At 37.4% G+C, this 113,724-nt stretch overlaps 2 protein-coding genes across 2 annotated transcripts in view; one reads left to right on the top strand and one right to left on the bottom strand.

Annotated features, from left to right (window-relative positions):
- The window catches only part of UGGT2 (UDP-glucose glycoprotein glucosyltransferase 2), a 57,464-nt gene extending 51,544 nt beyond the window's left edge, over window positions 1–5,920 (top strand). The window contains exons 12-13 of the mRNA XM_008586381.1: window positions 1,429–1,555; window positions 5,272–5,920. Coding sequence (XP_008584603.1) covers window positions 1,429–1,555; window positions 5,272–5,294 — 150 coding nt within the window. The 3' untranslated portion in view covers window positions 5,295–5,920. The remainder of the gene's footprint in view (window positions 1–1,428; window positions 1,556–5,271) is intronic.
- Window positions 5,921–20,211: 14,291 nt separating this feature from the next.
- DNAJC3 (DnaJ (Hsp40) homolog, subfamily C, member 3) lies at window positions 20,212–92,300 on the bottom strand. The gene is made up of 12 exons (XM_008586379.1): window positions 92,104–92,300; window positions 77,411–77,521; window positions 66,688–66,812; window positions 64,292–64,366; window positions 50,687–50,839; window positions 49,004–49,185; window positions 48,416–48,535; window positions 42,928–43,033; window positions 42,722–42,842; window positions 24,716–24,848; window positions 23,725–23,873; window positions 20,212–21,791 (listed from the first exon to the last, which is right to left on the bottom strand). The coding sequence occupies exons 1-12, from the start codon at window positions 92,183–92,185 to the stop codon at window positions 21,634–21,636; spliced, it is 1,515 nt and encodes a 504-aa protein (XP_008584601.1). The 5' UTR covers window positions 92,186–92,300; the 3' UTR covers window positions 20,212–21,633.
- Between the last annotated feature and the right edge of the window lie 21,424 nt (window positions 92,301–113,724).

Genomic DNA, 113,724 nt, shown 5'->3' with positions numbered 1-113,724 from the left:
GAAAAAGATTTTACCAAAAAAAAAAAAAAAAAAAAAAGCACAAAAAACCTAAAGAAAACATACTATTTATATTTTAATAGTTTCTGAAACAATTAAAAAGAAAAATAGTTTCATTATCTTCACTTTATAGAAAATATTGCCTATAAAGTTAATTTCTGCAAAGAAAATTCTGTTCCATTTACTTCAGGAATACCATATCACTGTAGAAAAAAAACCCATAATGAAATGAACTGAAAATATTTGATGAGGACAGGATCATGGCTCATGACCAGTAGATTTCCCGTAAGGCTATAAAAGAAAAGCTAGCTGAGAAAATGTCACATAGAAGTGAGCTTCAAGATGCTTTCTTTATTGATGCTTTGTAAATAGCAATTGGGTTGTCTTCGTAATTTGGTGAAGTTTATGCTCCTCTGTTGTCATTTCTGTCTCAGTAAATGGCAACTCCATTCCTTACTTGTTCAGAGTACTGGGGTTGGCTTTTTTTTTTTTTTTTTTTTTTCCTTTTTGTCTTTTTTCGTGACCAGCAACGGATCGCAACCCTCAGTGTCGCGCCCGTACTGGACCGGGACCGGCTACGGGATCGCAACCCTTGGTGTTGCTCCCGCACCTCACTCAGCCAGTGAGTGGCCGGTCTGTATGTGGGATCCGAACCCTCGGCGGGAGTGCCGCCGTGCTTCCCAAGCGGCGCACTGTAGCAGTGTGCCACCGGGCCGGCCTGTGGGGTTGGCTTTGATGCCTCTCTTTTCTCACACCTCACATCAAGCACATCAGCAAATCCTGTCAGCTGTGTCTTCAGATACATCCAGCATCAGATCCTTATCAACCTTCTATAATTTTTGTCTTTAAACCTTTATTGAATTTCACAAGAAACTCTATTAGGAACAAGTAGTTTAAATTGATAGTATATTGGTGGAACCTTAGAGATTATCTTATTTTAACTTCTTTTGCAGATGAAGAAACTAAGACACATACCTGTCCCCCACAAAATTATGTGTCATATACAGTTCTTAATGTTAGTAACCATGAGAACTGAAGTTCCACTTCCATTGTTTTTCCACTGTGCCTATAAAGCAAACTAGTCTGCTGGATTCTTTTACAGAATGGTAATATAATTAGATCTTTTGTCAAAGCATTTTACAGAATTGTGTCTACAAACTCTTATGAATCATCAGAATGTCTTTTAACATTGTTTGCTTAAATTTCTTATTGAAGTATTTGTATTAAGCAAATATTACTTATATAAGTTGTGATTTGTCATTTCACCTGATCCTGTCTATATTAAACTTCCAGTTCTTCAAGTACGTAGTAGGGCTCTGCTTTTTATAAAATGTATTTTTTTGCACTAGTGATACAGTAATGTCTTTAAGTATTTTCTTTATGTTTCATGGAGCATGGTTTTCCACTAACTAAATGTATTTAAACTTTTAGTGTAATAATCCCAAAACAAAAGAACCCAAATTAAAAGCTGCTGCCAGGATTGTCCCAGAATGGGTAGAGTATGATACTGAGATCCAGCAACTATTAAATCATCTTGAAAACAAGAAGAAAAATAAAAGTAAGTTATTATCCTGAAGTGATGTCTGAACCATTTGTTACAGTAATGAGATCATAGTAGATTACAGACTCATTTTTTAGTGAATTTATCAAATGATTAAGTCAAAAAATTTTTAAAGAAAGTCTGTGGTATGACTAAGAATTTCATTTTTATGTGTTCTAAGCTCACAAATTTAAAACACAGAAAAAATTTATGCAGCTATTGAAAATGCCTTTAAAAATGTAAAATATGGATAGAGAATCTGTTCCCCCATGGGTATAGCTTTAATTCTTATCTCTATATAGATGGCTATTATAACATTAGCTTCCTGACCCCAGGTAGAGGTGAAAAATAGAAGTAAAAGAAATACTTATCTTTAAGATTATGCTGAATTTGTCAAATGTGCAATTCCAAGCAAGCACTAAAAATTAATAAAAGCCTTACATAGCTAACTGAAAACATTACCTCCTATCATCTAAATTAATCTCATACGTAATACAGGTTTGCTCACATGTTCCTAGTTCTAATATCTTTAGTCATGGGCTGGAGAGTGACTTCTTTTAAATTTTCTTTACATTTTTTTATATTAAAAAAGCTGTAGCTACCTTGGCATTTCATCATCCTACATAAACCTTTAACAAATATATGTTGAATTTTTTTTTTAAGCTGATAGAAACTTCTTGATTCTCTCATAATTTCCTTTCTCTGTCAGTGCTCTCTCTCCCTATTGTTCTTTAATCTTTTCTTAAAAGAGCTCCTATTGTATTCCTGTCAGTATGATAGACTGACTATAGGAATACAATTCTATTTTCCTCAGCTTTATTTTTTAGGGAAGCTGAAATGATTATATGTAAACTTTCTCACATAAACATGAAGTTGTGTTTCATCTTGACTTACTGTTTTCCTTTAAAAAGCCAATGTGGTGGTGTCCTAGAAGTTCAGTATTCGAAACACATCCATGTATATGTAATAATTTAGTATAGGTAAAGATCACTTCAATTCAAAAGAAATAATTATTCTGTAAGTGGTATATATATGTTTTTAAAGGAAGAAAAAAGATAAAAGAAGACGAAGAGAAGGAAAGAAAGAAAAAAAGGAAGAAAGGAAAATTGCTTCACACAAATATTTTTAAAAGCACAAAATACTGAGATGAAATGTTTCTTTTATCCAATTAGGAAAGAGTTAAAGGATTAATAATACCCAGTGCTAGTGAGGAAGTTGGCAAGTGAGCACTTTCATATAGCCATATGCGTAGTAGCTGTATAAACCAAGGAAATTTTATTATATATATCTAAAGTCACAGTGTATACATCCTTTGACCCAGCAATCCACTTTAAGAAATTTACATTTTAAAAAAATGGTGTGTATATTGGTATATGATAGCTTTAATTTTAATAATGAAATAGAAATAATGTAACTGCCCATCAATAGATGATTGGTTATGTAAAAGTTGATAAATACAAACAGTGGAATATAGTGCATTGTTTCAAGAAAATTGAGATAAATGTATTTGTGGTAACAGCATATTTTTAAGTTAAAAAATAGGTACAGAACAATATTTATGATACGACTGATCCCGGATAATTATAATTCTTCTTTTCTAATTTGGATACCTTTTATTTCTTTTTCTTGCCTAATTGCTCTGGCTAGAAGTTCCAATACTGTGTTGAATAGAAGCAGTGAGAATGGGCTTCCTTCTTTTGCTCCTGATCATAGAAAAACTTTCAGTCCTTTACCATTGAGTATGATGTTAGCTGTGGGTTTTTCATATATGGTCTTTACTGTGTTGAGGAAGTTTCCTTCTATTCCTAAGTTTGTTAAGTGTTCTTACCATGAAAGGATGTTGACTTTTCAAAATGCTTTTTCTGCATCAGTTGAAATGATCATGGTTTTTTTTCCTCATTCTGTTTATGTTATATATTACATTGATTGATTTTCATATATTGAATCAGCCTTGCATTCCAGAAATAAATCCCACTTGATCATAGTATATAAACATTTTAATATGCTGTTGAATTTGGTTTGCTTATATTTTGTTGAGGATTTTTATAACCGTAGTCATAAGCGATATTGGTCTATAGTTTTCTATTCTTGTACTGTCTATCTAGTATCAAGGCAATGCTGGTCTCATAGAATGGGTTAGGAAATATTCTTTCCTCTTCAATTTTTTGGAAGATTTTGAGAAGAATTGGTATAAATTCTTCTTAAAACATGTTTGATAGAATTCATCAGTGAAGTCATCTGAACAAGGGCTTTTCTTTGTTGGGAAGTTTTTGATTACTGCTTCAATATTCTTGCTAGTTATATACCACTCTAGATGGGTAAAAAGATATGTAATTAGATTTTCTGTTTCTTCATGTTTCAGTCTTAGTAAGATATATATAGGTTGTGTATTTTTAGGAGTTTGTCCATTTCATCTACATATCCAGTTGTTGTTCATATTACTCATACAGTTGTTCATATTACTCTCCTATAATCTTTTTTGTTTCTGTAAAATTGTGGTAATGTTCCCCACTTCTGTTTCTGATTATAGTAATTTCAGTCCTCTTTTTTTTTTTATTTAGTCTAGCTAAAAGGTTTGTCAATTTTGTTAAGATTTTCAAAAAAACAACATTGGTTTTGTTGATTTTCTCTCTTTTTTTTTTTTTTTCCTGTTCTCTATTTATCTTTATTCTACTCTTTGTTATTTCTCTCCTGCTGTGTTTGGGTTTAGTTTGCTCTTCTTTTTCTAGTTCCTTAAGGTGCAAAGTTAGGTTGTTGATTCAAGAGCTTCTTTTTTGACATAAGAGTTTACAGCTGTAACTCCCCCTCTTATCACTACTTTCATTGCACCCTGTAACTTTTGTCGGCTTGTATGCTGAAACACTCATGTCTCTCTTTGGCCTTGGATATTTTTATTTTTTTTTAATGTGTTTTTTGGTTTTGTTTCTAAATAATCTTCCTCCTCCCCCCTTTTCTCTGTTCTCTCTTTCCAGAATTCTAACTAGTTGGATTTTATACTTGAATTAATTCTATGCTTTTTTAGTGCATTTTTATTGTGAAAAATAGGATACATTTAAATTAATTTCTGCCTGAAAGTATTGTTCTGAGTTCTCGATGCTCTTAAACCAGTAAGAAACCATTTTGGTTTCTAAGAGTCTTGATTGGAATTGATCTCACATTTGTACAATACTTATGTCTATGTCTGAATGCTCTGTCCTCCCGTCTTAGAAGAAGACCACATATGTCTTCTGTTCTTTGTTGTTCTGTCGCGTTAATGGTAGGATACTTTGGGCATGGTGAATAATCTATTAATATTCTTCAAGGCCTCTATCTGCCAGGCAGAGTGCTAGATCCTAGATATAACAAAGATAAATAAGGTGTACTCCTTGTCCTCACTGACTTATGGGAGCTCACATTCTAGGTAAATAAAAAGACAAGTAGTTATGAAACAGGGTGATAGATACCAAAATGCACAAAGAATTATTTTCATGTCATATCATGAAGTTTATAGGTACTGAACTAACAATCACAAAGATACTCAGTTAACACCTGAGCCTTTTTTTTTTTTTTTTAACATTTGTTGGGTACAGTGTATTGTTTCAATACATGCATATTCTGCACAATGATTCACTTAGGGTAGATAGCATAGTTTTCTACCCATTAGTCCACCTTTTCTGTATCCCATATCTCAGCAACATTTAAGCTAATTTTATATTCAAGATTTCAAGAACTGAATAAACTTTCCTCCCCTACAGTTTTGACACACGACGAACTCTAGTATTGATGTATGAAGATGAAAGTATGACAAGAAGTCTGCCACCTGCTGGGAAAATGTGGAACTACTGCTAAGACTATTAGGAAGTTTCATTAAGATCAGTGACATATTCTTCAATTTAAAAATCTTAATTATTTACAATACATGTACTTAATGTATTGAGTAAGCTTAAGTTATATAGGAAATTAGCATTGAGTATTTAAAACTAAATTGTTCCTTTTTCCTGATTGCTTAAAACACTGGGTTTTTACCAGTTAAAGTTTGTTTTGCCCAATAATCCAGTAGAGGGTATCTGACTAGTTAGCTGGTCCTTATGGGTGTTTATCAAACCATCTGCATCCTTTTGTAATCCAGCTTTATATGTGTCCATATTTCCCTGTTTACAAAATGCATTTAAAAAATTAAACTTATTTTGTGCTTTTTATTCTGAGAGAGAAAAAAGACTCATGGTTATCGCTGAATAAGAGAAAAAAAAGCCCATTTATACCTTAACTATTGCTTTAAAATGGAAGTAATGTTGCACTGTAGTCATTTATTTATCTTAAACTATATGATGTTTAATCCCTGTGCTGTATTTGTATTTTTTCAATGTTTCTAGTTTTATGTCATAAAATGGTAATTCATGGGAATACGGGGTATGTATGTATATTATTTTTTAGAAAGGACTGGGTACTTTTATAGAAACTAAGTTAATAATGTAAACTTTTCCTATTGTATATTAATAATAGATGAATAGGAATAGTAAATGTTTAATAACTATCTAACTATTCTAGAATAAGGTCTTGGAACTGGAAGAGACCTCAATGTCATTTGGACTCCGCCTCCTGAAGAGTCTGATTCAATAGGTCTGAAGTGAGCTTGGGAAATCATGATTATTTAAAAAGCTCTCCAGATGATTCTGCTGATAAGCAAAGTTTAAGAAACACTTTTAGCCCCCAGCTAATGTGCCAGCTCCTTTTACAAGGCCCTGTCAAATGGAGCCTCAGGCCATCTTGGAAACTTCCAGGGCAACGGGGAACTCTCTACCTCTATAGACAGGCCAGTCCATCTTTGGACAGCTTTGTACACAGAGTTCCATGGTGAGCTTGAAGCTGTCTTTTGGCAGTCTCTGCTCTTACTTCTTTGAGCTCTTCAGAACAACACTAATCCTTTATTTGACAGCACAGCCTTTAGAGTATTTGAAAATAACTGCCCTTCCACAGCAGCCTCATTCATTCTTTATTTAAAACTTATTTATTATTATTTTTTTACATACTAAGATGTTCCTGAGCAATGGGAGGGGGAGGGGAGAAGGGGTGGCGGCTGGGACGGGTCATGAGCAGCTCAGCCCGCGACCCCCCCCCCTTTGGGGAGGGGGCTTCCCGCAGCAGGTGGGGCTGGATGGGGGGGCATGGTTCATTAATTCATTAATAAGAAATCACCTCTCCCAGTCCCTCCTTTTGTTGCTTGTCCAATGTCTGTGATAAAATGGAGTGCTCCAGGTGTGCCCTACTCTGGTGGAACTAGATTCCTGTGGGTTCAAAGAATCCTATGAAGTCTCTTGAAAGCTGAAGCGGTAAGTTGGCCTGGGGCGACCGACACCATAATGCTCTCTGGCTCACTTCTCTTTGGAGTTGGGTATAGCACCAGGGCTTGGTGAGAGGTAAGACTCTGTAAATTTCTAGCTAATGCCAGATGCTACAGCCAGCTACCCAGAGGTCTGCTGTGGTGGTTGGGCAGAAGCTGCAAATGACTATGAGATGGCACTTTGCTTTCCTTTGTAATCAGCCTTTGTTTTCACTTTGTCTTTATAGGGAGAGAGGTGAGCTGGCAAACACACCTGATTTCCACCCTTATTACTAACAACTACCGGTTCTAATAGTCTAGATCCCATATTTCTTAGAGTATCAGCTCAAATTGCAGAATGTAAACACAGTCTTGGTGGCTCCCCTCCCTGTTTGTATCTTACGATTTGAATGGGGTTAAATTTACATGTCTCATTTACAGATGAGTGATACCTTATATCAGAAAACCCAGGTTTACAAATAAGGTGTTTTATTTTACAAGGAGATTCTTTGATAAAATGGCTCATTTTCAAATCCTGATATGTCAAGAGCTCTCAGTGCGTACAAACAGCCATGCCATACAAAAGTCTATCCTCTCAGGGATATCTTACATAACTGACTGTAGGTCTAGCTTGAGCAGATGCCAACACTTGGAGGGAAAGCCAACAAAAGGGATTTTCTGTTGGCCTGGGGATGCTGAACAAATATCATCCAAGGGCATTAACAGACACTGAGGATGCTGAATCCTGATTCTCGGGTGCATGCCCTGTATCAAGTTTTAACAAAAATCAAATCCTAGGCCGGCCCGGTGGCGCACTGCTACAGTGCACCGCTTGGGAGCGCGGCGGCACTCCCGCCGAGGGTTCGGATCCCACATACAGACCGGCCGCTCACTGGCTGAGCGAGGTGCGGGTGCAACACCTAGGGTTGCAATCCCGTTGCCGGTCCTGGTCCGGTATGGGCGCGACACTGAGGGTTGCGATCCGTTGCTGGTCACAAAAAAAGACAAAAAGGAAGAAAAAAAAAATCAAATCCTAGAAAAACAAGCCATATTTTCTGTGACTCTCCTCTTTCCCTCTCCTTAGAGATAAGTGTCAGAACAGGCAGCTTATCTAAGCTGAGAATCAAGACAGTTTGAGCTTTAACTGTAGTGACATGTGAATTTTAGGTATTATTGTGATATTATTAACGTATTATTATTGTGATAAAGTAGAATAGGAGACTGAAGACAATTCAGTCTTCATGCCACCTAGGATGCCTAGATACAGAAGGTTTGTGCCCATCATTTGGCTCCAGTTACCATCAAGTTCCTAGAGAACTGCATAGCTCCTAAAGGGATAAAATCAAAAACTTCCAAAAGGCACCACAAGCCATTTCAGCCTCGAGTTGCAGATAAGAACAGGCTTTAACAATGAAAGTGTAGTTTGACACATGAGCAAGGTCCTGCGCAAAGAAATGGTTGTTTCTGTGTGCCAGGTCCTGACTCTAGCACCTGAGAAGCCACCAGACAGGAAGTCACCGCTACCCAGAGGAGGTAGAGAGGGGCCCAGCAGAATAGTTTCAGAGGTATTAGGTATGGCAAGTCAGAGCATCCTTCAGTGATTAAAAGATGGCTAAGAGCATTTTCTTCTCTGAAATAAAGCAGCAAAGTTAGTGAAATGTAGCTTCTCACTAAGCAACAAATAAGACTTTATTAAAGACTGGCATGTCTCTGATTCATGGTTCCAGAGATCAAGTAAAAGGTGCTGATGGACTCATGCTCAGTAACCAAAAGGTATAAGTTATGACCCCAGCCACTGTCTTGCCTACTTTTGTTACTTAGGAGGTTTAATAGGGATCCACTTACTTCCAAAGAACAAGTTGATTGGTTAAAATCTCATTTTTGGTGGCAAAGTGAGGGTGGGGAGACATGAAGGTCCAGGACTTTGATGGCCAAAGTTCAAATCACAGACAACTTTGTAACTTCGAGGTACTTGGTCAGGTGTGCAAGCCCATCCTATAGCCCCTCTTTTTAAAGTCTTGAAGTAATGGGATGGCTGTTCCCATTTGGCAGTTTATTAACCGAATTTATCAAATATTAACTTTTGTTTTCTGAGAAGTTCTAGAGTGAAGCCTCTTGACTTAGAACTTACTACTCTTTGTTGTAAAGATTTCTGATTTGGAAAAGATTCTTGTCTTCTACTTTCATAATTACTTGCATTTAAGAAGTTTATTTCAGTCATGTGGATTTGCCCAACAAGATGAGGTTGGTATCCTACCTGAAGAGGTTTACTTTATTTATTTATTTACTTACTTACTTACTTATTTACTTATTTATTTAGCTTGGTGGGGGGAGCTTTTTTTTATTGTAAAATATATATAACTTAAGGTTTGCCATTTTAAACATTTTTAAACATACAATTGTGTGGAATTAATTACATTCACAATGCTGTGTGACCACTACTTCTGTCTACCTCCAGAACTTTTTTATCATAATAAACATGAACTCTGTACCTGTTAATCAATAACTTCTCATTATTCCTTCCCCATAGTTTCTGGTAACCTCTAATCTACTTCTGTCTATGCATTTTTTTTTCTTTTAAATTTATTTTTCTTTAATTGATCCATGATAATTGTGTATATTTATGGGATACAGTATAATATTTGGGTAAATTTATATAGTGTGCAATGATTATATCAAAGTAATTAGCATATCCATCATCTCAAATATTTGTCACCTCTTTGTGTTGGGAACATTCAAAATCTGCTTAAAGTTATACAGTAAATTGTTGTCTACTGTAGTCACCCATATTGCTATAGAACATGACACCTTATTCTTCCTGTCTCTCTTTTTTTCCCCCAGATCCAACTCCTTCATGTTATTTTAATTATTTTGTATTTTTTGCCTTTACCAATTCTTCCTTCTCCCCCCTCCCTGTCCCCCTTTCCCACCCCCAGTAACCTCAGTTCTCTTCTCTTCTCTTAAAAAGTTCAACATATTATTGTAATTGTTGTTATCTTTTTTTTCTTTATTTTTGTATTACCTCCCACATATAACTGAGGACATGCACTATTTCTCTTTCTGTGCCTGGCTTATTTCACTTAACATAGGACAAATTCATTCATGTTGCTGCAAATGACAGTATTTCGTTCTTATTTATGGCAGGGTAGTATTACGTTCTATAAATATACTACATTTTCCTTATCCACTCATCCAACGATGGACACTTAGGTTGGTTCCAACTCTTGGCTACTGTAAATATAGCTGTGATAAAGATGGGAGTGCAGGTGTCCTTTCAACATGATGATTTCCATTCCTTTGGGTAAACACCCAGCAGTGGGATTGCAGGTCATATGGTAGATCTATCTGTAGTTGTCTGAGGAATATCCATACCATTTTCCATGATGACTGCACCATTTTACAGTCCCACCAACAGTGTAGGAGGGTTCCCCTTTCTCCACATCCTTGCCAGCATCTCTTATTCTGTGTCTTTTTGATGATAGCCAGTCTAACTGGAGTAAGATGATATCTCAGTGTGGTTTTGATTTGCATTTCCCAGATGCTGAGTGAGGTTGAGCATTTTTTCATGTGTCTGTCGGCCATTTGTATCTCTTCCTTTGAGAACTACCTATTCAGCTCCTTTGCTCATTTTTTAATTGAGTTACTTGTTTTATTGTTTTTTGTTTTTTTACTGTTAAGTTGATTGAGTTCCTTGTATATTCTGGATATTAATCCCTTGTCAGATGCATACTTTGCAAATATTTTTTCCCACTCTGATGTTTGTCTTTTCACTCTGTTAATTGTTGGTTTTTTTTTTTTTTTTTTTGCTGTGCAGAAGCTTTTTAGTTTGATATAATCCCATTTGTTTATTTTTCCTTTTGTTGCCTGTGCTTTTGGGGTCATATTCGTAAAGTATATGCCCAGTCCTACTTCCTGAAGTGTTTCCTCTGTTTTCTTTTAGAAGTTTTATAGTTTCTCTATGTATTTTTAATTCTTCAATCCATTTTAAGTTGATTTGGGTATATGGTGGGAGGTGTGGGTCTAGTTTCATTCTTCTACATATGGATGTCCGATTTTCCCAGCACCACTTCTTGAAGAGGCATTCCTTTCCCCAATGTATGTTCTTGGTGCCTTTATTGAAGATCAGTTGGCTATACATATATGGGCTGATTTCTGGGTTCTCTATTCTGTTCCATTGGTCTGAGTGTCTGTTTTCATGCCAGTACCATGCTGTTTTGGTTACTGTGGCTTTGTAGGATAATTTGAAGTCAGGTAGTGTTACGCTTCTGGCTTTATTTTATTTTTTTGATCAGGATTGCTTTGGCTTTTGGGGGTCTTTTGTTCTTCCATATAAATGTTAAGATTGTTTTTTTCCATTTCTGTGAAGAATAACATTGGTATTTTGATGGGAATTGCATTGAATCTGCAGATCACTTTGGGTACTATGGACATTTTCACAATGTTAATTCTTGCAATCTAAGAGCATGGAATATCTCTCTATCTTGTGTCCTCTAATTTCTTTCAACAGTGATTTATAGTTCTCAACATAGAGATCTTTCACATCCTTGGTTAACTTTATTCCTAGATATTTGGTTTTTTTAGTGACTGTTGTAAATGGGCTAGCTCTGTTGATTTCTTTTTCTGCTAGTTCATTGTCAGAGCATTAAAATGCTGCTGTATTTTGTGTGTTGATCTTGTATCCTGCAACTTTGCTGAAATTTTAGGATCATATTATCTGCAAACAGGGACAGTTTGACTTTATCGTTTCCAATCTGGATGCCCTTTATTTCCTTCTCTTCCCTGATTGCTCTGGCTAGTACTTCCAATACTGTGTTAAATAGGAGTGGCAAGAGTGGGCATGTTGAATTTTGTCAAATGCTTTTTCAGCATCTATTGAGATAATCATATGGTTTTTGTCTTTGATTTTGTTAATGTGGTGTATCACATTTATTGAATTGAGTATGTTAAATCATCCTTGCATCCCTGCGATGAATCCCACTTGATTGTGATGTATAATTTTTTGAATGTATTGCTGTATTCTATTTGCTAATATTTTATTGAGGATTTTTGTATTTATGTTCATTAATGATATTGGCCTGTAATTTTTTTGTTGTAGTTAGATCTTTTTCTAGGTTTGGTATCAGGGTGATGTTTACCTCATAGAATGATGAATGACCTCTTTTAATTTTTTGGAATAGTTTGAAGAGAATCGGAATTAAATCTTCTTTAACAGTCTAATAGAATTCAGCAGTGAAGCCATCTGGTCCAGGGCTTTTCTTTGTTAAAAGACTGCTGATTATATTTTCAATCTCATTGCTTGTTATTGGTCTGTCCAGGTATTCTTCTTGGTTCATTCTTGGTAGTTTGTATGTGTCCAGAAATTTGTCCATTTCCTCCAGGTTTTCAAATATGTTGGCATATAGTTGTTTGTAATAGCCTCTAATGATTCTTTGTATTTTGTGGTATCAGTTGCAATGACTCCCTTTTCATTTCTAATTTTGGTTATTTGTGTCTTCTCTCTTCTTTTTTTAGTTAGCCTAGCTAATGGCTTGTCTATTTTCTCAAAAAAAAAAAAAACTTTTTGTTTCATTGATATTTTGTATTGTTTTCTGGGTTGCTATTACATTTAGTTCTGCTCTGATCTTAATTATTTCTGTCTACTAAATTTGGGATTGGATTGTTCTTGTTTTTCTAGTTCTTTGAGTTGAGGTGCAGCATTATGTTTTTATTTGCAATTTTTCTGTTCTTCTGAAGTAAGTGTTTATTGCAATAAACTGCCTTCTTAGTCCTGCATTTGCAGTATCCCACAGGTTTTGGTATGACGTGTCATTATTTTCACTAGATTCAAGAGATTTTTTGGTTTCCTGTTTAATTTCTTCTTGGACCCATATGTCATTCAGGAGAATGTTGTTTAATTTCCATGTAATTGTATCGTTTCCTGAGTTTTATTTGTTATTTATTTCTAGTTTTAATACATTGAGGTCTGAAAAAATACATGAGATAATTTCAATTTTTAAAAATTTGTTGAGACTTGATTTGTGACCTAACATGTGGTCTGTCCTGGAGAATATTCCATGTGCTAATGAGAAGAATGTATGTTCTGTAGTTGTTGTATCAAATGTCCCGTAGCCAAGTCCAATTGGTCTAAAGTGTTGTTTAGATCTTGTGTTTCTCTGTTTATTTGTTGCCTAGATGATCTGTCCCATGTTGAGAGAGGAGTGTTCAGGTCCCCAACTATTATGATATTTGTGTCTGTCTCTTTCTTTACGTCTAATAGTGTTTGCTTTATATATTTGGCTGCTCCAATGTTGGGTGCATATGTATTTATGATTGTTATGTCTTATTGCTGGACAGATCCCTTTATCATTATATAGTGGCCTTCTTTGTCTCTTTTTATGTTTTTTGGTTTAAAGTCTAATTAATCTAAGACTAGCTCCTCCTGCTTGTTTTTGGTTTCTATTTGCATGGTATATTTTTTTCCATCCTTTTCCTCTTAGTCTGTATATGTCTTTACAGCTGAGGTGAATCTCTTGAAGACTGTCAGTTTTTAATCCAGTCTGTCTCTTTTGAGTGGGGAATTTAATCCTTTTACATTGAGTTATTTTTCAATGGTGTTGATTTACTTCTAGCATTTTACTGATTTTTCTTTGGATTTGTAAAATATCTTTTGTTCCTTTCTTTTCATTTTATTGTCTTCTGTGTTTGTTGGCTCATTGAGGTCATTATATAAAGTTCCTTTCTCTTTACAATTTGCATTTTTGATCTACTGGTGGTTTTTGTTCTTTCTGGTGTATTCATGGTAGTGATGGTTGTTTTTCACATACCAGGTACACTGCTCCCTTGAGAATTTCTTGTAGGTCTGGTCATGTGGTGATAAACTCCCACAGTTTTTGTCTGTCTGGGAAATATACTATTTCTCCTTCATTTCTGAAGGATAGCTTTGCAGGATATAATTGGCTGGCAGTTTTTGTCATTTAGTATTTTGAATATATCATCCTATTATCTTCTGGCATTTAGGGTTTCTGGTGAAAGTCTGCTGTTATTCCATAGGGGCTCCCTTATAGGTGACTTGATGCTTTTCTCTTGCTGCTTTTAAGATTCCCTCTTTGTCATTGAGCTTTGCCAGTTTGACTATACTGTGTCTTAGAGAGGACCTTTTGGGGTTGAATCTGTTTGGGGACCTTTGAGCCTCCCAGGTATGAAGGTCTGTCTCTCTCCCTACACCTGGGAAGTTTTCTGCTATTATTTTGTTGAATATGTTTTCAAAGCCTTTTCCTTTTTACTCCCCTTCTGGAACACCCATGATTTGGATATTTGTGCACTTAAGGTTGTCTGCTCTCTCTCTCAGATTTTCTTCATTTTTTAAAATTCTTTTTTATTTTCTTTTGTCTGCCTTGGTTATGTCAAAAAGGCCATCTTCAAGATCAGAAGTTCTTTCTTCCTGCTTGCCCTAGTTTACTGTTTAATCTCTGTTGTGCTTTTTATTTTGTTGAATGGATCCTTCAGTTCCACAAGCTCCTCTACATTCTTTTTTAGGGCTTTGATTTCTTTGTTCATTTCCTTCTTCAGGTCCTGGATACTTTTTCTCATTTCATTGTGTCATCTGAGTCTTCTTGTATCTCATTGAGTTTCCTTAGGATTGTTGCTTGAAATTCCTTTTGTCATTTCTAGGACTTTCTGTTACAGAATCTGGTATTTGACAATTACTATATTCCTTTGGTGGTGTCATATTTTGCATTTTCGTATTTCCAGTATCTCTAGTGTTTTATCATCTTGTAGAGCAGTTGCTTTTTCTAGTACTCTGGAGAGGGCTTTGAGGAGAGGGACTTCCTCTTATAGCTGTACAAGTTCCTCTTGTAGCATATAAAATGGCTGAATGGGATGTTTTAGTATGGGTTCTAGGTAGACACAGTAGTGTGGTCTGCATGTAGGTACTTTAGCCAAATTCAGTGTTGGAGGTGTGTGAGAGTAGCCTAATCCCTGGGGCACTTAGTATTTCCTTGCTGAGGTTGGTGACACTATGTTGGTTCATCAGGATGTAGGCAGGCTGTCAAATTTTGGGGGGTAGCACCTGTAGTCTTGTCATTCTTAGGTTATGGTGGATGTTCTTGGGCAGGCCTGTTGGCACCCTGGCTAGCTCCCCCTGACCCTGATGGGTGCACTGGGGTATATTAGTGCTCTTCAATTTAAGTGGGTGACCCTGCATGAATGTTCTTTTTTCTTTCCTCTTTCCCTGGGCTCCACTGGTGACTCTCCTTCTGTCTATGCCAGTGAGTGGTCGGTGGTCACCTATGAGATAGAAGTGGTTACTGATGTGGCAATGAGCCACCTTTGTGGCAGCAGTTGCTGATGTCGTGGCTGCCTGTCACATTGATTCCTGCAGCAGTGGGTTGGCCTCTTGCAGGCAAGGCCTGCTTACCGGGGTCCCACGTAGCTGCCTCTCACACTGGTGACTGAGTTGGGTTCTTGCAGGTGGGACCCACTTAGCAGGGGCCCACGTGGCTGCCTGTTGTGCTGGCACCTTTAACAGTGTCTGGTTCCTGTGGTTATACTTTAAAAATTAAAGGTTTTTATTAGAATTGAAGGAAGAAAAATTACTCAGATGTTAAAAGACTGGCTCAAAACCAAAACATTATTTGAATGACAAAGACTCCAGATTAACCTTATGTTTAATTTTAAATTTGAGGGAAGAGGAGAGAAGGAAGAAATATGGTACTAACCTTGTTGGGTAAGATGAATTTTGAAGTAAATAGAACTAATTATACAGTGGAGTGGCCAGTCTAGAATGTCAGACTCAAACTGCTTTTCACACAATGGTCCTCGAAGTACCACTGGTGAGTTTAATGTCTTTCTACAACTGGTATGTAGACTTTGTTTCCTCTTGTACTTCCACAAGAAAACTGTATCTAAAAGTTTTATCTAAATAAAACCAGTAATATAGTAAGTCTCCCTAACCTGGACAAATTCAACAAATATTACAATTCAACAAATATTTCACATTCAACAAATAATTACCTATGGTGTTCCAAGCTATCCTTTTGAATATACTACACCTGTATATATGAGAAACATTAAGCAAATACCCAAATGAAAATGCTGTGAAGGTCAAGGGTCAGGAAAGTCCTAAGGAAATGACGTTTACTATGAAACCTGATGTAGGAGTAAGTACTAACCAGGCAAGAAAGAACAGTATGGAGGAAGTTTTGTTCGAGGACAGAAAGAAGGCCCATGTGGTTGGAGCCAGAGTGCACAAGGTATTGCAAGGGAGTTTATAAACCACATGAAGAGCTTTGGTGATTTGATACTAAAGTGCAGTGAAGGGCCAACATCCATTAATATGAGGGTACTTCAAAAAGTTGGTGGAAAAATTCATATTACCTTTAATTGTTTTTCCATGAACTTTCTGAAGTACCTAGTATAAATCCAAAATTGCTCAGTGAATTTTTTATACCTTATTTCTTAAGCATTAAATTAAAAATAAAACCAAAATGAAAAATAAAGTGATAATTTAATCTCATACACCAAGGTTTTTGATTTTTGCCTTCATTCTTTTCAGAGTTGAGAATTTTATTTTAGTATGGTTTTTAAAGTTGATAGTATTTCACCATTCAGATAGAATAATATTTACATTATTATCCAATTAAGTCACAGAATTTGACTCAGGGTTCCTTGCATTTGAAACATTGTCAAAATGTAACCTAATTGGTATACCTGTTGATAACATCAGTACTTACTATATGAGTAAAAGCTATAAATTTCTCCTGGTCTGAGGCCGTGTCCTACAGGCAGAGCCTCCCTGCATGTTGGCATACCACATAGTGCAGCCAGTAGGAAGAAGGCATGCTATTTTGTTTGCACAAAGATTGTACAGTTGTAGAATGATGTCTTTCTACTTTGAGGCTTTAGTAACTTGAGGTAACAAAGGCACAAACATTGCAAGAAACAAAATATTGCAGCAGGTGGTAAATATGGAGTAGAGTATTAACAACGTCCTAGGAAAGACCTGATATAATGAAATGTTTGTTAGAAGAGTTATCCTTTCTATCTCTAAAGCATCCTCACACAGGAGAGAAAAATCACATTTATAGAATCATTCTAAGAGAAAAAAATCCTATTAACTGTATACAAATGTCACACTGTGCTCAAGAATATACCTTTAGAAATCTCCTGTAATAACAGGAAAATATTCAAATACCAAAAAGACTTAGAACACTTGAAATGCACTGACAGATACTGCAAGCAATGGTTTTTCTCGTCCTTTCTAGAAGTGTTCAATTCTGATTTCCTCAGAAAGACTTTGGCACCAATGTTCTGGTGGCCCTTCCAAGCCAGGGCTGCTCAGTCCCTGGAGGAATCTGAGTGGTGCTAGTCCTGGTAGACCTGAGTGAAGGTTGGAAATGTTCAAAACAGATACTGCGACCTGAGTTCTCTTATATACTACTTCTTTAGAAATGGAATCCTAGCATACCGGCAATAAATGTGCTTGTAATGCGTCTATTTATCATACAGCCATTGCCAAAGGTTTGCTCAGCAGAAAAAGGTTTGCAGAGTTCAGGGTCTCTGGGCTGTGAACTGAAAGCCTTAAGATTAAGATGATTCTTGGTGAAGCACTGATCTAGGACAGGAAGGGAGAGGGGTTGCTTAGTGCTTGCCGAGTGAGAGTTTCTGAGGCTTGGAAGAGAACCTGGACCTCCCTTTCCCAGTTCTCAGGCAGCCCTCATGCCTGCTGCCCCTGTTCACGTTATCTTTAGACTAAGGCCAATGGCTCATATATTGCCAAGATGTCAGGAGGACATTGCGCTTTCTGGAAAAGTTCCATATAAATTTGCAGAGTATAACTGAGAAGAAAGCTACTTTTGTTTGCTCCTAGAAATTTGATTGAGATAGGCGGCAGTGTCCCTCCTCCCCACTAAGGATCTTAAGAGAAATGTGCAAATAGGGTATAAAAAGGAAAGTCTTCAGACAAAGCCAACTTGTTAGATTTTAATAGTATTGAAATGAAAGAATTGTCCACTTTTTAAGTCCTAGCTATCTAAGGATGTTTGTGGGGTTAAGAGATTTTAGCCATTTCTGCTTTTTGTGCTGACCTTCCCTGTTAACTCCCATAGAGAAGGAGCCCTTCTGTGATCTTAGTCACTGATTTTGTGTGGAGAAGTTTGAAAGACTTCTCTTAAGATGGGCTTTCTTAGAAGTTCTTATGCTGAAAGACTAAAAATGAATCAAAAGCAAGAAAGTACTGATATGACCATAAATATTTTTATTAAGTGTGAAAATACATGGGCATAAAAATAGTACCCATATTTGTACACATGTCTGAGACCAATTTCAAATCATATCAGGTTCCTTTTCATTAAAACACTAAATTGAGATGGCTTACGTTACTTAGTCTTATCTCACTCAGAACAAACTATGACCTTATAGTAAGAGTAACATTTTAACTTATCATACATCTCCCACTTTTACTTCCTCCATGCTCTGCTTTCCACTGCAGGTGTTTCAACCACTGACAAATGCAACAAAACCTGTTACTATACACAAAGCCACGCAGTGGCTAATTTTACTCTTAATCATTCAGTAAACGAGATCACCTGTTAAAAAAAAATCCCCACCTCTTAACTCATTTGAAATTACAGAATAAACTCTGCCACTAACTAAAATAGGAATGATCTGACTTAAGGATCTTTAAGTAAGGATATTAGCTGTTGACAAGTTAGCATTTGCCATCCTCCTTCCTTTATAAATATGGAAACGTCAACTACATTCAACAAAGTTGTGTGAGTTTCTCTAGGCTATCCCTCTGAAGTGTACTGCAAGGCCCATGACCGGTACCCTTGGGTCTGTAAGGCAGTCGGCTCCAACACATCTGACTGAGGAGTCATTTTAAACTTAAACGTCTTACGTACTTTTCTCATGGTAAATGTCAAATACAACTTCTGACCAATTTCATGCCTTTAAAGGTGAAATTTTTCATTATCCACCGTGAACAGAAAATGGTGCCAATTTCAAATTGTTATTCTATTAGCTTTTTTATCTATTCAGTATCGGTAATATTTTTCTCAAAAAAACTGGGTAATTTTTAGATTCTGTTATCAGAGTTCCAAAAATTTGTCTTCACACTGAAATTTAAAAATAGACCTTTAATACTGACTAACGAGGAAGACATTTTAAAATTAATAAATTCACATTACACCCAATTCACGTTAGTAAACTATTGAAATTGTTTTTAAGTTTTCATCTATTCATGGTGAGAAAGCACAAACTTTCAGAACTGAGGAACGAATTAAATTTAGTCTCCGTTTTTAGAATTTTTTTCACACCATTTCTAGGTTGACGTGTTTAATACTTCCTGCTGTGAAAAATACCCACAATGTACAAACCAATGATACTCTACTCACGGAGAAATCACCAAAAAAGGAGGGGGAGTGGTTTAAGGATGGAATGTAATACAGCTAAGGCCTCTGATTTTAGTTTTCCCCAAAGAGCCACGAAGACTACTAGGCACCTGTGGAAAGTGGAAGTAGCCCTCTCCCTGCAAAACTAAAATGCTTTGTTAGTATATGATGTTTTTACATTGCATAATAATATCCCATGTCAGGCGCAGGAGGAAAGACTTAAGGAGAGCATGGAACAAGATTCCAGAGAATTCATTTCCTTCCTTGGTGCTGACACTTGGCACCATAGCTCCTCCTTTCTCTTCACTGAAAACAGGCAAGTAACTGTACATTTCTGTTAAGATGACTAAATTAAATCCACGGTAAGACTTCAGGAACAGAAATTATGGTTGTTACAAGTGGAGAAAATAAAAATGCAAACAAGCCTCTGGGTCGGTAGGCAACTAGGCCCACTCCTCAGCCGTCCCAAGCACTCTCTGCGTCCTTGTTGTTGGCCACTTTTCATCCTCTCCTCCAAAAGGGCAAATGACTTGATATTTCCTTTGTTCGGATTCTGTGTGAAAATTCTTACTTTTGAAAGTAGGTAGAGGCCATCACTATATTTCAAAGGGTAACAGTAACATCATATACAAAGGACCAGATTGAAAAAAGAAGTTGCTGATATAACTAGTGAAGTAATGAGATTACCAAGATTAACAAATATGCAAAATTGAACTTACCTTGGAAATTATTTTTACATTGGCTTGAATTTTGAGATATTAAAACAAAATGAAAGCTGAAAGTTTCACTAATTTTGAAAATGAATTATCTCCTAACTAGATGCAAAAAGCACTTAAGTGTTTTGCTCAACTATGTGATTTTTTGTCTCAGTAAAAAAAAAAAAAAAAATTTTCCATGTATTTTTCAGGATATGACTGTGGAAGAAAACAATTTGTGCTTGGCTGTTACAGACGTTCATGGTCAGGATGCTCCCCACAACAAACTCAAATGCTTGATTTCATAAAAACAATATATTAGACCATTTAATGCTTAAAATGCTTTCAGGCAAAACCTTTCCAGAATAAAGGTAATAATGTGTATCTAAAGTAATTATCTTAGATTTTCAAATGCAGCATCAATAGTTCTATAAATACTCATTGTTCTTAATTAAAGTAACACTCTTTTTAGGGCAAAAATTATCCAGTTTACAAAGAATAGTTCATTTCTTAGTTACCTTCTTAAAAGGTAAGGTATCTCAAGAGGAGATGCTGTCTTATTAAATGAAGTGATAGTGGGAATATAGCCAGAGCTGTCTAGATTTGCAAGCCTGTATCATCATCTAGGCAGGAGAACATCTAGAAGCCTCAGGTGCAGGAGGGGCAGATTACTGTTTCACACCAGCAGACATTGCCACCTGAGAGTCACTACAGCCAGAGGGTCAGGTCTGGATGTAAAAAAGAAGAGAAAGAAGCTACTGCACTGTATTTGTTAAAAGTGGGAAATATGGCATTCTGCATTTGCTTATGTTGACTGAGCAACTTTACGTCTCTAAGCCAATCCTGTTACAGGAAATTCTGTGTAACAACTCAAAACTTCAGTTGTTTAAAAAGTATTTCAATCTGCACTTCAGCAATATTTTAAATAATACCAGTGCTATATTATCTGAACCTCTTTTACATACTACTTTTGGTTAATTTGTTGCACTTAATATTAAACACAAGGGCTCATAGGTTTTTATGATTAAATTCAAATTAAGTGGTTTTTAGTTTTCTTCTTAGTACTGAACAAAAAAAATATAGGTATATGGTTAACATCCATCCAAAGTCTAAACCTGGATATATCGACTACCATTTGACGGCAGGTTCCTAAAAGATGGACTCTGTGCGCTTTTCGGTGTCAGCCACTTCGGCGCTAGCAGAGAGGTGTAAACGCATGCACACTAAAGGAGGCTCAGTGATTTACAGACATTCACAAGTGACAAGACTCAAAATCTAAGCATAGTTGTCCCTACCGACATACAGCTCAGTATGTTCATACTTTAAGAATACTGAAATACATCCCATTCTTATGAAGATTACAGCTCCTCCTCACACACGTAGGCACTGACTTACTATCCAAGGCTGTGAAGAGAAAAATCTCTTCAGTGTATTAAGATAGAGAATATGTGAGCACTTCCAAGGTGAGCACACCTCAGACCACTTCTTGCAGACCTTCATAAAATGCGTACAGGCTGCTTTGTCAGCAGTACAACCATTCCTTGCCCCCCTGCCCTTGCAAACCCATCAACCTTAAGTCTAAAATGAATAAGCACAGATTTTTTCCTATTAAAACAACTCTTTGGTTGTGGACAAACTGAAAGATTTGAAAATTTTTTTCATTAGGATCCTGAAACAAGGTTTCTTTGTTTTTAATCTTTAAAAAAATTAAGAAGAGCAGAAAAAGTCGGTTTAATTGAAGTGGAATTTAAATCTGAACGGTCCGCCTGAGCTGAAGGGATTGAACCCTTGCCATGAGTTCCAGCTTCTGTGGAAAGGGTTGCCACCACCTCCTTGTTGGCTCTCTGCATCCAAGGGATCTTCTCCGTCGTCAAACTTCTTCCTCATTTCTAGAAAAGAAATCAGCAAATTAAGACCCGGCTAATAATTAAGGTATGGGGGGGAGGGGGGGGTAGGCTTGGAGAATTACTTTTTGGTTATCAAAACAGTTGTGTCTGATACTCAATCCAGGCTCTCCCATTACCACCCAGAAGAAACAGACTAGAAGAATACCAGTCACAGAGAAGGGGATGAGGTTCAGGGTTGTAAACAGCTATTCATTGACATTCAGGCCCCCTAAATCTCACCTCAGAAGAAGTTACCCAAGCTTGGTAAATACCCAAAAAATTATTTGGAAAAAATAGTTCCAGAGAATTTGACCTCAGAATGCCATGCTCTTCTGATTAAACAGCCAGGAGGCTCATCTTTCCCTACCATGTGACTGGTGCCCCCACTGCTGTGCCTCTCTCAGCCCCAGGCAGAAAAAGACCAATGCAGACACACGGGAGAAGGGAACAATGAGGAGCCCTCTTTTCTTGGTGCATGCATCCCTCTGTCACAGCCCCATGCCCTTGGTTGGTCTCTGATACTTTAAAGCTCAGCTCGAGTCCCCCTCCGCTAAGAAGATTCCTCTCAGTCTGGTGGAGCCGCCCCACCCCTGCAGAGACTAAGAGGATCAAACCATTCAAGGGATGCTGTAAACACTCAATATTTGCTGAATAACAGGATGGTATGCATCCTACACTACTTAATAAGTGCAGTACATTTTTGTCTTCCTTACTGGATTATAAATACTTGAGAACAAAAGATCATTTAACTTCAACTCCATAGAATAAAGTAGAGGCTCAAAAAAGCTTTGCCAAGTGGCACAAAACCTGATTTCCTCTCTTTTTGTTGAGTTTGTCTAGCTCAATTCAGATCTTCTGCTCCCACTGACATAGAAGGTCACAAAAAAAGTATCAGGTATTCCCTCTGGAAATGGCAAAGCATTAACCAATATTACCTCAATTCTTAGCCTGTCTCCCTCTTACTTTCCAGGCCATATTAGTGTATGACAAAAGAACACATAAATCAACGAGTAAATCTAATGATCATATATGGTTTAGGGCAAGATTTGTTGGTGAACACACTCATGGGGGCACAGCAGGCCCTGAGCGAACTATCCGCTCTTTCTGCACCCTGTACAATCCAGCCTGGCATGCTGGTTAAGGTTAGTAGAGAATTCATCATTGACCTCTGATGCTGGAAGGAACCTAACAGATGCCTGTGTTGTGGTAGTTCTAGGAACTTGTTCAAGTAGAAAAAAGATTCAAACTCAAGCCTTCTGATTCCACATTTGATGGTCTTTCTGCTGTACTATGCATGAGAGTTCCCAGAATCACACAAGGGAAGACATAAAACTGGACTTACAAGACTGCATTGCTGAGGACCAGTCATCAGCCCTCACAGCATGGACTCTCACTGTCTACACAGACCCAGAGGGCGAACCCACTATGTGCCTGTGGCGTAATCCCGTTCAACTACACCAATCGTGGTGGTCTGCTAAGACTGCTGTCTGGAATCCTCATAGTGCCAGTTGTCTAGCTCAATGACGCCAATTGTAAAGCTAGGTGACCACGTCACTTGTCAGGCTCTTTTACCTGCCTGTAATCCTGCACCAACTGGGCCGATTGTTGCACGAGGGCTGGGTCTGGAGCTCGGGTCAAGCCCATTCACAGACGGGGTCGCAAACCCTTCATATGCCAGGCTGGGTTCCTCTCATGCATGTCTCTCTCCCTCTCTCCCCCTCTCCCTCTCTCTCCTCCACACACACACACACAATTTCCTTACAATGAATGCTGAACCACACCCAACCGGACCTGAGGTGAGGGCCTAACCAAACTATTCTATTTTCCCAACAGTGCCCCACCCTCAGCTTCTGACACTGCCTCTAAGATGGGTCAAAGGAATAATAACTAGTAACTCACCCACTCCACACAGACAGATGTTAAAGGCAAACAATACCTGGATCAGAGAGTACTTCTTTAGCAGCTGCTATGTCAATGAACTTTTTCTCAGCTTTTTTCTTTTCTTCTTCATTCTGGAAGTTATCTGGGTGCCACTGCATTGCCAATTTTCGGTATGCTTTAATGATTTCCTGCTTTTTGGCATTTCTGAGGGGTAGTAAATAAATTAACAACCATTAGTTAAATGTCCAACACTGCCATAAAAATTAGAAGAGCCAATTAAGATCCCACTGGCAATTTACAACCTGGTTCCTAATAACATAACTCCAGTGGTATCATAGTCTAAAGATCGTACAGTTCTGGATGATCATTAAAATGGGTCAGCCTTCTTTAGACACTTGTATACTAAGATTAGAATCTTATTGGGAATAAAGTAAATACTCCTGATCTTCACAACTTTCCATTTTTATAAAGAATAACAGATGAATTTAACTTTTCGAATTTCCAAGCTACCATGATTCAATTTTTGGCATTAAAAAGATACTTTGACTCTTTGAACTCCACTTTCAATTTTGCTTCTCCATTAGCTTACTTAGTAAGAACAAAGTTTCAGACTTTTGATCAAAAGACTGATGGTTCCCATGGTCAGGAAAGGTGGGTCTTACTTCAAAGCACATACTGAGTAAATGTATACCTCCCAGTGCTTTCAAGTTAATTCTAAAAGCACTACTTTATTTTTAGGCATAGAGAAGATTTTTTTTCTTTTCCCCATTCCCACCAGAAGAAAGCTCGCTCCTACCTCTTCACCCTTCTTTAAAAATCTAGGCCTAATATCTATTCATGCTTTAGTGTCATATCTTTTTCACCAACTACTAATTCTCTGTCACTGCAGTACTGGTTGCTATCAAAGAAATTTGCCTGTAAAATATTCAAAATAGCTTTATGATGTTAAAGATTGTTAGCATTTAAGCTATGTGCCTGAAAATATATAAATAAAGGAAATGACTCAGGGAGAGAAAAATAGCAATGCAAATTTTAAATTAATTTACCTTTTTACTCCTAAGATTTTATAATAATCCCGTTTCTGTGATTGTTTCAATAGCCTTTGTGCTTTCTCTAGACCTTCCCGTATCTGTTGATCATTTTCATTGTGTTCCTGGGCAGTTTCATAATCTTGAATAGCTGTCAGAATATAGTTAAGACAATACTGTTAAGGGGAATTGTAATTTGTTGCCTTTATTTATCCTGCAAAATTGATATTAAAGCCATCATCCCCAACCCCTTCACTATTTCTCCATTACTGCCATCACCTTAATAAGCAAGGCTGAATTTAGGTAGCTTATTACTCCATTCAACAAAATTCACTGCTGTTTGTTTATTTGCCCACCCTCCCACATTATCTCTCCACACCTTCAAGGTATTTTAATATCAGCACTTCATACAGAACAATCTTACCATCAGTAAGACTGAAGTGATTGTTACATAGGAAAGTAAGAAAGTGGCAAAGAAAATCTGCATGATCAGCTATGGGTGGACAGTTCAGAAGAATTAAGAGATTAGAAAGGGAGCTGGAGGAACCGTCCATCAGCAATCAGAATGACTGCCAGCCACTGGTTTCAACATAAACTATTACAAACCTGAGTTTTTTAAAGTGTCAATCAAAACACAAAAACACATACAGCCCTTGTATGGAAAGTCTGATGACAATCCACATTACAGCTATTATTTTAGATTATTTTAAATATTTAGAAAATACAAGGCATCTGGATATCTAATAACATGTGGGAAAGAGTCAATGTAGCAGGGCTGCCTGAAACTGTTACCCCTCGCTGCTGTTTGGGAAATTGGATTTCACAAGTGTTCCCAACATTCCCTGATAAGAATGGCTCACTATGCCTGAACTGTACAAACGGTTTTATGCTAAACATTCTCTTTCCTTCTAGGAGGTCTGGTATTCTGGTATGAGCTAGGAACAGGAAGCCCAGTGACCAGCCCCCAATAAAAACTCTGGATCTCTAAACAAGATTCCCTGGTAGAAGGCACTTCATCTGTGTGGTGGAATTTCTTGTTGCTTGAAAAATTAAGATTGTCCTGTATGACATCACAGGGAGAAGGCTCTTGGAATCTACTGACTGATTTCCTCCAGATTTTGCCCCTTGTGCTGACTTTGCTTTGTGTACTTTCACTGGAATAAATCTTAGCCCCGAATACAACTATTTGCTGAGTCCTTTATGTCCTCCTACCAAATCACAAGATCGGGGCGATCTTGGGAGCCCCGATACAAATTTTTCTCAGACAACTCAAATAATGGATTGTTGGGATCAAATCCTAGTTTTTATGGAAATGCATTTCCCTGTGGGAAAAGACATTTATTTCTCTTGATAACATGCCTGAACACTCATCTTGGCAACAACTAATCATGAAAGAAGTGTAACAAGGCACCTTGGGCAGATTAAAATGAGAAAGAGATTACAGTAAGTCCAACAAATTTAGCTAGCCTGCACTACACAGAAAAATGAACCAGCACCAACTTTGGCCCTTGGGGAGTAGGGAGGACAAACCCTTCAAGCTTTTATCCTAATAGTCTAATTCCCACCTCATGCATTAATATTAAATATTAATATGAAACATTAAACATTACTATGACCCAACCCACAGGGATATCATAAAATACTTCCAACCTAGTACACAAATGACACCATCAAAATAGTAGTGAGGTTTAACTTTATAGATAACACCCATAGCACTTAATATCGCAGCCTAGTAAGGAAATATATCTTGAAGGAACACACGGTGAGAATGTTTCAATATACACAATTTTGCTACTTATGCAAACTCTACGTTTAAAACATGTTTTCATTCTTAAATGTTCAGAGTATCTCCCCAAAGCAGTCTTCTATATGATATTTTTATTAAAATTTAAGGTACATACATTTTTCCCAATATAAGAATAAATGTAAAATTACGGGTTGTTTCCTTTATTCACATGATTGCAGGCAGTAACCAGTAACTAACTAGAAGCATAAATATGGATGATATAAGACTTCCCATGGACGTAAACTAGATAGATCATTTTAAATTATATTTTCTCAGATTCCACACTCAGAGGGGGAATCTTCAAAAAAAAGTAAGTCACACCTATTATATTTATCCCATAACCATACCTGAGCAACTGTGAAAAGTAGAATAAGACAGAAAGATTATGGCTCTGGATGAAGAGTATCATATTACATATTAGCCAATTCATTTTCTAACCTCTGAATCTAAAAAATCTTATCCATCTGAAATGGTTTTTCTTCCATATTCTCCTCACATTCTTAAGTAGCAATGCAAACAAGCAGCCCAACTGGCAAGCAGTAAGCACAGGAGTGTGCTGGCCCTTCTCCATGAAAATGACACCATAAAAAATGATGTAAACATGGCAGTACTGAAAACAAGGCTGACCAGATCTGATAAGTTTCTGGAAGAGAAAGCAAGTGGGATCATATTAATGATAAATAAACCTAAGTAGAGAGAACCACATCCAAACACACTAGAAAGAAGTCCTAGCAAATTTGGAAGCCATGGTTTTTGGCCAAGGATTCTCAGTATAGAAGGCAGAAGCAGCTGTAAGACAGTCATCGGAATAGTTTGTAAGAAGACCATCTAAGGAATGGCTGGGCAGGCCCTTGTCTATGCAGCAGCTAACAGGCTGCAGCATTAACCTCAACTGGGGCCCAAGGCAGAGTGAAAGCTATGCATGTAGAAAGCCCCTGCTGTGGCTGCTGGGACCAGGCAGAGAAGAAGAACAGAGCACACAGGCAGCAAGACCCTCACCACAGACTTGGAACAAAAACAAAAAAAAAAACCCAGGCCATCCCACCCAGAAGTTAAACATACCAAAGGATTCCACCTGATAAGTAAAATGAGTCAAGTGCTGCTCGTTTCTGCAACTGGGCAAACTGGATGCCTCCATCAACTGGATGCCTCCGTGCGAACAGGCCCTCCCTACTTAAAGCCTGCCCTCAGCTCCGCAATACAGAGAAGCGTCTGACAGACACACAGCCACCAGCGACTCCACCGTCCCCCACCGTCAGCAAGTCCTACATCGCCTTCCCTTCAAATATAAGTGCAGCCACAGTTGACCCACTTTTCTCACCATTTCTCCAGTCACCACTGCCAAGCCGGCCACCATCAACATACCCGAGTCTCTACAACAGCTTCCTCAGGGCTCCCACTCTATTCCCCTAATGTCTGTTCTCAATAGGAAACTTTGAGAGGCAAGAGTGCATCAGACCTTCAATATAAACGTGTCCCGTGAAACACCTAAGTTTTCCTCCCTGATATCATACAAAGGAAACAAGATAAACAGGCTGGGGAAGTCTACAAACTCCATTTTCAGCAAAATGATTCAAAGAAACTATATAAGGGCTGCTAAAAGCTGCTATCAGCCATGAATCCAAGATGAGGGGGGAAAGCAAACAGTGAGAAAGCCCAATGGTAAAAGATCACAGAAAATGCCAGCAAAACACACTTTCTGTGAGGATGGCCTCGCAGTAGTGCATCCTTTGCATATTCTGAGAACCATGAAATCTACAGCAGACATAGGGGAGATAAAGCAGAGCCTTATGGGGACAAGGAAGAGATAAAGAGGAGAATACAATGAGAGAGAATAACAAAACAGCCCTGGGCGGACCTCAGAAAACAGCAGCAACTATATGCTCCCTGGAGGTGAGGGGCTCACCCTGAAGTATGAAAGATATACCCCTCAGGTGTATAAAGGAAGTGGGCACAAGGGTGAGCAGGGCTGGCAGCAGATGACCTCCCAGACATGGTTTGGTTCAGAGAAGCAGAGAGAGCAGGGCTACAGGAAGCAGAACATGTGGAAACAGTGAAGCAGAGAGTATTGCAATTGTTAAGTAGAGGTTTCCCTGGCCCCAACACTCCCTCACATACACACACACAAACACACTCAGGCATTTCCCCACAAATAGCTAGGGCAGGGTAATGCAACTCATTTTATGATGAGTAATAAACTTTAAAAACTGGCACAGCATCACTTCAAAGATATTTTTTAAATTAAGACAGGAAAAGAACACCAAAACTTATCTGACGAGCATGCATGAGAAAAACAGCCAAAGAATACATGAAAATTCTGAGCAAACATTTGAGCATGAATTATAAAAATTTAATCCAATCACTTCCACTAAGGATAATCATAAAGCCAGAATAAGAACTCAGGAAAGAGACTGTGAGGCAACAAGGGAGAGATAAAAATGTGAGCAATCCAAACTCTAGGAAAAATAAGAATAAATCAAAACTATCATAGAAAAGTAAAGGTAAAATGAGAAGGAGCACAAGGGAGAAGAAACAGGAAAAAATTAAGGACCTAACAACATGAAATGGAAATAGAGAGCTAAAAAAGTCTAGAATTATAACTCATGTATAACTTGTATATGGAAAACCAAACCAGCCAAAGACAACAAAACACTTCAGATTAAATCAAAGAAAACTTTCCTGAAACGAAAAATAAATCTATACTGTCGGCCCTTCATATCTGCAGGTCCCACATCCATGATTCAACCAACCACTGACTGAAAATATTTGGGGGGAATATAACAATTAAAAATAACACTATAATGATTAAAAATAATACAAATAAAAATCACAGTATAACAACTATTTACATAGCATTTACAGTGTATTAGATATTATAAGAAATCTAGAGATGATTTAAAGTACATGGGAGGATGTCCATAGGTTATATGCAAATACTACACCATCTTATATGAGACTTGAGCATCTATAGATTTTGTTATCCATGGAGATCCTGGAACCAATCCCCCAAGGATACCAAGAGACAACTGTATACCAAAAGGGCACACTAGGTGCCAAGGCAAACTGGCTGAGAATGGCCAACACTAAGATATATCCTAACATAATTAACAGACTTGAAGCTAAAGACTCTTTGGGCAGTCAGACCAAAAATAAAAACCTGGCTCCAGAATTTCCATAGCAACATTCAGTACCAGAAAAGAATGGACAACATCTATAAGATATACAGGAAAAAATGTGAGTAAAGGACTTTATTATCCAGCCATCTCAGCCTTCACGTATAAAGGGTACAAATAGTTTTGAACACAGACAAAATCGGGGGATCATTTTTCCCAGGACCTCCTCTAGGAAACTACTATAGGATGAACACGCCAAGAGATGGCTGCAGAAACCACAGCCAAAGAAGGGACAGCATACACTGAGTCTATTTCATGTAAAACCAAGTATACAAACCAGGGGATTACACAGAGCAGAATGTGTGCCCTGACAATGCAAAGGGATAGAGCTAACAAAAAATGGGAGAAGAAAGGGGAAAGAAAATGAGAAAGTTCATTAATTCCCACTTATTACAGCTAAAGCAATCAGAAAACATCAGCCACTGAGAAGCAGAGTAACATTACAATGGCAAATCCTAGAGAGAATTTCCTTAAGTTGAGTGGTGGAAGAATAATGAGACAGAGGAGGAAACACATTAAATTGCTCCTCACAGTAGGCAACTAATGGATGTTGCTGAAAAAAAATGGCATTAAATTAATAAAACTATAAAAATAACCAAGTATAAAAATATAAACCTTCCTAAACATCAGGATAGTATAGGCCAAATAGCAAAAAGATCTCAGGAAAATGGAATGACAGAACTTAGTGCAAACATATCATATCAATAAATGTAAATATGCTTAAGACATCATGCTTATTAAAATAATTTAAAAGAATTTCATATTGGATCACAAAGCAATACCCAACTCTATGCAAGAGATACATCTAACTCAAAAAAAGTTGAAAATAAAAGTTTGGTCATAGTTTTACCAGGTAAATGCAAATAAAGTTTGGTTCACAATCTTAGCAGATAAATTAGAATTTAGGTCAAAACCAAATGGCAAAAAAGAGATTTCATGTTAAACATTAGAAATCACATAATGAATATCAAATAATGTACATCAAGTAAAACAATGATATTTATAAAAAGCAAGAATTATATACTAGGAGAGAGACACTGGTGGAGGGAAACTTTTACCTCTGTTTGTAACAGACCAAGTGCACCCCCACGCACACACACACAAAAAAGGCAAGGAAGACCACAATGTAAAATAAAGCTGATTGACAGGCCCAACTCTATCCCAGAAACCTACTTTTTAAGCACCCAGGGAAAACTCAAGAAGTTGGCCATATTAGGTCAGAAAGAAAACAGTAATAAATTTTTTTAAAAAAATGATGGAAGTGGTAAAAACAACATTCTCTTCTGATCGCAGTGACGCTAGAAATTAATAATAAATCAGAAAATAAAAGGACCTTCCACCTAGAAATTTTAAAACTCTCCAACTCTTACAACAAAGAAGAAATATAAAAGTACAAATTGCAAAATTCTTAAAAAATCATTAATAATGGCAACCCTACCGTTCAGAACCTATATGACACAGCTCATGCAGGGCTGAGAGGACAATTCAGAGCCTTGGTGGTTGTCTTAGTCCATTTTGCGCTACTATAACAGAATACCTGAAAGTGGGTGATTTATAAGGAACAGAGCTTTATTTTTTTACAGTTCTGGGGGTTGGGAAGTCCAAGGTCAAGGAGCCAACATCTGGCAAGGGTCTTCTAGCTGTGTCATCCCATGGCAGAAGGGCAAGAAAGCACATGTGAAAAAGAAAGGAAGAGGGCCGAACTCATCCTTTTATTAGGAGCTGACTCCCATGATAATGGCACTAATCCATTCATGAGGGGAGAGCCCTTATGGCCTAATAAGCTCTTAATAGGCCCCACCTCTCAACACTGTTGCACTGGGGATTAAGTTTCCAATACATGAATGCTAGAAGACACATTCAAACTGTAGCAGTGGTTTTAATAAAAATAAGGAAGAAAAATGAATTAATCATATGATTCAAAGTTAGAGGAGAAATTAAAGGTGAATTGTTGAATTGTAAGAAAAAAAACAAATTAATGAAACAAAAAGAATAGAACTGACAAACCACAAAGTTTTTTGGCAAAAATCAATTAAAAACACCTGTAGCCTAAGCAAGAAAAAGAAGCAAGCTCAAAGACACAAAATAAGAAATAAGTAAGAAATATAAAAGTAGAGTAATTAAAATGAGACTACTTTGGTAAATTCTTCACAAATAAATTTGAAACTCAAGAGTATCTCAAACTGAGCCCAAGAGAGAGAAAATCTAAACAGAGCATTTTCAAAGAGAAGCTGTCAAAAAGCCACCTCCCAATAAAGCAACAGACTTCCATGAAGATTCTTTTAAACTTTTAAACAGCAGGTGATTCCCATACTCTTTTAAATGTCTCCAGGACACTGACAAAGAAAAACTTGCAAACAATTGCATTAATTCCTTACCCTAACTACTAGTTTGCTATACATAAAAGTCTGAGTTAAAAATAATTTTTCCTCAGAATTTCTAAGAAGACTGCAATACTCCCTTCTGGAATCAGTGGTATTCACACTACCTTTTGAGGATGTACTTTCAGCAAAATGAAAAAAGAATCCAAGAAAGATGGACATGATTAAATTTTTTAAAAGGCAGCAGCAGCAGACAGAACCCAGAAAGGCAGTGACAGGAATCCTAGGATAAAAGCTGTTCATCAGGTCTAGGATGCAGCCAGGAGTTACGGAGCTCAAGAACATCTTCTCAAAGAAAGTGGATTCCAGTTACACAAACTGTATCATTAAAAATCTCAGGTGTTCTTAGTAAGACAGAGGAATAGGTTTCTTCTAGCCAAGAGAAACAGTAACTCTGGCTTGGGGTGAAGGGAAGCTTACCAAAAAAGTCCTGCTGCAAATGAGAAGCATATTAAAAATGTGGCCATCTGTGAACAACTGACTCCATCTGTCTGACACCTTGACTAGTTGGTAACATGATCATATCTCCTTTTGTATGGATTCAAAACAAAACTTGATCCTGCAGCTATAGATTCATCATATATTAATCTACTAAATGGCATTCATTTCCTAACTATCCACAATTACAGCTAGAGGACAGACATTAAATACTACAAACCTTAAAAATGTAAAAGTATACTAACACATATTTAGAATGGAGATGGAAGAGAAGATGAAAATACTCCAACTTCCTTATTTTGAGTAGTATAGAACCAAATATTGTCTAAAGGCAATGGAGCAAGAAAAAGATTTAGGTATATAATAATACAAGTTGTGTATATTATATCAAAGCTGTAAATATAACCAAAAAATCAAAGAATACTATTCCCGACCAAAATTGGAGGTGAAAAAGAATAGAAGGAACTGGTGAAGTCTACTCAAATCTTCCTCTTCTCCAGCAGGTAAACAAGGGACACTACCTAGATTCAATAAATCAAGAGCTAGAGGAAGACATTTGAATTAGAATAATGATGGTAACCACCAAAAGAGCTAACATTAGAAATTATTAAAAGTGGTTAACAGTGAGAAATAAGATGTGAGACTGAGGGGGAGTACTTTTGTTATTTATGTATTTTGTCTTTTAACTCTGCAATTTTACCATGTGCAGATATTCTATGGCTTAAAGAAAATTCAATGCTCTTAGAGAGGAGGGAAAAAAACAATTAAAAAGTAATGCTAAACACATACATGATGGAATACTATATAGGTATTAAAGTGATAGATACTGATCCTATTTACAAATAATCATCTTTAACATCTCCGTCCTTCTAGACTTTCTAAGAACAAATACGCATGTGAAAATGGAATCAGGTAATAATCTTTTCTCCAAGTAATATGCTTATCTTTTTAAGTTAATAGATATAGATCTGCACACCCATACATGGGCCCTGGCTGAGACCTTAGGCTAATTTCTTGATCTACATGAGCCTAAGTTTCCTTATCTGCAAAATGGTAATAAAACCTGTATCATAGGTGAGTGTCCTGTCTGTGGTGATGAAAGAGTTCTACAAATAATTAGAGGTGATGGTCACACAACACTATGAATGCCACTGAATTATACACCTAAAAATGATTAGCATGGTAAAATTTGTGTTACATATAAATGGGCAAAAATATAATTAAAGGAGTGAATATACAAAAAATGTTCTGTAAATGACAGTCATAAATGTGTAGGCTGCTAACAGCAGAACTTCAAAATACGTGAAGGAAATGTCAACAATATTAAAGAGAGGATGAGGAAAGTTCACAATTTCCACAACAGGTAATCAAGGTCTTAACAACTCTTCTCTCAGTAACTAATGGAAAAACATAAATATTTTATCCCAAAATTACAAAATGTACATTATTTTCAAGTGTACATAGAACATTTAGCAAGACAGATCATGCTGGACTACAAAATAAATTTAAATAAATCAAAAAGGAAGGATATCACACAGAGTATGTTTTCTGACCTCAATGAGATTAAATTATAAATCAATAATAAGATACCTAGGAAACCACCAAATACTTAAAAATTAAACCAAACACATCTACATAATCCATGCATAACAGAAGAAATCAGAAGGGAAATGAGAATACATTTTAAACGAAATGATAATGAAAGTAACAAAATGTGAAAAATACAGCTATTAAAGTTTATATTTTTAAAAAGGAAAAGGGGGGGGGCTAAAATCAATGATAATTCAATCTTAAGCTAGAAAAGCAAAAAACAAATCCAAAGTAAGTTAAAGGAAATAATGAGCAGAAATCAATGAAATAATACAGAAAAATCATAGAAAGCATTAACACATTCATAAGTTGGTTCCTTCAAAAGACCAACAAAATTGACCAAACTCTAACCAATTATACTGATCAAGAGGAAAAAAGAAAACACAAATTTTCCATATTAGGAATGAAAGAGGAATCATCACTACAGATCTTAGACATTAAAAAAAATAAGATAATATTATGAACTTCATGCCAACAAATTAGCGTTATAGAAGAAATGGACAAATTCCCTGAAAGACATAATTTACAAAAACTAGCACAGATGAAACAGAAATTAGTAGCCCTATATTGATTAAAGAAACTGAATTTGTCATCAAAAAGCTTCCTACTAAAAAACAACAACAACAGAAAACAACTCCAGGACCAAAATGGTTTCGCTGGTGAATTCTCTCAAATTTTAAAGAAGAAATAATACCAATCACATACAACTTTCAGAAAATGAGGAGGGAATAATTTTTAACTCAGTCCAGTACACCCTTAACACTAAAATCTGATTTTAAAAAATTACAAAAAAGGAGTTATAGAGCAATATTCTTCATGAATATAGATGCAGGCTTCTTAAAATATTAGCAAATCAAATCCAGCCATATCTAATTCCTGTCCAGGAAGGATTTATCCTGATAATTCAAGGCTGGTTTAACTTTAGAAATGTTGGTGTAATTTACAACAGAATTAAAAACATATATATATATATATATAAATAACTTCTACAACTCAATAACAAAAACACCAAATTTTTTAAGTACTTAAACATTTGAAGAACACTTTACAAAGTAATATATTTGAACATACAAACAACCCATGAAAAAGTATTCAACAACCTTAGTCATAAAGGAAACACTTATTAAAGCCACAATAAGATACTAACACACACCAAAATGTATACAATTAAAAAGACTGACAACAAAATGTTTGCAAGTATGCAGAGCAACTAGAATTCTCATACTTTATTGGTGGGAATGTAACATGTAAACTGCTTTAGAAAGGGTCTGGCAGTTTCTTTTAAAACTAAGCAACAACTTACCCTAGGACCCAGAAATTCCACTCCTAGACATTTACCCAAGGTAAATGAAAACATGCCTTAAAAAGCCTTGTAGAATAATGCTCATAGCAGCTTTTTTCATAACTAAAAATCAGTTGAGGTGTCTAGTTATTCTAAGAATAAAGTGTGAAATATTCATAAAATGGAATATTCTTCAACAGGGATAGGATTACCAGTGAAATATTGAATGCTTTTTCCCTCTTTTATAGTGGAAAAGAGGTGCCAACAGGCTACCACCTGTTTTTGAAAATAAAGTTTTAATGGAACACAGCCATCCCTATTCATTTGAGTATTGTCTTTTGTCACTTGCATTGCAATTGCAGAGTTGAGTAGTTGCAACAGAGACCATATGGTGCACTAAATCTATAATATTTACTACCCAGCTAGCCCTTTACAGAAAAAGTCTGCCAACTTCTGCTGTTCAATAAAAAGAATGAACTACCAAAGCATGTAACAGCGTGAATAAGTCTCAAAAACATGATGAATGAAAGAAGAGTTACACAAAAGAGGACATACTATGTGGTTCTATTTATGTGAAGATCTAGAATTGGCAAAACTAATCTATGATGATGACAATCAAAATGACAGTTATCTGTGGGGGACTGGGATGAGGACAGGTTGGTAAGGGACATGAAGTTAATGTTCTGTATTTTGATAGAGGTTTGGGTTTGACAAAGTCTCTCCTTTGACCAAATTTTTAGTCAGGATCCTCTGAGTCCTCTTTCTGACTAGATCCTGATGTTGGACTTCCTTCTCTGTCCTTAGCAAGAACCCCAAGTTAGTTTAACAAAAACCCCCTACCCTTGTTATCTGACCACCCTCAATATCTGATCACATTCCTCATCCCCCAGCTTCCATATTGTACCACACTGGCCTGCGTTCAGCAATAAGACTGTTGGGTTGGTCTAGCAAGAATCCCCTGATGTTTCCTCCTAGTAATTTTCTATCCACTGACCCCCCCGCCCCACCCTCCTTCTTGGTTACAAATCCCCACTTGTTTTTGTTGGATTCAAAGGCAACCCCCACTACAATACCCCACTGCAGTGGTCCCAATACCTATCACCATGGCCCCCATTAAATAAAGTCTTTAACAAGTGTCTTACTGTCTTTAATGTGTCATGAATAATTTTTGTACGGGTATCAGAACTTAGGAATAGTATCTCATTGTATCTAAAATTATTCCTGAAAAAAGAGAAAAAGGAGAACAGTAAACAAACTCTAGTTAATAATACACAAGCTGAAGTATTTGGGGAAAAGTGAACCAAAGTCTACAACTTTGTTTTGAAATGCATCAAAAAAAAGATGAACTGATGGATAAATGGAGGGAACAGAGAGACAGATGAATGTGATAAAGCATAGTAAAATGTTAACTTCAGTATCTAGATAGTGAGGACATGGGTGTTCACTGTAAAATTCTTTCAACTTTTCTCAATATTTGAAATTTCTCATAATAAAATTTTGGGGGGAATGTTTACATGCTGTGAGAATGTCATAACAAAATAAGTTTTCTACCCCTATGTTTTACGCATATTGATCCTTAAGAAAACAAGGGGGAAAGTTCTTATCCAAGAACCCTTATGATATAGCCTCATTATAAGCACAGAGCTGTAAGCTATTTCTAACAGTAAAGAGGGCTAAAAAATTAAAAGTCAAATTTTCCCATCAATTTACTACTTCCCTGCACTAGACCACATCCTAACCTTGGAATTTGAGGGCAATTCTAGTTGTTATATTTTAGGCCAATTTAAACAGTGAGGAGACTTACTATGTTTAATTCTATACAGAGGGGACATAATTTGGCCTTCATTCTAACTGAATCTGATATACTAACATGTTCTACACATGTTTTGTTTACAATTTTATAAGAGGCAAGAGATAATAGTGCTAACAGTAAAATACAAAAAAAGGAATTTCAGTTCCTGTCAAATTATAAGATTTGAAATCTTGTGCAGTAATTTCTCTATCAACAATTAAGAAATTTCAGCAAATATTCAAAGCGCCAGAGTAGGCAAACACAAATACAGGCCTTATTCCATGTACTTAATCTGTTTCTATTGAAAGTAAGAAATTCTTGGGGGTTTTTTTCTTTCCCTTTTAAAGAAAGCTTTTCATCACTTGAGGTTACACTTGTTTGTTCACAGGTAATCACATTTTTGTTAATAAAAAGCCAAAACAAAAACATATCTATGACCTACTTCCCCTATCCAAACCTACTCTCTGTCCTACTCAAATGTGTCTGTCACTTCTGGGAAAGACGATGGACTCTCCCACGTCCCGGCCTTCTGGGCTTCTGTTCCAGCTACAGCTCCTGCTCTTGCAGTGTCCCTCCTGATCTGTCCTTCCTGAATAATATTATTTAACTATTGTGACTGTTTCCTATTTCCTTACCTACATATTAAGCTCATAGATTCACAGGGTTGGCACTGTAGGGGGTACAGGGTTTTACCAACTGATACGCTAGGCAAACATGCTAAAACTCAGCTAATTGGTAAATGTACCAATCCCCACGTAGCAGGTAGCTATGTAGTCTTCCTTATAACTATGCATTTCTCAAAAGAAAAGAGGAATCTGCGGCTAAGAAGGCTGTGTATGAATAAAAGTTGCAGGCATGATTTTATAGTACATGAGATGAACAGCCAAAGGACTTCATCAATCCACATGCCATATCCCACTAGTTGTCTTTGCAAAAGGCTAGCCATTTTTCTATTCTAACCATCTTCTTCCAGTTCATTAGTTGAAGCTAACGTAGATACTCCTATTTCAAGATTTGGAAGTCTCAGAAACATCTGCTTTATAGATTCTGATTATACGTGTCCATGGTCATTATGGTTGGTGTGTAAAAATATCAATATATAAGCAGCCTCCAATTTATAAAGCCAAATTTAGGTATTATCCTAAATATAACCAGCATCTTCCAAAAAAGACCAATCTCTTCCCCTTCTCATACCTATAAATAGGAACCAGGAACCCCTGGTCAACAACCTTGAAACAAGAAGCAGCTGTGAGAAATGTTATCCACTCAGAAGAGTGCCTACGGATGAGTCCTGTAGGCATGAAGGACCATACCCTAGGCTGCCTGATGTGTGCGCTTGAAATTCTACTACTCAGATTCCTTTGGGTTAAAAATGCTTATCTCATAGAAATAGAAACCTATCAGTGTTTTATAAAGATATCTTAAATTTCACCCCTCACACAAAAGCTGTGCACAGGGTGGGAGGGGGTGTGTCAAGTTGCTGATGCAAGGAGGTGGTGTGAATTTTGAACACAGAATACTTTTGCGTAGGGCAGGCCTAAGCAGCATCACTAGGTGGAGTCCTAGGATAAGCAGGCACAAGAATATGCCTACAGGACAACATCATACGATGTCAAAGATAAACTTTACCTCTTTCACAATTTTGTGCAGGCCAGCCCTTCATCCAGAAAAGCTTCTGTTTTCAGAATTCTGAATATTACTAGTAACACTAAAATAACATCTGTATCAAATGTAGTTAATGCAGCAGTCTAAGAAGCTATATTTGTACTAGTCCATTTTTTGTCACTTGGAACAGAAAATGTGAAACTGGATAATTTATAAGAAAATGAAATTTATTTCTTACAGTTTCAGAGACTGGTAAGTTCACAATCCAAGGGGCACATCTGGTGAGGACCTTTTCCTGGGAAATCTCTACAACAGGGTCCCATGGCAACCAGGGTGTCACATGGTGAGAATGGGCTGAGCAAGAAAGCTAACCTTATTTGCTCTCCATGTAAAGCCATCAGAACCACGCCCATGACAGCTCATTAAACCATCAATCTATTATTCCAATGAATGGATCGATCCAGTCAGGAGGGCACAGTCCTCACAATCCAATAACCTCTTAAAGGCCCCATCTTTCACCACCATACTGGGGGTTAAGTTCCAGTGTGAGTTTGGGGGGACATTCAGACAACACCACTATTCCATACAATATTGTTTGTAAAGAAAAGTCAAGGCAAGTTCCAAACAACTATCCTGAAAATGAGCATAGTAGAAACCATTTATTTAGAAGTTTCCTAGGAGCACTGCACTAGACATTTTCTGAGCATAATCTTATTTAGTCACAACAATTCTATGAGATATATGTACTATTCTTATTCCTATTGTACAGATAAGGAAAGTAAAACATAACAGGCTAAGTAACTAGATGGAAAACATATGGCAAAAGAAGTGCACTACAAAGAAGATATACAAATGGCCAAAAAGCATGTGAAAAGATGGTCAACATCACTCATCATTAGGGAAATAAAAATCAAAACCACAATGAGATATCACTTTATACCCATTAAGAGGGCTACTATCAAAAAAATAGAAAATAAGTGTTGACAAGGATGTGGGGAAATTGGAACCCTTGTGCACTGTTGGTAGGATTGTAAAATGGTACAACCACCCCAGAAAATATGGAGGTTTCTCAAAAAATTAAAGATAGAACTACCATATGATTCAGCAATCCTACTTCTGGGTATATATCCAAAATTGAAAGCAGGGACTCAGAGATATTTGCACACCCATGTCCATAATAGCACTATTCACAATAGCCAAGAGGTGGAAACAACACAAATGTCCATCAATGGATGACTGAATAAAAAATATGTTGTATATACATACAATGGAATATTATTCAACCTTGAAAGGAAATCCTGTCACATACTATAACATGGTTGAACCTTGAGGACATTATGCTAAGTGAAATAAGCCAGTCACAAAAAGACATATATTGTATGATTCCAAATATATGAGATACCTAGAGCAGTCAAATTCATAGAGAAAAGAAAGAAGAATGGTGGTTGCCAGGGGCTGAAGGATGGGGGTAATGGGAAACTACTGTTTAACGGGTATATAGATCTAATTTACAAGGTAAAAAAGATCTGGAGTTCATTTTGACAACAATGTGAATATACTTAACACTACTGAACTGTACACTTAAAAATGGTTAAGATGGTAAATTTTACGTTACATATATTTTACAATTAAAAATAAAAATAAACTGCACACAGCCGGACACAAAGCCAGAACTAATTCTAAATCCTATACTCTTTCCACTAAATAAATTAACTGCATTCATTCATTCTGGAAATACATGAGTGCCCGCTTTGTGCCAGGCACAAATACCAGGGATGCATCAGTTAATAAAGTACACGCAGGTCCCTGCCCTCACATAGCTTAAGTTTTAGCAAATATAACTGCTTATGTCATACACATGCCTGAGTCATCACTATATTCAAAGGAATTTGGCCAACTTTTTAATATTGCTTCAATGTCAGTTTATTCCTCTCAAAAGCTATTAAAAAGAAGATCCATAGGTATCCAAAGAGTTAGGCTTCATTTTTTATGACCTCAAAGGCACCCTCAAACAACAGTCTTACTTTACTTACCTTTAGTGAGTGTTTCCTGATGAATTTTATCATAAGCCCAAAATTAGTAAATCTACATGTTCCATTATTCACTAACCTGAACTTATTGATTCTTTATTCATTATTTACCTACCATTTTAAATTGCTGGCTTTAAAAAAAGGTAAAACAAGTAAACAGAAGAATATGGAAAGCATTCATATTTTAACTCAGGATTTCAACTAAAGACTTACTATTATTTAGACTAGTTAAGAAAGACTACTACTTATACACATCAATTACCAAACCTCTAATTTGAATCCAAAAAGGTCAGGTAACATCTGTTAGTTTTGGCTATACAGACTTTTTTCTTTCTTTTTCAAATTTAGAGACCTGGCAACCCATTCTCCTGTTCTCTCTCTGGCTGCTTAATTTCCATACTTATGACTCAAACAACCATTTTACTCTTGTAAAACCATAATTCAAAAAGATCCCCCAGTGTATAGTTAAACCCCCTCCCCCAAAAGACAAATAATATACTTCTATGTAAAAAAAAGTGTACTAAGGTAAAAAACAGACTTTAAAGACAGATCAATTATACTAAATTAGTATTAGACATCTTTTTCTTTAAGAATTAAACTGTCAAGTTTCCCTAAAAGGCAAGTCAGTTTAAGATTCAAGTTACAAAAGTATCTTTCAAAGTATAATTAGCAGCCAACAAGATTTAATATTTTTTTAACAGCTAAGCTTTTTATATTCTGAGGGTTTACATACAGATGACAAAAGTATTTTAGATGAAGAGTTCCGAAAACTAACCAGAATACAAAATCCTAGAGTAAAGCCATCGTGCCAAGTAAATACAGAAGCTCAAACATGAAAAGAGCAAGTATACTAAAAGGATCTTCCATGTGGATGACATGCTATTGAAGCATTCTTATGAATATTAAGACTTATTGTTTTGACTGCATACATTTCAGGCCTCAGTCAGACCTCAAAGTCTGAATGTCCCACAAAATGTCCCACAAATAGTAGTAACCAGAGTTGTCATTGCTCCCTGGAAACTGCTTAGGAGCAAGATTCTTTTCAAATTGGGCAAAGCAGGAAATGTAATTGACCAGTCTGCCTTAAAAAAAGAGTACCACAAACCAAGTTTCACCATTCAAAATGTAACAAAAATTACTCTTACTGTTTTCAATTTAGAGTGCCTTACCTGATTTGAAACAAAAATTTTGCACTAAGGCTCATTTAAAAAAAACCAAAACTCATTTACATCTTCATAACATACTGTCACAAGAAAAAATTTCAAAACAATACATATAAAAGGATTCTATTTTTCAAGAAATGTATATTACTGGATATGCCTTAGTTATTTTCCAGTAACAGGGCACTGACTTTATTCAATGTCATTATAACATCTAGCAGGAATCTCTCCTGTAACTTCAACTTGAACAAAGTAGGGTAAGCAGCTGTCCTAATATTACTAAACAGGTTGGGGTCAGAGATGATCATTTTATATTTAGGCATATATGACATATATGTATGCTTTGTATATATATGTATTATATATATTTTGTATATGCACAGAATACATGTGTATATGCATAAAATATAGTGTAATATTATGTGCATAGACAAAAGTCTGGAAAAATATAAATCCAAAATAAACAGTGATTATCTCTAGACGATAGATCTCTAATATAAATTTTCTGTTTTACTTATCTTCCCTAACTTGTCTATAACAAAGAAACCTAAAATTTTTATTTATATTCCACTGAACTGGTTTCAACAGCAGAACTCTTTCTTCACATAGTATACCACTCAAGCTCCATTAAGAAAGAAAAATTTTCAAGTTCTCTGCCATTTTTCTAAAATTGTCAACATTTCCAGGTATTCTGGTAAATCTGTTCTAAATAAAAGGAACCTTAATATTTGCTAACTTGATATAATCAACTTTTAGATACTGCAAATCAAATTCCTTAAAGATTTACCTTCATCATACATTTCTTCTATTAAATAGGCCTCTGCTCGATCTTTCAGAGCATTCACATTGTCAGGTTCCATCTGTAAAACTTCAGAACATATTCTGATAGCTTCAACAGGCTTCTCGTCCTAAAAGTAAATGTGAGAAAAGGATTTATGGTTATTATTCCACATGTTAAATTTTTACATTTCTAGGAATAAATCAACTGTTTACCTTAGAAAAGCAGTGGCAAATCCTTTCTTTGGAACGAATTGTATATTCGGCAATGCTTGGCTCTATTTTCATGACAGATTCATATTTGCTGGTTGCATCTGCATATCTATTAAATGAGCAAATCATGATTACAATGAAATTCTATTTCCAGAGCTGAAGAAAGGACCCTGTCCTCTAACTATATGTTATTTAATCAATGCAACTAAATAAGCACATGCCTTCAAACACTGCTTTTATCTAATTAATCTAGAGTAGCATGGAAGGTATGCTCTGCAGTTAAGAGTTATGTGATAAAACATGACCACAGGAGATGTATATGGACAAATCAAAGCATATCTGAGAGTACCAATCAAACCAAATAATGAATTTCCTTACAGAAAAAAGTTCATGATTTTTGAACCTTGTTAAAGTCTGACCCACACTGAACACTTTCAACAAAACATAGAATAAGTCTTATTTCTTGGTTACTGCACACTTTCATGAAAATAACAAAACCCGTTAAATGCCATTTTATATCATGAATGTCAATATTCATAACTAAGTACAAAGTAGTCCTTACAGAAGGAACCTGCTTAAATGCCCAACTTTATGAGCTTTCGAAGAACAATAAAAGCTATCTCAGCATTTTTCTTTAAACTGGTAAAAAGTACTAGTCATGCTCTACACTAAGTAACTTTCCTCAGTAATGGCAAACTAAAAGATATATTTATTTGCCATTGCAGCACCTTATTCCCAAAGTGCTGCACTCTTCACATTTAAATGCTGATGTATTAGAACACAGGATTACAAGGGCTGGGGGGACGAGGGTGGAGGGAGATTGAGAGATGCTGGTCAAAGGATGTATGTAAGATTTCTGGCAGAACAAATAAATTTAAAAGATCTATTGTACAGCATGGTGACTACAGTTAATAACAATGTATTGTATACTTGAAAGTTGCTAAGAGAATAGATTTTATGTTTTCACCACAAATAAATATGTTCAAGGTGTTGTGGGCCACAGCCCCTCCACCCAGAAGCAGGCAAGAGAGCATGCTCGGATCCTAGGCAAGGAACCTAGGGCCACAGACCCCTACACCCTGAAGCAGGCAAGAGAGCATGCCGAAAACACCACTTCCATGCGGATGGCCCACCACAGCCACAGCTGCTAAAAAAGCAGCTTGGTGCCACAGCAACAGCCACAGCCACCAAGCAGACAGCCTGCCAGACACTACTGCACTGACACAAGGAGAGTCACCAGCAGAGACCAAAAAAAGAAGAGGATGTCTCTCTCCTAAAAGCCCACTCCAGAGCAATAGAACAAGCAACTGCTATACCAGATGACCAGACATCAACATAGGGATACTAGAAATATGAAAACCCAAGAAAATATGACACCACCAAAATAATACAGCAATTCTCAAATACCAGACCCTATAAAGCAGGAAACCCTAGTAATGACTGAAAAGGAATTCTGAGCAACAATCTTAAGGAAACTCAGATACAAGAAGACTCAGACAACACAATGAAACAAGAAAATAAATCCAGGATATGAAGGAGAAAATTTACAGAGATTAATACCTTAAAAAAGAATGTAGCAGAACTCATGAAACTGAAAGATTCACTCAATGAAATAAAAAAAAAAACCACAACCAAGAGCTTAAGCAGCAGGCTAGAGCAAGCAGAAAAAAGAATTTCTGATCTTGAAGACAGTCTTTTCAAAATAACCCAGGCAGACATAAAAAAGGAAAAAAGATTTTTAAAAAATGAAGAGAATCTAAGAGAGACAGAAGACAACCTTAAGCACACAAACATTCAAATCAGCGGTGTTCCAGAAGGAGAGGAGAAAGGAAAATGAATGGAAAACCTATTTGTCAAAACAACGGAAAACTTCCGGTTACAGGGAGAGACACAGACTTTCAGATCCAGGAGGCTCAAAGATCCTCAAACAGATTTAACCCAAAAAGATCCTTTCCAAGACACGTTGTAGTCAAACTGGCAAAGCTCAAAGACAAAGAGAAAACCTTAAAAGAAGCAAGAGAAAAGCTTCAAGTCACCAATAAGGGAGCCCCTATCAGACTAACAGCAGACTTCTCAACAAAAACTCTACATGCCAGGAGAAAATAAAGTGATATATTCAAAATACTAAAAGAAAAAAACTGCCAGCCAAGAATACTCTACCCAGCAAGGCTATTCTTCAGAAAGGAGGGACAAATAGTGTATTTTCCAGACAGACAAAACTTCAGGAGTTTACCACATGACCAGCCCTACAAGAAATCCTAAAGGAAGTCCCGCATCTGGAATCTGAAAAACAATAATCACTACCACGAATACACAAGAAAGAACAAAACCCACTGGTAGAACAAAAATGCAAACAAGAAAGAGAAAGAAACTAAATCTTACCACCACAAAAAGCCATAGTGGCAATGTAATAATGCCCCTACTTTATTTCTGATTTTAGTAATTTTGGTTTTCTTTTTTCTTGGTCAGTCTAGATAGAGGTTTGCAAATTTTGTTCATCTTTTTAAAGTATCAACTTTTGGTTTTCTTAATTTTCTCTATTGTTTTTTAATTCCCTATATATACTTGTGTTGGAATCTTTATTATTTCCTACATATATGTGTTTTTGGTTTAGTTTGCTCTACTTTTTCTATTTTCTTAAGGTAGAAATTTACATCACTGATTTGAGATTTTTCTTATTTTTAATATAGGTGTTTAAAAGTATAAATTTTCCTCTAAGCACTGAAAATTAAAAAAAAAAAAAAGAATTTAGAAGCAACAGGCTTCTAAAATGACAAATTATCTCTGAATTTCCACCTGTATCTCTAACATTTTTTTGTTTTCCTTGTATGTTTATATTCCTTGTATGTTTAGTAGAAGCCAATTTAAAATAGATATTTATTTTGGGAAGTTTTCTTCTTGATTAAATTTTGAGGTAGCAAAATTGAAAAGATAATAAACTTTTTATTGTATTTTTCTCCCAAAATAAAATAAAATAAGTATGTTAGGCTAAAAAATAAAAAAAATTTAAAAACAGGTTTAAATAGAACATTTAAAACAAAAGCTAGCTATTGGGAAAGTGGAATAGATGAAATTTCCCAATTATTCCAGACATTAAACTAAAAATCCTAGACATTATATATATTTTTTAAATATAAGACTCTAAAAAGGAGAGAGAAGAAGGCAGACTAGCTAGTGACATCAGGACCTGAGGAAAAACATGATGATGAGTTTCCTGGGTTTCTTTTTTGCTTCATACATACCGTACATGGAACTGAAGATGTCAGCAACCCAGAAATGACAGTGGGTACAGAACAACAACAACAAAATCCCAGCCAAAGTCTGCTCTCCCTAGCCAAAGAACCTGAAAAGGGCAGCCTAGCAAAGCAGAAAACTTTTTAACAAAAACAGCTCTACTCCAGCCAAACACTACAGAGAAAATTACGGCCCACCCTCACCAATGCCAGCAAAGGCCGAGTGGAGAGCCTAGACTTCCTCACCAGTGAGGCTATAACAAGGTGCCACTACACCCCTACCATAGTGGTGTCACAGAAGGCCAAGCAGGGAGCCAGTGGAATTCTAAAAAATGTTCGAGTAACCAACAGGAAGATAGAAAAAAGAGAAAAACAGAGAACAAACAGAAAGCAAAGAATAAAATGCCAGTTAAGCCCTAACATATCATAATTACATAAAATGTAAATGGTCTAAATACATCAATTAAAAGAGACCAGCAGATGGCATTAAAAAATTATGACCTAACTAAAGGCTGTCAACAAGACACTCGCTTCAAATATAATATAAGCAGAATGAAAGTAAAAGGATGAAAAAGAACATACCATGTAAATATTAATTGGAGGAAAGCAAGAAAGATTACAATATCACATAAAGTAAATTACCAGAGAGGGACAATATAGAATGTTAGAAGTGTCAATCCACCCATCTACCACACAGCAATCCTAAATGTGTATACACCAAACAGAGCTGTTAAGAGGATGAAAAGACAAGCTAAAGAGTGAGAGAAAATAAGCATTAGCATCTAGAAAACCTCTCAAAACTCAACAGAAAAAAAACACACAATCCAATGAGAACATGGGCAAAGACATGAAGGGACATTTCACCAAAGATATACAGATGTCAAATAAACACATGAAAACACATTCATCATTAGCCCCTGGGTAAATGTAAATTAAAACTCCAATGAGATATCACTACACACCTATCAGAATGGCTAAAACAAAAAAAATGTACCACCACCAAATGCTGTCAAAAATATGGAAAAACTGGATCTCTCGATACATAACTGGTAGGAATATAAAATGGTACAAGCCATTCTGGAAATCAACTTGGCAATTTCTTAAACACTAAACGTGAAACTATCACACAGCCCAGCAATTACATTCCTGGCATTCGCGCCAGAGAAATGAAGGCTTACATTCACACACAGACCTGTACATGAAAGCATTATTCATAATTGCAAAAAAACTGGAAAAAGTCCATATGTCCTTCAATGGGTGAATGGTTAAACAAACTATAGTACATTCATGCCATAGAAACTACTCAGCAGTAAACAGAAGGGAAATACTGATACACACAACAATCTGGATGAATCTCCAGAGAATTATGCTGAGGAGAAAAAGCCAATCCCAAAAGTTTACATACTGTATGATTCCAATTCTATAACATTCTTGAAATGACAAAATTATAGATGTGGAGAACAGACTGCTGTTAGGAGCTAAAGAAGGGGTAGGGACAGGAACATGAGGGATCCTGCAGAGATGGAATCATTCTGTATCTTGACTGTACCTATGTCAATATCCTGACGAGGATATTGATGTTTTGCAAGATGTTAGGGGAAATTTGGTACAACATTCTCATGATGGTAACTTACAAAAGAATTAGGAGGAAGGAGGTCAGAGCTTCTCTTCAACCCCTCCTCTCTCAGCCTACAAACCCCTACAAACAACACTTAACACATAGACACAACCCCTTCTGGCAACTCCTACTTATTTTTTAAAATCAAGATTTCAACACCTATCACCTTCTCCAAAAAGCTTCTCTTTTTACTCCTAGACTTTACTACCCTGGATTGGATTAAATGCCCTCCTTGGTACTCCCATTACACTCTGCACACTCTATCACTTTGTTATCACATTAGCTTTTAATAATCAGTTTACATGTCTGTCTCCCACACTAAGCTATAAACTTAATTCCAAAAACTATAGTCAAATTCATTTCTGTACCCTCAGTATATAGCTCAGTGCCTGAAACAGGAGATACACAGTAATAATTGTAGTAACATAAATACATTTGCTGGTAAGGATACTAAGCAATTACTATTATTTATATTATGCCTTATTCCAAAACTATACAGTTCTGGTAGTTTTGCTAAGGCCCAGTGCTATCTAGAATACTCCACCCTCAATGCTAAGCAGTAAACAGTTCTGTTGTTCATTTGTGTCCACAACCAGACATATAAGGAAAGTCTGGGTGGTTGGAATAAGCATATTCTTACCTGCCATCTCTGATGAGCTCCTCAGCTGACTCAATCATCTTATTAAGCTTCTTTACTTGTTTATAGTGTGCAAAACACCTTTTATGATCCTGGTCAAGTTTAAGACATTCACGAACTTCACTGCTCATGAATTATTTTAAAAAAGGAAAATATTCCAAGACAAAATAATCAATGAGTAGTTTTCCAAACTAAATACAGAAATCACAAAAAAGTATTTTTCATTTGTAACAATTAAGCAAAACATACTGACAATAATTTAATTTGTACCTTTATATAGGACACTGTACCATGCACACACTTATTAATTCAAATTAAAATGACTTATGTAGAGTTATACATTAAACAACTCATTTTTCTTCTGCAAATATAATAGCCCTCCTGTTTATTTTAATAAGCATATTCCATGACAATAAACTGTGAAATTAGAGTAACTCAGGGATAACATACAACATATAAATGGATATAGAATATAAGAGCAAACTTAACCACCATAATTTTATTAGTATTAAAATTTTAAAAGAAGATGAGGTTATTAACTTACTGCCAACCATAAAAAAAAGATCGTATTATTACGTCACTAGAACTGACCTGAGGGACAATTCATGGTCTCCTAGTTGGTAATACAGTATGCTGATTTTATAAAATGCCTCTGTATTATCATTCTTTAATTTTGATGCAGCTTTTAAGTCACTTATAGCTTTCCTAGGTTCCCCTTCTTCTATAAAACATTCAGCTCGAAGTTCCCGTAGTTCTGCATCCCAAACACAAACCTTGAGAAACAAAAGAACTAGATTTTAAGAAACAATAAATTATGCACATTCATTCTTGCATCTCACATTTTTATATACATATTAACATAAACAGTCTCAATGTGATGACTCCTATATTATAAATAGTATTAAAAAGTCTAATACAACTTAAATGTGACAAAAATGATGTGACAGTAATTTCTTCTAGGATATCTTAAATAAATTCTAATGGGGGGAAAGGATATATATATATATAATAACAAGGCCCTTTTCCTCCCTCCTTCAATTATATAGTTCTAAAACTCTGAAAATAAGAAAACATAATAGCATTTACTATTACAGGGCTGTTTCCAATTAAGTATATTTGAAGAGAATACTCTATAATGAGATTTTCGTACTTAACAATTCTAATTTCTAGTTAAAAAATAAAATCTAGGTTCTAAATTAACAAAATATTTTTATTCTACTGATAATTAAATGAAATTCTCTTCTGTAAAATGTCACCTCCTTGAAATTAAATCATCATATCAAAAAAAGAAATAAAAGAAAAACAACGTGAGAAGGCAGGAGGTTGAGACTTCACCATTCTTGTTAACAAAAAGTACATAACATTTAGTAAACATACTAGTATGCTTCAAAATATAAACCCAAAAGCTCACCAATAAGGCCTGTGGCAGTATCTTTACATATTTCTCAAAGCTGTTCTAAAGTCATGCCAACTTTTCGCATAAATGAAGATTATCAAAATCAACATTTTACATAAAAAATATCATGTATAATAAACGACGTCAAAATGGATAGCCTAACTACTGAAAGGTATTATTTCGTTAATAAAGCATTAACAAAAAATTTCAGAAAAACATGAATTCCACTGGACCACTCACATTATTTTCTCTATAAAATTATCCAAAAAATGCACGTTCTATATATGTTTACTGACAAGAGTAAATAAAATTGTACATCAAAGCACTGTGAAAATGGTAAACAAGAACTACAACCACTTTTATCTGAATATTTTAATAGACTTCTTTCTGAAATCATGTGTCATTAAATCTTTCAGAGACAAGGAAACCCTAGACTTAAGTTTCCCTACCTAGAGCCCTCTGAATCCTATCTTTATCTGCCTTCTTCTCTAGAAATTTCTCACTCTAAACAATCCTCTTTCTTCCCAAACATCATTTTCCCTTTTTCTTCAACCAATTCTTTCATCTTTTACCCCATTATCTAACCTCTAGAGTTTTCTTCCTTCCAAAAAATACAAAATCAAATCAAAATAGCAAAGCAAGCAATGCATAAAAATATGTGTACCTCTCACTCAGTACACTTACTGAAAAACTTCTGTTCCAAATTTTGTTCTATATAAACACGATTTTTCACTTAAGAACTGAAAGCCCAAGGGCCAATCTGATTTCATCCTGTCTAGGTTTACTGTGGTATGTAACGTGTCAAAGTATATAAACATACCTTACAGCAAAAAGTAGTAACTGTTAGGCTTGTTAGCTGCTGTATCTAAAAAACTTACCTCTAACATCTTATCAAGGAAGGTTATAGCAGCAGTATAATCTGCGCTTTCAAAAGCAGTAAGGGCTTGTGAATACAATCGTTGCATTTCATCAGATTTTATAAGTTGGGACTGGGCTTCTTTTTCTTCATTTTCACTTGGATTAGATCTGAGCTATCAGAATAATAAGAAATTAAATTAAGCAAGGTTCTTAATCTCTTAACTTTAATATTTATAATATACACAAAGATCTGACCATTCCAAATACTTAAGTTCAATGGGGGGAAAGGATAAAGAGACACTGGATAAACTGACTTGTCCAATTACTTGCTTCACCATGGGAAGCATCTTTACTTCCAGTGATATGGTCCACAAGAGACAGCAGCAGATCTAGACTCTAAATGGGTCCCTGCAAAGTTACCAGGAAGTAAATATATTTAGGAATGTGAAAGGGTAGAAAAGAACAGAGTAAAAAATCACCTTTCTTACTTTCATATATATAACTCTGCAGAATAAATTAATTTGAGATTTATTTATTTTGCCTTCTAGTTATATCTCCTAAACATTTATTTTCATATAAAATAATTTTACCAAAATAATGAAAAACAGAAACTGAGGAAGAGGGCAGCTTTTTAAGAAAAGTGATAGGACAGAAAAAGATCTGATATCACAGGATCAATGTGCAATAAGAAAGGAAGAATTTACAAGGAAATAAAAGAGAGTAATATCTTATTAAAAGGCTCATGACATGGTTTTAACAGGTTTACACATTGCCTCTTTCAAAAATAACTTTATGAAGGTACAATTTATATACCATAAAATTCACTCATTTTGAGTTGTACATTTCTATGGTTTTTATTAAATTTACCAAGTTGTGCAACCATCACCATTTCCATAAGATCCCCTGTGTTTGCTTATAGTTCACCTCCACTACCAACCTCACCCTTGCACACATGGACTCTTAACTTCTTCCTCCAGATGGAAAATCTTAAGCTGAATGTGTCAGAAAAATCAGGTGCCTATATTTAAAAACCACTGATTTTATTTTGTAGTGGGGGGCTTTTTAAAGATTATAATTATATGTAACAATTCTTGAAATCTAGTATTCTTACCTACATGGGATTGTAGTTCATAGATTCCAATTTGGGGTGAGGTACAGGCAAGGGAAGGTTATTTCTAGAAATCTCTCTCCCTCAATGGGCCAATCATATATTTATTTTTTTGTGGCTGACTGGTACCGGGATCAAACCCTGGACCATAGTGTTATCAGAGTAGATTCATTTTTAAAAACACTCCCACTACCCATCTGGTGGGATAGATCACTCCAAATGAGAAACTTTAATAATATTATTTCTTGATAAGGCTCTATACTTTTCCATTTTGTTTTTAAGGCTATTTTAGGTATTCTGTTTTATCTGTTTTAACTCTTGACTTTTGAAGGATAGGACTCAAAGTATGCACACATAACTAGGAATTGGTAACCTCTGCTCGCTGTGGGGGAAGATTTTCCCTGGATGACTGAATCATCCAGTTTAAGGATGTTCCTTCAGATCCATGACATGCTTGTCTATGTTTTATCATCCTGGGGGTGGTCTTGAGTACTTCTGATAGAGCACACTGGAGAGAGTATAAATGTGTGTGCGCTGTCACTTTGCTCTGAGTAAAAGTTTATACTTAACTTTTTTCCTATATGTACACTACTGGCCCTTCTGGATAGAATGTATCAGAAACTGCCTCTTCTCAGTGAAATCTTCATCTTTTTTCTCCCCAACTTTGGAGTCTAGTCTCTTCCACACAATTTTTCTGTTGGACGTTGAGGAGAGAAGCTGTAAATCTCAAAGTTGAGGATGGAGGGCTCAGACTTATTCAGTGCTCAGAAAATGGGAATGGGAAAGAATGAGTGAGCTCAGGTCATCTGGGCATCTTTGGGGCCAGGAGGGAGATGGGGAAAAGAGGGAGAGGATTCTTCCAAGGAGGTAAGAAAGGAGTTATAGAAACAAACTAAGGACTTGCTCAGAACCCTGAAGAATACACAGAGAGTTAACTGAGATGAAAATTTTTACTATTACCATGAACCCATTGACTCCTCCCAATCATCCCTCAACTTTCCAAGATATTTGCATATGGAGAATGGCTCCTGCTGATAATTCCTTCACTCCTTTTTTCATATTTCTTGACATCCCTTTTCTTCCTATGACTTTCACATTTCTGACTCTCTCAGCCAAACCCCTTACTATGACATAATTTTATTTCTTAGTTCTTACCATTTATGCTGGTCATGAGCTTCTGGACAAAAACTCGTAATAGCTATGAGATGGGGGCTTGTTGAAAGAGGTGACCTACCCTCTTCTATGACTGCACCTCTACTCCTGGCACCTCAAATACGGAACAGTGGGCTGGCAGTTGTGGTAGGCAACCTTCCAAAATGGTCACCAGTGATGCCCACATGCTGGTATTCATACTGTTCTGTAATCCTCTCTCCTAGAGTATGGACTGGACCTGGTAACTCCTTTTAACAAACAGTATGACAGAATGATAGGATGTCACTTCCTTGATTAGGTTACTGTGATTTCCATCTTGCTACCACTCTCTCTCACCCTCTCACTTACTCGCTCTGATGAAGTTAAGCTGCTTCATGACATGCTTTATGAAGAGGTCCATGTGAGAAGTAACCAAGAGAAGCCAACAGTCTAACAGTCCAAAAGGAACTGAATCCTGCAAACGACCAAGTGAGTTTATGGGCAGATCCTTCACTGGCCAAGCCCTATCCAACACCTTGAATGTAGCCTGTGACCTTGGAGCAGACCCTGAAGCAGAGAACTCAGTTAAGGCATGCCAAGATTCCTAATCCTATAAAATGTGAGATAATATGAATGTGTATTGCTTTAAGCTGCTAATTTTGGATAATTTGTTATGTAGCAACAGATAATACAGAGGATCTTCAGAAAATACAAGCCAGAAGTAACATAGTATGGAAGTGTTACCATTTCTCTGGGGCAAAGTTGTGAATATTTCTAAACAGATTTTGTATTATTAATGTTTTAAAATAAAGTCTAAATAAAAAGATTAATTAACAAATTAGTTAAGCTTTAATCCTAACTTAATCACTTATTATCCACGTTATCAGCATTTTCTTTTCTTTTTTTTTTTTTTTTTGCTATAAAGGGGAATAATACCTACACCCTGTAGAGCACTCATTGGGAGATCAAAAAGATACTCTGTGTAATACATAGCAAGTATCCTGTTAGCTCAGTTGGCTACAGCACGGTGCTGATAACACCAAGGTCGGGTTCAACCCCATACCAACCAGCAAAAAATAAAAATAAAAAACATAGCAAGTACTCCAAAAAGTGCTAATGAAAATTTCAAACTCCTTTTGGGATATTTCCTCAATGTATAAATTTGAAATGAGGACAGAATGCCAAAGATGTAATATGCACTTTAAAAAGATGTTCTATTTATTTCCCATTGTGTTATTCATTAGCCAACTTAAACTGGATATATTCTATTAATGTCACAGAAATTAAGGCCCTAGAATAATAAAACCTTAATTCAACTCCTCCGAGGTCAAAATAAACTTAGACTTTGGTATAAAATACATTCACTGAACTGCTTGTTGCTCAAGGAATTAATATTTCTAATGCTATTACATTTAATTGTGGTTTTGAGAGTAAGTAGCACAAATTAAAATTTTTCATTTGGTATCATTTGATTACATACAGAAAAATAAGTAATACTTCTCATATATATAATATCCTCCAGTGACTTCTAGAATTTGCCTTCACACGTTCTTTTTGCAGTCTTTGTTAAGGGAACTATATAAAAATAACACTAATTTTAATGGGAAAAAAACCCCAGAAAGAATCTATTTTTAAAAAACAATAGTACAGATAAGTGGGATGTCAGCAAGATGGCTGACTAGAAGACCTTAGCACTCATCCCATGACAAAGTCAGCCAAAACAAACAAACAACTATGTTTTGACAAAAATAACTAACAGAATGCCAAGTACATCAAAGGAGTAACAGAAACCCCAGTGAGCACAGAAACTCAGGACAGCCACACAGAGAACAGCCTCCACCATGACATCCCCCAGCCAGGATCAGTTGGGAACCAGGAAGAACTTCTCCCTGTGGGGAAAAAGGTGAGCAAGAGGATCCCAGCAGCCCTCATCAACACCTTGGACACCTACAGTCTTCACCACTGGGGACCCCAGCAGTCCTCACAGGCACTAAGCTCACACAGCTAAGTACAGTGTCCACACAGCTGTGCTCCCCCCAGCAAAAGCACCAACACTGTGCTCCACCCCCATGTGGCTACTGCACTACACAATCTTGGAACTGGAACTACTTCTGGACTGTGTCTTGACCTAGGTGTGAGTGGCCATGGCACCCTTCCATCAAAGAGGCTAAACTACGAGCAAACCGCTCCTGGCCCAGTGGCCCAGCACTCACAAGCCAAGCTGTGAGCTGCTGCTACACCCCACCCCTTGGGGCTAAGTGGCAGTGGAACTGCTCCAACTACCTCTGCCAGTCATGGCTGTACCCTGTACCCTCAGGCTGGAGCTAAAGCTGCATGCTGCCTTCCAAGGAAACTGCCTTGGCAAAGCTGCTCCATATACACCTCCCAGTCACTGGTTCTCCCTGCCCCTCAGTGCCAGAGTTGAAGCAATCCCTCCAGGATGGTGCCTTTGCCACACAAAGCAGTCACACCTCCCCAGTGCCTAAGGTGAAGCAGTGACCTGCCTCCCGGAAAACAGTGCAGTCACACACCCCGGTACTCAGGCTGAAGTGGTACCCTGAGTCTCAGGGAAATGGTTTCTAGGATGCTCAGAGCACACTTTGGGCCTGAGCTGAAGCAGTGCAGCACCCCCTGAGGAATCAGTGCCTCAGCAGTTATGCATTCCAGAGCTGAGCTGATGCAGTACCCCACATCCCAGGAAAACAGCAGTAGCTGAACTGAAATACCCCACCCTACAGACGCAACAACTCTAGTGCCCTGCTTTCCTGGAGCTAGACTAGCTCTCTAGAGTCTGAGCTGCCAAGACACCCTACTTCCCAGGGAGTGGAATAAATGCTTTACGCCTCGCTGCCCCTCAAGGCCCAAAAGACAGCTGTACTCTGCCATTTTGGGATCCTCGCTGCCACCGCACCTGGTCTCACAGAGTCTGGGATACTACCAAGTCCCACTATCCCAGGATCTAGAGTCATCACTACACAGTGCCTCATCCACTGGGACCTGAGTGACCACTAAGCCCTACTGGCTATGATTGCCAAATTACAGCCGTACCCTGCTCCATGGGCCCAAACCTCCAGTGTAATGCCCTGCACCCCAGGGTCAGAGTCAAAACTACAACCCAACCCCCTGGGTGCAAGCTACTAGGGGGTGCCTCAGAGTCACAGATCCTGGCTCTGTGGGCAATCTACATACAACCCTGCCACAGAGTATGAATCTGCACTCCAAGACCCAAGTGCAACAATGGGTTTGTGAGATCCTAAGTCTAGGTTCCCTTCTACACAGCTGCTCCAAACACCTGCAACTGAAATCCACCACCACCACAGCTGCCTGTAGGTTGTGCCAGACCCAACACCAAGAGAGATCCTCTTGTCTATGTCTCCACACTGTGGTGAACATAACAATAGGAGGATCCCAAAAGCCTTTGTCACTGAAGACCTTAATCTACGCCACCACCACCACTGCCACAAACTACTATAGCTGACATTGCTGAAGCACAAAAAGCTATCACTGATTTTGATTACAGCTGAAGAAGCTTCATGGAGAGTAAACCACTACATCTATTCAGAAAAAATCAACACACCTTTCCCAACCAGCACATTAAGACCCAGCTTTTTTTCTATACAAAAGCCTCTCTAAAGTGTGGAAGGGACGAATGTTCTACCAGATGCACAGACACAAGAAACATGAAAAAGCAAGGATATATAATACTAAAGCAACAAAATAACTCTTTAGTAACAGACCCCAAAGACAAGAAAATCTACAAATTGCCAGAAAAGAAATTCAAACAAATGATCTTCAGGAAACTCTGCAAGAAACAAAAGAATACAGATAAACAATTCAATGAAATCAGGGAAACAATTCACGATATAAACAAGAAATCTAACAAAGATATAGGTATCATAAAAAAGGATCAAACAGAAATTCTGTAGCTGAAGAATTCAATAAATGAAATGAAAAATACAATACGGACCTTCAACAGCAGCATAGAGCAAGCAGAAAAAAAGAATCTCTGAACTTGAAGATAGGTCATTTGAAGTTACCAAGTCAGAGGAAAAAAAAGAAAGAAAGAAGAATGAAGGAGTGAAAAAAGCCTATGGAATATAGGGGATACCCTTAATGTAACAAATGTTCACATTATCAGAACCCAAGAAGGAGAAAAGATGAAAAAAGGCATAGAAAACCTATTTAATGAAATAATAGCTGAAAAATTTCTAAGTCTTGGGAGACATATGGACATTCAGATCCAGAAAGTTCAGAGGTCCCCTGAGCCTTAACAGATTCAACCTAAAAAGTTCCTTGCTAAGGCACATTGTAATCAAATTTTCAAAAGCCAGAGACAAAGAGAATACTAAAAACAGCAAGAGAAAATCATAAAGTCACATGTAAGGGAATCCCCATTAGACTTACAGCATATGTTTCAGCAGAAACCTTATAGGCCAGGAGAAATGAGATAATATGCTCAAAGTGCTAAGAGAAAAAACACTGTCAGCCAAGAGTACTATATCCAGCAAAACAATTGTTCAGAAATAAAGGAGAAAAAAGTCTTCAGCACATAAGCAAAAGCTGAGAGGCTGAGAGAATTCATCACCACTATACTGGCCTTACAAGAAATGCTCAAGGGATTCCTGTATCTGAAAGCAAAATGATAATAACTACACATGATAACACACAAAAGTATAAAGCCTCTAGTAGAGCAGATAAACAAGTGAGAAAATGAAAGGAATCAAACATCACCAGAGAAAAGCCACCAAACCACAATGAAACAATAAGAGAGGAAGAAAGGACAAAGAATATATACAAAATAACCAGAAAACAATTAACAAAATGACAGGAGTAAGTCCTTGCCTATCAATAATAACCTTGAATATAAAGATTATATTTTCCAACTAAAAGACAGGGACTGGCTAAATGGATTAATAAACAAGACCCAACTATATGCTGCCTACAAGAAACTCTCTTTATCTATTAAAGACACAAATAGGCTAAAATGGAAAGAGTGGAGAAAGATATTCCACACAAATAGAAACCAAAAGTGAGCAGGAGTAGCTATACTTATATCCAATAAAGCAGACTTTAAGTCAAAAACTATAAAAAGAAACAAAGAAGTTCATTATATAATATTAAAGGGATCAATTCAGCAAGAGGATAAAACAACTGTAAACATCTATACACCCAACACCAGAGCACCCATATATACAAGGCAAATATTAGATCTGAAGAGAGAGATAAACTAAAATACAATAATAGTCATGGACTTAAACACCCAACTCTCAGCATCAGACAGATCATCTAGACAGAAAATCAAGAAATACTGGATTTAAACTGCACTTGAGACCAAACAGTCCCCATTGATACAAACCCCACTTCTGCCCTAGCATTAGGCACAGTTTCTGTGGCCCAGGCTCTAGTGAACCCAGGGTCCAGGCCTGCTCCACCAGACCCAAGATTCAGGCCCACTCCAGTAAACCCCAGTGGTAGGCTGGTGCCCATGAACTGTGCTCCAAGATCACCCTGCAGACTTAGGCTCCAAGCCCAACCCAGCCCCAGGTTAGTCCCTGTGGACCCAGACTTCAGGCTAGCCCCTGCAGATTCAGACTCCAGACTGAATCAACTAGAGATTCAATTGATTCAGTCTACAGACCCAATCAACAGGTCTTCCCAGTAGATCCAGGCTCCAGGCACAACCTGTAGACCCAGGCACTACACCTAATTTCATAGTTAGGAGAAGAAAGAAAATAATAAAGGTCAGAGAAGAAATATATGAAATAGAGACTAAATACAATATAAAATAACAACAGAAAAGATCAAAGAAACTACGAGTTGGTTTTTTGAAAAGACAGACAAAATTAACACCTTTAACTACACTAAGAAAAAAAAGAGAGAAGGCTCGAATAAATAAAGTCAGAAATGCAAAGAGAAAACATTACAACTCATATCACAAAAATTAAGGGATTATAAGAGAATACTGTGAACAATTATATGCCAGTGAACTGAATAACCTAGAAGAAACGGATAAATTCCTAGACACATACAACCTACCAAGACTGAATCAGAAAGAAATAGAAAATCTGAACAGAACAATAATGAGTCAGGAGATTGAATCAGTAATTAAAAGCCTCCTATCAGAGAAAAGCCCAAGACCTAATGGCTTCACTGTTGAATTCCACCTAACATTTAAAAAAATTCATATTAATTTTCTTAAATTCTTCTAGAAAACTGAAGAGAAAGGTATTCATCCAAACTCATTCTACAAGGCTAGCATTACCCTGATATTAAAACCAGTCAAGAACACAACAAAAAAGGAAAACTATAGGCCGGTATCTCTGATGAACAACAGATGCAAAAATTCTCAAAAAAAATACTAGCAAACTGAATCCAGCAGCACATTGAAACACTCATATACTATGATCAAGTGGGATTTATCCCAAGTGCAAGTGTACTTGAACATATACAAATCAATAAATGTGATAAATCTCATCAACATCCCTTCATGATAAAAGCTCTCAAGAAATTAGGTATACAAAGAACATACCTCAACACAATAAATGCCATATATGACAAACACACACCAACATGATACTCAACAGGGAAAAAGCTGAAAGTCTTTCCTCTAAGAACTGGAATACAACAAGGATGACCACTCTCACCACTCTTATTCAACACAGTACTGGAAGTCTAGCCCAAGCAATTAGGGAAGAGAAAGAAATAAACGGCATCCAAATTGGAAAGGAGGAAGTCAAACTGTTTCTGCTTCAGATGACATATCTTATACATAGAAAACCCTAAAAGCTCCACCAAAAAACTCTCAGAACTCATAAAGGAATTTAGTAAAGTTGCAGGGTACAAAATCAACATAGAAAAATAAGTAGCATTTCTACACACCAATAATGAACTAGTAGAAAAAGAAATCAAGAAAGCAATCCCATTTATAATAGCTACAAAAAATAAAATAAAATGCTTAGGAATAAATTTAACCAAAGAGGTGAAAAATCTCTACAAGAAAAACTATAAAACACTAATGAAAGAACTTGTAGAAGACCCAAATAAATGAAATGATATCCCATGTGCCTGGATTGGAAGAATTAATATTATCAAAATGACTATACTACCCAAAGCAATCTATAGACTTAATGCAATCCCTATCAAAATACCAATGACTTTCTTCACAGAAATAGAAAAAGCAATCTACATTCCCACCAACAATGTATGAGTTCCCATTTCTCCATATCCTTGCTACTAAATGCTTAAAATTTAGTGAATTTTATATATGTTAAGTAAGTTTTTTTTTTTTAATATTCTTATTTCATGACCCTGTTTCCCTCTCTACCACTTATATATCCTTGGGCAGCACTGATCAAACAAAGGATATACATGTGGATTTTCCAATTATTAATCTGAATTTTAAGTCCCATAATAATGAATTTGGGCAAACTAAGTATTCTGGGTAACCTAAATTGACTTCAAATAAAACTTATAAAATACTTATGAAATACATGAATTCTTCTCTAAAACCAAATCCAATCTAATTACAATTATTCTTACACACATACAAAATTATTGTTAGCATAAATTTTAAGAACGGCTTTTGCAGTTTTAAGATTTAGGTTGGTTACCCATCTTTATGTCCATCTGCATTTTTCTCATAGGCTTAAGTACAAGTTGAGGGCTGGCCAGTTAACTCACTGGGTAGATCACGGTGCTGATAACACCAACTAGCCACCAAAAGAAATTAATTACAAGTTGAGTACTTTCCTGATGAAATAATCACGAAAAGATCACTCCATTCAAAAACTGGAATTAAAAACAACAGCATTCCCCCCCCCCCAAATAATAGGCATACATTTTAAATAACATGTACAAGATCTGTATACTAAATTATAAATAACTGATGAAAGAAATAGAAGAAGACTTAAATAAATGGAGAGACATACTATGTCCATGAGTTGGAAGACTCAACATAATAAAGATGTCAGTTCTCCCCAAATTAATTATAGGTACACTGCAATTCCTATTAAAATACCAGCAAAGTCTTTCCTGTAAACATAGACAAGTTTATTCTAAAATTTATATGGAAAGGCACGGGCCCTAAAATACTGCATCTAAAACAGTCTTGAAAGAGAAGAATAAAAGTGGGGAAGAATCACTTCACCCAATATTAGGTCTTGCTATTGTTAAATTAAATAAGCAGAAGGGGCCGGCCCGGTGGCGCACTGTATAGTGCGCCGCTTGGGAAGCGCAGCGGCGCTCCCGCCCGAGGGTTCGGATCCCACATACAGACCGGTTCCCACTCACTGGCTGAGCGAGGCGCGGGAGCAACGCCGAGGGTTGCAATCCCGTTGCCGGTCCCCGGTCCAGTACGGGGGCAACACTGAGGGTTGCGATCCGTTGCCGGACACGGAAAAAGACAAAAATAAATAAATAAATAAATAAATAAATAAGCAGAAGGCCATTGGCCTGAAGTGTATCCATACTTTGGGTTCGTACTTAACAAACTACAACCTAACTTAGTATATAAACAAACTGATACCTAACTTAACAAACAGCCCAAACTCAGTTAGTCATAAGTAGCTGAGCTTCAGCCAATCACAGGAAGCCAACTAATCAGATGATGTCCAAATAAGACAAAGGCAGAGCTGCAACCAATCAAGCTGCTTCTGTACCTAACTTCCATTTTCTACCTATACTCACTGCCCACAGGGTGGATCCCAGTTTTCTGAACCTTTTCTGGTTCTGAGTATCGCCCAATCCGTGAATTGTTCTTTACTCAAAAAACTCTACTAAATTTAAATTGTCAAAAGTTTTTCTTTTAACACTGTCTAGCTACAGTAATCAGGAGTGTGTGGAAATGGCAAAGGTACCGACACACAGATCAGTGAAACAGAACAGAAAGCCCGGAAAGAGACCTGCACAAGCGCAGCCAACTGATTTTTGAAAAAGTTGCAAAAGCAATTCAGTGAAGGAAAGAAAGCCTTTTCAAATTATGGTGCTGGAGTAATGGGATACACAAAGGCAAAACAAATTAACCTAGACCTAAATCTCACACATTATACAAAAATTTACTGAAAATTCATCATGGATTTAAGTGTGAAACATAAAACCAGGGCTGGCTGGTTAGCTCATTTGGTCAGAGCCCCGTGTTTTAGCGCCAAGGTCAAAGGTTCAGATCCCAGTACTGGCCAGCCACTAAAAAAAAAAAAAACATAAAACTTTTAGAACATAGGAGAAAAGCTTTAGAACACAGGCCTTGGTGAACAGTTCTCAGACATGACACCAAAAGCACAGTCCATAGACTAAATAAAAAGAAAATCGATAAACTGGACTTCATCAAAACTGAAGACTTTTGTTCTGTAAAAGACCCTGTGAAGAAGATTAAAAGATAATCTGCAGACTGGGAGAAAATATTTGCAAACCATATACCTGATGAAGAGTCTGAAATATATAAAGAACACCCAAAACACAACAGCGCAAAAGCAAACAACCTAGTTAGAACACGGACAAATGACATGAACAGAAATTTCACTGAAAAGGATTTACAGATGGCAAATGACCACATGAAAAGATGTTCAGCATCAACAGCCATTAGGGAAATGCAAATTAAAACCACAATGTGACAACACTACACAACTATCAGAATGACCAAAATTAAAAATAGTGACAATACCAAATGCTGGCAAGGTTGCAAGGAATGTGAAATTGTACAGTCACTGTGGAAAGCAATTTGGTGGTTTCTTATAAAACTAAACATACAATTACCATACAACCCAGCAACTGCACTCCTGGGAATTTATCCCAGGGAAATGAAAATTTATGTTCACACCAAAATCCCTAGAAAAATGTTCACAGCAGCTTTATGTGCAACAGCCAAAAAACGGAAATAACTCAAATGCCCATCAACTGATGAATGGATAAATAAAATGTGTCATATACATACTACAGAACACTCAGCAATTAAAAGGAACAAACTAGGTAATATATGCAAAAATTTGAATAAATCTCCAGAAAATTATGCTCTGAGTAAAAAAAGTCAATTACAGAAGGTTATATAACATTTAAGTCCATGTATATATATATATAATATTTCAGAAAAATCAAAATTTAACAAATGAATAACAAAGTAGTGGCTGCCAAGAGTCATGGATAAGAGGCCAGAATGGGGTAAGAAGGAAATGGGTGTGGCTATAAAAGGGCAACAGGAGGGATCCTGGTGGTGATAGAACTGTTTGGTGTCTTGACTGTGGTGGTGGACACAGGAACCGACATATGTGATAAAGTATACAGAATTGAACACACACACACAGAAATGAATACTAGTAAAACTGAAGAAATCTGAAGAGACTGGTAGATTGTATCAATGTCAATTCCTGTTTGTAATACTGTACTATAGTTTTACAAGATGTTATCATTGGGGAAACTGGGTAAAGGGTACATGGGATCTCTTTTGTATTATTTCCTTACAACTGCATGTGAATCTACAATTATCTCAGTAAAATTTTAAAATAAAAATAATCTATAAAATAAATCTATAAAATAAAAATTATTATTAAATAAGAATTTTTCCACTAAAAATAAAAGATTATGTAATGCAGATGCACATTCTACTGGAAGAATCCCTATAACAAAAGCAAGGGCAGTTTTAAGAATACATTAAAGGTTTTTTAGATATATCTGTAGATGATTGAGTATTGTAACAAGGGTTATGACAATGTTAGAAATTTTAGTTTTATTTTCATAGTGGATATCATCATAGTAACTAAGCATTTTGATAAACTACAAAAAATGCAAATAATAAGCAATGGGTTATATTTCTGTTCTAGACCACTCCAGAAACAAATCCATGTAAAACAAAAATGCAGGTCTTAAAACAAGTCAAGTGAGGGCATAAAGAAATTGGCTGTCTCTCTCCAAATCGCTTTTTAGTACTGGTATAAATCCCCTTCAATGGCACATAATCTATAACATTCCCCAACAAATCCAAAGCACTTTATGCTTTGTAAAGAAGCCATAATGGATGACTACAAAATTTACTTTTAAGAATGTTTCAGTATTCCTCTCAAATCAAATGGAGGGTTTCCCAAATCACTTAAAAGACTTTAAGACTAGCTCAGCTGACATCTCTTGATTCTTATAGAGGACAAGCAGAATAAGTGAGCTACATAAACTGAGTTAGGATTATATATCCATTGTGTACACTTTATCTTCCAACTGTTAACACGATTCTTTGATGTCGGTCACCAAATATTAATTCAGAACTCTGATTCTTACATACACAAATCAGACTATTTTCTCTTTTAGCTATAAAATTATTAAATGTCTTCATACAAAAAAAGTTCCAATATAGTCTCTCAAAATAATATCTTCTTAGAGCAAGTACAAATTAAACTTAACTTACCACTTTTTTAAAATCATCTTCTGCTTCGTCAAGTTTTCCTTGTTTGAGTAATAAGTGACCTCTCTGTAATCTTGCCTACGGGAAAAAAAAAGGAAGGGTGTTCTGAGTACTATGCATTTCTAAATTTTCTTTAAACACAAAGAATAAAACTAAATAAGCTAATGAAGTTTTTAATAAATATTTTTCCAGTGCTCATTTGACTTGGCACTGAGAATAATTCCTAGAACTAATCAATGTGTATAATTTCTGTTAAAGTATGCTTCCTTAAAAATACTTTTTGCTCTACCCCCAAAAACTGAAAACATGTCACACAAAAACCTGTACAGTGTGTTCATACCAATAGCCAGAAAGTGGAAACAACCCAAATTCCCATCAACTAATAACTCAATAAACAAATATGATATATCCATACAACAAAATGTTAATCAGCCATAAAAGGAGATGACATGTTGATACATGCTACCACATGAATAAATCTTGAAAACATTATGCTCAGTGAAAGAAGTCAGACACGAAAGGCCACATATTGTATGAATTCATCTATGTGAAATACACAAAATGGGCAAATCCATGATAAGTGATTGCCAAGGGAGAGGCTGAAAATGGGGAATGACTGCTAATAGGTGTAGGGTTTTTTTCGTAGGTGATAAAAATGTCTTGGAAACTAAATAGTGGTGATGATTGCACAACCTTGTAAATATGTTAAAAAACCGTGAACTTTTTAAAAAATACTTTCTGCCATCATAATAATTCTTTGCCACTACAATACACAGGTATTTCAAAAAGTGTGTGAAAAACAGAATTAAAAGATAATATAAATTCATGAACTTTCTGAAGAAGCCTCATACTTCTTCAAGTTGTATAATTTGAAACTTTACCAATCAAAGCTCTAGTTTGTTTTTTATTAACTCTCAACACAAATATTTACTCTACTAAAACTAGAATAACAATTCCTCTTCCCTTTTAACATGCATCAGTTTCTCCCCTTTCATCTTGGACATTCCTCTTCTAATGTGCATAATCCCGTGTCTTCCAAGAATACTAACTCTCTCATGACCAATGTCTATCAGAAAACAGAAACCATATCGACATTCCACTTAAACTTATATATTACTTTTACTATACATAAAATTTCCCTAATCCTCTCTTAAAAATATCAGAACACATAAAAAGCTAGATTAAAGCCATTTTAACTAGATAAAAGCTATCATAACACTTGGAAAATGGGCTACTTAACCTTTATAAAAGGTTGTATTTAACTGTGTTAAGTAACAGACTAAATAAAAAATTGGCACTTGGGAAGGTCATCTTAACATAATAGTAATATTTCAAATCAAACATTCACTCCTGTATCTAATTAGTTATCACAAATCCTTTTTGGAATATGACAGGATATAAATAATACATGGTTACAAGTTAATTGTGAAATCATCTAACTCATCAATGGTTCTATTAGTTCTGCCTCTGAAAGCTCCCCCTCTGCCCCACTCCATAAGTCCCCTGTGCACACCTGTCACAGCCCTTACAGTGACATATCATCAGAATATTCCATTAGACTACAAATTTCTCCACCTCTGAAATTTGTGTGTTGGTTCCAGGGAAGTACCTTGATATTTTGGCATTGTATACTGAGCGCAAACCATTGCTTAATTGAGCTATCCCCTCTTTATTCTTCCTGCTGCAGTCTTAACTGAAACTTGTCAGTCACCTGACAGCATCTTAATTCAGCTTCTTAATCAACTCATGTCTCAGCCTCACAACTTGCCCTATACTTCATTCTCCACACAAATTAGTATTTCACAACAAAGTTAACATTAATGCCAAGCTTCTACAAAACCACCTAGTACACCCATTGTTAACTCCTTCACATATACCTTTGTTTTTAAGGATTTTAAATTTCTTGTTCCCCAATACACTACATCACAGTAGCTTTGATATCCTCTAGCTATGCCTAGCATGCCAGTCCTGACTTTAAGAAATAAATGACCTTTTCAAGTTCCCTTAAAGTTCCCTCTTAAAGAAAGTTTAGTGTATTTGGCTTCTGATGAATCTGCCTATGTAACAGGTAACCCTGTCATCACTAGACAACCCTGTCATCACTGATTTCAGGATCTCCTTGGTGGGAAGGAAGACAGGCCCTTCCTATCCACAGTGAACTTAGCTTTGAAGAAAACTCATTGATCATCTCTTTCCTATTAATGACATCTTAATGAAAACAACCCCTTTTTAATAATCACACTGTTCGTGAGAGTCTGATTCTTTAAATCTTTTTCTAATCTCTTCTGAAATCATTGGAATTGAAATAAAAAATACTAAACTCATTGCAAAAGAATAGTTTTAAAAATAAACTTCAATTTGTAAGCATCTAAAAAGAAAGAAAGGTTAGATACACTTACTGCAGTGAAATCCATCTTCAATTCAATCACTTTAGTTAAATCAGGAAGTGCTGCTTTTGATTTGCCCATAGCTAAAAAGACAGTAGCTCTCCGATAATAAGCAATATAGTTATCAGGGTCACCATCTGAAAATTAAAATAATGAGTTCTCAGTAATCTATTCAAAAAAACCAAATCACCTGAAGAGTATTAGAGTTTGCAATTCTATTAAGAAAGGCATTAAGAAAAGTATTTCCTCATCAAAAATGAATCATGGTGCCTAGCAAGATCACTGCAAAAAAAATCTAGAGTAGGGATTGGCAAACTATAGCACTTGAGCCAAATCCAACCCAAAGACTTCAGTTAAGGATCTTTTTTTACATTTTTAAAGAGTTGCCAAAAAATAAAATAAGAAAAATATGAGATTGTATGGCTGCAAAGCCTACAATATTTATCCAGTACTTTAGAAAAAAATTTTGTGAGGGCCGAGCCTGTGGCACACTCGGGAGAGTGCGGCGCTGGGAGCGCAGCAGCGCTCCCACCGCGGGTTCGGATCCTATATAGGGATGACTGGTGCGCTCACAGCGCTCACTGGCTGAGCACGGTGCAGCCAGTCTCAAAAAGAAAAAAAAAAAAAAAAAAAAAAAAATTTTGTGAAGCCCTGGTCTAGACTATTATATATTCAACTCATAATTCTTATAAGTATGCAATTTTGTCTTTGCTGAGATTTTCTAAGTGAAATACTGGTTAAGAAAGTGGACCATGCATTTATTTACAGGATTTTAGAAAATTATAGACTTCCAACTAAACAGAAAAATTGAATGTGCAATCTCTGCTCCCTCACACACTCCAACTAAAATGGAAGGAAATAAATAGTGGTACAAACCACAGGGGCAAAGGAGGAGAACGGAAATGACAGTGAAACTAGAAACAGAGACTAGAGAAGTTAACATTTGAAAGAAGAAAAGCAGATAGACGGATGAGTTAGGTTTTTGAGCTAATTCCACTTGGCTCGGCACCTGAAGGAGTGAATTTGATGTGAAGCAAATCTCATGCTGCAGAACAATCCTTCTAGAAGGCTGTTCGGAAATATATACATATCAAGAATCTTAAAGCTGATCTTGACCAAAGCCAGCCATCCATCATAAAAGATCTACAATTAGAACTCTCTAAAAGTTCTACTCATGAAAGTCTTACCATTTGGAAAATATTACAATAGGAAATACATGACAGGATAGTACATAATCATTCAAAATTATGGTTTTGAACAGTTGTTAATGGCACTGAAAACCACCTGAAGTACTGCCAGGGGAAGGTGGAGCAGAACAAGAGAATAGGCTATACAATCAAATATGGAAGAAGATGTACAAATGGCCAATAAGCACATGAAAAGATGCTCACCTTCACTAATCAATATGCAAATGCAAATCAAAACCACACTGAGATACCACTTCACACCCATTAGGATGACTATTATCACTCACACACAAAAAGAAAATAACGAGTGTTGGTAAAGAGAGAAATTGTAGCCCTTGTGCACTGCTGGTGGGAATGTAAGATGGTATAGCCACTGTGGAAAACAATAAGGTGACTTCTCAAAAAATTAAACATAGAATTGCAATGATTCAGCAATTATACCACGTATGTACCCAAAAGAATTGAAAAAAGGGTTCAAACATATATTTATTTGTACACCCATGTTCATAGCAGTATTATTCACAATAGCCCAAAGGTGGAAATAGCCCACATGTCCATTAATGGATGAATGGATAAATGAAGTGTGGTATATAATACAATGGAATATTATTCAGCCTTAGAAAGGAATGAAATTGTGATGCAGAAGAATGCTGAAAATACTATGCTAAGTCAAATAAGCCTAGACACAAAAGAACAAATATTTTATGATTCCACTTATAGGAAACACCTACAATAGTCAAATTCATAGAGACAAAAAGTAGAATGGTAGTTGTCAGGTGGTAGAAATGGTTAACTATTGTTTAAAGGGACAGAGTTTCAGCTTGGGATGATGAAAAAGTTCTGGAGACAAATGGTTGCACAACATTGTGAAAGCACTTAATGCCACTGAACTGTGCAATTAAAAATGGTTAAAATGGTAACTTTTGTTAGGTACATTTTCCACAGTAAAAAAAAGTAAAAGAAAGAAAATGAGGCGGCCAGAAAAAAAAAAAAGTCTTTTCTGAAAAAAAAATTGGGCATTTTAACAATAAAAAAACCAAACTTTTTTTTCTTAAATCTAAAAGAGTAAAGTAAAAAGTAAAATGAAGTAAACTAAAGTGAATTGAAGTAAAGTAAGTTAAGTAAGTACATTAGCACATATGTAAGTAAATAAATACATACATACAAAAAAACCATATTATCCCAGCTAAGTGTCACTGAAATTTCTTTCCCAATCAACAGCAAAGTCAGTAGCCTGTACATAGGGTATTCCTTACAAAACATTGTAATTTGTTTGAGGAAAGAGTAAGAAACAGAGTAACTATAGTAAGAGCATGTTTGATATAGAATATCTTTAGGTTTGGTTTCTGTTTTATTTTGAATCTGCAATAAATTAAAATTTTATGGGTCCGGTCAGCACAATTGACCATAGAGTGATTTGACAGCTAAAGATTACTAGAACTTAAGCACTACACCTAAGAGCAGAAGGCAATTCACTGCATGTCAACAGTAGTTATCTGAGCAAAGAAATTGGGTTTCCTTCTTTGTACTGTCCATATATTCCAAGATGTTTCACAGTAAACATGGGTTACTTTTATATTCATTAATTTAAAGAAGCGTAAGTTCTTGTTGGGAAAATAGAATAATTTAATCAGGCTCCCCTCACCCCAGGGCCAGTTGGGGGTGGTTCAGTAAACAAATTGTGTGTGGGTGGGTGGAGTTAGTGCACATGCAGGTTGCTGCCACCTTTGCTGGCGACAGCCTCAGGTGGACGCCGCTTTGCACAGCCATGCTTTTCAACCTACAGCTTCCAGGACCTGTTTGGCAGTTACCTAGCTCATAGACCTGCATGTAAGGGGTCTGGTGACCCAGCCTGGTGTGTGTGGGGTCTGGTGACCCAGTCTGTGAATGGGCTTGAGGGGTCTGTGAGTTCCAGACCCAGCCCTAGCTCGGCAACTGGCCCAGTTGGTACAGGATTACTGGCAGGTAAAAGAGCCCAACAACTAGTGTGGTCCTGTAGCTAGACAACTGGCCTCACGAACAGGATTAAGAGCTTTACAATTGGCGTAGTCGGCAGGATTCCAACATTAATTGTGTGGCAAGACAGTTCTCTATGGCATATTTACATTAACCAAAGAATAATAAGTACTGGAAATAACATGATTTAAGGCCTAGAGTTGATTTACACACACATGTGCACACACACATGCACACACATCCATCATCTTTATATGTCCAAATCCTGCTCAATCTTTGAGGCACAGCTCAAATGACATTTGATTACACATGTGAAAATAAACATTCCATTCTCTCCATTTCTATAACACTGTAATATCTACCTCTTATTGTACCTAACACTTAATCACCACTTACTGATATCAATTATTTAAATACACATCTCAGTCCAGAGAAAATAAATTCCTTGAGTGTTGGATTGATGTATGATTTTATTTGTGAATCTCCATAGCCCCTGGCCCACAGTAGATACTCAAATGAAAGGTAATGGAAACAAACTCCTAATTAACTGCAACAAACAACAACACTACAAAGTAAACCTCAGCCAACACTGAGACCTGCCTTGGACAAACAAGGGGTCTTAAGACAGTCAGCACAGAAAAGGCTCTTAAACAAAGGCACCTCACCAGGATATTCAGATCATTATCCCAAAAGGTACCTTGGCTAGAGAATGGCCATCTTTGGGGTAACAAAGACCAAGCAGGAAATTTCAGTTAGCCATTAACTTGGTAACTGATAATCATCAATTCCTTGAGGTTAGCGGAAGAAATGAGAAGTTGACCCTAAGGTTGAAATTGCCCACAGATGAAATCATGACCCTAAAGGATCCTTCTCAAACATTTACTTGATGTCACATGCCTAAAATAAGAAATTGAAACTAAGTTGTCTTATTTTCCTTATCTCCCAAATCAACCACAAACAGGAAATCAAAGAGAAAGGCAAGGCGCCCTAGCTGATTATTAACTCACCTTCTTGCTTAAAGGAGAACTGCATCCACATTAGTTAGAGGTACGAGTCAGGTATTTTATGTTCCAGAGATGCTTGACTAAGGATATTGTCTTTGAGCTCTCCCTAAAAGATAAGGACTCTGACCCCTAAAATAACATCAAGGGTTTGAAGCTGACCAGTCCACCAACTGCAGACTCCATGATGCCAAAGCACCCAGTCCATCATGGGACCCAAACATCTGACTCAGACCCTCTGCTAATCCTACGACCAGCCTCCTCCTTACCTTCCTGCCTCTTCCCCTTTATAAATCCCAGAATAGGCATCAGAATGCATCAGAAGGCAGGATGATTTCAGCCTGGTCATCCCCCAGATGCCGATTATCTGAATAAACTTTCCAATCCTTGCACCAACTTTTGGACTTTCAAGTCATTTGTTTAGTGGAGAGGGCAAGCCGAGCCTGGCTTCCAGTAACAATCCCACATAAAATCAGCAATAACATTTTCAAAAACATGTGTGGCTTATTTTTAACTCTGTATAAGGTTTTTTCAAGTAAAGAAGAATGCTATTGCTAGCTTTGGGCATTTTATGAAGAAGGCACTTCGGTAAAAATTGCATTGGACTTCTATTTGTAAAAAAACTTGACTATTCCAATCCATGTAGAAAAACCTCCAAAGAGGATTATATATGGCATAGTTTTTAATTAAATATCTGGTTATACATACATAAAAATTTCTATATACAATATTTATGGGACATTCACTTTCACCAATTTTACTATTCAGTTTTTAAGTGTTCTTAAGATATGAGATGGGACTGGAACACCAATTTATAACACTGAACAAATACAATAAGGAATCTGTGATACTGTGAAATATGTATATATCTGGTCTTCCTTCAGTTTCCTGACATCTAAAACCCTGGTAATCTCAGGAGTGATAAGGGTGTCTCCTGCATTCTAACTAGATAGCTGGTGAGTGAGGGCCCCTAAATAGCTTCAGAATGGGGGCTAGTTGTCTAGGGAACCAACTGTGTGACTATGTGATTAGAGGGTTGGAGCCCTCAGTCCCACCCCCCAACCTCCAGGGAGCACAGCTGAAGGCTGAGTTGATCATCAATGGCCACTGATGTAATCAATCATGCCTATGTAATGAAGCCTCCATAAAAAAAACATTAGCACGGGATTGGGAAGAGCTTCCACATAGCTGAATCCCTGGAAATTCCTGCAGGGCACTCAAAGAGGGCATGGAAATTCCTTGCCCCTCTCCATATACTTTTCTCCATGCATCTTTTCCATCTGGCTGTTCATCTGTATCCATTGTAATCCCATTTATAATAAATGATAAACGTAAGTGAAGTGTTTCCCAGACATCTGTAAACCAATCTAGCAAATTAATCAAACCCAGAAGAGAGTTGTGAGAACCCCGATTTATAGCCAGTCTGTCAGAACAACCTGGGGGCTGCAATTGGCATCTGAAACGGCAGATAGTCTTGTGAGACTGAGCTCTCAACCTGTGGGATGGGATCTGACACCACTTCCAGGTAGACAGAGTCAGAACTGAATTGAATTGATACTCAGTTGGTGTCTACTGAAGATCTGTAGGGTTGCTTGATGGGGAGAAATTCCCACGCATTTTGGTGAGCACAGGTCACAGAAATATTCTGTGTTGTGAGAGCTTAGTAGGAAAAACTGAGTTTATTTTTACCTATATCCTCAGAGAATCGAATGGCAGTGGTTTAACATATGAACCAAGAATCAATTTGCTTAGAGGCATGAGGTCACTTGTATGGTAAATCAAAATATCCTTCCTGGGTCTTCATCTTAAAATACCAACAGTTCCTAGAACTAGAGTCTATTCCCACACAATTGTGTGTGAAGTAGCAACTGAAACAAGAATTGGACTAAGAAAAATCACAGTTTCTTACAAGAATTGATACCCTTGAAAATAATCACTTTCCTGATTATCCATACAATACAGTCCATTATGTAAATTATTTACAAGCCTACATATGGAAATAATGGATTTCATTTAAAACTACAGCATTCAAATCACTATACTAGTTTATTAGAAATTTTTGAACATGGGGAGATAGACTTAAGGTCTACTAGGAATCCTAAAACTATCAATTGAAATATAAGAAAATTAGCCTTACTAAAGACAATAAGACTGGGGAAATACATCAGAAAGCCAATTACAAATGGTGCTGTAAATGGTAGTAGTGAGAGGCAGAGGGAACAACACCCTTGCCTGGATATAGAAAATTTTATTCTTGTTCGTGGATTACCCAACTCTGCTCAATCATTCATTCAAGCATTTACTGAGCATCTAGCAGAGATTAAAATAATAAGAAGACAGTACCTATATTCAAGAAGTTCACAATCTTCTAAACTGGAATATGACCTTTGGAAAGTCACTGGAGCACTGTTTCCTTCTATTTAAATATGAACAGTAATGGTCCCCACATCAACAGGGAGGCTCAAAGGTGATGAGAAAGCATCATGACATGTTTAAGTGACATGTCAATGTAGATATGCCTTTTGTTTTTTAACTGAGCAAAAACTATGTAAGTGTAGTACTGGTTTTCTTACCAAGCTAATGGAGAAACCTATCATTTCAGACAGGCCCACCATTTAATCTACCACGTGGGTGGGACATGCATTCATGCCATATGTACCTAAGACACTCTGTAAGGTCTATCAAAGAAATTATTTCAGACCCTAGAATTCATTATCCCCATAAGACCATGCTGCAGAAATGAGAGGCAGGGCATGCTTCACACCTGCACAGCAGTTTTCTCTAATATTAAACCTAAACAAAACTTGTGTCTGACTACTTCATGACATTGAAATAGACACAACTGTATCAGAAGACTATCTGAAAAGTGATACCTACCTCTTCCTTAAATCACACTATTTCCAATAGATCAAAAATATTTCCCAATCAGTTCCACATCTTAAAACTCCCCCAAAAACATTTATATGCCAGATAAACTTTTTAAAAATTAAATCCACCAATAGATCTGTCCAGTATGGAAACAATTATTTATGTTGCTATTGAGTTTTAATATATGAAGCTTTTATTATGTAAAAATGTAATCAAAAAATACCATACTCAAGTAATTTTCAAAACATACCAAATAATTTTTCAAAAATGAAAATGTATGACAGGGAGTCACAACCATAAATAATGTCAACTGTGGCATTATAATAAAAAACGATCTGATACAATGCTAGTAACCAATGTCTATCACAAATTTTAACATTGATTTTTTTTTTTTTTTTTTTTTTTTAAAAAAAAAAGAAGACCAGTAAGAGGATCTTAACCCTTGACTTGTCAGCACCACACTCTCCCAAGTGAGCTAACCAACTATGACTATATAGAGATCCGAACCCTTGGCCTTGGTGTTATCAGCACCACATTCTCCCAGGTGAGCCACGGGTCAGCCCTCAATTTTCTAATTATAGGAGAAGTTAAAGAAATATATCACCATACTTAAAAGTTGAGAAGTACAAATATTCTAAAACATGAGTGTGTGAAATATTCTAAAACATATGTGTATGTGTGTGTATTTTTTTTTTTTTTTTTTGGCAGTACAGGGATCCAGTCCGAACCCTTGACCTTGATGTTATAACGCTATGCTCTAACCAAATGAGTAACTGGCCAGCTCTCAAACATTTAAAATTTTTTGTAGTCAGTTTAAAGCAATGTGTTAAAACATAGATGATATTTTACCACAAGAGATCAGCTTACATTTTAAAAGCTCTATGACCTACAGCAGTAAGTGCATAACTTGTTATTGTAGAAGTCACTAGACCTGGACTAATTCACTATTAGCAAGTTACTCACAGTTAGTAAGAGGCACTCACTCACCCACTGAGTTACCTGAAGCAGTTAATGCAGTCATACTAAAGAACTGATGTTTGCTAAATAAGGCAACTGAAATATAGCATCTACAGTTCTTTTCTGATAAACACTCATCTCATAAGAGATTCAAAAGACCGTGACATCCCATCACTGTCTACTATATATTCCCATCGTACACAATTTAAACTTAATTTTCTATAGTTTGTTATGAGCAATCAGTGTTTTATACAAACTAAAATGATAAATGTTCTCAAACTACACTGGTCTTCCTCAGAAATTATGATGTACCCCATCTGCAAATAACTGCTACTTGCTAAGTCACAGTGAATGAAATAACACTGTTATTTGAATTCTAAATGCAGTAGCAATGTTTCTTATTTTCCCTTTACTGAATTTTACCAATAAATTACCATGTTTTAGCTTTACCGATTTACATCTTTCAGTGAACACAGTAATATTTTACTGGATATTTGGGGGAAAAGCCATTTCAAGAAGTCTTGTATTGCAATGGTGAAACTAAAGAAAAACTAGTCATTTAAAAATGACTTTAACAATATGCCATAGCCCTAGATGTTTCTTTTAAATGTGAAACACAATAAAGTATAAAATAGGAAGAAGATATAAACTTCCACAAATATTTTCTGGTAGTAGGTAAGAATCAATATTTTGCTTTAAGAAATGCTTTTTCTAAGACAATAACTGAAAAAAATTTTAATTACCATGCTGAAGCACTGAAGACAGTTTGAATCACCAGAAAAAGCATGGACTTAGTAATGATGTGGTTATGTAGTAAATGGCCCTTACTGAAAAGTATCTTGTGTAAAATGTTGTGCCAAGTAACTAGCACTTCATTAACTTCTCGTGAGTTAATGACTGAAATGCAAACTTCCTAATAGAAACTCCACATAGTTAAGAAAACCCTGCTAACATATCAAATCTGTTTTTAGAAAAATCTCAATTTTCAAAGACAAAAATAGATTTATTTCTTTATACTTTACACGTGTGATTGTACCCTATTTTCAAAGAAATCTTTATATCCATTATTCTCACTTAATTTTCACAAAAATTCCTTTCAGTGGCACAGTAAAAACTGCTGGAAATTTGCAGGCAGCTTCTTTAAGCCTACATTTTCTTATATATTGGACCAATGTCATAGGATTATCAAGTGGGAAAGCTAAGACTAAAATCTGTTTCCTATTATTCCAGAGAGCTAATAACATCAGTAATAAAAATCTAAGTTTAAGAAAAAGCATATAGAAAAATATTGCCAAACCAAAACCTAACTACATTTTGTTTATGTAGTAAATTACAACAATAGAATGATAGATAGTTCTTCTGTCAGCACAACTGTATCTTATTAAAAGTACACCACCTCTTACCTGTCAAATTGTTGGCTGGTTACTCTGAACCACCCCAAATAAAGGAGAGAATGTATAATAAAAAATAGCTCTAAGGAAAGTCAATGTCAAACAGTCCTTGCACAAAAGTTTATGCAGTAATTCATAAGAAAACCAGTTAAGCCCTTACTTAGAGCCTATGTATTCTGATTATCTCACTTCTCACAGTCCTAATAGATTAAAGCTGCAATGGTAGCTGATACTACAAACAGACACAAGTAAACAGTAAGAAGTAATAGCATAAGAGGCAGTTGGAGTTTGACCAATACTGAAGAGGCAATAAAATGCAGGATCTCCCAAGGGCATCAACGTAATCATTATATTGATAACCCAAGTCGTCAAGAAAATTAAACTGCATTCAGTGAAATCTATTTAAGAAGACAGAAAACTATATAATACATTGAGAAAAGTTTTCTGCGAAAATTATCCTGAATTATTCTTGGTACTTACAGTAATAACAAGCAACAGTTACCTGGAAAATTCTCTTGTGTTAGAAATATATGCATTCAAATGTCACACATTTATTAATCTATTTCACCCAGAATCCTGCAAATATTTTTAAATGTTTTATTTAAACATGAAATAACGTTTATTTAAAATGTTATCAGAAAAGAGGGCTATTCCCAGCAACAACCACCAAGCCACTGCAGGAAGCACCCAGGCTCCTGAGCCAGAACAGACGGGAGCCGAGGGCCTTGGCCATGGCCCCCCACCCCAACACCTGCAACTAGCCCAGCAACGACCATCGATCCATCACAGGAAGCGCCCCAGGCTCCAGAGCCAGGGCAGTGGGGGATCGAGGGCTTCAGCCACACCACCGCCCCTGACATCTGCAATGAGCCCAGCGATGACCACCAAGCCACTGCTAGAAGCCCCTTGGTCTCCCAAGCCAGGGCGGTGGGAGGCCAAGGGCTTCAGCCACACACCCCTAACATGTGCATCCAGCCCAGAAATGACTGAGCCAACACTGGAAGACCCTGGGTCTCCCCTGCAGGAATGAGGGGGGTGCCACAGGCTTCAACCATGCCCACCCTTCTTCCTCCTCCCACCCTATTTCATTCCCCTTCCCCATCCCTTTCCTCCTGAACTGCCTCACAATATCTTAGAATGTAAAAAAAAAAAAATTAACAAATAAACTTAAAAAAAAATCATGTTTAACCAGTTCTTCTCTTTTTTTCTCTTTTTCAGTTCCTTAAGATGGCAACGATTACTCATTTCTCCAGCTTTTCTGTCACCAATAAATATAATATAAATAAAATTTAAGAAAATTAAATTTAAAAAAGAGGGCTATTAATTGGAATTCCCAAGAGAGCCATTCAGTTTGGTTTGGTTCCAAGATACAAACCTACTGCAGCATGAAACTGAGATAAAGCATCAGCTAGCTGTCCAGCTGCAAGTAATTTCTTGCCCAATTCAAGATGTTTCTCAACATCTGCATTTACTCCACAATCAGCACCTAAAAACAAACAAAAAAAAAATCAGTTAACTTTTCACAAACCAAGATTTAATTCTAGAAAACAAAATGTTGCTTTGTTAAGCTAGAATCTCACCTTAATGAATATTATATAGTCTGCTGTATTAGTCAAGTACTTATTGAGTATCTACAATACGCTGTTCTAGGCATGGTCATGCACTATATAACAATGTTTCAGTCAATGAAGGATCACATGTTCCACAGTGATCCCATAAGATTATAATTGCTTTACCATACAGCCTGCGTGTGTGGTAGGCTATACACCATCCAGGTTTGTGTATGTACACTCTATGATGCTCACACAAAAACAAAATCACCTGAAGACTAATTTCTCAGAACATATTCCCGTCTTTAAGCAATGCATGACTGTATCTGGGATAAGCAGCAATAGACAAAAACCCCTGCCCCTCACTCACTCTCAGTACCTGACATTATAGTGGGAGAAGAAAGACATAAGTAGGTAAATTACACAGTATGTTAGGTAAAAAGTATTGTGGAAAAAGCTGAGCCATATGAGTGGGTCAGGAGTGCAAGGGGCTTACAGTAATAATAAGGGGGTCAAGGGCAGGCCTCCTTGAGAAGCTAACATCTGAGCAAGACTTGAAGGAAGTGAGGAACTCACCATGCAGATGTCTAGGAAAAGAGCTCCCAGGAAGAAGGACCAGCTAGTCCAAGAGCCCTCAGTGAGGAGCATGCAGATATGTTCAGAAACAACAAGGAGGTCTGGATGGCTGCAGCAGAGCCAAGGAGACAGAAGTATAAGGTCAAAGAAGTAGAGGTCCTAATTATGCATGGCTCTGGGTTTTACTCTTGTTAAAATAGGGAGCTATTAAGGAATTATGAGTAGAATAACATGATCTGACTAACTGGACCAATTATTAATGTACTACACATCTCAATTCTGAATTCACCCTCAGTACCTGCACTGCAATAATGGACTGAAGTTTTTAAGCACTTCTCCTTTACAGTGAACACAATGTTATACCTTGTCAATAAAGGATACTGAAGGGACATGGCAGGAAGGACACCTCCTTGTTCTGCTTGCTGTGTTTTACTTTTCTTCTGGCTCCTATTGTATGTTCTGTCACAGGGAGAACATCCTGCTGCATGGTATATGTGGGGAGGACATCCAGTGCTCTGCCCTAGCCATATGTCCAGGGGTCCAGTACCCTCAGCAAGCTGGCAGCCTCAGCCCAGGCACCACTTCCCAATGAGGACAACACACACTGCAGGTTTCACTCACATGGCAGCACCCCAACTCTCCATGCACATAAGCCAACCAGCCTTTGCTTACCCCAGAACCATTTTCTGTTTTGTTAAGCTAGAATCTCACCTTAATTAATATCAGATAGTCTGCTATTAATAGCCAAGTATTTACTGAGTACCTACAATGCACTGTTCTAGGTATAGTCATACACCATATAATAATGTTTCTGGCCACACCAACTCAGCAAACTTCTCCACCAGCAAACATGGGCTGCAACTATACCTTCTCCAATGAGGTCTGAACTTCAGCCCCCCTTCCAAATTAGCCCTTCCTTGGAACTATCTCTCAGCCCTAGAATACCCTTTAGAGTTCTCTTCACATCTTTACTCTCCTACCATAACTGAACAATTCTTTACATTAAACTTCTCTTTTAAAAATTACTTTGTCATTTATCTCCTGAATGGACCCAGACTGATAAACAATTGGTATTAGGAGTGGTCCCACGAGACGGACCCACAAAGATGGGATTTGAGGATTGGTTTGGTCATCCCCTTGAGTTTGAGTGCAGTGCTGAGCTTCCTGCCAATGGGAAATGAGATACTAGTAATCCATAGTAGGTACTGGAATCAAATTAAGCTATCACTTGTGTTGACTGTCATGAAGTGCTGCCAACCAAGGCACATGTTTTGGAAGGCTAAGTGCTGCTGCACTTGACTACAATGGCAGAAATGATGAAAATAAGGACTGTGATGTGGGGTGGATTCTTTAGAGGGCACTAGAGCACCTACAGAAAGAAAATAACAAGCTCTGATATAACTCTCAGCTCAAGCCATGGTCTGAGAGCTTCCATGACAGCTCTAAAACAACCTCTTATTTTTTATAGCCAGAGCTCATTTAGCTGAAAATCAAACATAAAATAATGAGGGTTGCTTAATTAAAACAATAGTTGAATTTGCTGTCTCACCAATTTTCTCCTGTGAAAGTTACAGCATAGACTAGTAAAGACAGTGATCCTTAAATTTGGAATGGTAACATTTATTCTGACCAAGATTAAATGGTCCAATTTGAATCCCCAAGTCCTTCTGGGCTGACCTTACCAAAAGACCAGAAGTAGCTTGCTTTCTCCCGTCTGAGGAGACTAGCCTTCCAGTGCTTAAAAACCCTTCGACAATCTTACCTAGGGCAGATGCCTTATAAAGGGATGCTCATCATTCTGAAGACCCACCCTAACCACTCCCATTGTCACTAACCCAAGTCGACTCTCAGCAGGCTCCAGAGACACAGGTATATACTATGACCCCCCCCCCCCCCCACAAAAAAATTCTTTTTAACATCAAAAGAATTGCAAGACTTTATTGATAAACCATCAGAACCCCACAGCACATATATGGGAATGAATTCTAAAAGTGCTAGACCAAGGAGGTCTAATTACATCAGGTCTAATTCATTGATATGTGCTCATTTACTAAAGCAGAGAACAGCAAACTGTTTTTGTAAATAAAGGTTTACTAGAACACAGTCATGCCCATTAATGAATGGGCCATATTTTCTATGGCTGCTTTTATGCTACATCAGTAGAGCTGTGACAAAACCCATATGGCCCACAAAACCCAAAATATTTACTACCTGACTGCTGTGCATTGATTGAATTCTGTCCCCCAAAGTTCAAGTATTAAAAGCTTAATTCTCACTGTAACTGTTTAGGGTGGGAAATCCTATTGTGATAATCAAAAGGTGGGGTTCTTGAAGAGGTGACTAGATTGTAAAACCTTGTTGTAGTGAATGGATTAATAATGGTAGTCAGAGGTATGGTTTTGAGGGCTTTAAAGGGAGAGCACATGAGAGTCTCTCTCTCTCTCTCTCTGCCCTACCACTTTCTGCCACATGAGACCCCTGCATTGCTATAAAGCCACCACCAAAGAAGACCCTCACCATATGTGTTCCTTGGACTTTGGACTTCCCAGCCTCCAAAGCTGTAAGCAATAAATTTTGTTTTCTTACAAATTACCCAGTTTAGGTATTTTGTTATAAGAGAAACAGACTAATACACTGACTCTTTACAAAAAAGGTTTGCTTACTCCTATACTAGAAATCCCACATTGAATGTGTTAACTCACACAGCTGACAGTGATTCTAACAATTTACTTGGTAGGCTGACTGAAACCTGGAGTCAACAATGGCCTATTTTCAATAAGGCTGAGATTCCAGAGTTTCCCTAGCATGGTAAATCCGTTATTTAAGCCAGCCTCAAAGATTGATGAGTTCATGGTTCTCACCAGACCAGAGCTTGTTTAGATGAACACTGCTGTGGGTCCCCAATAAAAATAACCAGAAGACGTTCTCCTTTCATCTTGTTTTATGTACTGAGATCTGGGCTTTGTGACCAGTGAGAATATTCTCTCTAGGCTCTGCCAGCCAGTGGGTGCAAGTTCAGCTTACATCAGACAACCAGCTGAATAGGCTAGGAGCCTGAGACAGCCTGAGACAAAGTGACGACAAACATTCTCTTTGTCCAACTATGCCAGGACAGTTTGTCTCAATAAGAGGTCCTAGCCCATAAGGGCACTTATCTCATCCTTCCTTGCTTGGTTAGCGCTGGGAAACTCCCATCCCATTAGCGGCTGCCCAGTGTCCCAGATTAACAAGCCTGTGACTGGAGGGATTCCACCTTTCCAAGTGAGACCGGAGATACTGTTATCATAAACACCATAATCACTACCTGTAGCAATAAAGGCCTTTGCTTTCTTAGTCTAATTCTAGTAGTTATCTTTTTGGATCACGGGGGCTGCATCTTCTACAACTGTTTTGGGAACACCACTTGCATCCACATGGTAAAAATTTATTCTAAGCCTAGAAAATTACTTCCAGATCTTTCCACGAAAAAGCTTACTGAATTAAGTGGACATTAGAATAAATACAGTAATATTGAAGATGCTATTCATTAATGGCCAACTGATGGATCTTTTGAATTGAAAACGAACTTCTAGACTTGAAAAAATTTTAGAGAGTTCTCATCCTAACAACCATCTTGGACCAAAGAGATTAAAAAATCTAAAGATGAAGATAACTGATATTCTTACAGATTCAAAAGGATGCAACATCCATAAAAAACAGACCATGAATGTATGCACTCAAGGCTCTAGCAATGGAGATGCAGTGGAGAACAAGATATAAGCAACATCATTTCTTAAGTGTCATGAGGCTAAGGTGATGGACTGCCTGAGGAAAGGAGGAGTACTTAATGTAGATAAATGGGTCAAAAAAGACTCCCTGAGAAGATAATGTTTGGGTTAAAACATAAATAACAAGGGGAGTGGGTAGGGGATCCTGAATTACAGAAAGCCTCCAGCATGCCAAAATCATGTCCAAGCAGGGAGAACATAACCAACCTCAACTTCATGGAATCTAAAGAAGACCCCAGCACAGTAAGCAAGAGAGAGAATAGAGGACACAGGCAATACAGATCACATTAGGCCTTGCAGGTCACAGTAAGAAATGCAGATTTTCTTCCAAGTACAAAAGGAAGCCATTAGAGTGGGTTTTAGCAAGGAACTGAAGATCTGATTTACATTTTAAAAAGATTGCTTTGGCTACAGTGTGGATTGGAGGCAGTCAAGAATGAAAAGAAATGTGGTGATGTGAACTAAGAATAGCAAGTTGCACTGCAGTATATACATTCTGATTTCGTGTGCACTTTACGATGTAATATGTATTACTGTATCAGTTAACTTTTTCCAGCAAGAACGTATTCACCCATTACTTACACTTTTTAAAATTTAACAAAATAGACTGAGAAATGAGTCTTGATTAAAAATATTGCTGATAAAATGATCACTTGCAGTTGAAAACTTTTTTTAAGGAATATTTTGAAACACTATAGATCTATCACATTTTACAATTTTGTAGCCAATTAAGTCAGGGAAAAAAAGCAAAATAATTGCCCCAAACATTTTTTTTAAACTATAGTTCAAAGATATAACATTACAATCGGATACTACAGAGCATATAGCTAATACAGATTTTAAAATTTAAGTCTTTATCTTTTATAGGTAGTAAAATATAAATGAAATGACAGGATGTCTGATATATGTTTCAAAATAATCGATGGGTACAGATGAAATAATATCAGTCATGAGTTGGTAGTTGTTGAAGCTGGGAGATAAATGCATGGAGGTTATTATATCATTCACAACTTTTGTGAATGTCTGAAAATTTCCATAATATTTTTATTTTAAATTCCTTAAGAGTTTAGAGATGAGGAAATAAGGTACAGATAGTGCATTCTGATTTTTTTAAAGATAATTTCTAATATAAACTATACACCCATTAACATTTATAGTTCCTAACATAAAATAAAAAAGATTGTGCATCACCCATATAAAGAGAAAGATGTACACAGAAATCATGGCAAAATTATACTTAAGAATGAACTAAGGATCAAACAAGAACAGTGAAAGTGCTGTGTGTGGGCTATGGAACGACCCAGCCTTTAGGTTCCAAACTGGAACACTGATGTGACAGTAGGTACAACTACAGAGACATGTTGATGGGTTATCTGTATGTTCTCAAAACTCAGGGAAAGGTGGAAGTCTTTGAAACAGCATGCAGTCTTCAAACATTCCCCTATTACATGTTCTCAAAGGAACAATCAGATAAATGTACTTAATCAAGGATTGCTTGAGGAGAGAAGAAAGTCAGGTATGAGATAAACCATTAGTCAAAAAAAGGAAAATAATTTCCTTATCCCTCCCTGAAAATGTTTGACAGGAAAGATGTAACACGAAGAATTAAGAACCTACTATGTGCTGAATACTTCTGTCCTTGTTTCGCTTAATTTTCACAACTGTAGGAAGTAACCATCTTTCAGACTTTTATAACTGAGGAAACGGAGGCTCAAAGAAGTTACCCATTCTGCCCAAGGACTCACAATAACTGTCAAAACAAGATCTACTTCCAAAGCTCAGCTTTCTTTTCAATACAGTACACGATGTAAACCAGACTTTTTTAAAACAAACCTTTTCCCCATATAAACCAGACTAAGCCTCACATGCTTCACTCACTCAACCCATCATTTAATGTGACATTTTAGCCAAAATCGTTTCCAACCTCACAGGTTGAACCTGAAGTCCAGTGGGAGCCAAGAATGCATTTGCAACGTTCTTTGAACTGCTATGTCAAGTCATGTCATACTTTCACCCCAGAGGTTGAGTTATTATTCAAACTAAATTTCTCTTGCCTTCTAGGATTAAAAGAGGTAGGTATCCAGCATTTCTTTGTCCCTTCAGAATAAAACTCAGATCTTTATTATGTTACAATTTTATCCAATATAGTTTCCAGCTTAGCTCCCATTCTGCTGCAAGAGCAATCCTTCCAAAATGCATTCCTACTAAAAATTCTGCAGTTTTCACAACTCTGGCTAGATTCAATCTAAATCTCTTCAGCTATAAAGGCAAGCAACACCCTTAAGGATCAGGGCTCATGATGAGTGTTCAGCCTCATCACTTTATACTCCTATAACAAAATAAACTGGTTGTCCTTCCCTGAAGGTAAGTGCTGTGTTCTTACACCTCATCCCTTTGCATTTGCTGTTCCACGAAATGGCCTTCCCCACTTGCCCACGTAAAAAATTCCTACTCATAAATCAACATTCTGCTGTCAAATGCTGGCTCCTTTGTAACTTTTACTAAACACTTCAATGAGAGTGGGTTAAAAAGTTCCTCTATGGGCGGGCCCGGTGGCGCACTGGAGAGTGCGCTGCTTCGGAGCGCGCTGGCATTCCCGCCAAGGGTTCGGATCCCATGTGGAGACCGGTTCCCGCTCACTGGCTGAGCGCGGTGCAGGCGCAACACCGAGGATTGCGACCCCGTTGCCGGTCCCTGGTGCGGGCGCGACACAGAGGGTTGCGATCCCGTTACCGGTCAGTAAAAAAGACAAAAAGGATTAAAAAAAAAAAAAAAAACAGTTCCTCTATAATCCTACTGTACTTTGCATCCCCACACTCCCAAGTACAGGACCTCACTTTGCAATATCACCAACTTAATACATTGCCTTCATCACAGTGTGCCTGCCTCTCTCAACCCCGACCCTCCAACACTGATCAAAAGCAAGTTAAGAGCAGGAATTGTGTTTTCCTCTTTATATCACCTAATTCAGTACTTTGCACACAGTGGGCATTCAATATTTGTTGAATGAATAACTATTATTATGCTATTACTAACTATTAACTATTTGCCTTCTTACTTAAATGTAGTATAACTCATCAGAATAACAGAATCTAAAATACAAAACAATGGGCCGGCCTGGTGGCGCACTGCTACAGTGCGCCGCTTGGGAGCGCGGCGGCGCTCCCACCGAGGGTTCGGATCCCACATACGGACCGGTTCCCGCTCACTGGCTGAGCGAGGTGCGGGCGCAGCACCGAGAGTTGTGATCCTGTTGCCGGTCCCGGTCTGGTGCGGGTGCGACACTGAGGGTTGCGATCCGTTGCCGGACACAAAAAAAGACAAAAAGGAAATAAATAAATAAATAAATAAATTAAATTAAATTAAATACAAAACAATGATCAAATCAAACTGATATGACCAATGATTCATAAACACACTAATACCTGAAAACCAAAAATTATTTGCTAATTGTGGGCTGTTTTTGCAATACATCAACTCTATTTTGAGCCATAGATAATTTTTATTCCTTTGCCACATGGTCTATAAACATTATTTTCTGAGAAATAAGGAAACTAAACATCATGCCATTTCCTAATCAGCATTATACAATAGGTTTCTCCTCAGACAAGCATCGATCATAGGTCAGCAAAATGAATAGGAAGGGCAGGAAAAAGAGTAACTAACTATGTCTTTCACTGAAGTTGTTAGCATTAGAATCTGTTATATTTTGGAGAGCAGAAAATAAATAATTTTAAGAAACTTAAAGGTGAGGGGTTAAAAGTATGATTTGGTGACAGTCACAATCAAGACTAGAAGAACCAGACTAAAGAAGGCAAGAACTGGTGGTCAAATATACTAACGTTCACATGAAAGCTAGGTGACAGACCCAGGCCAGGTAGCAAGTCCAGAGGTGGTTATTCAGGTTGGATCACTTAGAATGTGAGGAATGAGAAAAACCCCAATATCACTCTACAAAAAAACACAGGGCAGATTCCAAGAACCTAACAAGGTGGGAATGAGTCTGGATGAAGTCTCATAGCAGAAACACAGAAGACAGAGGAATCCAGCCATAGAAAGATAGGGCAGGAAGTTCAGTATCTTAGCAATTTCATAGTCAAGCAAGGACCAGTGACTACAGTTTCAATAAAAAATACCCTAAGCTGGAGACCTTAGACCTTGTAAGCATCTCTCTCTTGACCCAAAAAGTGGTTTAGTCTAGGGCCATAAAAATCAACTGCATTGAATAATGATTTTTTAAAAAAAGTATGGAAGGGAAAAAATATTTGTGATGACTTATAACAGTGTTGTATAAAAATAGTTGCTTTAAAATATATTTTGGTTATGTTTTTCTAAAAAAACAAAAAAGTAGTTTATACAGCCAACTAAAGGGCTGAGTAATTATATAGTACAGTGAACAATGTCTGCACCAAAATCTTCCTAAGAGAACGAGGAAAATAAAATCTATTGTAACCAGGTATCTTAGTCCACTTTAGGCTGCTGTAACAAAATACCTTAGACTGGGTAATTCGTAAATAGAAATGTGTTGTTCACATTTCTGAAAGCTGGGAAGTCCAAGATAAAGGCACAAGCAGATTTGGTGTCTGGTGAAGGCTTACTCTCTGCTTCATAAATGGTAACTTGCTGCTGTGTCCTCCCATGGCAGAAGAGGTAAGGGAGCTTGATGGAGCCTATTTTATAAGGGCACTAATCCTATTCATGAGGGGGATCCTCATGGCTTAATCACTCCCCAAAGGCCCCACCTCTTAATACTATCACATTGATGTTAGGTTCCAACACATGAATCTTGGGGGAGACACCAACATTCAAACCATAGCACCAGCTTTGCTCAATTTCAATGGACATTATGCTTCAATTAATATGAAGGTATAAATGTTGTGATGGGATTCCTCGCTCAAGGAATTCCAACTTAGAAAATAAACCCACACAAAAAAAAAGAGCTCAAAGATTTGATTTCACTCAGCCATTTAAAAAAAATTATTGCATATCTACTTCATGTCAACATGATTTAGGTACAGAGACAAAGGCCCTTTTCATAAAGCTTATTTTCTAAAGGAAATAGACAAGTAAAATAAATGAGGTAATTCAGATGGTGTTATGTTTTATGAAGAAAATACAAGTAGGTAAAGGGAGAGTATTAACTGAAGGAGAGAGTACTTTGCACACAGCATGTCAAGAAGGCTTCTCTGAATCATGAATGCTCCTTTGACGATGCCAGGGAAGAACTTTCCAGACCATGGCAATAGCAAGAATAAAGACCTTCACTCAGAAATGCGCTTGGAATATGGAAGTAAAAGAAGTCAATGCAGTAGGAACTTGGTGATGGAGGGGAAGATTAAGACGAAAAGAGGTTGGAGAAGTAAACAGGAGTCAGATACATAAGACTTTAAGGTACCAGAATAGTAATATGTTGGGGAAAGAACAGAAGATAGAGAAATAGAAATAGAGAATACCAACAACTCTTTAGAGTTCTGCTGTCAAGAGAAGCAAAAACACAGTTCAGTAGCTGCAGGGACAATTGACATCAGAGAACAGTTTAAGATAGAAATGCTTCAGCATGTTGGAGTGCTGATGGCAATGATCCAGCAGAGGGGAAGGAAGTGATGACACAGAAGAGAAATAACTGGCCATGATCTGAATGTCTCCCAAAATTCATGTGTTGAAACTTAATCCCCACTGTGTTGGTATTAAAAGGTGGGGCCTTTCGGGAAATGATTAAGTCATGAGGGCTTCCCTCAAGAATGGATTAGTGCCATATAAAGGGGCTGAAGGGAACAAGCTAGGTCCTTTTGTCCTCTTTGCCCTGCCACCTTCTGCCATGCGAGGATACACCAAGAAGGCCCTCTTTCACCAGACAACAAAAGCTAGTGCCTTGATCATGGACTTCCCAGCCTCCAGAACTATGTGAAGTAAATTTCTGTTTATAAATTATCCAGTCTCATATTTTGTTACAACAGCAAAAACAGACTAAGACAATCATAAGAGCAACGCTTTCAGAAGGTGAGAGGAAATGTATTCCAGGGTATAAGTACAGAGATTGGATTTAGTTGGGAATAGAGATGTTTTATACATTTTAATATAAGAAAAGGTAGCGGAGTGGGTACTGATGTACGTAGATTAGTGAATTTCATGGTAGAAAGAAGACGAAGTTGCCCTGTGATGACTTTCATTTTCTCTAAGACAAGGTCTAAAAAAAAAAAATAAGATAAGGGAAGAGAGAAAAGGGGAGTTTGAAATGGAGGTTTAAGGAAAGACGAAAAGGTGTGAAACACTGATTTTCAAGAACAGACATACTAGGTAACTGCAGAAATATTATCAGCATTTGAGTGTGCATTTGAGATTGAGATTGTTCCCTTAAAATGAGACTAATCAACAAGGTTGTCTCCATTTTTCTCCATCTGTGTTCAGCTCTAAGGGACAACAAACAAGTTGACAAAATTGAATTTAATCGGTATTGCGTTTTGCAATGTAAGTAAAACAAAAGTGTATAGGAGCAGGGAAATTAAAGGGTATTTGCAACGAAGTGACTACAATGATAGAGCACTAAATCTAAACTGAGAAAGGAGGGATAGAGGACATGGGTGCTTCACAAATACATGTCTTATAAACTACATAAACTCACCAATTTTTAAAAAAAATTTTTATTTAAATTCTTTTTTAAAGCAGCTTTCTGAAGATATGGAAAGAGGGCTGGCCAGTTGGCTCAGTTGGTTAGAGCTGATAACACCAAGGTCAAGGGTCTGGATCCCCTTACTGGCCAGCAGCCAAAAAAATAAAAAATTAAAATTAAAAAAAAGTAGGGTACAAAAAGAAAAATAAATATATGGTTGATATGTTCAAGTTTGGAAGAGTAGGTGACTAGGTTCCCATGATATTTCCATATAAACAAAGATTAATTCCTGGACATTAACCAGAGGAGACCATGGCAATGGAAATTAAATTTGACCACAATTAATTAACTTCATATGGGAAAATAAAACCTAATTAGGACAGGGCATCTCATCTCAAAACAATTCTCCCCTGTCCCACCAAATAAAAACTACTGCATTTCTAGGCACTCCCTCAGCAAATGTTAACTAGTTAAGTGAATTGGAACTTTGACACTACTGCTTATTACATCCTATCTTATTAAAGAATTTAAAATAATTCTATAAACTATGTGACCATCCGCTAAAATACTTAATTTATGTAAATTACTTAAAGTCATTCATCTTTGCTACTTTACTTATTCTTTCCACACTTAAATAATGTCAAAGAAATCCGAGAAGATAAAACATATTTTTCATAGGTTAGATTCAAATAAAAGTTATCACCATCTTTTATACATATAGATTTGCAACCATTCTTTTCCCTATAGCCAAAATATATAGTTTAATCAATCCAGTTTAGTGAAATAAGGAAAAATTGGGTCCAGATACCATGTTAAGGAAGAAAAAGAGAAAACTATGATAACTGGAAAAAAAGGTTTGGTTTCCAGGCTGTGTCCCTACTCAAGTCACTGAAAAGAACAAACCATTAGTAAAGAATTGAAATAACTTCCTTATCAGTAACATGAGAACACTAAAGTAGATACTACTAAAGTTTTCTTTCTACTCCAAAAATTCTGTTTCTAATCTAATGCTTTGGACTTCCCTCTTTCAAAGGCCTTTGAGAAGGGGAGGGGGGTGCTAAAAGAGTCAACCTTTCAATTACGATACATGCTTCCCTTCTCTGGATTACAATTAACAGAGAATCTAGAAGAAAACAAAGATGAATATTTTAAAATATTAAGAAACTAGGCCATCTAAGCTAATCATCAGTAACACTCTCCATTTTATGCAACTCTTTGCTTCACATTTACTCTTCTCACACCCATTCTAGCAGTGGCACCATCTGACTTGAAGGCCTCCCAGAGAACTATGAGGTTAGTGAACCCAGACACAGAACTTATTTGGGAAAACAGGAGCTAACAGTTTGCCAATTCAAGTCAGAGGTTCTTTCTTACCTTTACATCCCCATCACCAAATCTAGTGTCTACTACATAGCAGACACCTAATTTAACTCCTTTATTAACTCCTAATTTAACTCCACACCAGTGGTTCTCAAAGTGTGGTCACCTGGAATCTTTTCAGAAATGCAAAATTTCAGGCCCCATCTAGACCTCCTAAATCAGAAGCTCTAGAAGTGGGGCCCAGCATCCTGTTCTAAAAAGCCCTCCATGAGAGATTCTGATGCACACTTAAGTTTGAGAATCATTATATTAAACCTACCAGAAAATCACTTTCCTGTTAATTACTACTGGTGGCTAACAAAAAAATGATAATTTTTCCCAGCTTCCACCTCTTTTGAATGCTTGAACCCCAATGATGCTGTCAACCAATTAACTTGTCTCCAGCCTGCACACAAAATGAACTTTAATTAAACTCCTGGAGCCTGAGTTCCCCAATTTGTAAAGTAGGAATAATATCAGATACCTCCATAAATAAGAGACAGTTTGCAGAAAGGGATCCTTTCCTTTCTGCTCTATCACCTGTACAAAACGTCCCCGCTACTTCACACACGCAATGTTCCTAAAGAAGATAGTACTCTGGCACTCTTTGAGAAATGTCACCAGTGCTTCCTACACAGAAAAGCTCTCTTATGAGGTTTTCTTATGGAAAATACCACAGGAGGGAAATGTGTTAAGAGTCCTACATAATCATACACAGAACAGCAATTCGAAAAAGGTGCTCCACAAGCTAGTGGAAAAAGCAAATCATACAAAAATGCACACCTCTGTAGCTTTAAAAAAAAAATGACATTAAACAGAACATAGGCAACTTTCTCTTAAGAGTCCAAAATAAATTATCAATGATAATCGGACATAAATACTACCGGAATGGGGGGGGGGGGGGCGCACAGAGACTAAGCATTAGAAAATGCAAGAGAACTGGAATGTATGAACCATATTAAAGTGGTCCAGGACTTCAAATTCCAATTCCCTAGATTTTCTGGGGCCGCCTCACTGTCAAATTCTTTGTCCCAGTGTTGTCACTCTACATGTTCTGATTTTGAGTTCAAAAAAATATGGTTACCAGGGGAACAACAACAAAAAAAACCCCACAAAAACCCACTGCCATGAATGAGACCTAAAAACTGGAGCGTATTACTTTAAACAAATAAAAAGTTGAGGATTTCACCATAACAATTCCCAACTTCAGATCCTCACTCATTCTGAACGTAATATTCAAATGTTTAATCAGACCTCCTTGACAACTAGCTGTTTTTAATGGGAATGAAATTAGATCAATGCATGTGATATGTCACCATACTCGAATATTTCGCACACTAACCAAGCTCGGAGTACTCAAGTTGGCACTTTCAGCTTTTTTACTCCTCCTCCCCGCTGACACCTAAGGTGGGACAACCCTCTATTTTCACTGTTCTGTAGAAGTAGCCAACATTCCAGTCTGTAGGACTGAAGTGAAATTTAAACACTCAGTATCTTTTTAAAGGGACCCTTTTCAGAGAACTCGGAGAAGTAAAGCCAGCCCTAAGTGGAATGACTATCCTGGGAGTTGTAAAACCACAATCTTGGTGCCCTGCCCTCCGCGAGCTTGAATTCCAACACCGGTTCCGTAAAGCAGCAACCTAACAACTTCTACACCGACACAGTGTATCGTAACGTGACGGCTACTCACTTTTTCCACACTCGACACTGTCCCCTTCACGCAGCCGGACATAACCCCGCACCCCTTCCCTGCCCAGGAACTCCAGAGACAGAGAAGCGTCCCCTTTGGCCACCTCTACCGCCTCCTCCCAGCACCACTGACCAACAGTGTCCCCAGGCGCCAAGCCAGGGTCCCAAGTGAGGCCGGGACCGACGGCTGCCCAAGGCTCCGCGTCCCAGGACGCTCCCGAAGTATCTGCCCGGTGCCCCCGCTTCCTCGGACTCCCGCGGCCCCGCTCCTCACTCCAGACCCGCTGTCCCGTCCCGGCGGCCCGCCGGTCCCCTCACTTTTTCCCTGGACGAACCCGGAACCGGGCTCCAGCCCCCGCCCAGGCGCGGGCTCAGGCCCAGGCCGGGCCGCGGTGTCTCCCGGCTCCCGCCCCACCGTCCGAGCCGCCCCGAGACTCTCGCCCGGTCGCAGGCGGGCAAGCTCCGGGGGGCCTGGCCCGGGAGCCCGCTCCCCAGGCCGGAGCAGGGCAGGACTCACCTTCGTACTGCAGGTCCACCAGGACCAGAAGGAAGGGGAACACCGAGCCCAGCCGGCTGATCACACAGCTGGGGGCCACCATGTCCGGGGGCGCGGAGAGTTAGGACGAGGAAGGGTGCAGGACCCACCAGCCCGCGCCGGCGCTCAGACAGCTGCTGCGCCCGCCCGCCGTCGGCTCTCACTCAGGCCTAAGCGGCAGCTGGCTCCGAGCTGAGGAAAGAAGCGGTGGGCGGGGCCCGGGAGACGCCACGCCCCCTAGCGCCGCCGCCACCCAATCGCCTTCTTCCTGGCCGCTCTCCTACGGGGCTCGCCTGGGTCGTGGTTCGCGCTGATAGGCTGCGGAGGCCGTCGCCCCGCCCCGCCTCTGATAGGATAACGTGGAAGCACGGGACGAGGCTGCGCCGGTCGGTCGTGGAGCTGTCAGCGAGCTCCAAACCGCCCCGGCCGCCCTGAGGGAAGCAGCCGGTGAGCCTGAGTGGCGGCCGCTGAGTCCGCATGCGCAGGCCGCGAAAGCCCTCTTCTGCCGGTCCCGGCGCGCTAGGTTGGCGAGGGGGAAGACTTGAGCAATCCGAGGTTTTCCGGGGGGTGTGTGGAGAGGAAGGTGAGGCGCCGCGTCCCGAATGGGTAGGCCGGCCGTAGGCCCAGCTGGTCTGAGGGGAGCTTTAAGGCGCCTAGAATTGAGGTCTCGGAATGAGGCAGTAAACACCGCCGCCCATACTGACTGACCTGAAGAGTAAGTAAGAAGCGGTCAGGAGGAGCTGGAACCCAGTTCAGTGGCATGATCTTATGGAGGTTAACGCATTTCAGGAACAACCAGAGAGAAGTGCGTAATTGACCTATGGAGGTAAGTAGCAATGGCTTGGAAACTTGGGAACCCCCTGACCAGCTAACCAGCGTGCCCAGAAAAAAGCGATTCTGGAAGATTCTGTGAAGAAGAGACCAGGGAGCCACAGTGGCTGAGGAGGGCAAGAGGCTGTTGAGAGTGCAGCCAACTTCAACTGTAAGAAAAAAGGAGAGGACTGTTAGGAACGGCTCTTGCATCTTGTGCTCACCAGAGGAAATAAATGCAAGAGAGAAAAGAACTTGAACAAGAGAAGGTTCAAGTTGCTCGATCTGGCATTAAGCTTGTTCGGGGCCATTTCCTCTGGCGTCCCCAACACACACTCTGTACACCAGCGATGTGTTACGTTGGGTAAAACAATGTTTTTTGTGTGTTAAGTACTAATTGCATAGTTACTGCTTTACCAATGGGTATGTATTTGCTACCTGGGCACTATTTCACGCTTTAGAATTCATGAATTATGAATAGTGTGGTGAATTTGTAACTTCTGAACATACACTAAGGAGGATAAAAGGAGAAAGGCTTCTATCACAAAGGGAACTGATGTGAGGAAAATGGTTAAGAGAAAGAAAAAAAAGTTCCTGATTAGTTGTGGGGAAGGCAGCACACTATATGAAGAGCGGAGGAGGATTAAGACCCATTAAACACCATGATTATTCTGTAAATTATCTTCATCTGTAAAATGAGTATCACACTGACAGCCTCAAAGGTTTGTTTTGAGGTTTCATGAAACGGGTAAAAGTTCTTATTATATATTATACAAATATTACTCGCTCTAAGAAGAGCAGAATAATGAAGAGAATTCCTTCAGAAATTCCTTGGAATTTTTTTTTTCTTGGTTTGCTCTTTTTCTTGATATCATAAGGCGATGTGAGTGGAAAAAATGGCAGATGATTTCAATGTCCACAAGTATGCTAGTGAAGACATCGTGCAAATGAGGTACTGAGGCCAACACAGCCAACAAAATGCTGAGCATACGAGGAAGGAATTTTGTAAACAAAATACAGTACTCCTAGACTATAAATTATCAGAATGCTGCCTGCGATTTTTAAAGAAAAAAATAGCAAAGCTGAAGTTCTAAGGATGGAAGTTTTAAAAGGTTAAGGAGATGATAGACTTTGTGTTATAGAAAATAAAAATAGCAAGGGTCTTCAATGGTGAGTAACTTTAAACATTTAGTAATCAATTACATAATTATGGATCCTGTAGTATTAGAACTAAGCTTTACAAAGTATTCCTTGAAGGGGATAATTTTATAACAAAGAAGGTAGTATTAGAAATAAATGTTCAAAACTAAAATTGTGTGTAAAATGATTAGGAATATTCATCCATGTTCATCTGGGCATGGCTTTCACCTGATCTCTCTTGCCATGAAAACCAAAAACCAAAGCAATCCAGTGATTGTAGGAAAAGTTACCATAAATATTGTTTGGATTTCTCAGCATTTATTTATGCAGTCTTTTTTGAAATTAAACATTAAATCTCTACTGTAATTCATCCTACCTATTAATTATAATAGCAAAAGACTTAAAACAGTGGTAGCATATTTAAATAAATTATTGTATATCTAAAATTAAGAATATTATATAATTTTTAATAGGTTGATCTATGTTTATTGACCAAGAAAAACAATGTTGGCAGAGAGGAGTGAACACATTTTGGAGGTAAAGGAGATAAGATTTGCTGATGGATTAGCTATGGGAAAAAATGTTCAGAAGCAAATAGAGTACTCATAAACACCTTCTTGCACCAAATTAAAAACAAAATAGATAGTATTATAATTAATACAATGAGTGCTGCAATATACAGCCTCTACATTTATCTTTACAAGTGTGTGCTTTTCAAAAAAAAAAAACAAACAAACAAATGTGTGCTTTTGTTTCTATAAAATGGGTTTCTAAAATTGAGAGTGCTTTGTCCATGCACACATTTAAATATTTAAGATGTATTCTCAGATTGTTTTTCCTAAAAGAGTAATTTATATTTCTGTCAGTTATTTATGTCCCCACATACTCACCATCACTAGATATAATTGATTTTCATAGTTTTCCCAGTCTGATGAGTAAAAAATGACTCTTCTATGGCAAGTTTACTATTTATTTCCAGGGATTTGGGGATTCTGATCAAAATTGGTTGTCTTTATGTAAAATTTGGATTTAAAACCATGTCCTGTTTTCTGTGCACTTGCCTGTCCTCTTTTATGTTATCTGTGGGCTTCTGGCCACATCACTCCAATCTCTGATTCCATCCTCACATCACCTCTCACTTTTGACCTTGCTGCAGTAAGCACCTCCCTCTTATAAGGACCCTCGTCCCTTAATTTTTTGGGCCCACTTGGATAATACAGGATATTCTGCACCCTCAAGCTCCTCAATTTAATCACATCTGCAAAATCCCTTTTGTTAGATAACATTGACAAGAGATACATTCCATACTTCTTGAGGTGGGACTCAACTTCCCTCCCCACTTGGGTGTAGGCTGGACTTTATGACTAAAAATTAAGGACCCTTAATTTTTTGGGCCCACTTGGATAATACAGGATATTCTGCACCCTCAAGCTCCTCAATTTAATCACATCTGCAAAATCCCTTTTGTTAGATAACATTGACAAGAGATAAATTCCATACTTCTTGAGGTGGGACTCAACTTCCCTCCCCACTTGGGTGTAGGCTGGACTTTATGACTAACTTCCAAAGAATAGAGTATGGAAAGTGGGGAGAAGAGTAACTACAGTGGAGAAACATTACTTGCAAACATTACTTTGGCTAGGTGGCCAAGGTTAAGATCATCAATAATAAGTCATATTGATAGTATATACCTCCTAATGTGATGTGATGAGAAGGGCAATTCACTTCTGTGGTATTCATCCCCCAAACTTATAACTCAGTCTGGTCTAAACATGAAAAAAAAATCAGATAAACCAAAGTTGAAGGACAGTCTTTAAAATAACTGATCAATATTCTCAAAACTATCAAGGTCATGAAAAATAAGAAAACTGTATTAGACCAGAGGAAACTAAGGGGACTTAGTTGATGACAGAATGCAATGTGCTATCTTAAACTAGATCCTGGGATAGGAAACGGATATTAGTGGGAAAACTACTGAAATCTTGAATAGAGTTTCAAGTTTAGTTAATAATAATGTAACCTTGTTGCTTTCTTAAATTTGACAAATGTACGATGGCTATGCAAGACGTTAATAGTAGAGGAAAATAAGTGATGGGTATTCAGCACCTTGTACCCTTACTCTAAATCTAAAATTATTTCAAAAATAAATGTTTACTTAAAATACTGTGAAGGGTCTGAGTTATTTTAAAATCAACTGCAATGACTCTCTTTTGTTTATTTTTGTTTTCTGCATCTGAACTTTTTGGCTCTAAACTTTCTCTCATTTCCTTGCAGAAGGAAGAAAACTAGCATTTTACAGATAATTTAATAGTTCTCTAAAACCAGCTCGTCTCTCCCTTTTTTTTTTTTCCTGTTCTTCTCTTTTCCCTTCACTTTGGAAACTGTAGATTGCTTGATCTTTTAAAATCTGTTGTTATATATGCGCAGGCTGCGAAAGCCCTCTTAGGCCGGTCTCGGCGCGCTAGGTTGGCAAGGGGGAAGACTTGAGCAATCCGAGGTTTTCCGGGACGGTGTGTGGAGAGGAAGGTGAGGCGCCGCGTCCCGAATGGGTAGGCCCAGCTGGTCTGAGGGGAGCTTTAAGGCGCCTAGAATTGAGGTCTCGGAATGAGACCTCTTTTTCTGTTTTCTTTAATTTCTTTCAGCAGTGATTTGTAGTTCTCATTGTAGAGATCTTTCCCCTCCTTGGTTAAATTGATTGCTAGGTTTTTTTTGTTGTTGTTGTTGTTGTTATTTTTGGTAACTACTGTAAATGGGCTAGCTTTCTCAGTTTTTTTTTTTTCTGTTAAGTTTGTTGTTGGAGTATAAACACTACTTATTTTTGCATGTTGATTTTGTATCTTGCAACTTTACTGAAATTGTTTATTGACTCTAAGAGTTTTTTTGTAGAGTTTTTAGGCTTTTATATATGTAGGATCATGTCATCTGCAAACAGGAAGTTTGACTTCATCTTTTCCAATCTGGATACCCTTTACTTCTTTCTCTTGCCTGATTGTTCTGGCTGGTACTTCCAATACTGTGTGAAATAGGAGTGGTGAGATTGGGCATCCTTGTCTTATTCTCATTCTTAAGGGAAAAGCTGGCAGCTTTTCCCCATTCAAGATGATATTAGCAGTGGGTTTGTCATATATGGCTTTTACTGTGTTGGAATACTCTCCTCCTATACCTAGTTTTCTGAAAGTCTTTATCATGAAGGAATGTTGAATTTTGTCAAATGCTTTTTCTGCATCTGTTGAGATAACCATATGGTATTTGTCCTTGATTTTGTTGATGTGGTGTATCACAGTTATTGACTTGCATATGTTGAACCATACTTGCATCCCTGGGATGAATCCCACTTGATTGTCATGTATAATTTTTTGGATGTGTTGCTGTATTCTATTTGCTGACATTTTACCGAGGATATTTGTGTCTTATGTTCGTCAAAGATATTGGCCTATACTGTTCTCTTTTTTTCTTATATCTTTGTCTGGTTTTGATATCAGGGTGATGCTGGCCTCATAGAATGAGTTTGGGAGAGTGGCCTCCGTTTCAATTTTTTGGATAGTTTGAAGAGAGTTGGTTTTAATTTCTCTTAAAGGTTTTGTAGAATTCAGCAGTAAAGCCATCCAGTCTTGGGCTTTTCTTTGTTGGGAGACTGCTGATTACTGCTTCAATCTCATTACTTGTTATTGGTCTGTTGAGGTTTTCTGACTTCAGATTATACTTCAAAGCTATAGTAACCAAGACAACATGGTACTGGCATAAAACAGACACTCGGACCAAAGGAACATAATAGAAACCCAGAAATCAACCCACATACTTCACAGCCAACTGATCTTCAACAAAGGCACCAAGAATATACATTGGGAAAAAGACTGCCTCTTCAATAAGTGGTGCTGGGAAAACTGGGCATCCATGTATAGAAGAACGAAACTAGACCCATACCTCTCACCGTATACCAAAATCAACTCAAAATGGACTAAAGGTTTAAATATAAGACCTGAAACTATAAAACTTCTCAAAGAAAACATAGGGGAAACACTTCAGGAAGTAGGACTGGGCAAAGACTTTATTAATATGACCCCAAAAGCAAGGCAACAAAAGGAAAAACAAATGGGATTATATCAAATTAAAACCTTCTGCACATCAAAGGGAACAATTAATAGGGTGAGAAGACCAACTCAGAGTGGGAGAAAATACTTGCAAACTACACATTGGATGGGATTAATATCCAGAATATACAAGGAACTCAAACAACTTAACAATAAAAAGAAAAAGTAACGCAATTAAAAAATGGGCCAAGGAGCCGAATAGGCATTTCTCATAGAATGATATACAAATGACCAAAAAACACATGAAAAAATGCTCAGCATAACTCAGCATCAGGGAAATGCAAATCGAAATTACATAGAAATATCATCTTGCTCCAGTTAGACTGGTTATTATCAAAAAGACAGAGAATAACAAATGCTAGCAAGGATGTAAAGCAAAAGGAACACTTCTGCACTGTTGGAGGGACTGTAAATTGGTGCAGCCTTTTTGGAAAATGGTATGGAAGTTCATCAGGCAACTACAGATAGAACTGCCATGTGATCCAGCAATCTCAGTGCTGGGTATATACCCAAAGGAATGGAAATCATCATGTTGAAGGGATACCTGAACTCCCATGTTTACTACAGCTCTATTTACAATAGCCAAGAGATGGAATCAACCTAAATGTCCATCATCAGATGACTAGATAAGGAAAATGTGGTATATTTACACAATGGAATACTACTGTGCCATAAAAAAGAATGAAATACTGCTACTCACAGCAAAATGGATGAACTTAGAGAAACTTATAAGTGAAATAAGCCAGGCACAGAAAGAGAAATACCACATGTCCTCATGCATAAGTGGGAGCTAAAAAAATAGACAAATAAGAAAAGAAAGAAAGAAGGATGGAACAATCACAATAATAAGTTGAACTTTGAAAAGGAGAGATCAAAATGGAGGTTACCAGAGGTGGGTAAGGGGAAGGGTTAAGGAGGGGAAGGGAGGAGTTTGTAAAGGGCCATGAAGAACAATCACATTGTATAATGTTGAATATACCAATTATCCTGATTTGAGCATCACATATTGCACACAGGTATTGATATTCAACTCTGTATCCCACAGATATATACAATCAATAATGTTGCAATAAAAAATTAAATAAATATAGTAATCATTAGATAAAAAAAATAAATAATAAAATTATGTAGTGGTGATGGTTGCACATGTCTGTGAGTATACTAAAAACCATTGAGTTGTACACTTTAAGTGGGTGAATTGTATCATGAATTACAACTCAGTAAAGCTGGGTTTTTTTTAGTGAAAAGATGGAAAAGTATATATCATGCAAACACTATCCAAAAGCTGGAGTAAATATCTAAAGTAGTCAAACTCACAGAAACAGAAAGTAGAATGGGGGCTGCTGGGAGTGGGGAGAAATGGGGAGTTGTTTTTCAATGAGTATAGAGTCTCAGTTTTACAAGATGAAAAATTTCTAGAGATCTATTGCACAGCAATGTGAATATATTTAACATTACTGAACTGCTCACTTGAAAATAGTTAAGAAGTAAATCATGTATTTTTTACCACAACTTTAAAAATAAATCTGAGCACAGCTATGGGAAAACATTTTTTAAAAGGTAAGGTTAGAGTGCAGCCTACAACACCAAGGTTGCAGTTTCATATTCCCTTATTGGCCAGCCACAAGAAAAGGGGAGTGAGGGGGAGAAAACCAGTTATATTAATACTAAAGAGTTCAGAGCAAAAAAAAATTACCAGAGATAAAGAGAGACATTACAAAGTGATAAAAGGATCAGTTCACCCAGAAGATAGAACAAGCCTAATGATATGCACCTAACAACAGAGCTTCTTTTTTTTTTTTTAAATTTATTTATTGAATCAAAATCGATATACATATTTTGGGGGTTGAACATTGAGATATGTTGATTAAATCAATATTACTACCATATATATTGTTATAAATCGTAATTATTCTTTATGCCCCTTGTCCAATCTCTCCCCTTCCCCCATTCCCTCCCCCTCCCCCCTTTAATTGCCCTAGATTTCTTCTCTCCTGAAAGAATAATGGTTACTCTGTTAATTTGTTGCCTAGATGATCTGTCCAATGCTGAGAGATGTGATCGGGTCCCCCAATATTACCATAGAGCAGATGCTTCCTCTGTCACTGTGAAATGGGTTTTGTGGAAAGAGACGATAACTTCGTATAATGTATGCTATACGAAGTTATTACGCTCTCCCCTGAAAGAATAATGGTTACTCTGTTAATTTGTTGCCTAGATGATCTGTCCAATGCTGAGAGATGTGATCGGGTCCCCCAATATTACCATAGAGCAGATGCTTCCTCTGTCACTGTGAAATGGGTTTTGTGGAAAGAGACATCCTCTTCTTTGTCTCTGCTGGTGACTCCCCTTGTGTCAATGCACTTCAGTGGTTGGACCATCTGTGTGGTGGCTGTGGCGTCTAGCCACTTTTGCAGCAGCCATGGTTATTGTGGTGGCTGTGATGGGCCACCCACATGGAGGTGCTGTTGTTGGTATGCTCCTTGGCACTGGCGGTATGCCTGGTTGTGGGGTGTGTTTGGTCCCCTTCTCCATGCCTCTGGTCCCTGGGCAGGCCCCAAGGCGCTGGCACCATGTGCCTAGTTGTGGGAGAGGGATCCAATCCCCTTCTCCATTTCCCAGGTCCCTGGGCAGGCCCCAAGGTGCTGGCACAGCATGCCTGGTTGAGGAAGGGCGGTCTGGTCCCTTTCTCCATGCCCGGGTCTCTGGGCAGGCCCCAAGGCACTGGCGCCATGTGCCTGGTTGTGGGAGGAGAGTCCAGTCTCCTTCTCCATGTCTTGGTGGGCCCCGAGGTGCTGGCATTTTGTGCCTGGTGTGGGAGGAGGGTCTGGTTCCTGGTTCCATGCCTCAGGTCACTGGGTGGGACCCAAGGTGCTAGTTTGGTGTGCCTGGTTGTTGGAGGGTGGTCTGGTCCCCTTCTCCATGCCCTGGGACTGTGGACAGGCCCCAAGGCACTGGCTTGGTGTGCCTGGTTGTGGGAAAGAGGTCTGGTCCCCTTCTCCATGCCCTGGGTCCCCAGGTGGGTTCCGAGGTGCTGGCATGTTGTACCTGGTTGCGGGAGGGTGGTCCAGTCTCCTTCTCCATGTCCTGGGTCCCTGGGTGGGGCCCAAGGTGCTGGCGTGGTGTGCCTGGTTGTGGGAGGGTGATCTGGTCCCCGACTCCATACCCCAGCTCCCTGGGTGGGCCCCAAGGCACTGGCTCAGTGTGCCTGGTTCTGGGAGGCTGGTCCAGTCCCCTTCTCCATACCCTGGGTCCCTGGGTGGGCCCCAAGGCGCTGGCTCAGTATGCCAACAACAGAGCTTCTAAATACATGAAGCAAAAAGTGGTAGAACCAAAAAGAGAAAGGAGAGAGTCACGTTCATAATTATATTTGGAGACTTCAACTCTCGTCTGTTAGTAATAGAATGAATAGACAGAAAATCAGCAAGGAAATTAGAAGAACTGACCATCAACCAATTGAATCTAATTGACACTTATAGAACCCTCCACCCAACAACAGCAGACTACGCATTCTTTTTAAGTGCACGTGTAACATTCACAAAGATAGTCCATATTCTGGATCATAAAATACACCTTAACAAATTTAAAAGAATTGAAATTATACAAATTACATTCTCTGACCATGATGCAATTAACCAAGAAATCAATAACAGAAGGGTAATAGGAAAATCTCCAAACAGTTGTTAAAAATATAGCTTCTAAATAATCCATGGGTGATTGCATAAGGAAACTGTGGTATATGTACACCATGGAATACTACTCAGCTATAAAAAAGAATGAAATTCTCCCATTTGGAACAACATGGATGAGCTTGGATAAACTTATGGTGAGTGAAATAAACAAAGCACAGAGGGGTAAATACTGTATGTACTCTCATAAGTGGGAGCTAAGAGATAAAGAAGGAAGGAAAGAAAGACCACAGTGGTGCATTGGACTTGCAGAGGGAGAGAACAGACCTAGGGATACAAAGTGGAGTGGGGAAAGGAGGATGGGGAGAGAGGTTGGGGATAATTGGGTGGGGACATGGGGTATAATCACAATTTGTGGTAATGGACATGCTGCCAGTATGTATCTGGCCATCACAACTGAGGCACAAGTGGTGACAATTTTTTTTGTACCCCATGAATATTTATAACCAATCAAAACAAACTGTTTAATAAATAAATAATCCATGGATCAAAGAAGAAATTAGGTAATATTTTCTTTTTTTTTTTTTTTGTCTTTTTTTCGTGTCCGGCAACGGATCTCAACCCTCAGTGTCGCACCCGTACCGGACCGGGACCGGCAACGGGATCACAACCCTCGGTGTTGCGCCCGCACCTTGCTCAGCCAGTGAGCGGGAACCGGTCTGTATGTGGGATCCGAACCCTCGGTGGGAGTGCCGCCGCGCTCCCAAGCGGCACACTGTAGCAGTGCGCCACCGGGCCGACCCGGTAATATTTTCAACTGAACAAAAATGAAAATGCAAAATACACCAAAAATACAAAAGTACACAACGCCCAGGGCAGCTCCTGTGAAACTCCAGGATAGCTCTCTACAAGTAATAAATAATGTATTCAAGCTGTTATGGCTCTGCCATCTCCATACTAGGTCTTATGGTTGCCCAGGAATGGAAAGAAAAATAGAGGTTGGATTCAGAAGTGACACGTCATTTACATTTCCATTGGCTATCACTAGTGACATAACTCCATTTAACTTCAAAGAGACTGAGAAGTTTTGGGGGACACACGGATAGTCAATGAGCCCTAATATATATGCTTTGATTAGAAAAGTATCATGGACCAGGGCAGTAATGACAAGGATAGTAAGAATTTGTAGGATTTGTGGTATAGTTTAGAGGCAGAGCCAACAGGACTGCTGATAGATAGGGTTGGAGGTGGTGAATGAGGCCTGATTTAGGAAAAGTATCCAATCACTTTAGCAGTCTGGCAGAGGAAATAGCAATTACAGAGGCTTTGAAATGAAAATAAATCTTAGCGTGTTTTAGGATTAGTGTGTTGCAATGTAATTAACTTGGGAGACAGTGATATTACATGATGTCAGGAGGTAGACAGAAACCTATCATTTTAGGCTGTTAAAGAGACTTTAATCTTCTTCTATGGAAGACAGGAAGCCACCGGAGGGTTTTAAGAAAAGGGCTGACGTTATTGGATTTAAGTTTAAGAGAGATCATTCTGGATGCTTTATGAAAAATGAATTGTAGAAGGATAGCAGTGTGCCCAGTTAGGAGGCTATTGCAGTAGTCCAAGTGAAAGATGATGGTGGCTTGAACTATGGTGGTAAGAGCAGAGGTAGAAATGGAAGAAGCAAATAGATTTGGCATGTATTTTGGCAGTAATCAATAAGAGGGATGGTAACAGCACCAAGTCATGAATCAGGAATAATTCCTACATTTGGGTCAAGTAACTAAGTGATGTCATTTTCTGACATGGGGTTTGAGGAAGGAAAGAAGAGCCATCGGGAAAGATAAAAATCAAGAGTTCCTTTTTAGCCATGTTATATTGGAAATGACTCTTGGATATCAAGGTAGATATGTCAAATATGCAATTGCATTTATGGATGTGGAGTTCAGAGAAAACAATGGGCTGGAGCTATAAAGTTGGGAACCATGTAACTGGATGAGATCACCTAAAGAGAATGTGTATTGTGCTCAGGACAGATCACTGGACACTACACATTTAAAAGTACACTGAAGAGGGAGCAGACTGCAAAGTTGACCAAGATGTAGAAAGAAAACCTGGAGAATGTGGCACTACAGACTATGAGAAGGAAAGTATTTCAAGAAAGAGAAGTGAGTGAATGGTATTGGGAGGCTGAGTAAGGTGAGAATAAAAAAGTGACCTCTGGGTTGGTGCCCTTGACAGAGCAGTTTCAGTGTAGGACTGAGAACAAAAGTCAAATAAGAGTTGGTTGAAGACTAAATGAGAGTGACCAAGTGAATACAGGAAATTCAGACAACCCTTTCAAGAAGTACTTCAAATTTTGGCAAAATGGTGATAACTGAGTGTTAGAAAATGTACATATAAAGTTTTGTTGTTATTGTTTTTTAAAACAATATTGTTTAAATGTTGCTTAAAAGGCAGCACGGCAATGGGCCTCTACTTGAGAGAGGGTGAGGGTAAAGAAAAGATATTTTAAAAATTTTTCTTTCATGATGATAACTGTAGACCAGGTCTACTTTTGGTTATTCTATTTATTTAATTATCTTAATATTTTAATTGACACATATTGATTGCACATATTTATGGGGTACAGAGTTATATTGCAATTCATGTGTATGATGTGTGATCAAATCAGGATAATAAACATTCATCATTGCAAAAATTTCTCATTTCTTTGTGATGAGAACATTTGAGTTTCTCTCTTCTAGCCATTTGAGAACATACAATAAATTATTGTTAATTGTAGATACCTAGCATTGCTGTACACCACTAGAACTTATTTTTCCTATCTAGCTGTAATTTTGTGTCCATCAACCAGCCTCTATCTCCCTTTCACTTCCCCTTCCTAGCCTCTAGTAACCACAGTTCTATTCTCTGCTTCTAAAAGCTGAACTTTTTTTTAGCTCCCTCAAATGAGTGAGAGAACATGCAATATTTATCTTTCTGTGCCTGACTTATTTAACTTAACATAATGTCTTCCAGACTCATCTATGTTGCTGCAAATGACAGGATTTCATTCTTTTTCATTGTTGAGTAGTACTTCATTGTGTATATATATCACATATTCTTTATCCATTCATCTGTCAATGGATACCTAGGTTGATTCCATGTCTTGGTTATTGTGAATAGTTCTGCAGTAACATGGGGGTTGCAGATATCTCTTTGGTATGCTAGTTTCCTTTCTTTAGGTGAATAGCCAGTAGTGGGATTGCTGAATCACATGGTATTTCTATTTTTAGTTTTTTTTAGGAACTTTAATACTGTTTTCCACAATGGCTGCACTAATTTACATTCCCACTAATAGTGTATAAAATTCTCTTTTCTCTGCATCCTTGCTAGCATTTGTTATTTTTTGTCTTTTTGATAATAGCCATTCTAACTTGGCGGAGATATCTCATTGTGGTTTTATTTGTATTTACCTGATGATTAGTGATTTTGAGCATTTTTTCATATACCTGTTGGCTATTTGTATGTCTGCTTTTTTGAAATGTCTTTTCAGACCATTTGCCCATTTTTTGATTGGATTATTTGTTCTTTTGCTGTTAAGTTCCTTGTATATTCTGGATATTAATCTCTTGTTGGATGAATAGTTTGCAGATATTCTCTCCCATTCTGCTGGTGTGACTCTTTGCTCTGTTGGTTGTTTCTTTTGCTGTGCAGAAGCTTTCTAGTTTGATGTAATACTATATATCGCTTTTTTTGCCTGTGCTTTAGAAGCTTTCTTTTGTTATTGTTATTATTATTATTATTATTGTTGTTGTTATTATTATTGTTGTTGTTGTTGTTATTATTATTATTATTAATTTGGCTGGTACAGGAATTGAACCCTGGACGTTGGTGTTATCAGCACCATGCTCTAACCAACTGAGCTAACTGGACTAGAAGACTTCTCCATAAAATTTTTGTCCCATCTTGGAGTGTTTTCTCTATGTTTTCTTCTGGTAGTTTTGTAGTTTCAGGTCTTACATTTAAATCTTTAGTTAATTATGAGTTGATGTGGGTAAACAGTGAGAGATAGGGGTCTAGTTTCTTTCATCTGCATATGGACCTCCAGTTTTCCCAGCACCATTTATTGAAAAGGCTCTCCTTTCCCCAGTGTATGTTCTTGGTGCCTTTGTGGAAAATCAGTTGGCTATAAACATGTGGATTTATTTCTGGGTGGTCCATGTATCTGTTTTATGCCAGTAGCATGCTGCTTTGATTACTACAGCTTTGTAGTATATTTTGAAGTTAGGTAGTGTAATACCTTCAGCTTATTCTTTTTGCTCAGGATTGCTTTTATTTGGGGTCTTTCGTGGTTCCATATCAATTTTAGGATTGTTTTTTCTATTTCGGTGATGAATGGCTTTGATATTTTGATAGGAATTGCATTGTAGATTACTTGGTGTAGTATAAAAATTTTTTATAGTGGAAGATTTTACAGTATATTTGACAATGGCATTAATCTGCTAGGGATCCTCAGTGATGCAGGATGAAGATGATAACTTTAAGAGCCAACTCTTGAGAAGTTGAGAGGAGATATACTCCAGAGCATAACTGTTGGGGCTCACTTTTCAGGGTTACTTATCTAATCCCAGCCACAGCAATGACACTTGACCTCTTGTTCAAGCTATTTCTACTGCTATAACACAAGAGAAAAAAACCAAAAAGGAATATGGAAAACGCAAAATGCATAACTATAGCCACCAGAGGTCACTGAAGGCCAATTCTGCCTTTCGGTTAGGAGAAACTCAAACTGATAGTATTTAAAATAGGAATGTGATAACAGTTATTTTCATAAAATTATTGAATCATGTAATTAGAAGATTACATATTTTGTTTCCCTGTTCTCAGGATAATGATACCACAATGAAATGTATAAATAGTTTTTGTTTTTTTTTTTTTTTGTCTTTTGTCTTTTTCCGTGTCCGGCCACGGATCGCAACCCTCAGTGTTGCCCCCGTACCGGACCGGGGACCGGCAACGGGATCGCAACCCTCGGTGTTGCTCCCGCGCCTCGCTCAGCCAGTGAGCGGGAACCGGTCTGTATGTGGGATCCGAACCCTCGGGCGGGAGCGCCGCCACGCTTCCCAAGCGGCGCACTATCCAGTGCGCCACCAGGCCGGCCCTAAATAGTTTTGATAACAGAAAATATGCAGAAAATAAATTTTGGTAGGAAAAAAACCACTTCATCATCAATTGCCAAAAAATGACATATTATGGAAACCAGCAAGCATAATATGTTTCAATACCACTACCACCCTAGCTAACTTTAGTATGTAAGTTTTCTCTTAAAGCTGTCACTCTGTTTCTTCATGTTTTAAGTATAACAAGCAAGAACAAAACAGACACTAAAATTAGAAAAAAAATTAATTTTTTAAAGTTTTGTATTCTATTATGGGAAAAAAAAAGAAATAAAGGGTACCAATAAATCCGATTTCTCCAGGGATTATGCTACTTTTCCTAGTGGAATGAATGATGCTTCATGTTATCAGGTTATCTTCATTTGGTTAATTGCTGCTTAATTGGTAAAAAAGTATAGCCTAAAATATTTTTGATAACCAATCAGGTTCTAAAAGGACCAACTGTCAGGAGGGCACAAAGTGTTCATTCGTTGAACCTCTGTTAGGAATTCATAGCAATGATATGTAAACTAAAATGAGAAAACAAACAAGCAAACAAAAAGACCTTGCTAGAGTCTAAGCCAAGTTAAATATTTCCATGGAAAAAGCCCACAAAGTCATGCATAAGCAGCAGCCAAGGGAATGCTGGCATACAATTTAAATCTAGGAAGGGACCAAAAGTAATCACAGACATTGTCCTTGTTCTCCTTTCTGCTTGACACTGCCAGCCACTGTGGCTCTATTATGGCTGCTTATTTACATGGAATTGTAGAATCCTATGAATGAGCAAACAAGCCATATAAGACAGGAGAGAGTGAGCATAGAAAGAAAAAAAAAGTGGAAAAACAAGAAAGCAAATAAACGAATAAACTTACCTTTCCATTCAAAATGAAACTGCAACATAACATTTCAAAACATATCAAGAACTCTTATGCTAAGAAAGACAAGCAACAGATCAACCTGACCTCAAAATAAAATTAATTTTGTAGACTAAGGATGCTTACAGACATAGATAAAGAAAGTACATCCATAAATACAAGAAATGTTTCTTGTATTTCAAGAAACAGCTTGCATAAATTTTTTTTTTTTTTGGCAGCTGACCAGTACAGGGATCAAACCTTGGACCTAGGTATTATCAGCACTATGCTCTAACCAATTGCAGCTAACTGGTTAGCCCCTCAGCTTGCATGAATGAAAAAAGCTTGTATAAACAAAATGAAAACAAGTAGATACAAAAATTAATTAATATCCTAGGGTTGCCATAATAAATTACCACAAAATGACAAATTTGTTCTCTTATGGTTCTGGAAACTAGAAGTCCAAAATTAAGGTGCTGACAGGGCCATACTCCCTCTGAAGGCTCTAGAAAAAAAATTCTTCATTGTCTCTTCCTAGTCTCAGGTGGCTTCTGGCAATCCTTGACATTCCTTATTTTATAGCTGCATCACTCTAACCTCTTCCTCTACCTTTGCATGACCTTCTTTCTGGTATCTGTGTGTGTCCTCTCCTTTTCTTATAGGGACACCAGTCATTGGATTTAGAGCCTACCCCAATGCAGTATGATCTTCTCTTGATACTTAACTAATTACATCTGCAAAGACCCTGTTTCCAAATAGTGAGTGTCACATCCTAAAGTTCTGGGTGGACATGAATTGGGGGAATCTATTCATATAATAATTAATAAATAATCTTGGAAATTAAAAAAAACTTGTGCCTGAAATTAAAAAAATAATAAGAAGAACCTAATAACTGAGATAAGCTCTAACAGACAAAGTGAGAGAATCAATCACTGGCAGACATTTTTTTAACATATCACTATCAGGCACTCTTAGAACAAGTTCACACAAAAATCTTAGTAAGGATTATAAAATCTTTAGGAAATCCTAGAAAATTTGAACAAAAATTTAACAAGCTTTACCTAATGTGTCATGGAACAGTTATATATGTAGAGAAAGAGATGATGATGATCTGTCTAGCAAATAAGAAACATTTAATTCTTTTTAAGTACTCATGGAACATTCACAAGATCTACTAAATACTACTGACAAGTGATTTTTACAATCTTCTAAGAATGGTTATCATATGTTCTATGTTCTCTGATCATAATGCAATTAAATTGGAAGTCAATAATAAACAAATTTTTCCAAGTCAAGTGTTTGGAAACCAAATATGTATTTCTAAATTACTCATGATAAAGGCACAATCATTATGAAAACTCCAAATTATACAAAACTAGATGAAAATGAAGATGCAACATTATCATAATTTGTAGAATGCAGCTAAAGCAAGTACTTAGAGAGAAACTCAGAGCCTTAAGTGCTTTCATTTAAAAAGCAAAAGGGGGGGGGAGAAAACAAGTGAATTTTGCATTCTTCTCAAGATACTAGAAACACTACAGAGCAAGAATAAAGAAGAAGAGGAAAGAAATAATTTTTTGAATGGGTAGGAATTACTGATTGGAGTAGAAATATGAAAGATCTAAATCAAAAAGCTAGCTACTGATAGAAGTTATAAAATAGACAAAAATATAGTAAGCTTAAAAAAAGAGAAAAGGCATATATTAGAATTTAAAAGGGGGCACACAACTACGAATATGGTAGAGATTTTTAAAATTTATTATAAAACAATGACTTTATACAAATAACTTGAAAATGGAATACTCTCTTATGCAAAGTATTCAGAGAATTTTTAAAAAGAAGAAAATCTTTCCTATTCATTTTAAGAAACTTAATGCTAAAACTGGAAAGAAAAAAATAGTTGACCAAATTATGTGGATAAGGTAATCCTAAACAGTATACAGTATTTCCAAATCAAATTCAGCAGTTCAAGAAGCAAAAGATATGGATTCAAAAGACAATTCACTTATTTATAACTTATTATTTTCAGGAATCAATTTATTCCATTGCCAGAAGGAGAGAAGAAAAACATTACAAGAAAAATTGCCTTACAGCTACTTGTCTCCTTTTCTATGGGAGAAATAAAAACTAGAAGATTTCATTAAAAATCGTGGGCCATGAGAAAAATTACGGCTAGTGTGAAACACCGAACACAGACCCAATCTCTTCATCTCTACTGTTAAAATAATTAATTGAGAGGCCATTAAACTGAGGTGGTCCTGGGTTCCTACCTAGGCAAATCAAAACCAAACTCAGTGTAAATGGTAAAAAGAAACTTAAGCCAATCACAAACCACCAACTAATCTCTATCTAGGGATTTTCCACTGAAATGATCCAAATAAGGCTACTGCCCCACTTAAACCAATCAAATATTTTCTTTTCCTTGTTTATGGTTTCACCTTATAAAAGCCTTCCTCCTCCCCCACCCTTTACTGGAGGTTCAGAACTGCTTGTGTCTTGAACTGACCTATTCATGAATAGCTGTCAATTCAAATAACTCTTTAAAATTTTAATGTGCCTAAGTTTATCTTTTAACAATATAAACTTCCTGTAAAAGCAGTTTTAAGAAAAGTTCACCTCATTCAAAGATAAGTAATCAAGAAGGAAAGAACTGAACAGGCTATAAGCAGATGAAAATATGTTTCAACATGATCTGTCATCAGGGGAATGCAAATTGAACCATGATGAGATGCCACTACACACCCACCAGAATGGCTTATGGTGAAAAAGATTAACAATACCAAGAGCTGCAAGCATGTGAAGCAGCTGGAACTTTCATACATTGCTGGTGGGAGTATGAAATGATTCAATCACTTTGAAAAATTGTTAACATATTAAAAAGTTAAACATATATCTACTCTATTACCTAGCAATTCCATTCTTAGATATTTATCTTAGAGAAATGAAAGCATATGTCCACAAAAAGCCCTGTACAATAGTGTTCATAGCAACTTTAATAGCCACAAACTCTAAACAACTCGTGTCCATCAGTAAAGTGGATTTAAAAAAGACAAATCTGTGATGTATTCATTCATATGATGATTATAAAAAGGCAAACACAAAAGACCATTTACTGTATGATTCCATTTACATGAAATTCAAGAATAAGCAACACAAATCATAGTGCTGGAAGTCAGAATAGTAGTTATCTCTGGGTAAGGGGATATTTGTGAAGAGTGTAAAGGAACCTTCATATTTGAAATATTGTGTATTTTGATCTGAGAGGTGGTTACACAAGTCACAGATAAACATATATGTATACTTGTGTATATATGAGGGAACTTCAAAAAGTTCATGGAAAGATTTGAGTATCTTTTAGTTCTATTTTTCCAAGAACTTTCGGAAGTACCTTGTATATATATAAAATATGTAATGTGCTATGTATAGTACACTGAATATTTAGCATTTTATTGTATGTATGCAATACCACAAAAGAACAAAGCCGAGACAAAGAACTTAGGAAAGAAAAGGAGAAAAAACAACGAGATGAATTCAGAGTTGACAGTACACAGGAAACATGTGAATGGAGGAAAAAAGTCATCACAGCAATGAAGTTTAAATTGGAAAGGAAAATCATGCCAAAAGCCTAGGAAGAGACATAGAGTATAGGAATGAGAAAAGTAAGCAAAATAAAATGAAAATGTTAAAACAATTAAAATATGAGTGGTGGCTACTTGGGTGTGTTAACTGTGATAATTCAATGAAATATATACTTATAATTTGTGTAGTTTTCTGTCTCTGTGTTATACTCCAATAAAAATGTATATACAAAAAAGGATTTGCAGGAAAAAAATTGGTATGGAAGACAGGCAAAGGATACCAAATAATACACACATTTCAGTGTTCCCTAGGAGAAAACTGAATAAGGGAAAACTAAAATAATTGGAACAAATGTCTCAATATATAATATAAGAAAAATTTCCAGGAATAAATACGACACGAATCTGTAGATTAAAAGAATACTCTTTGTCCCAGAAAAATTGTTTTAGAACTGTCAGCTCTGAGACATATCTAGGTAAAATTACTGAACTCTAAAGTAAAAGAAACAATACTCTAGACAGACAAAAAGTTCAAGTCATTTGTAAGAGGAAATAAATTTAGGCTGGGTCAGTCACCTTTAAACAAGCAGTGCTATAAGACAATTGAATAAAACATTTCAGAATAAAGCCCACAGATCAACAGTTTTGAATATGCAAGAACACCGAAAAATTGTTCCATTTAGTCATTCTTGAAGAAATTTTTGTCTTGACTCATGTGCCATTGTATTTGTCTTTAAGAAAAATAATGTCATGGGCCTTCACTCATGATTAGACCCTTTTCAATCCCCTTTGTCACATCCTAAATTTCTAGTCCTCCACCTGCTCTGATTGAACTCACCATTGTCAGGACCCCAATTGTGATAGTTAGCTGAAATAATTATTGAAAGTAGGTTGGTTCCTGAGACCCATCTTACCCTTTCAGAATAAAGACTTGATGTGTATTCTTGAGAGAGAGAGAAAGAGGGAAAGAGAGAGGGAGAGAGATATTGAGGGGGAATGAAGAGGGAAAAGGGAGAGCGAGAAGAGTCAGAGTCTTATAAATCAAAAGGGATCGGGGCCAAGGATCAGAACCAGTTCTTGAACCCTGCCTCCCCTTACTTACCACTTGACAAGAAGGTAAAATTAGGAGGCAGGAGAACAGGAGAGAAGGAAAATCTGAGCAACAGCATATACCCCTAAAAGAAATTCCTACAGATGTGTTTGGTTTTCTATCCTTTCCTAAGCAACAGTGACTGTCCTGTCTTGGTGAGCTGGTTAAGATCCTAGGATATGGATGAAGAAAGGTAAGATCGCAGAATCTGGATGGAGCATAGGTGAGGGGAGATGTACCTCCTAGAGAGAGGGATATCCAGATCATTCAAAGGGAACAGAGCTGTGATCCTTTGCTCTGCCTTGTCTGCATCTTTACATTTTGAATCTTCAGTTTAGTGATAGAGCATATTTTGATAAAAGCATCAAGATTCCTTTCTTGAAGGCAAGATCATAGAGTGGGTGGTAAAGGGGCTGATGCTGTTCATAGACATCCGTTACTTTTCTGCTCAGAATATCTTCCTTTTGGCAGCCGTCACTTCCCACTGTGTGCAGTTTTGTCATCACAGCCCCTCTTGTAACCACCACCACCATAAAGAAATATGACCCAGGCTAGGTCCATCACATTTTCTCTCACAGGAATTTGAATCTTGAGCAGAATTTCCAAGGACTGAAGGTAGTTGGGGCTGAATTATCCTTGTGGCAGTCAGAATGACCCTATGTTACAGAGAACTCTGAAACTCACCTGGTTACTGTCTTTCATGAAGCTCAATTGTTTAATTTTTCCTTTGCTATTGTGAGATGTCCAATACCCTGTCAGCAATTCCACCCTTTTAAGTTCCTTTGAGGAACTTTGTTCCTCAAAAAATGACATCCCTAAAGTCAGAAACCCCTTACCAAGTATAAAGGAAGGAATTCAAAACTTTCAGGAAAAGGAATAAAAAATTAGATAAATTATGCTCATCCCGTCTAGGCACCTCCTCATCACTTCTTTGACAGAAAATTTGATTTTATTTCAGTAGTAGTATAGATAGGTAAGGAGTATCATTATGGGTTTAGTGTAGAAAATTGAAGCCACTCTAGGTATTGTAAGCAGTAAGGAACTTGCAGAGAATTAGATGCAAAATCACCAAAAGGGCTATAGAAGCTGGAGTGTCGGGTGGGAAGGGCAGTACTGGAATTGTTCGGTTCAGGAATTTGATCCTCTGATAAAGTCTCAGCAGCCACTTGACGCCCTTGGAAGTTGTGACTAGACCTGCTGAGTTCAGCTGCTGTCTTTGCCTGTTGACATTCTTTTTTTTTTTTTTTTTTTTTTTCCTTTTTGAGACCGGCCG

The sequence above is a fragment of the Galeopterus variegatus genome, unplaced genomic scaffold (assembly GCF_000696425.1).
Source record: "Galeopterus variegatus unplaced genomic scaffold, G_variegatus-3.0.2 Scaffold3969, whole genome shotgun sequence".
NCBI classification, from domain to species: domain Eukaryota; kingdom Metazoa; phylum Chordata; class Mammalia; order Dermoptera; family Cynocephalidae; genus Galeopterus; species Galeopterus variegatus.
The sequence above is the reverse complement of the archived record's forward strand: the minus strand, read 5'-3'. Positions and strand labels throughout refer to the sequence as shown.

Bases quoted from the DNA above. Each gene is read 5' to 3' on its own strand.
- DNAJC3 (XM_008586379.1), bottom strand. From the start codon at position 92,185: ATGGTGGCCCCCAGCTGTGTGATCAGCCGGCTGGGCTCGGTGTTCCCC. The intron at 48,536-49,003 runs GTCAGTTCTAGT...ATTCATGAGCAG, and splicing joins GACCATGAATTGTCCCTCAG to TGAAGTTCGTGAATGTCTTA. The intron at 24,849-42,721 runs GTAAATCTTTAA...ATATTCTGACAG, and splicing joins AGAAGAAATGTATGATGAAG to CTATTCAAGATTATGAAACT.